This window comes from Echeneis naucrates, chromosome 6, assembly GCF_900963305.1.
Source record: "Echeneis naucrates chromosome 6, fEcheNa1.1, whole genome shotgun sequence".
NCBI lineage: Eukaryota > Metazoa > Chordata > Actinopteri > Carangiformes > Echeneidae > Echeneis > Echeneis naucrates.
Window position 1 is genome coordinate 23,611,891 of NC_042516.1, and position 125,773 is coordinate 23,737,663.

Sequence of the window (125,773 nt, forward strand, 5' to 3'; positions counted from 1 at the left end):
ACACACACAGGAGAACAAAGCCTGTGTCTTTCAAACACACACAAACGCACAAAGACACATCCGTGGAAGTTCACGTCAGTCTTCTCAGTGGCTGCTCTGGCAGAGACGCCGACACAGAAATAGATTTTCAGCAATTCCCAGATAGAAATGAAAACATTTCCCACTGTGATTGTTTCCAGATGTCACAGCGACGAGTGAAAATGAAGCAATTTATATTTTATTGAAGGAAAACTTGTTGTCGACGGTTTTAATTTTACTTTCCGAAGATGTTGACAGAGATGCTTTTTGAGTCTCTTATGTCTGAAATGAGTGTCTGATTCCTCCAATCCAGTCAAGCATGACATCATCATCATCGTCATCATCATCATCATCATCATCATCGTCATCATCGTCATCATCATCATCAAGTTCTGAACGGCTTTTCGGCCGTCGCATTAAGCCACAAACAAAACCTGAAACTATTTTTATTTTCAAGAAGAGGGGGGCTGAGCCTCTCTTCCGGTTGGCTCCAATAAATTTATGCCGGATTTCAGGTGGACTGGGCTCCGTTGTGACATCACAAAGTTCAGGAAGTCCAGAGCGGGTTCTAAGGCTCAGAGTGTTTCTCTGCTAAAATAAAAACCTGGACCTGGTTTATCTTCACAGACCACACGGAGGTCTTCACCACATTTCCATGCAGGGTCAGGCAGAGTCACCAATTAACCGCTCATGTACACTTTGTGTGCTAAAAATTTCATTCCATTCACCCTTTCTGTGTTTTTGCCTCAGAGCTGTTCTGAAGTTGCAGCAACAAAGTCTGGTTTTAGAGTACACGTGGAGCTTCTGATTAAATAAATAATAAATCTCTCCACCTCCCCTCGACACTTTTCACATTCCTGAGCGAGAGAGAGAGTGAGATAGAGAGAGAAGGAATGCATGAGCTGACAGGTTTCTCATCTCATCCAGTGTTGAGTCACTTCTGCCTGAGAAAAGTCAAATTGAAGAAGAGGAAGCGAAGCCGAACGACCGTCTCTGGGTGAGCTCCAACATTTCTTTTTTTTAAGCTCCGGATTATCTCCGACTTTGGGTGCAATCTTGTTGTGCCTCTTAAAAACTGATGGATTTCACAGATTAACTCAGTTGTGTTTAGCTGAAGCAAACTATCAGACTTTGATTTTGTCCGTGAAGATAAAGAACAGGGATTCCTGGAATTCCAGGAACCATGCGTTAATATCCGCAGGCTGAGGAAATGTTTTAAATCTGAAATCATCAACAGGAACAACATCAGCTTCCCCTCCATCATGTTCTACCTGTTCCAGCATTCAGCCCCTTTTTATTGTCCCCCTGAGAGTCAACGGTCAAAACAACAGGCTGCCGTCAAAACAAAAATCTGAGCTGTCAGGCGGACTCACTACGTTTGAGGGAGACTTTTAAGCTTTTTGAACCAACTTCGTTCTTTCTGAGAAATGTGTGATTTCACCCTCATTTTCTCATTTTCTCATTTCTTAAAATAGATAATAGAGAGCTGATTTGTGTCAAGTGGGCGTAGTCTCATATCCATCAGAGGGGAACATCACAGGCTGATTGTGATGAAGCCTATGGGAAAATGTCCCTCCTCCTCCTCAGTAAACATTTTCTTTCCTGATGAGTCTGAAATACAACATGATGTTCAGCTTCTTTTTTTTTTTTTAATGGCCTGGGGGTGTGTGATTGACTTAAAGAGCAGACTAGAGCCCCCCTCTCATCCAAATGTGGCTTCAAAAACACAAAATGGCCTAAAAGATGGAGGCTTCAAACTGGCAGCTCACAAACAAAAAGGCGACGAGATAAAACTTTTCCAACAAACTTCCCTCTGAATAGACTCGTCTCTGCCCCCCCCAGGGAGGAATCTGACTCCCTGATTAGCTGAGGAGTCGAAGCTAAACCTCTGTGTATCCAAAGGCTGACGCAGTGCCGCTGGAGGACGCCACCTTGTTGCGTAACTGTTTGACACGTTAGAGTGGGAGGCAGATTTCAGAGTTATTGGACGCCGACAGAACTACGAGGCTGTTTCTCAGCAGGCCGCACAAATCAGTGCATTTCTGCTGATAATAATAAAAATAAATAAGTCCTCTCAGACACTTATCTGCTCAGGCAATCAGCCGACTTCTCTGTCAGCACCTGTGAATCAGCTTGTTCCTGTGCAGCTGCTGGTGGTTTTCTTTCCGTCACAGATGAGGCTTCCTCTGCTGCCACCTTAGATCTTATTCAGACAGTTTTATTTCACAGCACGTTCAGCCCTTTGCTGCTTCTACCTGTTGGCATTTAAAAGGCCGTGCTGAACCAGCAGGAAGCAGCTTGGACACAGAAACCTTCTCTTAATGCACACAGAATGTCAGAAATGCAGACCACGTCTTGTTAATAAATGAGCCGTCCGGTTAATGGTTATTGAATAATCAGTGAACAGTGTGAGTGAAGAAATTCTTCATTTTGAACGCTTCGAGTTCTCCTCTTTTACAAACATTGCTGTCACGAACGGAGAGTTCTGGAGAGGGAAGGAGGAAATGGTTATTTTCATCACCAAACCACGACAGTGTGTGTGAAATTGGTTTGGTAATGCATGAATTACGTCACAGAACTAACTGGATTTGGTTTTAATGTAATTCACACTGAGCGTGAAGACAGCCATTGGTCGACCGCCAGCAGGTTATTATGACCTCATCATTAGGTTTTGTTGCTAGGCAACAGGATGATGGGAGCAGAATCGTGATGATGCAGCACGTCAGGAGGAGGCTGATATGGCTCAGGAGACCTGTGTTCGATTCCCCCGTGACGACGGCGTCATGTTGAAAACTTTTTAACTCAAATCACCGTCGTTTCTTTAACCTCCACAAGGCGTGGCCGTTATTATGGTAACCATGGTTACTGAGGGCACAGCCCTTCTTAGCCGCCGTGGGATGTGAGGGATGTGCTCTTTGGAGGATTTACATTTCTCTGCGTTGTTTAATCCTGCTGCCTCGTTATTTTATTCTTTTCGGAAAGATGCCGCCTTTGGAACAGGTTTCCTACACTTGAGCTCGAAAACATGTCTGACAATAGTCCACCTTTGCCAGAGCAAGACAAAGATTCAGTAAACCAACGCTGATGTCCGCGTCACTCAGATAACAAGCAGCCGATCGGTGACATTCTTCTGGCAGTCGGAACAATGAGCGTTCTTTTCCTGATGAGCGTCTCAGCCTGTCCTGATGTTTGCTCACTCATTGTCACACACAGGCCGAGGGTTAGACAGAGCCTGACACTTAATTCATCCCTGAAGCGGTTTTAACAAAAACATCCAGCTGAGCACTTGTCAGGTGGAAACAATAACATCAGGCTCATCATCATTTTAAGGTTTTCACACGTCGATGATCCATAATGAGGATAAAGTGGCGCAACGTCTCACCAAATTAAAGCTCTCTGTCTTTTCATGCTTTCTGTCTGACCACAAAAAAAAAGAACCACAGCAAAGATGACTTTTGCTTTTAGTTCCGTTGCTCTTATTTGGCCTCATAGGAGGCTGCAGATGGGAAAACAGATTTGACTTTGTGCTCAGGAAGCACTTTGATTTGCAACTTCCCTGTTGGAAGACGGTTTCCTGTTGCGTCCTCTTCCTGTCATACTTAGCGGTTTAAATTGACACATTTGTCCTTACAAAACAGAATAGTAGCTCCGTACCGTTACCACGCTCAGCAACTGTTTGGGTTTGTTCAGCAGAACTGTTCATACTGAAACGACCTGCAGATGTTTCTCGGTGAAGGAGCGGACCTGCTCATTGTACATGAGGAATAAACACACGGCTCATCAGAAGGAATGATGTAAGTGACATCAGAACCAGAAATACAGGTTCATTCTCACCAGATGACGCCATTCTTGGGATCATTATAGGTTAATCAGTGACAGAGCCAGTTATTGTTCTTAATTAAACTATGCAGGACAACGTGTACCCGTCATTGATTAGTTCTGGAGGGCGGCGTCAGATATTATAGACCGATCTGGCTGAGATAAGTCGACAGATTAGATGCTAAATGTTTCATCTGAGCGCTTTTTAAGCAGAAATTTCTGTAGTTAAAAATGGATTACAGTCAAAATAAACAACTGCCTTAACTTAACAGGATCCTCCAGGATCTTACAGCATTTATTGTTGTGATGCTTCATTTTGTGGGGGGGTCGGTGTTTCTCAAAAATTGTGCTGCAATTTTTTGCAGTAAAATTCCAAGAAATGACTAAAACTGTGATTTCACAGGTGGTGGAGAAGCTGTCGTCACAGCGTCCACACAGACCTTTGCTGTATGTTTGTTTACATCTGTTACGGCCTCTGTTTGTGGCTCAAAAGGGGAAATAAAGAGCATGCAACAAAACCAAAAATTACCAAAAATTGGTAAGTCAAAGTTTTAATTGAAATGAATTGTTCTTTGTCTTTTAACAAACGAAAAGCGGTCAGACAAAAAGGTGGTTGCTTATGAGGGATGAGCGGGTACGCCACTATCCGTATCCCTTCAACCATCTGCAGTGTCTGTATCTGTATTCGTACACGTAAGGGGCGGAGCTTAAACCAGTAGTATTTTTAATGGGTTGATCAGGAGTTGATGTATTTATTGTAAGCCTCAGTATATTTTTATCTGCAGCTTCATTAGCATCGCTATTTCCGTACCGGACGTTCGTTTCAGCCGAGCATCCGGATCAACCTTAGTGAAGTCACCTTAGCTTACTTCAAAATAACAACCCAGAGCTACAAACAAAAGGACAGCCAAACACTATCAGACACACGAAGAAGAAACACCACTAAGACAAACGCTGGTGTTACTACATCTCTAGCCAAATAATGGTAGTATTTGCCCACACACCCTAAAACAATCAACGTATAGTCCACGAACACGAATACAACAGGAACACGAGCTCCGACGGCTCCTCTCCGCCTGGTCGTTGTGCTATGTGACGTTTTTCTCTTTATCTGTGGAAAATGGGTGAAAGGACCGGAGGGGGTCCCATCAGCAGCGCCAAACTGACAACAGACTGATTTCCTGAACTGAACATCCAGCGAGCTCGTGATGTGTCACTTTGTCTCAGTGTTCAGGTCGCTGCTGCACATTAGCTTGGTTTTTCTAACAGCATTCATCCATTTGGCCCTCAGAACAGTCCATTCATAAGGAACCTGAGGAGACATTTCAGGAGATTCTCACAGAGCCGGGATGTTGGTGAGAGCAGTTCACGTGTATTGACCTTGAATACACGTGGAGGAAAATAGTCTGTTTCAGGTGTGAAACAGAGCAGAACTGCCTCCAGCTTTCCCAGATAAGGCTGCTTGCAGAAACCTCTAAATTCTCTACAGCAGTTCATGACACAGAAACGCCTGCCGGGAAAGTTAATGTCAAACTAGATGAACTGAGAGCGCGCCAGCGTTCGTGGATCGGTCGGCGTTCTTTGACCTGTGAAAGTGAGAAAACTGCCTGAGACAGTTTAGGTTTGTTTTCTTCACTCAGGTCACATCTGAAGGTTTCCCTGAAGCCGCCCTTTGGCATTTAGTGGTCAAAAATTCTTTTTCAAAAGTTCTATCACGTTCATCAATGTTCCATTTAGAGCGACACACAAACACAGAGTGAGGACACAACCCGACACAACCCGACACGAGCTGTGAGGTTTTTAATACAAGCAGCGAGGGTCCAAAGACAAAGTTCACCAGGAAGGGAAGAAGGTTACACACAGGTTCAACACATTAGAGGTCAACAAAACACACACACACACAAAAAGGCGGAAAGGTTCGACTCAAAACAAAAGAACAGGAAACGATAAAGAGATTTCAACTATCTCTGATACGTCACATCTGGACAGACTCATCTTCCTGTCTGAGGTTCGGTGAAGTTAAAATAACTTAAAATGAGGTAAAAGAACCGTGTTCTCCTTCGAACCATTCAAAACAAGATCACCAAGACTTCAGATTTCACAACAAAGACGTGTGAACTTTGACCTCATTAACTGACCTTCATTGGCCTCTTGTCAGATTCTGAGTTCCGTTTAAAAAAGCAGAAATGAAGCCTGAATTGTGACTTTATGTGGCCTTTTATGTTTCCTGTTTCAGGAATAAAGATGTTGTTTCTCACCTTGAGGAGGAAAAAGGGATTCCCTCCCAAACAGGGTTTCTGTTCTTGCCTCGTCTCTGGACGTCCTTTGGAGGTTTTGAATGTTTTCACAGTAATTTTCATTTTCATGGCGCTCTTTGAATTTTAAGATTCTGTTTGTGCTGCTATTCTTAATAGGGACTTTTATTTGGTGCCATTTTTCCTGTAAGTGAAAAGCACTGCATAAATAAAGTTATTATTAGTCTAACCCTGTTTTATGAGAGCTGGCTGTCTCACACGTGGCGCACGTCTGCGACAAAATTGCATCGATTGCCATCTTTTGTTATTGTCAGGTGGTAACACAACAGCCGCACGTCTCACATGTGGAGTTTCAGCGCGTCGATAATATTGATGTTCATTTAATTTAGAGTTCATTTCCAGGAACAGATGTTTGCCGTGACGAGGATGAGCTTCTAGTTTTAACAAACAAAGTTAAATGTCATATGACAAGGAAGGAAGGTGTGTGTCTGTACAGTGTCAGTACATCCTGAGATTATAATCTTTCATTTACTGCCTCATATTTACTCAGAAAAAAGAGAGTGACTCAGTCTGTTAAGTCTTGGCCCGAGAATTTTATCCAATGAGCACTTGTTCCTGGAAGAATGTGTGTGTGTGTGTGTGTGTGTGGGGGGGGGGGGGGTTAAAAACAATATCAACCACATTCCCGTCTCTGCATTTGTGCAGCTTTCTGGCTCTCAGATGAACATTAGCAGGCCGGACTCTAATCTCCTGTAACGACCGGTGATAATCTGGAATAAACACACAAATTTCAGCTTCCATCTTCAGCGCTGACAAACAAACGCACATTCAGGTCACGTTACTTGTGGACCAGATAAAACCAGCGTTGTTTGTTCAGTGGGGTTATAAAGCGTGACTGCTCCTCGGAGAGCCGGGCGGCCTTGGACCAGCAATATAAATAAAGGCTGAAGACGGAGGGGGGTCAAGGAGTCTGTAAGCAGCCTGAAGCGGAGGGTGAGTGTGGTGGAGTGTGATGGTGCTGTACAGAAAAATGAAAATATCTGTTTCACACCGACGAGTCGGACTTCTTTCAGCTGAAGTTCACTCCGTCGGTGGAAATTATGGAAAAAGGATTACAGAAAGATTTCTTTCTTTGTCACATCATGATTTCAAGTTTAATTCTCTCTTTTGTGCTGTTTTTTTTTTTTTGGGGGGGTGGTGTTGGGTTTACATCATGCAGGAATTAGATGCTTCATTATTGACTGAAAAGCTGCAGACTGAAACGACAGCACAGATCAAGATTTTCTTTTGACAGCAGCATGCTGATGGCAGCTCAGAGAGATGAAGAGAGACTGTGTGTGTGTTTGTGTCTGCGTGTACACAGACAGACATATTAACAACGCTTGTTTATTTATTTATTTATTTACAGAACCTGCAAAAGTTCTGGAAATGTCTGTCCACTGCACATGTTGTAAATTGAATTCACCGACACGACTGTATCTCTGTTCGTCGGGGATTTTTGTGCTTGTGGGGACAAAAAGGTTAAAAAGATTGAAATCTGCTGTTGAAACGTCTTTATTGTTGTGATGAGGAAATAAAGAAATCGATCCAGTTAACCTGCTTCCTGTCTTCTTCCTTCACAGGCCTCTCACGATGATTAGGTGGTTGGTGATAAATTTCAGCGCTCTCCTTCTCGGAGCGCTCACGTCCCCGACTCCTTCGGAAACTCCCACCGAGGACGGCCCCTGTCGCATCTACAACTCTGGGCGCTCTGCCGACTGTCTGGGACGCCAGCTGGACGCCGTCCCCTGGAGACACCTCCCGCCCACCCTGGAGGAAGTAGATCTGTCCTCCAACGGACTTCGAGCCGTCCACACTGACGACTTTGCCCGCCTCCCGAAGCTTCGCGTCCTTCTGCTGACATTCAATAACATTTCACACATCGACGATGACGCCTTTAGAAACAACCCCCTTCTGGAGCATCTCAACATCTTCAATAACTCCCTGCAGGAAATTCCTGCCAGAGCTGTGACGCCTCTGCTGAATCTAACCCAGCTCTACATGTCTAACAACCTTTACACTCACGCCACGCTGGCTGATAGCTTCTCAAAGTTGGTCAAACTGAAAGTTCTGTCCATGGGCGGCTCTCTGGTCATGGGTCTGAAGAAACAAGACTTTCAGCCCCTGAAGAACATCAGCTTGCACGGTTTTCAGATCAAATGCTCCTCCAAGCTGAGCTACTACGAGCATGGAAGTTTAGAAGTCATCCGGACGTTAGACATGGGCTTCGACATGGCCGTCGATCAACAGCCGACCTTTCTCCTTAACATGTTACGTGACCTCGCCAACAAGAAGTTCAGAATCATCCAGTTCCGCAACCTGTTCGAGTTCATGTACTACAACGGAGAAGTGGACATTTTTCAGGGTTTGAAAGACGTCACAGCCTATCAGCTCATCTTTCACAGAGGCAAATTCAACGAGAATCTCCTGAGAATGGCTCTCATGAACTTACAGGTCGCCCCCATCAAAAGGTTGAGACTGCAGTACATCGATTTCGCCCGTTCGCCGACATTCATTGACAGCGGAGCCGGTTCCAGCATCACGGACTTGGAACTGGATCAGTTGGATCTGTGGTGAGTATCTTCAAGGTTTTGGGACATAGAATAATTCATGTGGCTGCTATTTGTCGCAATCTCACTGTAAAATGTGACCGATCTGATGGCACTTCGCCCAAATGATCACGACTCCCAAAATCCTTTCTGTCCATAAAACTTGTGACACAGAAGAAGATCATTTGATTATTTGTTTTTCCTTTTCGACATGCAGAGCACTAACGAACTCTTTTTTTTTTTTTGTAGGTACATCAGTAATCCCGACGTGCTGCGCTTTGACTGGCGGTTCACATGGTTCAACAAAATTAATAATTTGTCCATTCAGTACGTGTATTTCAACTCTGTTCCTTGCGATTCTTGGGTTGAGATGAGAGGCGTCAGATTTCTGGATGTCTCCAATAATCGTCTGGAGAACGACTTCATCTTCAACCAGCGCTGCGATTACAAGGGCTCCATGCCGAATCTCCACACCTTCAACGTCAGCCGCAATAAACTGAGCAGTTTAAAAGACATGTCGTCTCTGACGAGGGAGTTCTCCAGCCTGCAGGTGTTGGACCTCAGCAACAACGAACTGGGATCTGCTGAGAGCAGTCGGGACTGCGTTTGGCAGGAGAACATCACCAAACTCATCGCTCACCACAATCAGTTTGTGAGCGACGCCCTCCGCTGTCTGCCCACCACGGTGCGCTACCTGGACCTGTCCGACTGCAACCTGGACCAGCTGGACATGGTGTACTTTGAGCAAGCAGCCGACCTGCAAGAGCTCCTGCTGAGCGGGAATAAAATCAAGTTCATCCCATCTAAGTGGGAAAGTCCGTCACTGCAGTCGCTCGCTCTGGACGGGAATTCGTTTGGCCTCATCAGCAAGGAATCCTTCCAGCATATGCCTCAGCTGTCACGCCTCAGGGCGGGAAACAATCCCTACCACTGCACCTGTGAGCTTCACGCCTTCGTCCAGGACACGATATCACAAGAGCAGGTCAACCTCACCGACTGGCCTTGGAACTACAGGTGCTACCACCCGGAGGCCTTCCTGGACACGGCCATTTCCAAGTACTTCCCAGCTCGGGTGGCCTGTGACATCAGACTCGTTATCATCATCAGTGTGGCGACCACTGCGGCGGTCATCTTGATACTAATGCTGATCTGCTACATTTTTGACCTCCCGTGGTACACCAAAGCCACGTATCAGATCATCAGGGCTAAATACAGAGCCCACAAGGAGAGAGCGGCAGGGGAGCCGGGGACATTTACTTATCACGCCTTCATATCCTACAGCCACTCTGATGCCGACTGGGTGAGGGACCAGCTCCTGCCCTGTTTGGAGAAGAACAAAAATCCCTACCGCCTCTGCATTCACGAGAGGGACTTCATGCCGGGAAGGTGGATCATCGATAACATCATTGAGAATATCGAAAGCAGTCGGAAGGTACCAAAGATTCTATACATATCTGCCAAAGTGCTTAAAATAAAAGTTGATGAAAGGAAAGTCTCATTGTGAAACCTTTCAGTTAGTTTCAACAGACAACAGTTGAGGAACTTGATTGGTTGGCAGATGGAACATCATATTCTGGAGGTTTTAGATGTTTTGAGGATTTGGCAACATCGAGGTTCAGCTTGCAGTCGGGTTGCTGTTTCAGTAGACCTTAGGTAACACTTCCCTCTGGCACTTCCTTCAAAAATAGCTCGCATTGGCCAACTCCTTCCTGGAAATTTGATGACTCAGATGTGTCAGTTTTCATTTGATGCTGAGCTTCGCTCAAAAGTTTTGTCCACCGCTGTTGGAAGTTTTTATGGAGGCAATTAATGTGAAATGAGATTTAATCTTTTCAGTTTGGAACAGTAGAGTTTTTAGTGTTAAAAAAAAAAAAAGGATTTTAACAGAGAACATGAATGTTTCCTGCATCACCCCAAGTGGTCCAGTTCATTTCCTTTGTTTCCTTCTTCACATCCTCAGGTGATATTCGTCCTCTCCCGGCACTTTGTGAACAGCGAGTGGTGCAACTACGAGCTGTACTTCGCTCAGCAGAGAGCCATGGGAAAGACCTTCAGTGACGTCATCCTCGTGGTCAAGGAGCCCATCGACCCCAGCTCGCTGCCCAGCAAGTACTGCAAGCTGAAGAAGATGCTGAGCACCAAGACGTACCTGGAGTGGCCGCAGCAGGTCAACCAGCAGGCGTTCTTCTGGGAGCAGCTCAGGAGCGTTCTGGGAAAACCCACATCAACCCAACGGACTCAAAGCGTCAAGAGCAGGACTTCGTCTGTCTCTGTGATCGGGCTCCCCAACGAGGACGTCGGACCAGAGGCGGCAGAAGACGATGCTGAAGAAGAAGCAGAATTTAAGCTCATAGACAGGATTAACGAGAGAGAGATACCTGTGATGGCACTTTGACGGAAACGTTTTTAAAAAATAAAGACTCCTCGATAAGTGCCTGAACTCGTGCAGCTGGGAGCAAAAGGCAGCATCTCATTAAGATGGCAGAAAATAACATGATCCCTACCTGCCCTCCCTGGGGGGCAACACCGACACCAACACCGACTGCTAGCTGAAAGCTCACGAGCTCAAATTCAATCTCCCGTGTCGCACTCTGGATAACAAGCTGGGCGATGACAGCTGCCACGTTGTGAGCCGGCTGTGCTCGGTTACATCGCCGAGGAATGAGATCAGGAATACTCCGACTCTGACGTTCCAGACTGGAGTCAAAGGCCACTGCCAGGAAGGCAGTTTCCACAGAGATCGGCCCGACTGGTGGTTTTCAGCAGATCGTTGGGCACATCGCAGGACTCGGGGATTTGGAAGTCTTGAAGCGGCTCTCTCTCCGCAGTCCTTCTGGTCAAGTACTCATTTCCTCTCAAGGCTGATTTAGTTTTCACTCTGCCTCATTGTAACGTCTGTCTCTGAACCAGAACTCCTCAGAATATCTGCAGACATTTAACCACAGCGACACAAATGTCCTCCAAAATCACGAGCAGGCAAACAATCATTTAGGAGATCCACGTGTCAAATCATTTAATCGTGCAGCGCAAGAGCAGGTTGTGTAAATAAGCTTTGTGTTTCATCAAAACGTTCAGCCGGCTGTCAAAGATGTGAATTTATGTCCACAGTAGAAGTTAATCATTTAAAGTAGACCAACTGCTTGTTGAAGATTTTGTCAAAGAAAAATAATCACAATAACAATCTGCTGTTGGTGGCTGAAGTTTACTGTGATATTTGTGTTTGAACACTTTCATTGTGCCGCATTTTGTGTTCTTTAATAATAAATTTGATTTGAAGCATCTTGAATTCTTGAAGGAGAAGAGAGTGAACTTTCACCTCCTTTCACTGCCTGGTTCATTTTGGAGTAAAAGATGAAATAAAAATATTCAGATTATTTCATTTTTCTGTAAATATAACAAACAGCCAAAACATTATGACCTGATCTTGAAGTCCTGGTAGCTGGGCGGTGCAGACTTCGTGGACCTGGACCGGTCTGAACCAGGTTTAGCTCGAAGGAATGAAGGACACGTTTCCCAAAGCATCTGGACAATGTCTCCACCACGTGGTCCTCTTCCCACAATGCATCCTGTTGCCCCAGGTGTCATGGTAACCAGATGATCCTGCTGACGCCACCCGTCAGTGGTCATAATGTTGTGGCTGATTGGTGATCCAGTTTGACTTCTTTTTTTTTTTTTACTTGAATATAATAAAATAAAAAATAAAACACATTGGCTTCATGAAAAGTTGCTAAATGGAGCATTGTGGTTAAAGCATCTATTATTGTTGTTAAGATGATAAAGTCATTGAAAACTGGTGCATCCAAAAAAAAACCTGTTGTGTGTTTAAAAACGGTTTTGTTGCCGTTTCAGTCCGATCGTGTTTCATGAAGCCAAAGAAAGTATTTTGTCTTCACTGTGAGGAAGAAGAAGAAGAATGCTCAACATTATTCGGTGCATACACTGAATCCGGGACTTTTTCTTGTGTGTCTGGGGAACCTTTGGCTTCAGGAAGTCATTTTAGTCAAATTAGCAGCTGTCTTTGAGATCAAGTGTGCTTCAGTTTTCTCCTCGGAGTTTAATTGTTAACTAGAATCATGCAAATACCCCGTGAAGCCTTCGGCTCTGCCACCTGCAGATATGGATGGAAATCAGCCTCCCTCTCACCGTTTTGCATTCAGCCAACACAGTTCAATTCGACGGGTGTGCAGCTCATTTATTTCTCTTCTGTCGCTCATTTATAATCATCCGCTTGATTGCAAATAATGTTCAAGAAAAAAGAAGCAGCTAGCAAACATAAGAGAGAGCGAACGGCTAACAGGGAGAAGATTATAAAAAAAAAACTTGAGAAAGCAATATTATATTATATTTATTATTCTCATACAAGTCACATGATTCATTTCACCCACATACTGATACCAACAATGTTTTAGAGTGGAGAGACAATATTTTTATATAGAAAAGCTAAAAACATACCTTCCTTCTTTCATTGTCAATATGGTCTTTAGTAATAATGATAATAACTCATATGATTCATTTTGTTTTCCGTGTTATAGTCTTATATCATCATTTCCACAACTTACAATTTTCTCAGCTGTAGAAAAATCTGATAAAACAAACCAGTAAATGCTCCATAATCTATAAACTGTATGACACCTATTCAGGTCTTACATTTTGAATTTACAGTTTAGTTTTTGAACCCATCAGTTGGTTCACATGTGACTTTATAAGGTGATATAATAATAATGATATGTATGTGTGTATAGCTGCTGCTGTAGCCCCGCCCCTCTCCTCATGAGGGGGCGGGGCCTATCTGATCCTGATTTGTTTGCACACAGGTGAGGCTGAGTCCATATAACTGATGAGAGCTGCAGCCACTTTCAGCTGCCCCTGCTCAGCGACACAGTCCAGGTGAGTCACAGCTCTTTCCTTCTTTGTTTGTTTGTCAGGAGGCCGGCGGGTTAAAGTGGAGCTGAGGCAGGAAGTGACTCAGTTAATTAACAGCAGCGTCGTGTTTGACATTCAAAGGCGTTTAATTAACCTCCTGAAATAACTGATTAAGAGCCGTTATGGAGGATAATTATGGAACGGAGCTGCTCGTTCAGTGAAGTGCTGTAGAGGTTATATGGTATGTTTGGACTCCACACACACACACACACACACACACACACAGGTAGTCTATGGACCTGCCCTGCATCATTGATGATGGTGTCCTGATATGGGGGGGCAGGAAGGCATCAGACGCTGTAAACGAGTCCATGTGAGCCAGTTAAATCGTCAGCTTCAGGCCTTCCGTTACATAATTCAGGTCACAATCTACAAAATCCATGTGCAGGCCGCCCTGCAGGGGGTCTGTCCTTTTGTCCCCTGCCGGTTCATGGAGGTTGGAGGTGAGATGACTCAGCCCCCCCCCCCCCACCAGCTCCCCCCGCTGTAGCAGCTTCTCGGGTGTCTGAACTGGTGCGTGGCAGCTCTAAGGTTTGATATTGAAACAGCTCCGCTGACTTTCCCCCCCAGCTGTTGCTTTTTGGATAAATTCAAGTTTAAACACAGAAAGGTGTTTGGCAGGGCCGTGCAGAAAGAATGAGGGGGGGCCAGGAGGCCTAATGGGGGGGGGGGGGGTTAGTGACACCAGACTACATTTTAACAGCACAATTCAGCTGGACAGAACGCACACAGGAACAAAAGCTCTCACTATGAAAAGGAGGAACATTAGTTGTTGCTTTGGGGGGAAACAGACTTAAATTCCAGCTCAAATTCAGCAACTGGTACAAAAAACCTAAATTTCAAAATGGAAATGTAAAATTAGATTGTTTTTCCGCTCACAGTAGTTTCTGTGTGACGTTTGTTAGCTCTCCAGCTTTCTGTTACATGGCAGTCAGCAGATGATTGTCGTCCCACATGATGACGCAGCGTCTTCGTGGCTCAAACCAATCAGTCAAATTGGTGTTTTTTTTGTTTTGTTTTTTTTTATCTGTTTTGTCTCACTTGTAGCATTCATTAGTAACTAATTGAAGTTATTGTTATCGTGGCTCGCAATACGTAGAAATAATTATGACGGCAGACAATGAAAATGAGTTGGCTGCTGAAAGGGAGCAGGCTGGAGGATCCTCTCTGGAGGAGCTAAACGGCAGACTAAGAGGAAATGACGGAGGATTTTCTGATCAATAATCAGAGTTCAGTCATTAATCATAGATGCTCCAACAATTCAAGCTGGAGCTGTGTGGAAGGTTGTGTTGAAACGTGTTCATTATTTACAACTTGAATTTAAATTGTGGGGGGGAATGAAATACTTGAACGTAATAATTCTGAACATTTAAAAGGTGAAACGTTTTGGTGCAACAGGAAGTCATTTTAGTTTGGTGATAAACGTTCTCGGACACATTTGCATGAGAAACGATGACCGTTCACTGTGAACACTGTGGTGCGTTCAAGGACATCTGCATCGAGCTGTGTAGTCTCACTTCCTGGTGTTGATGTTCTCGTCTTTGTGAGAATTCAGATAAGATTTCTCAAAATGTCAAACCCTTCCTGCTAACCAAGTGAGGCAACAGTGGAAAAGGAGCAGATTCAAGTTTAGATCTGCGCTGATCTTTGATTTGAACAAGTTTTTAAAGAAGTTTGAGACATTTAGAGAAAATACATGAACGTTACGAGCTGATGGAGCTCAGCTTTATTTTTATCCTGCAGTCATTTTCTTTATTCCCATTTCTCCTTCTGCACTTGAACACCCCAGAAAGACAACTGGCAGCTTGATGATGTTTTTTCGGGCCGTTACTGAACGTCGTGATGTTGACTTTTGATTTGTAGGATTGAAAAATGACCAACCTGCAGGACGCCATGACGGGCCTCATCGACGTCTTCCACTCCTACTCGGGAAAAGAAGGTGACAAGTACAAGCTGAACAATCAAGAGCTGAAGACGCTGCTGCAGGAAGAGCTGACGGACTTCCTGACGGTGAGCCTCCGTCAACCGTTCTCCAAATCAAACGTTTGGATGGATGCTGAACATGAACAGGCCTCCTCCGTCGTAGCAGTTTGTTTTAGTCAGTTTGGCTCAGCTGTATAATCCAATGAAAAGGGAAAAAGAGTTTAAAGCTCAAACTTTGGAACTCGGTAAACTGCACATTCTCTGTAATCTGATCCTTTTGCTTGTGAAGCAAACTTCTGGTTTGTGTTTCAGGCCAGCAAAGACCCCATGGTGGTGGAGAAGATCCTGTCTGACCTGGATGAAAACAAGGACGGCGAAGTGGACTTCCAGGAGTTCGTGGTTCTGGTCGCTGCACTGACTGTCGCTTGCAATGATTTCTTCGAGGACTGCACGAAAGGCAAAAAGTGAAGCTCTGTAGATTCAGAAGAAATCACTAATTCATTCATCAACCCGCAAAAAGTCATTTGTTAAATAAGACATCCTCAAATTTTGCAAAAGATGAATTTTGCCATTTAATAAAGATCTCTTCTGCTTTCACGTTACTTTTTACTGAGCTGAATGTTCATTCATTCATCCTCCCTTCGGTCTGATCGGTTCACCTTTTTAGATTTAAACTTGGACTGAGGATCAGCCAACAGACATTCTGAAGACGGGTTGAATAATCTTGCTTTGAAACCTGGAGCTCAAGAAAAGCCTTGAACTGATTGTAAGGCAGGCAGAGAGCTGATGTGAGCCCGTCCAGGTGAAATCCTCAGGATTTCCAGAGCAAAACAAAGATCTTGAAGCACTTTTAGGTTGAAATTAACAATTCATAGTAGGATTTGGTGAAACCACCTTCCTCCTGATGAGCGGAGGCCTTCATTCACGCATGATGCTGTCTCACCTGGCCATTAAAGACGAACAGAGAATAAAGCTTAACTGTCATCTTCGTTTTCTGGGCAGATGGTTTCAAATCAACAACAAAATAAACCAGTTCAACCAGCAGAGAACAGTCAAATAGAACGAATATCTGGGAGCGCTGAGATGTGAAGATGAGGACAAACTCACGTGTCTGATCTCCTTATTCTGTGTGTGGGAAGGTTTACATTCACACATCATCACCTTAACGTCTTGGTGTGACTGAGTGCGTCAGTAATGGGACGGGCCCAGTGTGTGAAACACTCCATACATGCATCGATACTTTATTATAGAAACACAATGAAACAGGATTTAATTCAGTATTAAAGGTCTCGTACCGTCTACTTCTGTTGACGGTAGTTTGTGATGTCACAAAACAAAGGAGTCCCCGCCCTCAACCACGCCCACAAGCCCAATCCTCCATCCGACCACGCAGGATTTGCTTTCTCGAGCTTTTACCTGAAAGCTGCGACCTGCTGGACACTGCGAGACACTGTTGACTTCCTGTTCTGATGCTGTGGGGGCACCTGGGGGTCAGACTGAAGACATCTGTGCACAGAGTAAATGTGTTCTTCCCTTTTTATTCCCCCTTATTCTTCTTTTACTGCGAACTGCAGCAGCGAACAGATCGGTAAAGACATCTGATCTGATCTGATCTGACGACAGAACACAGAAAAGTGTGTGTGGGTTTGAAATGTCGCTCTGGAAAGTGATAACACTCCAAACCTGGCAGCCACAGCTTGACTCAGACTCGTAATAAGGCGGCAGACAGAAGAGGCTTCGCGTCATTAACTCTGGTTGGCCGAAGGAGCGTTTAAGGTGAAGGGCAGCCTTGAATGGCTGTCTGGAGAAACTCAATATGAGCGGTTGCAAAGGCGACCTGAAGCGTCTTGAATTATGCAGCAGCAACTTGTCTGACAGCTACTTAGACAAGAAAGTCCTCAGAAGCACAAGCTCAGGTTTGTATCCTGCTGCCACCACCAGATGGCAGCAGAGACACCACACATGGTGACATATCCCATCATCCTCGAGTACTGTCAAAGAAAATTCAGCAAATATTCTCCAGCGGGTGGCGTTAATGTTTTCATTCATGTTAAAAATGTTTCAAATGTTTTATCCAATGAAACAAATACAAATTTAATCTGAGCAGAGAGAGCAGATAAAGGTAATCACAGAAAGGTTCATTTGGAGATTTCATGATCAGGAGCTGTCAAATAAGTTCAAAGACGTCACTAAGCATCATGTTAAACAGTTTTATTTAGGATGTCTGATGGACAAAATGAAAAACCAACACCAACAACCCTTTTTACATCCATAATGTGATGAACATTAATGTGTCAGAGGAGCCGAGAAAAGTTGGCCGGTTCCACGAGAGGTGGCAGATTTTGGTGCTCTTCTTTCTCAGCCCTGCAGCACTTCCTTGCAGCAATAACTCAGGGCCAAAATCAGAATCATGAACTCACCAAAGTCCATTTTTCCATCTTTGTCAACATCCAGGTCAGTTAAGAGCTTGTTACTCTGACATTCCTGAAACAGAAGAATGAGAGGAAAAGTTACTTTTGCTGTTCAGTGTTTGGGAACATTTCTGTTGCTGGAACGTTTGAGTTTCCACATCAAGGACGATTTTATCTGATCCTGTAAAAAGAATGAAGTCACCAACAGCATCAGATGACCTGGAATTACCAAGAACATTCCCCAAAGGCGAGCAAAGCCTCTTCACAAGAAGAAGTTCAACACCCAGCGTCGTCTGTTTAAGGACGAGAGGAGACTCACGTTGAAGAAGTGAGGGAACTCCTTCCTGATCATCTCCTTGGCCTCACATCTGGACATGGTCTGTGGAGGCGTATTTGACAAATATGGCTCCGATGCTGATGACACAGGACTCTCCGAGGCTCAGGTCTTTAGGCATGATCTGGAAAGACAAAGCTTTAGCTGTAAAAGGAAGTTAAAGCTTCCACCTCAGCTCACCGAAGACATGATGGAGCAAATATAGTACAGATGTAATATTTATATATCAGAGCCAGCAGAGCTGCGGATGATTAAGTCTAATGCTGCTCTTAGAAACATGAAGTGATGGAACCATCGAAGCAGGAAATCATCCTTTCTCTGATTCCAGTTCGACTCTCACCTCAGACGTGAAGGCTTCTGAGCCCAACAGAAGAAAACAGCAATGACGAGCAGGAAGTGGATGGAAGAAGACGTGACCTCAGCTCTCAGCATGTCCGTTATATGGGCTGCACGTCGGGGAGGACAGGCCCCGCCCCCTTTATCTGCCAGGTGACTCACCTGGTGTGCAAATCTGCAGCACAGGTGGATTATTGTGAAGGTGCAGGCTGCTGATCCAACAGACGCTTCCATATTTGGTATTCACCAGATATTCAGAATAATATTCAGTCATTTCACTTCAGCTGAAGGAAAGATCAATAAGGAATGAACATTACACATCTTTGGGTCAGCAAGAAAAGCTGATTACATCACTTTATTTTTGTATAATTTTATTTTGTAAATAGTTTGTTGTTTGTTCTCAATAATTTATTTCTCATCAGTCAATCTGAACTGTATAAAAAATGTAAACAGGACATAAAGTTAGACTGATTGAGGAATATCATTTTCCCAAAGCTGGACACATTATACATCTTTGGGTTTATTTCAACAAGAGTTTCTTAGAAATGTGGATTTGCATCCTTTTGCTTGAGTCACAGATCGAGATATTTAGCTCGCTCTCTGAACAGATAACACTGGAAAGGCCCTTTGTCCCGCCATCCAGCAACTCGAGCATCAAAAAGATAAAGTTTCAACTTTGTCTTCATTCTTTTTGTATTAAAATGAGAGTTTGATTTTCAACGTCCTGAAAATGTTTTGTAACAATGCGATTAGATGGCTAAATGTCTCTCTGCTGACCTCCAACTGTCACCTTCTGTTCCTCTGGACAGCATCCAGAGACATCCAACATCCGTCCCAACACTCTGCAGTATCCTAGGTCCCCGAGGACGACATGGAAAAAATGCTTCTGTGGGACGGACGGCTGTTTGACCTGCAGTCACCAAGAATCCACTTCAGAGGAATTCATTTACATGTAACATGACAGAGTCATAAAAGATAAAGACATGGAAAGTGAAAACCTGCTTAGAGCTCCATGTATAAAATAATTACAGGTGTTTCAAGACTTATCAGCTCCTTGTTTTTAAATGGCATAATAATAATAATATAATAAAGCACAGTTATTACAGTTTACATTTAAAGGTACTTTTTTAAAAATCTATATAAATGGAACAACCTTAATTATCCTTTTTTTTGTTTGTTTTACTTTATTTCCAACAAAAGAACTTAAATTATTTAAAAAGGATCAAGATTATTTTACCTCTCTAGGCATCAAAAAGTGTCAAACTAAACAATGACAGTCTCTTTTTTTTTATTCTTTTTGTGCAGTTATTTTATCTCCAGATGTGTCCAACATGTGAAGAAGCCTGCATGTGGACATTATTCATTTTTAATCCGTCTGTTTAATCTGTCAGTTCTGCAGCTGCAGCTTGAATAAGAAACCCCTCAGAAACACGAACTACTCTGCCACTAGATGGCAGCAGAGACGTATCCCATCATCCTCGTGTGCAGGCAAAGCTGCAGTAAATGTAGAAAATTGGAACTGGTTCCACTCTCCTTCCTGACGTGGCGTGACGGCTGTAATCTGCAGACCTGCTTCAGCTCAGCTCTGCAGTCCAGAGAATGTGCTGTCATCCTGTTCAGTTCCCGGCCTGGCTGTCTCCATGTTCTCCCCCCTGCCTGTTGATGGAACCACAGACATTATCACATTAGACAAACAGGGTCCCCAACAGGTGGACGGCGGTCCGGGGCTCCAACCTGTCTGCTCACCCTCGTCCAGCCATCCATTTTATTATCTGTTGCTTTAATTGCATAAACCATTTCATTTTCTTCGTCGCTCTGGTGAAGCTGCGGTTTAGGAGATAAGCTGGTGGTGAAGATTTGAGTCCAAACCCAAATCATGGCTGCTCCCCCATCAAACTGTCAAACTGTGATTTCATAACAAAGAGTCAACTTTGAGGTTTGCTTTTTTTTACGCGATCTGGTTTTGAATAAAAATACCTTCCATGCATTTCACAAAGGAAAACATGTGAAATGGGGGCGGGGCCTTTAAAGAAAGGATGTCTTCTTCAAAACTTAAGGTGTGGTTTTTCGTTCAGACAGCTGCTTTAGAAAAGATTAAGTCACTTTTCAGGTCCTTAACCCCCAGCCAGGGCGGGTCCACGCTGGAGAGGCTCCTGTTCTATCAGCACAAACAACCACTGGATTTGCTGCCAACAAACAACCTGTATGCACCCGTCTTTGGCTTGTGGGTGGAGAACCTACAGACACCACAGGCATGGGAATGAAACACACATGACACAGAACCAGTGAAACCAGCTCTGTGGGTCGGATCATCACAAAGAGCCCGCACAAGCACCAATCAGCTCACTGAGAAGGGAGTGGTACCATCGCTTTTCTGTGCAGGTCTGTGCATGTGTTTTTAACCTTTATTTATCAAATCTGTCTTCACTGAACCTCACTGGCCCCTTTACAGTTTTACAGGCCCAGTCGGTCCCCAGCAGGATGAGGGGCCTTTCTCAGCGACACCGTTGATGTTCATGAGCATCATTCACTCTTGTGGATCGAACCCTGACTGTACAGTCAAAAGCTTGATCCTCTGACTTCCGGGTTATTTCCTTCAGCGTTTTAGGAACTAAAATCAGAAACAGGTACTGTCGTGGAGCAGTTGGGGTTCACGCTCCTGCTCAAAGGCAAGGCACATATAGTCCCGCAGGAATTGTACCTGCAACCTTCTATTCAAATACTTGACTGAACAGTTCAAGCAGCTGAACATCAGGTGGGTCAGATCTGATCTGTCCTCACTGCAGATCCTTCATTTGACTTTTAGGTTCTCTTCAAATAAAGTGATGCAATTAGAGCCAGATGCAAATCAGCTTTTCTAAGAGAAACCTCATGCACCCCAAAATGTATAAAGTTTACTCGAGCTAAAGTGAGAAGGTGTAAATGCCACGTGAAGGCACGCCAGGTGACTCCCCAGGTGTAAAGGGGGAGGAGCCTGTGGAGCCCATATAACCAGCAGGCTGAGAGCTGAAGTCGCTTCTTCTCCACCCTGACTGTCCCGACTGTTTCCTGCTCTTTATCCTCTGTGGAACTATGCAGAAGGTAAGCTCAGCTGGAGCTGCAGGTGTGTGCATTCATCTGAGGTGGAAGCTTTAACCTCCTGCGTTGTCTTTCCAGTCCTGTGAGCCGACCCTGGGAGAGAGCTGTGTGATGAGCCTCACAGCTTTGTTCTACAAATATGCTTCAAAAGACGGCGATGCGAGTACCATGACCAAAAAAGAAGTCGACGAGATGCTGAAGTGTGAGTTCCCGGCCTTCTATGAAGTGAGTCTTCTTTCATTCTGAAAGGTTTTGTCACTGCTGGACTCTCAGGTCAATAAAAAAAGCAGCATGATTTACTGTTTCATGAACTGTAGGAGTTACTCATCACACCAACAGGCCGAGGTCAGTTTAATTTACATCTGATTCTTCTGTTTTAGGAATCTAAAGAATCAGATGTGATAAGTGCGCTGGACCAGGATAAGGATGGAAAAATGAGCATGGCGGAGTTTATGATTTTGATCAGTGCATTGTCTTGCGTGTGCAAACAATTAATAGACACGCTCTCTCAGTCGAAGTGAAAATCCACCAACCTGTCTTGACACCACTGAAACAACAACAGCTGTTCAATCAATGTTATTGATGATAAAAAGTGTTGGTGGTTGGAATAAATCAATTCCTTGTTTTTTCATTTTGTCCAGAAGACATCCTCAAAATAAAGACGTTTAAACACGACTGCTCATTAATGAAAGACTTTACATTTATTTCAAAGACTCTCCACATCAACTATCACAGGATCCTACGACATCTGTAGGATCCTCACTTTGACTTTTAGATGCTCTTCAAATCATTTGGGTTTTAAAATACTCTCACTAAAGAAAATATTAACATTTGCCTCGCTGTGGGTTTACTTTACTGTGGATATCTTAGAAAGTTTTTGTGAAAGGTCATTTCAACTTTTATTCTACATGGGTGAGTTTTGCATCAGTTATTAAATGAGGAGGTTAAAATGGTGAAAATGAGGGAGTTCAGTTCTTATTGATTACGAAATGTGCTGAATTAACGGTACAATCAGACAAATTTAACCTGAGCAGCCCAGAGTTAATAAATCAAATCACAAATCTTCTGAAACTCGTATTGAAAGATACTGATTTCATGATGGTGAGTTAAAGTGTTTGAGGACTGACGGACTGTTTGTTAGTTCACCTTCAGCATGACACGAGCGTCTCTGCTGTCATCTGGTGGTGGCAGGGAAGGCTGTTGGTACAGCAGACAAACCTGTTGTGTTGCTGTTGTGTTATGACACAGCTCCTCCATAACTGAAGATGTTTCAGGACTTTGTTGGGGCTCTTCTAAGAGGTCAAATCTCATCATGTGCGACACACATCTCATTCACACACGGAGTCAAGTCAGAAAGCAAGACAACACAATGAAATAGAGTTTGTTAAAAAAATAAATAAAAATAATAATAAATAATTCACTCTTTCATCCATTCATCTTCTACCTCTGATCCGATCTGATCTGTCTTTGGACAGTGGGAGGAAACCCAAGCAGCCACTCTCATGTTTAAAGAGAATTTGAAAGCACCTTCTCGAAGGTTAAATGTCAATTATAATAACTGTGCTTTATTTCATGCCATTTAAAAATCAGGAGCTGGTACAACAGCTGCAATCATTTTCTACTTGGAGCTCTAAACCGGTTTTCACATGACAGAGTTAACCTTCCATGTCTTCATCTTTATTACCATCCTCTGAAAGGAGCATTTGTCAGTTGTGAATTTAATGAGCTCTGTGTTGGGACAGAAAACACGACGCGCTCCTCCCTGGATGCTGTCCAGAGGAAGGAAAGGTGACAGCCGGAGCTCAACACTGACGGAAGGTGGAGCCATCTAAGAAGGAGACAGTGATCCTTTCATTTATTTTACAGACAACCATAGAAGAAAGAACAACATCAGCTATCACATGATCGTACATCTTCCGTTTGCTGTGCGTTCATTGAAATTCCAGAAAGTAGAGCAGCAGGTTTTGTAAAATCTTTATGAGGTTCCTGTTTTTCTGAATGTCCTCGTGTTTCTCTGCTGCCGCCTGCTGATGGAACCGTTGTCGTGCTATTGCATTAGAGAAATCTTCACAAACACAATCCAGGCCGAGACTTTCAGACAGAGACACTGTTGGAATACAAAACTCCCTGCAGCAAAAATAGACAGTTTTAGATGAATACACAACGGGTCACGTCTAACTGGTGCCACACGCAGCCCAGTCTGGATAAAGTTCTTTAGAAGAGCCCCAACAAAGTCCTGAAACATCTTCAGTTATGGAGGAGCTGTGTCATAACACAACAGCAACACAACAGGTTTGTCTGCTGTACCAACAGCCTTCCCTGCCACCACCAGATGACAGCAGAGACGCTCGTGTCATGCTGAAGGTGAACTAACAAACAGTCCGTCAGTCCTCAAACACTTTAACTCACCATCATGAAATCAGGAACGATCTTTCAATACGAGTTTCAGAAGATTTGTGATTTGATTTATTAACTCCGGGCTGCTCAGGTTAAATTTGTCTGATTGTACCGTTAATTCAGCACATTTCGTAATCAATAAGAACTGAACTCCCTCATTTTCACCATTTTAACCTCCTCATTTAATAAGTGATGCAAAACTCACAGAAAAGCTTTCTTAAAACTCCAAAATAAAGTAAATGTTCAGCTCTGTTGTTGGCTCCCTCAGAATCAAACACTGAAGGATGTTTGTCAAATCTTGAAATGGAAAACAGACGTTCCTCCGTCCTCAGACTGTCCTGTAGACCCTCTTTTCTGTTTCCGGGTCACGGGGGGTTCTGGAGGGCGGGGTCAGCCTGGTCAGGTCTGCAGACAGACACCAACAACCACTCAGACCGACGAACAGCTTGGAGTCACCAATGAACCCAAACAGGATGTCTTTGGAGGCCCCACACAGAAATGTACCAAAATCCACTGAAGAATTTCAACACAAAGAGCCCCACCAGCACTTCTCCACAGAATACTGAATCATCACCAGATGAGCAGGATTCTAAATGTCCTCAGAAAACTGAGCAGCTGTTTTCATTCACCTGTGCACCTTCTGGTTCACAGTCACACAGACACTCTCCTCGGTGTGTTGGGGTTGAGCTCTCACTCTCTGGGGGGGTTGACTCGGGCGCTTCCCGTCTCTGTGCACTGTCCCCCAGCTCCCTCCTCCATCGGGGGGGCTGCTGTTGGTAGGTGTCTCCGTTTGGGTCAGAGGGGTTCGGGGTCAGGAGCAGTCCCCCAGAAGAACCCCTCAGACTGAGACGTAGAACGGGTAAGGTCATTTAAGGATACATTTTCATTTTTTCTGTTTGTCCTTGAGGAATCCTGACTGCTGCTTTAAGGAGGGATGATGTGAACAATGTGAGGGGTCGAGGAATGAAGAGTAACAGCCGAGGGTCCACACAGAGACTTCCATGATCCGATTACTCTCCCTTTTATAAAACAGTTTCAGGGTGTCGATGTTGAAACTCTCTCATTGAAACAAAAGAATGGAGGTTAAACTGACACATTATCTTTTTGCTGTTGTATTTCCATTGTAATCATCCTCAGTCTGTACAGTCTGATAGGCAAATGTCTATCTGTAACAGCCACCTGCTGAAGGACAAAAAGAGATTGTAAAATAAAATACCTTTTCATTCATGACGGATGTTTGGAAGTCCAACGTGTGTTCTGTCAGACATGTTTCTGTGTCGGATATAAAGTATAACTCCAAAATTAACCTGAGAGCCTTCAGCAAAGAATTAGTTAAAAAGGCAGACAATGATGGTCATTTAATTTATAAGTTTGAATTTATTCTGAAGTCATTTAAGACAATACAAAAAATAACAATACATTTTGAAAAGTTAAATTCAAATTGTAATTGTAATAAATGTTTTATTTCATGTAATTTAAAAAGTAGGAACAGATAAGAATGAAAACATCTGCAATTACTTTATACAACGGCCCCTAAACTGATTTTCAGATTACAGAGTTCATTTACATGTCCTTATCTTTTATGACTTTCCTCTGAGAGGAGCGTTTCTCAGTTGTTAGTCTAATGAGCTCTCTGTCAAATTGGATGTAAATGAATTTAAAGATTGTTATCGTTCCTGACAAACTTTGAAAAAGACCTTTACCTTTATTGAGCTGAGTTGTAACTAGCTGCATTCATTTTACTACTGAGGTTAAAAGCTGAGAACAGAAAAGTCACATTTCTCACTCACTCTTCAAAAATTGGCCCAAACTAATACAGTTGATGTAACTAATGATTCCCACTCAGTACGTCTTCTGTCTTCACTTCAGCTGACAGCTTAGAGTGAATTTTATTCCCCATTTTAAACCAGAGTTTCTGTGGAGGATCGACACTCCGACGTCAGCTGTTTTCAGCTCTGGATGTTGTTCAGAGGAAGAAAGAGTAAAAATGAGAGCCCAACAGAGAGACGACCCATTTCATGTCATTTTTATGAAACTGTCTCAGGATGTGGGAAACTGAAGCTCTTTTCTGGCAGAGGAGCAGAGGGCCTCTCCTTCTGTTCAGATGGAGCTAAACGTCTTCATCTGTAACGTCTGACTGCTGAAGGACACAAAGAAATTGTACAATAAAATGAATTTGTCTTTCATAACGGACCAGCGTGTGTTCTGTCAGACGTGAAGTTCACCTGAAGTTCACGTGAAGTTCACCTGGATCCAAATCCAAAACAACCTGAGAGCCTTCAACAAAGGAAGACAATGATGGTCATTTCATTTATAAGTTTGAATTTATTCTCAAGTCATTTAAGACAAGTGAAGAATGAATGTGCTTTTAGCACAGGTGAAGTGTGGCACATCTGCAATGGGCCTCCAGGGCTCAGGACTGATGAGGTCAACTGAAAGGCCCCAACATGTGAACAGGAGGTGCTGACTCGGAGCTCGTTTGCTCATAAATTGATCCATGTTTAGCTTTTCTTTGTGGAAGTAAGGATTAAATATATATCTAAAAAAAGCTAAGTCATCTTTTTCTCAAGTGTGCGTGTCAGAGTTGATAAGACTTTCCTCCAACTGCAGGTTTAAACATTCAAATGACGGCACGTGGGGGCTGGACAAAGGTGTGATATGATCGGGGGATTGCTCTGAATTGTATATTAAGAGATGCTTTCCTCGGTCTCATCAGGCTTCAGTCTTTTCTCTGAAGAACACTTTGGAAGTTTCTTCTTTGCTGTCAGCGTCAGGTGAGCGACGAAGTCTGAATTCTGACTTTGATTGTGAATTTTTTGAAGAGAAAATCCTGCTTTCAGGTTAAAATGCTGAAGTTGAACTCAGAATGTCCTGAGTTTTATCAGAAGAGTCTCCTTTCTGTCCTTCTTCTGTCTCTTTAACCCTGAATTGGAAAATCTTCTCAGACTGCTCCTGTTATTAATTTATTTCAGCTCTCTCTGTTACCAAAATGAAGATCCTGATTTTGGCTGCATTGATCACTCTATCTGTGGTCATACTGACGGAGGTTGATGGGGTGAGAAAGTTACTTTCATATTTTTAATGTTGCTACTTCAACAAACTTACATAAAACATCAGTTTGTAAAAGAAATTATATTCTAAAACTGTGCAGTAATAAATAAAAGAATACTTTCAATACTTAAAAAAGGGCTTCCTTTTATTAAATTCCACAAATTCACCACAGCAAACTCATATGAAAACAGTTTGACAGCTGATCTGAGCTTTTCATCGATCACCACCCATTCGTCACTCATTTATTTTTTGCTGCTGTTTTATATTTTCATTTGGTAAAATTCATATCAGATTTCTTCCACAGTACAACTTTGGAGATATAATTTCAGTCAATAAACAACGTTGCAAGATCACCTACAAGCACTTTGCCATCTATGTGGGTAAGGAGCCCATGAAGGACAAAGACCCTGAGCAGGACATATTTCATCGCACAGGTACGTGTCTTTAAACCACCAACAGACAGACACTGTACAAACTAACATGATGATGATGAACTACTGTGACTCTGGCTGCACTCTAGCAGCTGAATAGGATGATATGTGAACAAGGATTTCCTAAAACACAGAAATGTCCTTCATGAACATGATGTTATTGTCAGTTCTGGCTGATGTTCTCCTCATGTGAGGATTATTGTCAAATCACACATGAATCTATGCAGTGTTTCTGACAGTTTATTCTCTCTGTCATTTTAGGTAAAAAAAAATCTCCAAAGGACTGTGGATTCGGTAAGCTCAGTGAGCTGAACAACCCCGTTGTAGATAATTACCTGGATGATATCCTTAAAGACGAGGGGAAGCCAGCCGTCTTAAATACCACACTGATTAAGGCACGCATCGAACAGTGGTATAATAACTGTGGAGACTACGCTGTCCGCAGAAATAACTGTGAGCACCTTGCTACCCACGTGCGCTACGGATATAACGTTTCAAAGCAGGTAGGAGGCAATTTCATCAACTACCCATCACTGTTCTGCTGTTTACTGTTTTCCCAGTAATATCAGTCCGAGAGATTTAAATTAAAACAAAAGACTGAAGTTTAGCTTTTTAAAAAATATATATATTTCTGCACAGAGGGGCTCAGTAAGCCAAGTTAAACTGTGTGTTCCAACTACTCAGCTGCTCTTATTTAAATGCAACAAAATCTGTTTTGTCCACAGAAAGGTACATGTGCAGAATGGCTCTGCAACCTAAATGTTATTAAATCCTGTGAGGAATTCAAAATCAGGATGAAGGCATTGAATGACAACGAGGAAGATGGACCGAGCTGTAATAATTAAAAAAGACATCTGTCGACCTCTGTTGCTCTTTGCTTTCCTGAAAGTCATTTAAAAATAAATCCTGAGCAACAACTGGCTGTCTTCTGTTGTCTCTGAGTTTTGGATTGTTTTCTACCAACAAAGTACAAAACCCACATTCCTCATTTGTACAACTGTCCAGTCATACAGCAGCACTGATGCAGGTTAGTTCATGTTCACATCAGAGGAGGAAAAATACAGCGATGTAGTAACATCATCACAGTAACTGCAGTTCCTACTGAAGGGCTTGTTGAGCTTAATATCAACCCGAGCACACAATAGAGCAGAAAGTTTCCGACCTCAGAAAGCATCAGAAAAATCAGGCCCACCCAGCTCCAGGTCCAGGATTTGGGGGTCTCTGTTCTTGGCTGCTCTAACTCTCCTCAGGCAGGTCAGTGAAGACACACACGGCTGACAATCACCTGAGTTAATGCTCATGTTCCCTGTCTGCCGCTGTGTTCCTCCTCAGACCGGACTGCTCTGGGCTCCAATCTCATAACGTAGTCAGTCAAGTCCATGAATACAGTTCTCCTTTTCAGCAGGAGAACCAGAAATAATCTCACCACCCCTTCTGCACTGAAGCTTCACTGAGGTCCCTCACTTACATGTTGCTTTGAAAGCATCTGACAAGTAAATATCAGAGCAAACAAATGTTTCCTCAGTCAGGAGGGAACTGCAGGTTTGCCTGGTGAAGATAAAAAGAACATGCAGATAGTTTGTGAATTTGTCCTCCGCTCACAATGAAATCATGGTGACTCCTTTCCTAAGAGGGAGCTGTTTGCTGCTGTTTGTGATTCTCATCTTACATCGACAACTTCTGAGGAGTTTCACTTTAGGTTTGTCTACATTCACAGCTGGAAACATCAGTTACAAACACTCCTTTTGTCCTGACCAGAATGACCGGAATCCAACACACAGTCACTCACTGTTCAGGCATTTTCACCCAGCGAGTTGTTATTTGGACAGGAGGAATGAGAACCTGCTGGATACGAACACATCACCCTGCATGAACAGACATCAAATTTCCTGGATTCAGCTGAGGCTTCAAAGTGTTTGTAGATACATGATAGGCATTACAAACTAAAGTGGTCCAAGTAATAATATTTATTGTATGAAACACAGTCATGCCAAATTTACAATTCAAAGCAGCGCCCTGTTCTGATAATGAAGCAGGTTTATGTTTGCAACATCCAGAAATTGAGTGTTAATTAGCAGAGCAGAGGACGAGTCCTGTGACCGCCGAAAAGTGAAGAAGAGAAATAGTGCTGGAATGCTGGGATGCATCACAAAGTGAGAAAAAACAAGCTCTATTTGAAAATAAATAACAGCAGCATATTGGAGCTGCCTGCCTGAGCCACAAGTCTTAATGTGAGATCGACTGCTTTCAGGTGACTCAACCCAGATGAGACCGAGCTCCATCATTGTTTACAGTTTGACTGTACAGGATCAGTCTGTAACTATGACAACAGACACTCTTCACCAGGCAACAAAAACTGTTTTCTTCATTTCTTAAACGTTCCCTTCCACATGTGCAGGTTAGTAGTGGCATTTGAATTTACATTGAAGAATGTTTAAAATAGAGAAATTAGTCAGAGAGTGTTCCTGACCAACCATATCAAGGAGCAGGGAACGGATTCATAAACAGACTAAACAGTGAAACGCTGGATTCCTCCAGTCTCATTCTAATTGGGGGGAGAGAAGGCTACACATGGAACACTCAGGTCTAAAGCTCCCGTTGCAGTGCAGCTGTCTTCGCTGTCACCTTCTTCATCAGCAGTGCGTGCTGACAGTAACTACTCCACAGGCCGGATCCCTTTGGCTTCCTCCATCTTCCTCAGGATCTCGTCCCACTGAGTGAACTGCTTGGACAGCAGGAACATCTGTAAACCAGATTTTAAGGATCTGTGAGTGGAGCTCCTACAGTGGATCCATTTTTTAATTTTAGCTCCTAAAAATAACAGTTTGCAATATTACATTTGTTATGAAGCGTTCCTGTAGCTCTTTCATCACAGTTGTGTGTTTTACTTTGTTAGGTGGTAACAGAGGCATACCATTTTGTTGTATTCCTCAAAAAGCTTCTTGACTTCCTGTGACTGGGCCTCAGTTTGGTCCTTTAAGAAAAAATTGAAAATGGATGAAAAAAGGGGGAGAGACAAACAGTAAGAAGCAGAGAGAGAGGAAGAAGGCAGCTACCTGCTCTCTGATATGGATCTGTGACAGCCGCTGCAACTTGGTAGCATGTTCTGGTACATCTGTGAAGAACAGAAACACATGTAAGACTGCCGTGATGGCGTAAACACACTGTGTGAAAACATTGGGAATGTCATTCATCTCTTCTATGCAGCATTATTAATTATGGCTACAATATTTACATTTGAAACGAAGCTAGTGCATGGTTGAATATGCCACATGCAGCAGAAGAGGGACTGGAGGAATCTCCTCTATCAATAAAGATTAAGTTTGCTTTGCTTTCCTTTGATTCTGTTTAAAACACTTCTCTCTGACTTTACTGTGAGGACTTTCATCATAGAGCAGATGCTCCTTTGTCCTCTTTGCCCAGCATCTTGTCAAATAAAACCCACCTCTGATGTAGGTGCTGTCCAACAACGGCTGCAGGCTGCTGACCTGTTCCAGCAGAGCAGCCTGGGAGAGCAAGAAGTCCTCCTCTGTGCACATGAACACAGCAGCATCATAATGAGGAACAAGATTTAGGTTATAATTTAACCCACAATCGACCAAAACCAAACCTTACATGTGTGGCTTTAAACCTCAGAGATACTATACAAAATTGTGTGCAATAAATAAATAAACTGAAGAACGTGTCCCATCCTTCACCAATTCCTCCTGCCGCTTACCAGCGAGGATGAACTCCAGCTTCATGGTGTCAGGTACGGTGATGTGGTCGGTGAACTGGGGGTCCAGGTACTTCATTAGGTCCTCAACTGCGACACAGCAACAATAACTCTGATCAAATACTTTACAGGACTTATGCAGGCCTTGAACCAGACAGCAGTAACTGTATTCACCTTCCGCTTCTGCTAAAATAACTGAGTGGTTGCAACATTTGTATATGAATTAAAGACCTCAGAGAGAAATCATCTTATAGCTTTTGGTTAATAAATCTGATTGACACAGACTAGCAATCTGTGAACACAAAGCTACAAGATACGTTTTTCGAGAACCCATTTGATGGACTGGTTCAGTAAATACAATTATGAAGTCATATCCTTCTTCAGTCAACTATACATAGACACACGTATACCTATGATGATGCAGCCCACTGAGTTACTCACTCTTCTTATGCAGGATCTTTACTCGTTCTCTTTTGTTGGCCATGTTGGTCAGACCTGCCTGAATCCTGGCCAGAGGCTCTGCACACTGCAAGACAGAAGACAAAGAGTAGCCTTTGATGTGGAGTGTTTTTATGTCCGACATTGTACAAAAACACAAAGATTCAGATGCGACCAGATGAAGAAGAAGAAGACCTACACCACGTAGCAACAGGACACACAACACTTTATTTGATTTACACCTTTTTCCCCTTGAGGACCATTTAAGGCGCTTTGGTTGCACGATAGACATGACAGACCTGGAATGACTGTATTTCTCAGTTAACATTACATGTATGCTTAAATTTTAAATTCAATGTCATCAGATTTCAGGAAAACACTGCTTTCTACCGCACAACAAACCCTCTTCAAAGCTCTTTTGTGGGCCTGATCATATGACACTCTGCTGAGATGTCAGGAGGACCATACCACCTCCTTAGCTGAGCGAACTCTGCATATTGCGTCTGATTAGAGCAGACAAACGAACCTTAGACTTCAGCTGATTTCTATTGAACGCTAATAAACCCCATAGCTCAGTATCCCTTCAGTTTAAAATGTACGTAGTGAAAATGTCCGTGTAAGTTTCCAAAAAGTCTACAACAGCAACATTAACAGTATTTGATGTGAGGAGGGGAGCCAAAACATTGGGAGACTAACTGACTCACAGCGGATAACAGCTGAAAAATAACCTGCTTAGCTGGCGAACAACCAGTCTCAGTCGTTTAATTAAGTCTTTTCCAATGTTAAATCACACTAAACAATCTCTGTGGATCTAATGTACACAAAACAAAAAAGGGCGTTTACTCATATCCAGTGACAGCGCTAGAGTTAGCTCAAGCTTGGCTAACAGCTAGCTAACACCCGGCCTCTCTCTGATGAATTTGCATTTTTTTTTTCCCAAGACAAACCTTGACAGGCTTCCCGCTTTTGGCTCTCTTCTCGCCGTATATGCGGCTCTCCAGCGCCCGAAGACGCGTTTCCAGGTTATCCGTCTCCAATTTCTTCTCCATTTTTTGTCTCTGCTAACAAGCGCAGCGGAAGCTAACTCTCCACCGTCGCACTTCGGAGGAGGAGGAGGTGTCGCGTGTGATGACGTACCCGGAAATAATTCACAAATATATATATATATATATACATATATATTTTTTCTGAAGACAGGTTTTTGTGTGTGTGCCTTTTGTTTGTCTTAAACCTGTCGACTCGATTCTTATTTAAAACGACTTTATTAATAGCAACAATTTATATTAAAATGGGTTTAATGAGCGGGCTCCAGGGGGCGCTATTCTGCGGGGAATGCGGCTGTTTTTCCGGCGGCGGCGGGGAATGACAGCTTCGGCAGTCACGGCCCTTCCTTCATTCAAGCTGACAGCAAAACATCGACCAAAAGTAAGCTGTCTTTCTCTTTCTCTGTCGCCTTATTGACTTGTTCCTCTGACAATTTCTGTTTGTGGACGACAGTGTCGGAACTGCCGATATAAAAAATAATGCCCGTTTGTTGGCCCCCGTTCCTGGCCGACTTTCCACTAGCTAAGTTAGCATAGCTAGCATCCAAGCTAGCGGCACAGTTGCGTAGTTTGGTGAGTTTTTGAGGTTTTCTTGCTTTCAGCTGGACTATAAACGAGTTATAACCAGCATGAGGGGTCGGTTAATGCACAGTTAACTTCTTTGAGAGGGACCGACTTGACGTTGGCCGCCGGTTTATGTCGCACTGCTCACTTCGTTGTGTTCTGAAAGTTGTTTGTTGTGTCTGTGTCACCGACAAACAGGAAGGTGTTCGCCGTTGGACCTAATTAGATCTTCTCTATGTGCCACCGGCGGCAGAAGCAGCATGGCAGATGACAAGGACGTGTTGAGGGACGTGTGGTTCGGCCGGATCCCCACCTGCTTCACGCTGAACCAGGATGAAGTGACGGAGAGGGAGGCCGAGCCTTACTATGTAAGTCCGGCCGCTTAAAGACAAACCTCTTTGACATCTGTATGTGAAGATCTGTTCAGGGACATGCCAGGAAAACTCACACTTAGGTTCACATTAGTCTCATGAAGAAGGATAGATTAGTATCACAGTCATACCTGAAGCCCCCAGAGCTGTACCACACACATGAAACACTATAATTAGCCGTATCACAAATCACACTTGTATGTGAGCACTCAGGCAGTACAAGGAAGTTTGCATTGACACCAAAGAAGAACATCCTTCTTGGTGAAAATGTTACAGAGCTCTGAATGTGTCCAGTCTTTATTTTATTTTATTATTCATTTATAAATAACAAATAACGTATAATAAAAATGTTCAAATCACATTTGTGTTTTCTGTGAGGGGTACCTGCTCATTATGACTTGTGTCTGGAAGAGAAGGGGCTTCTGCTTAAAACAAGCTTTTCAATGGATTGTTAAAGTATTGAGGAAGTGTAGTCTTAAGCACAGTTTATACCGGTGCATTGAGCTGCATGCTCTGTAGCGGATGAGCAAAGTGGGAAAGCGAGACAGTTTCACTTGTCAGCTTGTGTTTTTGTTCTTATGAAGATGAGGACAACAGAAAAAAGAGAGTAAGCATTATTCCCCTATTAGTGATTGCACTGCAGTGTTGTCTTTTTCTGTGGTGAGACACAGCAGTCCCTGTTCTTTACTGTACTGTATCAGTAGGTGAAACATGACAGTGAACTTTATTATAACGTCTAAGCAGGAGGACAAGTAAAGTGTGAATTTTAATAACGACGTAATATTTTTGTTCAGATAAAATGAGAGTGTGGTAAGTACAGTTACAGAATGAATCTGCAGGTTTCACCTTGAAGGGCCAAGTCCTGCAGCCTTCTGGCCTGCGACCTGTGTTTTTTGCCAATTTTAATCAGCTGCCTGCCAGCTTAATATTCAGTGCTGAGGACACAGATGCAGTATTGTTTCCTCCCATGGACTTGGCTTTCAAAGTTGATGATTTACATCTAAACACAAAATTAAGCATGCAGAGGCATTTGTTAAGGTCACAAATGTTGCACACGGTCACTCTTAATGTATTCCCTAATTCCACTGCAGCATGCAGTAACAGGCTGTGCTGCTTTATAATGCGTGTCTTCCTCTCCCAGCTGCTCTTGCCCAGGGTGAGCTACCTGACTCTGGTTACAGACAAGGTGAAAAAGCACTTCCTCAAAGTGATGAAGCAGGAGGACATGGAGGAGATGTGGTTTGAGTATGAAGGAACTCCACTTAAATGGTGAGTGAAAGACTGTTCATTAACTGATTTTATTAGTTCTGTCAGGTGAAATGTGAGATTGCGCTGTGAGCTGCCAGCCTGGTGGATTTCTTGTATTGTATGCCAGATCACATTTTTTTAATCAACACACATGAGCCATAACTTTATGAGTGCTTGCCTAATCTTTATTATGCAATAACCTGTGGAGGCTCCTCTAGACCTCTACAGGTCCTTAAAATCTGGACTAAGATCCTGGACTGGATTGACATCTGGGGAATTTGAAGCATAGTCAACACCTTGAACTGGCCATTGCTCCTCAAACCTCCTGAATGGTTGTTGCAGTGAGGAAGGGATGTTTATCCTGCAGAAACAGGCCACTCACATGAGAGAATACTGTTTCCATGAAGAGCTCCTCACAAGCATCAATAAACCTTGACCATGTGGCCCAGTGGTTTTCCTTCCTTGGACCACTTTTGGTAGCCCCTGGCCCCTGCGGGCCAGGAACATCCCACAGAGCTGTTCTGACTCACTCATCTACACATCTCAGTTTGGTTCTTGTCACAGTCGCTCACATCCTCACACTAGATCGTTTTTCATCAACACCAATTTCAGGAATAAATGTTTACCTGCATCCTAATAACCTGACAGGTATCCATGGTAACTAGGTAACCATCATTCTTCCCTTCTCCTGTTGTCGGTCATAATGTTTGACTGGTCGATTGTATTTGCTAAATACATGTTAAAACATTTATTTTAGTTTTTTTCTTTTGTAATCATAAGTATGAATTTTTATTTTCCTGATAGAAATGTTCTCCAATATACTGCTTATTGTCTGGTCCAGCCAACCCCTCCCACTTAATGACATCAGCAGAATCATTCGAGCAGCGCTACCACCACGCTGAGTTAGTGTTTTGTTTGTGTGGAAAATGATTCACAGTCAGTAGATAAACCTCAGCTTCCCTACAGGCAGAAAGTTCAGCCACAAGGTGTCAGTATCACATCAGACAACATAGCATAGAACTTCACAAGGACCCTGTAAATCACTGAAACTACATCAGGCAGGGAGATGAACAGATGTCTAGTTTATTATCATGGTAAAAATGTCATAATGTTTAGCAGCTTCAGATTCAAAGCTCTGATGTTTCTCTTATCTCAAAGCAAATTTTAAATTATTTTTATAGGAAAGTTGGCTTTGCACTATTCAAATGATCAGTTTTTGACAAACCATGCAATTCACTTGAGGAATGTGGTTGCCTGTGCAGTTTGGCTTGTTGTCCTCATGAGAACTAGAATCAACCAAGAGAGCTGATGCAGACCATTTTAACATACAAAAGCCATCCAGAGAGAGCTGAATGCAAGAGCATAACAAGAGAATGAGAAACTTTTGCAATTCCATTTACTTTAACAGCTCTGTATCTTTGAGACACTTGTTAATGAAGTGAAACAATTTCCCACATTGTTTGGGAATAAATGCAGCTGGGAAAACTTTCTTTCTCAGCATTCAGCAATAACACAAACAGACATGAAAAGGCAGCTAGGACGCTGATGTCTGAAAGGATCTATCCAAACATTATCCAGATTTTATCCATTTTGTGGTTGCAGGCACTATCCTATTGGAGTTCTTTTTGACCTCCATGCATCCAATACTGTCTTACCCTGGAGCATCACTGTGCACTTTAAGGTAAGAACTAATTAGAGAGTGTGTGTGTGTGTTTTTAATCAGATGAATGATGCCTGTGTTATGAAATGAGCAGAATCCACAGATAATTGTCCCCATTTCCTGGTAGAAGTTTAATGTAGTTAATATAAATTAGTTTACATTTCATTTATAGTTTTGTTTCAGATTCGTTTGTCCAAGGTGACTTACCAGTGACAGGCAAAAATAACGCTTCATCTCAGAAGCAGACCTTGGTTTAAACACAACTTCTGTTGAATGAGTGCAGGAGATCACAGTGCAACAAAGTAGTAACTAGTTAGATATGTTAGAGTTGCAGGAGCGGAGCTTTTCTAGAGCTTCTTCTTGCTAAGAGACAGGAGGACGTCCCCTCGGAAGCTCCCTCAGGGAACCACAGACTAGAGCAATCTGGACTGAGATGGTCTTGTTCGCAGGGATGGTGATGACAGACCCCAGTCATTAAAGGGTTAGGGTGAGAAGGAGCCTCGGACTTAACAATTGAGTTCAAGTAGATACTGGAGACCCAGAAGTCACTCTGAAGGCAAACATTAGGGACTGTGGGCAGCAAGTGTAGGTTAATGAGTAGCTGAGTGACTTTTTGGGCTGATTGAAGACCAGATGAGCCGCTACATCTTGGACCATCTGTGAGGGTTTTACTGAGCACAAAGGAAAAGCTGCACAGGAGTCAAGGCCAGAGATAACTAAGACCTAGACCAAATATGTGTCATGCATTTACTGTATATTCAGCAACAAACTCTGATTAATCCCCTGTCCAGCAAAAATACAACATTTTAGCCAATGTCTGGGGGAGGAGGCAGAACATTTAGCAGCTAAATGCAAATTTATTGAGCAATTAGAAAAATTGTCTTCTGTTTTGTTGTTTTCGGCCAGCAGTCATGGGCTTCTTTTCCACTGTAGTGGTAGAAGTAAATAAAACTTTACTTCTTGCGACTTTCAGAACTTTCCGGATCGAGACCTGCTCCGCTGCCCGTCTCACTCTGTGATTGAAGCTCACTTCATGTCCAGCATCAAGGAAGCCGACGCCCTCAAGCACAAGAGCCAAGTCGTTAACGACATGCAGAAGAAAGACCACAAGCAGCTGTGGATGGGCCTGCAGAACGGTGAGATGCATGCACAAACACAAAAACACACACACCCCCTCGCACACAAGGCAGAGGAAACAAACCACAAGCACTTGCCGGGAGATAAAATAACACATTCACTTGTTAACAGCAGTGATGAACACTTTGCTCACTGTATGCAGACTGATACAAACTCACACACATTGAAAACATATGAAGTTACAGCAGTCTTATACATATTTTATATTTACTTTATTTTGCATGTTTGGAAAAGATTCTCTTATTTGTTGGAGTTGTGCAAAGAATGCATAAAAGTACACACACACACACACACACACACACGTACAGGTTTGACCTCAATCTGATTTCCAGGTTGATTTCCTGACCGCTGTTGGTTTCGATTGTGGTGTTTTGTGTAGGTGAATTTAGTGCAGCAGGGTAAAAGCAATGAAAACGCTTGTGGTGCAAAAGGCATCACTGGGGCAGATGTGATTCCTCAGTTTAAGGTGTGTGTGTGTATGTGTGAGAAACCCAACAGGCGGCTGATTTCTGAGATCACTGCAGGTCAAGTTGATCAAACAAGGCACAGCAAACACTTTGATCATCAGTCATGTTACCCCCTCCCAGGGCAGTACGTAACAAATAGGATCAGCTAGGCTCCATCTATAGATGCAGCAGCCCTCCTTCTTGTGATTTAATAATAATTAGCAGGCAAGAACTTCCATCTCCTTCTCGATTGGCGTGGAAAAGGACCAAACTTTGGCCAAAGGTGGTCTAAGGAAGGAAAACCACTGGACCACAGGGTCATGGGTCAGGGCTCTTTGATGGTCATGTGGTCTGATGCAACAGAAGAGCTGCTGGAGTTCAAACCACTGAAGAAGTTGTGTTGTGTTGCTGCAGCCTGCACATTTTCACTGATCAAAAATGCACTGAGACCTGCTAAAAAAAATAGGGATTAAATATGGAACTACCACAGTCTGCAGTCTGAATTGTAATTCTCTGCAGCAGATGTGTATATCGACTTCAGCTCTGATTGACACCCAGGTGAACCCAATCACTTCCTAAATTGGGATCACACCCTCTGAGCTGTTTTTGAGGCGTTTAAATCTGAAACAGATAAAGGAGGTTTCACATAAACAGTGAACATCAGTTGCAGTGCATCATGCAAATGATTAATGCATTCAAGAAATTGAATAATTAAAATAATGGCACTTTTGAATGGAATAGTTTTTTCTGTGGTTCTTAATTTTTATGTAAATTGTGTATCGTGCATGTAACACTGAGAACGTTTACCTACAAAACTGCAGCTGCTCATTATGCCTCCACTTTCCCATGAAAGTAAGAGACAGAACAAGAGATGTCACACCTAAACACAAGTAAGAGATTTAAAAAAAAAACACTTTCATTCAGGAGCCAGAGATGGACAGATGATGCCATGACCTGCTATGAAAAAGTTCAGGGTGTGGTTCTTGCCGTTTCCCTCCTGCTGAAACTCTTTGTAGGTACACTAAAAAAGAAACTGAAGAGGCCTAATACTGAAGTAATCCATGCAGAAGGCGCTGATGAAAGTGAGAGATGAAACCTTCTCTAAAACTAATTTCACATCAAAAAAGAGACCAGAAACAGAAAAACAGAGATGGGTCGAACTTTCCCGGGAGACAGAAATCAGAAGGTTTATTGTGAAAGCGAGAGGGGAGGGCAGGTGGTGGGTTGAAACCAGCACATGCAGGGAGGAATCACGAGACGGTAGCTTGACCATAGGCCTTCATGTAAATGATGATGATGAATACAATTAAAATTCAAAACAAAGTCGTAAAATGCTTTACAGGACCAGAAGTCCAGTCCACATTTGCCGGAAGAGGGAAAAGGTCTAAACTGACATTTCCTCATTTGCCTATCTACAATTTTGGCCTTGAAACCAATAGAAACCATATTTGGAGAAGAAGCTTGATCTGACCTGCTCTAATCTGTATCAGTACTGTCCTGATGCATCCCCTGATTGCTGGCCATCATTTAAAAAATGACCATGTTTTATGGAAGACTTGAAACCTTAACTGGATGTGTTCGAAACAGACCTGTGAGCATTTTACCTGTTTGTGTTTATGTTGCCACAGATAAGTTTGACCAGTTCTGGGCCATGAACAGGAAGCTGATGGAGTATCCTACTGAGGAAGGAGGCTTCAGATACATCCCCTTCAGGATATACCAGGTAACACCATCATACAACCTGAGCTATAGATTTTTAAGCATCTGGACTTTTGAGAGTTGAGCTGTAGTTTGCCTCGTCAGCCCAGTAGATGGAGCCAGGCGTCTGTGTTTAACAAAACAACCCAAAAAAAACCCTCCTTGTTTGTCTGGAGTTGTCTTAGCAGAAAAAAATTCTGAGATAATCAGAATCAGCCAGATGCTGATTCTGATTATGTCTTTCATCAGAGTCTAACACGCCATTCAAAACAAAAAAGTAAATTTAACATACTGGATGACTCTTATCAAATCATTTCTCTTCACTTTTGTCTGAAGCCTTCATATCCATTACAAAGCACACCTGTCTGCATTTCGTAATGCAGCGTTACGAAAAGGCCACAACCTTCTCTTGAGCTGTTCATCTTTAAAAATATAAGAACACTCTTTTGTTTTATCCAAGATCACAAGTTGCAGGGCATTCATGCCTGACATAATACCCGTCTTCGAACAAACATGAGTAAGCGTCTGGGAGCTTGGAAGGTTGATGTGAATGTGTCTTCACACAGTGACAGCCCGAGATTTACCTGCAGCTTAACAACTGATTGTACCTGCTTTCCCGGTGCCATTCTTACAGTTTTCTCATGTTTAAGTGAAGGTATACGATCAACGTTACTTATGTATATCTCCATATGAGTGCTGGTTTTGAGCTAGCTGCTCCTGCTGACCTTTTTGTTTGAGGTTATTCATTTTTTCCTGTTCATGTGATATCCGCGGGGCTCCTGGCAAATATGGAGGCAGACAAGTGGCCTCACGTCGGTTGTTTCCACCAAAACCTCCGCAGATATATCCTGACTCAGGTAAAAAGTCCCTTTGGTGTGCAAAAGAAAGGGGGGATGATGAATAAGCAGCTGGTTCCTGCCTGGAAGATATTAGCGTGTCGCGCAGCCAGACAGTGGCGGGAAATATGCCATGCTTTGAGTCAAGTGTTTGGAGGCTTCTTACGCTGATAGGACAACTGGCATGGTTTAGGGGTTGCACAGAATGACTGTAGAGATTGATTCAATTTTTTTTTTTTTTTTTTTTATAATGTAAGAATGCTCTGACACAACCGTGTGATCGAATGTAATGTTCTTCGAATTCCACCGCAAAGTAAGGACTCGGAGCTGCTCCAGTTTAGGAAATCAAAATTTGGAAAACATCTGGATTGCTGCAATAAAAACAAGTTGACAGTCTGCTTTGAGTCTAGGGGCTGAATGTGGATGCACTTAGCCTTGATCTCAAAATCACAGCAAACAGAAAGGCCCCTTGCTGTCAACGAGCCATGTAAAGGAATTAAACTTTAGGGCCTGTCAGGACATGTTAAGGAAAAATAATGTAAAGAAAATGGAACAGCAAAACAGAAAAGGAAATAGATCTGTCTCCAAATGACAGAGAAGGAGCATCATGCTGTGAAAAAGAGATTTGTAGATGATCAAGAGAGTGCAGAACTTAAGCGTAAATTTTCTTAGTAAACATCTTTCCTTAATCATATCTGCTGTGCCTGCTGTTAATTTCCCACCGTGATGATTTATTATTGACCATGTAAAGCGTTTAATGCGACCTGCTGGTCACCACAAATGGCTGCATTTAAATTTTTGCAGTGAAACCGGCAGAACAGCTGTCTGTCATTGTCAACACTGAAATTCAAAAAGCCCATAAATGCTTTTGTTTTTACTTTCACATTTTCAGCATGAAAAAAAAAAAAAAAAGTTTTACACTTCAACCAAAAAAAACAAAACAAAGCAAAAAAAACATTCTTGTGTTTAGCAATAAAACATAATCCTTTAAAGTGGTGTACTGAAAAACGCAGTCCCAACCAGCACGAACCGCCCTCTCAGACATGCACTTGTTGCAGCTGTAAAACCATGATTGAAACCCAGAGACTTCTTGCTTTAAGTGTTTTTTGTGGCTGAATTGAAAGCTTCTATGGTCATTTATGAGCCCAGTTGGTTTCATGATGGCCTTGCAGTCTGATTTCCAAACATATTAGACAAGGGGACAAAAAGAATAATTCTTGCAGAGTCTCGATTGTTTGAGGGATGCTGTGGTTTTCATCCTACAAACCCTTAAATATTTACATGACTGGAATGAGGGTTAGGATGGAAACTCAATCATGTATTGTGATTGTTGTTTTTTTTTTTTTTTTTTTTTTTTTTTTTAAATACCTGTAGTGGCATTTTTTGGTCTCCTAAAGTTCCCTTTCAAAGGGGGGATTTGGAACAAGTATGACTCAGTGTTTTACACTTAGGTCAGCACAAATTATTTTTAGTGCTGGCATCAGTCAAAAGATTCCTTCTGGTCCTGTGGTTATTGTTCCCCGAGCCGTCACCACATACTCAACCTTTAACTCAGTGGTCTGAACAGAAGTCCTTGGAATGAAGGCAAAAGTGGACTAAACTGGACTACACCTCTGGCACAAAACCAACAGCACGCAACAGAACTTAAAATCGAGCCAACATTCGTGTTGTGTAGTTACTCTGCAGAGTTTATGTTGTTGCTAAGAAGAAAATCCGGTGTTTTGACGGCCAGAGTTGTTGTGACAAGACCCAACACGACCGGCCAAAACCCGTAGAAAGACGCTCATCGTGGAGAAAAAAGAGAAGAGACTGTATACAAGTAGTGCAGAAACACTGAGGAGAACAAAGCTATTTGATACTGAGAAGTCACTGTGGATGATTTCACAAGGAGGCCGTCTAATACAGAGGAAAAGATCCCCCCACCCCACCCAATCCCTCCTCGCTCCCTCCCACACAAACACATAACACACACTCTGAGTCCTTCAAAGCCAGATTGTGGTCTTTAGTGTAAATAACATGTGCTGTGTTTGATGCAGACAGAATTAATGACAACACTCGGTCCAAATAACAGAGGGCTCATTTCCGTCTGGCCTGCGCTCCTTATGGAGACGAAGACACCTCCTTGATACGGACGACATGGTTGTGTGTTTGTTAGCGTACGTGTCTGCCTTATATCCTGGCGGTTGAAAATTCTTTCCTCTCTTAACTTGCCACAAATCTGAGACATTGGTTCTTTATGCTCCTTATACCATTTAACATACAGTTTTATTTTTATTCAATATAAAATTTGTCTGACGTAAGTATTGTTTTTTTTTTTTGTTTAGTTTTTGGTGATCATTGCGTACCCCTCAGCTTTTCCTGTGTCATGAATCCATACTTTGTCATTTCAGTTGCTTCCTGTGGAGTCTCTCTTTTTTTTGGTGTGTGTTATTGTGCTTCCCGCCCCCCCTTTCACATTGTCCCACCACACCCTTGGTTCTGGCCAGCGGCGATGCATCACAGCCGCTCCGGCAGTGTCACCGCTCTGTGATTCAAAGAGCCAGAGGCAGCCGACTGTCTCACTGCGCCGAAAAGTGAAAATTACTATCTTCCCTTTTAACGACTGCTTGCAATGTTGCTGTACAGGTACACCTCTGTGTTCCCACTCTGTGACTCAGTTCATACTCACAGCCCCCGTCCCCGGAGCAAGAGCAGGCAGTCCGCCCCCCCCTCCGTGTTGTGCTGTGGAAGCAGCCCGCTTCGAAGAATGCAGGTTTATTGCCTCCCAGATATCTTGTAATGGCTGACTGAGACGAGGGGGAGGTGGTGACTACACAGACAATTACAAAACATGGGAATGCTGGAAACAGTTGTGTGTAATCATGCCGCGGGCAACAGGTGATGTGCCCGTAGTACTGGGGAAGAATGTGTTTCCACATTTACAGTAATAACTTCTAGTGGAAACAGGACAATGTCAGTTTTCTCAGTTTTTGCGATCAGTCACCGCACTGCCAACCCACTTTGAGGCATCGGATTTTTATGGTGTGTTGGCAAACAAGGGTGGTACATCTGTGAATCATAATGCTGAGGGAGATGAAGCTTTCATTTGATCATTAATTCTACACTAATGGTTTATTTGCATAGTGCCTTAAAGAATAGCTTCTAAGGTGAAATTTGAAGAGACTTGAATTTCTTTGCCAGAAAGTTGTACTGAGATGGCAGACACCTAAAAACCACCACACCAATGTACCACCACAGGTAATTCAATTTAAAAAGGAATACTTGTAAACATCTGCTGTGCACTGGACAAAAGCAAAGCCAATGAAAGTTGACGATAGTTGACGATAGTTTACGGATGAAGTTGACGTTTTGAACTGTCTAAAGGTTTAACAGGTTTAACAAGCAAAACCAAACCAGACGTGGCAGGGAAATTTTGATTAGCGCTGAAGTTTGGAGCTGAATGGTGAAATACCACAGGTCAACCTAGAATAACACTTGGGCAATGAATAATTCAGAGTTCAATTCGGTGTCCCTTGATGGAGTTTCTCGTCCACGGGTGTGCATTTCAGGCTCTGAGCACACGAAGAGTGCTAAAAACCAGGTTGGAATTTTAATTTACGAATGGATGGTCTCAGAGTTCACTGGAAATGTTTTCTCTGACCCCTCTCGAGTCACAGAAAGGCCTACAGATTGACAGCGCAGGAGTCCTCCAGCCATTGTTTAGCCTTCAATTAGACGGATTGAATCCCCTCCATCAATTAGGTGATGTCTTGAGTTCCGCTGCTCTTTTCACTCAGCGAGAGCGAGCCATCTCTTTTCACCTGAGTCCCAGTGACACCTCGCTCTCCTTGTGGAACCATGTGCCGCGGTGCCAGCTAAGGTGTCACACCACCTGAAAAGAAAGTGTCTTCATCCAAACAGTATCACGCTTCTGTCCCTGGGGATCAATAGCCTCCATCTTTGTATGGCGGCCGGCTCAATTATTCATGGCCCGCTATTTAAAAATGCAAAGAAGTAGCTGTCACTTAGCGCACTCTCTCTGCTCTGGCTGTCGCCGATGATCCCGCACGAAACGCCGTGCTTCCTGTCAGTGACTCAGTGTTTCTGTGTAACCTGAGCGCCGGCTTCGCGCCTCCACCGCCACCTTCCTCTTGCTTCTTCACGCCTGGCCCTGTGGTGTGTAGTTACCGTTCAGTTACTCGATCCCTGCGCTCGCCGGTTTCCTTTTCACAGCCCCATGATTAGACCCTATTGTGTGTCAGACTCTCCGTTTGACACCGGGTTGGGTATCTGCCGGAGCCATATTTCCCTCTCATGCCAGTTTCTCCCATTGTTAGCCCTTATAGAGAAAGGCATTAATTGTTCTCAGGGTTTGAATCCCTCAGTGATACTGATCACTCTTGAACACGAAGGTTGGGTTCCAATTCAGTTCCGCCCTTTTTTTTTTTTTTTGGCTGACACTGCAGTGGAGTTGTAATGCTATGATTAAACCTATTGATATGAATAATTTAGGACCCATACTGTCGCTTCACAAAATGAAGACTCTGGGTTTGAGTCTCAGGCTTTCTGTGTGGATTTTTGTGTTTTCCCTGTGCCTGTTTGGGTTCTCTTCAAGTTACAGCGTACTCTCACGGACCAAAGACAAAGTACATTAAGTTAATTAGTGACTCTCAGTTTCCCCAAGGTGTAAATGTGAGCACGAAGGGTTGTTTGTCTCTGTATGTCAGAGCTGTGGTGGACCGAAGACCATTCCTGGATGTACCCCGCCCCAGAATGCACTGCCAGCTGGGATTTGCCCCAGCTCTCCTGAGACTCCGCACAGATAAGCATTAATTATGGATTGAAATCACACATAACACAAAACAAAACACAACTACTTGGTCAGATTATGTGGTGAGATGTGGAGGCTCTTCACACACGTTGGCCCATAGCTGTGCTCTGCTGAGGGGCGCCACTCCATTAACCAGATAGCGTATTTAAGTCGCTCACCTGACGACATGGGTCACCCATTTGGCACTAAAGTAATCGTGAGACTTTTGACATTTGCAAAGAACGTAGCTGCTGATGTAACAGAATCGGGGTTCAGGAGCTGAATTTATGGGAGTCTTCGCTAACATTGACGTTACAGAATGTGAACAGGATGATAGCTCTCTAGCCACAGACCAGCTCTGTATACAGTTTCTTGGGTTTCTGTCTGGTGTCTGCTGGTAATTTCCTCTCACTCATGGAATTTTGTGGCTGCAGAGTCAATCGTCAGGGAACAGTCATGAGGATGTTGGCCGCATACGTCACATTTATTTCGTTAGCCCATCGTGACTTGATGAGTTTAGATTTACTGGTCATCATCACCCAGAGTGAGTTACATTGCGGTCAGCAGGAGGATAAACTGCTAGCTTGTTTGGAGCAGCTGATTCTAGAGAAAGCTCCAGGTCAGGCCTATGCCATTTTGACAAAACACGGTCGTGACTGCGGACAGTGTGGGTGAAAAGAAAAAAACGAGACGACAAGTGGATGTGATTCAGCTCTGCAGGGATCTGTTGGTCTCTTTAAATATTTTTGTAAAGAGTTTGGTCTAGACCTGCTCTATACGTAAAGTGCCTCGATGTAACTTTGTTCTGATTTGGTGCAGTATAAATAAATCTGATGTGATTAGATTTGGAGACTGTGGAGTTGGTTGAATTTGTTTCAAACCTTTCCTTTTAAAAACACAGATGTTGTGTATTATTACGCAGAGCAGCAGGGTGGTTTAACAATCAGGAAAACCTTTGAACGAGAAAGACAGCCACTTTACAGAAATTTACTCGTTTTGTTTTTTTTTTAAACTCCCGAACACCACCGTCTCTATGACCTCTGACCTCTGTGTGGAGCAGGGAAAGGGCAAGGGCATGTGAAATTATGAATTGAGAACCTCCAGGAGAGCCAGAGGAGTTTTGAGTTTGTGGAGTATGTACAGCAGAACTTAATAACTTCCAGATTGATTCTGATCAGGGAAACATGCTTGCGTCACTTGTAACATCTGTTGAAATGTTGTGCATTGCAAAATATTGCATTCTGGGCAGTTGGGCTCATCAAAGCACAGCATTCCTCACACAGGTCAACACACTGTTCATTCACAGGATGTGTGTGCAGCTTGGTCTGGTTCCCACCATCTTAGCCCTTTGAACTCTGATCAACAGCCTAGAATTTCCCTTTACCAAACATGAAATGACCCCATTTACAGGACATTTCATTTGGACCCTCCTTCCCCAGAATTCCATCAACTGATAACATGCCTGATGAGTAAAATATTGAAATCAGAAATGGCCTTTTTCTTTATGCATTTAGGAGATTTCAAAGTTTGGACTTGGGGGCAGTTGATCCGCAGGGTTGTATTAGAAGATGTGCGTATCAAAGGTGTCGTTATCGGTGAAGTTTCTATGAATATTAACTGAGCCTGCTACGTTATTATTGAACACATTCAGAAAGAGCTGAGCACGTCCATGGAAATTATGACTGTCCCTTCTCGTAAGCTAAATAACAACTGAGCTGGATAAGATCTCAGAAGAATTCTGAAGGAAGTTTCTTTGAAAAATCTAAATTTCACAGAGATAAATCATTGGCAGACATGAATGTAACTGCAACTTGGCCTTTTGGTGGAAACATAGAACCACTTGTTAGTTTTTCCTTCTTTCTTTTTAAAGATCTCTCCCTCCCTGTCTGTCACCTTCAGAAATTAAATAAATAAAAAATAAATTCATTCTATTAAAACTTGATTCTATCCGTAGTGTCCCAGGCCAGAATCCAACCTGAGACTTTGTTCTGCGTTGCACCCCCCCCCTTCTTTCACAATGAAGGAAAATAAATCCCACAAAATAACTGAAGGAGAAACTAAAGGAAGGGCAAATGAAGCATTAAGTAGTTTTTGTTTCCTGAAGTGGTAGCTGGCATTATTCAAAAGGTAGTGAAGAAAGTCAAAGCACAGAAAATATTCAAAATAAAGCGTATATTAGCTTTTTCTTTTTTCTGTGGACATGTTGTTCATGTATCATCAAAGTTTGGATATGTTTGCTGTGCTTTAATTCATTACAGACAATGAGCGACAGGCCCTTCATCCAGAAACTGTTTCGTCCTGTTTCACCTGAAGGCAACACACACACTCTTGGCAGCTTGCTGAAAGAAATGTACCCGGCTGCTATACCCAACGAAGGTAAGTGTGTGTTTACAGCACACACACAAACACACACTCCGTCATATTTGAATAATATCTTTAACATCAGCAAGAAAAAGTAGAAAATCTCTTTTAGGAATAGAAAAATATTAAATCTGTTGAGATTAATCATCCATCACAATAACACTCAAACGCACAACACAGTCGGAGATTTGGAGTACAGTTATCGACAGCTAACAGTGAAGGAGGCGAGTTTTTTTTTTTGTTTGTTTGTTTGTTTTTTTCTTATTGTTTTTTGGGGCTGCCTTATCAAATGTGGGCTCATCGTCTTCTAGGGAGAGAAGAAAGGCGCGTCTCTCGTCACCGGGTTTATTTTATTTACGCAGCCACATAACTTATTTCAGAGATCTACTTTCCCAGATAATGCACCGACTGGGTGGAGGTGGGGTGTGTGTCTGGGGGTGGGGGGGTCGTCGTTATTGCCAGATAAAATGGACGAAGATGTGGGAGGTGAAGAGGAGATGATTGGAAAAGGAGATAAACACTGAGGAGACACCAGGAGGAAAAGAGAATGAGAGCAAATTACAAAATGTGACGTAAAGTCAGAGGACAAGCTTTAAACAGGTTTAAACAGCTCGGCAGAGAAATTTAAACTGAGGTAAGATCCATTTCAAGTTAGAACCAGATCCACAAACACGTCTCATTCATAATCGAGACAAACAACATCTTCCCTTCCAAAATATAAAAGTGCTTTTAGGAGTTTAACTTTGTCCACATTCCTAGAGCTCAAATTTTTATTTTCATTTTTAAATTCTTATATTTTCTTTGTACTGTACCAAGATAACAAAGCCTCTAATAAAAGCAATATACAGGACATGAATTGATTTATTTCTGAAGTTGGTCTGAGTTTATTATGTTGACAGAATAAAGACAGTCAGATATTTGGAGCTGATTTTTCATCATTGCTGCTCTAAAGAATGAGCAGAACTCCTGATCAGATAAAGATCGAAACAACCCAAACACATGAGAGGAGCTTTTCTTTGGAGAAGGAAACATTCAGAGTGTGTTTTCAGTTTCAGTTCAGTTTCAGAGCAACAGATAGAATTAACTCAGGTTGAGCTGATTTTGAATTTTTGGAGACATTTATAGAAATGACAAGTGAAGGAAAACACACCTTGTGGATGTAAGAGGGTTTAAATCACTCAGTCTGTCCTGATGATTTTGTTGTTGGTTTTGAACCATAAAACTGCAAAATATTAGTACATTGAAAGCTTCTAGTCGATGCACATGTAGTATATTAGTCCCTGTGTGCACTGACGCCTTGTATTTTAGTTGCTGATGTGGCGGAGGTGTGGTGACACTGAAAGAAGAGATGAGAGGGGGTGAACGACAGTCTAAACAGAGAGTGTCTACAGAAGAGGAGAGAGGAAGCAGATAAGGAGACAATAGTGTGTTAGGACAGAGGACCCGCAGGAGACTCACCTGCACGGAGGAGACAGAAGCATCAACATGCCCGCCCTCCCCCTCCTCCTCCGTCTGCCTTCCTACCCGTCTGTCCAACCTTCACCCATCTTACTGCCGCAGTGATAGCGACACTTCAGCTCCCAGACTCCCTTTGATAGAAACTTAAACCATGCAAAACATCACAAATCTCTTAATTAACTCGGATCACTGAGTGTTCGCCGTGTCCCACTTTCATACAACACAGAGCTGAATTTATTTACCGTTATCTCAGTCAAGGGTGCGACTTCTGAAGCTAAATTGGCACAAAGTCTCTGTAATAACCAGCCATTCCTGGTAACTTGTTGGTACAGGAATGCCTGTTTATTACTGGTTGGATTCTTGTGCCAATTTTTTGCTGCAGGCCTTGCACCGGTGACTGAAATGTTGTTGTCTTTGGCTGCTGTGCTTGTGGCTCCTCGGCTGGATGGAGGTTGACGTCATTGTCATCGAGTGGTTGTGTTGCAGGTGGAAAATAGTGTCGCAAGTCGCCCCCATTTTTGTCACGACCTGGCTCAAAGACAGACAAAGCATGGATATTCAGTTGATGAATGTACTCTGTGGATGTTTGTACATGTGGGGAGAAAAAAAAAGAAAAAGAGAGACTGGTGAACAGTCATGACTTCTGATTGACCCCAGCGTGCAGGAAACTGTCATGTTGTCAGATATTATAATATTATAACTGCATAATGAACCAAAATGTAATAGAAATCAGAAATCACAAGTGCAATATCCAAATCACAGGTAAAATATAAAGATGAAGTTAAAAAAAAAAAAAAAATGCTTGTTACGAGGCCCCAAAATTTATTTTATTTATTTATTTATTTATTATTTTTTTTTACCTCAATGCTAATTAATCAAAATATTTTAATTTCTACTCTTTACGAAGTTCTGGACGGATTGTATTCAGTGAAAAGGCCCTGAGAAAACCCTGGAGATGTTCCCACTTATGTCTTAACAGTACCGAGAAGCACGTCGACAGCAGCTGAAGAGCCAGGTGTGTCTCTGAGACAAAAACACACCAAAGCGTTGGACTTAAATTCAGTGAGCGGCTAAAAACACAAGAGAAGTTGATCTCTAGCTGCTCGCTAAGTTTGCACGGGGGGTGCTCAGTCAGTGTTGTATTAAAAATTAGTGGACAAAAGCACTTTTTTTTTTTTTTTTTTTTTTTTTTTTTTTTTAATTAAGTGATCAATAATGATTATGACCAACAAGTGTTCCAGTTATGAATTTAATAAGATACCCTGAATCCACAAATCTTCTGTTTTCACTTAGTCTGGGCAGAACTTCCAGATTCAGCTGTAGTGACTAATGTTATTTTATTTTATTTTATTTTTTCATTTATTTATTTCTTTTTTACAGCAAATCAAATCTCTGCTTAATGTGTGGTGTAGCTGTCTAAAAGCTGAAGAGGAAACGTCTGATTCTCAGCCTTGTAAAAATTCGATTCCCCGTGGGTGGCACATTTGAAAACTTCCAAGATCACTTTGTTTTTGCCATAGAATCACATCCCATCTGTGTTCAATAATAACAGCTGCCAACATCTTACTGATGGATCCTTGTAAACGTCCAAATAGATGTTTCTCTGTCACTTTTCTCTGCGGCTTGCTGCAAATGTAGCCGTTTTGCACAGAATCTGCGTGACTGTCGGGTGGAGACGGAGGTATCCTCTTACCGTCTCTCTTTCCCTCTGTTTTCCCTGATCTGAGACTATTTTTGCTCCTCTTTGATCCTCTATCTCTCTCTCTCAGGTGTAGTCTTCAACATCTTCCCTGTCTGCCGTTGACGTCTTTCATGTCTTTGACGTTAAGTCTCTGCTTTTCTCTGCTCTCCTCCCTCCCAGAGGAGTCTGCCAGCCTGCCTGGCTGATCAATGTGAAAGTGGTCCTTTTGTCTCTCGTCGCTTGTTTGATTTCCACCGCTGGTAGATGAGCCGAGTGATAGCCGGGGATTATGGCGGTGTGTTTGGATTAGAGAGACCGGGACGTGTGTTCAGGGACTGGGCGGGGTAGTCGTGGTTTTTTCTTTTTAGCATTGAGTCGGGGGGGGGGGTTGCTGGTAGTATTGTTCAAGAGTTCAGAGGACTCTTTTCTCTGTCGGGACCCTAACATATAACAAAAAGAAAATCTGGGGTGCTCCACTTGTCTGATCTTTCGAACATCAAAAAACAAGATTTTTCAAACAGTCTCCTCGTCTGTTATGTCTGAGGGAGGATTGGTGTTGACCCCTGTGGGACCCAGAACCCAGTCGCAGCAAACAAACGGAGGCGGGGTGGTTTGAGTTAGAAGGGGATTCCCAAATCATTCTGAAGGAATGGGCAAAGTCGGTGTCTCTGTCAGGCCGGCTGATGTTTTCCCCTCACGCTGTAGGAAACTAACCCAGAACAACATGTTGCTGAGCCCTGGCGGTCAGCGCCGACGCCTGCTCGAGCTGCCTCGTGTTGTTCTTTAACAAGGTGTGTGATTGAGAAAGATTGTGGCGGTAATGCCTCTCAGGTTCGCCACATAAATCTCAGCCTGAAGGGCAAAGCTGCCCACGCATGACAAGTATTTACAGACAATTCTCATCAGGAGTTCTTTCTTTCTTTCTTTTTTCTGATAAAGGTTTATCGGAGGTGAGCCCAGTTTCCAAAAAAGCCACATTGATTGTTGTCTGTGAATAATCAGAGGAAACCCCCCACCCCCCTGACAACCCCACCACCCCGCCCTCCCCCCTCTTTGAGTAACAAATCCACGCAACAATACTTGGAGCATCCAACCCTCTTTTCCGCCCCCTCACGCCCACCCCCATCACTGTCACGTCTGTGCTGCAGCTCAGTCACGATTGGCAGACTTCCTCCTGCCGGCTGTATCAGAAGCCAATACAGTCGAATGGGTTGGCTCACTTTGTGGGGTGGGGGGAGGGAGGGGGGATGTTGATGCAGCAGATAGCCAGTCATGGTTCATATGTGCAGGCGTATGAGATATGCCTCAGAAAGGGGAATTCAGAATTGCTCTATTGTTGATTAAATTGTGGTCAGCTGAGATCTTTTGTTTTCTAATTTTATACAGAGATTTACTGTAAAGCTGCAGCTGCAAAGGTTTGAGTGGAATTGGAGGGAGAGATTTCAGCTTTGTGAACATGTTGGCGTGCCCACACAAAACACCTGTGAAGATCAGGGCTGCTAATATTATCACCTCTGCTATCTAGCATTGGAAATATTAGAAAGATCTGACTAGTAATTTGTCATGTTCAATTTGTCTCTGAGGATTTTAATCCTGACCATAATACACACGCCTTTAATAAAACTTTCTATATATATATGAAACAACTGTGAATTCTTAAAATGATATACATATAAAACATTTGTATGTGCTCATAGATTTTTCTTTTTTTATTCTGTAATTTTAAGACCTATTAAATTTAGTATCAACTTATGTGTTTTTCAATATAAGCATACAAAACGTATATTATAAAGTATGGGCTAAATGTTATGTGATATTTGTAATTGGTTTCATGTATAATGTGCTTTCTCACTGTATATGTCAGATATGCAAATTCAAAGATGGAATTGATTAGCCGGTCAGCTCTCATTCTGCGTCTGAGTCGTCGACTGTTTCCAGTTTGTGAACGTTGTATCTCAAATTTCATAGAAATGTTCAGTCGGTATAAACTGATGGATTCCACGTCAAGTTCTTGTGAGAGCAATTGTCATAGTAAGCTTCATACATATTTGTATCATCAATAATGTATGAAACTTTAAACAGCTGTGTTGATGTGTGTTAAGAATTTTATGTCTGCTGATTCGGACGCGAATTTCTTCTTTCTGTCGTTGTAGCTGCTTGTAAATGGAACATCTTTGGGTGTTGGACTGTCGGTGGGGCGATTGCAGACGTTCCTGAGGCCTCTGTGAAACCGTAGTAGGCATTTTTTCCCTAATTCGGCGGGCTATAAGCCGTCAACACTCGATCCAGCCAGCCAGTAAAACCAGTGATCCTGTCAGACTGTGTTTGTCTTTGAGGAGAGCGCTGCGTTGTGGTCTTCCTAAATAGTGGTTGGCTTCACTTGGTTGACAAAACATGTCGTCTTGGCCAGGAGTCGAACACCACTCAACCACAGGGTGTGTGAGTGTGTGTGTGTGTGTTTGTGTGTGAGAGAGAGAGTATAAATGAGTCCATTTTATTCAGTTGGGGTTTTCCAAAGCAAACTAATAATTGTTTATTTGTGTTTATGAGGGAATGAAGTTAACCTTACACTTTCTAACTGCTGGTTCTCCAGCTGGAGTTTCCCGAACAACCTGATGTGCATTAACATACACAGAAATCTTTTTTTAATTTTACTTTTCTAAATGAGGAGTGGAAAAGCTTTAGTGAGATCTTTCGCCGCCTTTTTTTATTTTTCACTGGCAGGTCAAAGTTACCTCAGTGCTGTGCGGTTTTATAAAGAAAACTGAAGCTCGCATTCATTCTGTGATTTTTTTTTTTTTTTTTTTTTATTTCTTCTTTTCAGTAACGAATGGATAGGTGACGTCTTGACGTGAAACAGATTCTAAAAAGGTCAACTCACAGCACAAGATTTATAAAGTCAATTTATAAACTTATATTTATAAGCTGATCCATTAAAACCAGTTATAGTGAGTCCAGGCTCTGTGTCAGTGAGGCCTGGTGGCAGAATCTTTTTTTTTTTTTATATATATAATGATGGAGTTTATTTGCATCGTCCCTCAGTTTGCCCAGACTGTTTCCCTGAGAGCCACATCAACAAATGTGCCCACTTACATTTCCAGCATCCATGCAGGCTTTACTTTAAACTCTACGTCGCCTTTAAACGACCAGGCTGTGGCGGAAATTACCCTCATGACATCAGTGGTCTTAGTCTTTTCAAAAAATCTGGAGGGGAAAAAAGTACAACAGTCTAAATTCGTGCAGGTCGGTTATTCAAGATGCTGATAACATTATGAAATTAAAGATATATTGTTGTTGCTGCAGAGATCTCCCAGAGAAGAAACTTTGTCTTTTATCCTCTGCTGCCAGTAAGATTCTGTGAATGGACTGAAAGCTCAGTTGGTAACTTTACTGGAAATGGTGAGAGCAAACAGGAAAAAAGAAAAAAAAAAAAAACCCAAAACAAACAAAACCGCCTGTCTGCTGGTTATTTTTGAAAAACAACAGAGAAGTGGATTTTTTCTGCTGTCTCAGCTTAGTGACTAAACAAATCACAGCTGGTCTGATGGCGTGGCTGTTAACAGCGTGTTTACTGCAGGAATTCACAGCGACGATGACGAGGTAGTTACGATAAACGGACCTTTTCTGCGAGGACATGAGCGTGAGACTGTACGTGCGTGCAGGTGGCCAGTGAGATGATCAATAGTAATGCATATATCTGTGTGTGTGTGTGTGTGTGTGTTTTTGGGGGCGTAGCGCTTTGTGAATTTCCCCCATTTCTCATAGTGAGATTGTGACAACAGGCCTCCTCCGCCCACCACCGCCTCGTTGCTGCCAGACTGGTAGAGACGGGTCTGAAACAGCACCCAGAAATGGACTCTGTGTGTGTGTGTGTGTGTGTGTGTGTGTGTGTGTGTGTGTGTGTGTGTGTGTGTGTGTGTGTGTGTGTGTGTGTGTGTGTGTGTGTGAGAGAGAGAGAACCAGAGAAAGTGCGCTCTCACTATTGCTGTTAGAGAGGCGACATCACACCTTTTACTTTCCGTGCTTTTGAACTGAAATGGAGATTTTTGTCAAGATTTGCATCAAATCGCTCGTTGTGTGACTTCGGTTTTAATCAGCTCATTTGAATTTATCATCTGGTAGTAAAGTGAATTCACGGCCACAGATGAGTTAATACCAAATTGAAGTGTCAACAAATGAATGACATCAATGAAAATTGTAGGTAAATTTAAAAAAAGAAAAAAAAAGAAGCCTGCTGAGTTAAAGTTTATTATTTTTAGCTGTTCCAAGTTTTTCAGCAATCTACTCTGATTATTTTTAACGAGGTCTTAAGGCATTTTACAATTCTTTTGACTCTTGGATTTTACACTTGAATTTATTCAAGTGTATCTACAAAACTGCAGCTTTTAAATACCAATTATTTTATTTTAGATTTATTTATGTTTTTAAATCCCAGAACAAAAATTGAAAACATATTTAAATGCCAGATTTGTATTTATTTTATTTTAAAATAACAGAACATTTCAGCAACTTTCCATGCTTATCCAAATTACTGAGAGCTCAAATAAACAGAACATTTTTTTAAAAATAAAAAAAAAAATAAATAAAAAAAAAAAAGAGTGAACACAATTTAAATAGGATGCTCTTCATCTTTTGGTAAACTGTACCAAAGTTTTACAAATTTTTATTCACTCAGATACATTTCCAAATACTGGACAACAAATTGAAATTAAAAGAACTACATTAATGATGACCTGAAACACATCGATGTGAACTTCAGTAATGAAGTTTAACTCCTTTTCATAATTCAGCTTTAACTCTTCATCATCTTCCCATCTGCAGCAGATTCGTCTGTAAACATCCTCCTAACTGTTTCATTTGTTCTCTCTTACAGTAAATGCTTTGTCAGCTGCTATAGTCTAGAGGAAATGATCTCGGGTAATTTATTTTTTTTTATTTAGTTTTTAACCAAAGTTGTGGGTTCTGTGGTTTGCAGCGCAGGAACAACACAACAATATAAATAAATTCATCTCCACGCTTTAAACTTGATTTTTCAGTTTGAGGTTGTTTCCAAATTTAAAAATACATCCAGCAGGTTCTGTTCATCAACATAAGAAGAAATTCTGTTTGCAAAAAAAAAAAAAAAATTTAGATTAAATAAAATAAACCTAACGTTTATTTACTATTTGGTTGTTTTATATAAATTCAACAGCAGGAATCAGTTGACTCTTACTTCCAACATTCCTGTTTGAATCACTGATGTTTTTTAATATGACAGGATTTTTTTCTTTGTAAAAAAAAAAAAAAAAAAAATATATATATATATATATATATATATATATATATATATATATATATATATATATATATATATATATATATATATATATATATATATATATACATACATATACACGTATATATATATATATACATACATATACACGTATATATGTATATATATATATATACATACATATACGTATATATATATATATATATATATATATATATATATATATATACATATATATACGTATATATGTATATATATATAGAACATCAGTGATTCAAACAGGAATGTGTGTGTATATATATATTTTATCTAAATTAATCCAATCTTTTATTCTAGCAGCCCTCTCAGACTGCACCCCCCACCTCAGGGCCCCTTGTGCAGGTCTGTAGATTTTCATGAGGCCTTCTGCTGAGCACATTTCTCATGCTATTTTCCTAATGAGAGTTTCATGCATGTTGCTGTTTGCCAGCCAGTCAGCAGGTGTAGGGCGGAGCTGCTTTTCAGACCGACAGTTAACGCTCGCCTCAACCGCCCTCCTGATATTACGTGGAAGAAAAATGGTGCATACAAGAATGTTGAGATGGGGATAACCTTTGCGTGTGTGGTCAAGGGTGATAGAAAGGAAAAGGCTGCTTTCCCACGCTCATGCAGATAACCTGCCAACGTCAGCAGGTTGCCAGTATTTGCTCAAAGGGGCCACTTGATGTGTGCACATTAATTCATACAAGCATCACATATAAATCTTCCTAAACAGAAGCACGGACAATTATCACTTTCTGAGACCAGCCAAAGTGGAAACTGCTGATTTTGCTCTTTTCACATTAATACACTTGTCAAACACAGTTTCTGTTTTAGAGCTGAGCAAAAAATGTGTCACCTTCCGGCCTCTTCGCTGCAGAACAGCAAAAATATTTATATGGAAACATGAATCAATGTAGAGGTGTGAATGAATTAATGTTGGTTGAATGTTTGTCGGAGAGCTGACTGATTTGATTTAATTAATCTGGACTGAAACATTGACCACCGGAACTCACCTGAATTAAAAGAAAGACTTTAATAATTAATCTATTACATAATTATATATAAATATAGAATAGAAAGTGTCTTCAAGGCCCTAAAAGTCTGAAAAGGTCTGAAGTTCACTCTCTAAAGTCAAAGGTGTTAAACACAACCAAAAGGCCTTTTGTGTCGAATGCAATTTTGCAGTTTGGCCTCTGCTGCTAGATTAAACTCTTTTCACAGAATGAATCATCTAACAGGAAAACGTTTGTGATTACCCTTTACATTTTTTTTTTTTTTAACCTTTTCTTTTCTTTTACTTGGACACAATAAGCACCATTTCAAATTTTTTCTCTAAAGACATTCTCATTTTAATACGATACAGACAATCATATAACACATTAATTCAGTAAATTAATATTCAGTTATGTAATTATATTTTTCCTTTCTTTTTGGTGGGGGGCATTTATTGGAAAAGGAAATAAGATAATGATCTCTGATGAAAAGTGAAAAAGACGCTGCTCCCACATTTCCCATAATGCAGCTTTAAAAGGCTCTTTTCATTTCAGGTTGTGTGTTGTCACAGTCATAAAATGGTCCCGAAGTTTAAAAAGAGCAGTGTGCACGTTGGCAGGTTCGTGCATGAGCTCGGTCGATCTCTGCACCCTTTTAATGAAGTCGTGTCAAAATTCTGCAGAGTCACTTAATGCCGGAAAGTGAAGCGGGCTGAGAGAAGAGCTGCCGGGTAACGGCTGATATGCGGTCGCGGCCTTTCAGCTCAGGGTAGGCTCGAACGCCGGAGACCACCAGGCCGGAGGCACAAACACACAAACGCACACCTCACTAGCAAACAGTCTGAAAGTACAACCTGTCAGAGTGAAAGTTTACATTTCAAATCCCTGTAACGATGAACAATAAACCAATTAACTGTCATTTCTGTTTGAATGAACACACTCACTTTTACACTCATACTTTCTCTCTCTCTCTCTCTCACCCACCACACCCGTGGTATTGCTGTTCTCTCTGATGTGGTCTGTCTCACCTCATCTCTCTTCTCTCTCCATCGTTGCTCCCTCAGACTTTATCTTTATTACATTCGATCTTTTCTGGTTTTATCTTTTTTTTTCTTCTCCTTTTCACCTCTTCATGCTTATTGTCATCCTTTCGAGTCTTTCCGTTCTTTTGCTGGTTTTTAAAAACATTGATTTCCTCCTCATAACTTTCTCCTCCCTCTCTTTTGATTCTTATATTTTTTTTCCTTGTCTTCACGCTCTGCCTTTCCCTTTTGTAAACTTTTCTTACCTTCATGCTTATTCATAGATTTTTATTAATTGTTTTTTTTATCGCTCCTCAATCTCTTGATCTTTATTGTTTATTGTTTATTTCTTTCTACTACCTTAAAAAGGTTTTAGGAACTAACCATCACTTTTCTGTCCCTCCGTCCAGGCCAGCAGAAGCGTTACCAGGTGGTGATCCACGGCATCGAGCCGCTGCTGGAGACTCCCCTCCAGTGGCTGAGCGAGCATCTCAGCCACCCGGACAACTTCCTGCACATCTGCATCGTGCCAACCCCCACCGACTGAGGCCGCGCCCGACGCCGCCCCCGTCTCCGTGAGATGACCGAGCAACCAACTGAGTCGCTGCTTCAGCATGATGTCCCGGGAAACAGCAGCGCTCAACGTGGAGAAAGTCCAGACTACCAAGACTCATTAAAGGAGGAGGAGATAAAGATGAAGGATGTGAAGGAGGCGTTTGGACGAACCTCCTTCTCCTTCTTGTTTACTCGTATTTCCGACCGTCACTTCTGCTCCTTAGAAACCTCTTGTTGGTTTTCAGGGGGTGAGGATGTAGAAGACTCCTCCAGGTGGAGAGATGGTTGAAAGAGCAGGGGACCGCTGAATGTGTGCTCAGCCCGCCTTCGTCCTCTGTGGTCAAACAGAGAGGAAATGACCTCCCCCCTCTTGTTTTCTCCATTCTGGACTCAAGGCGGTCCCGTCAGCGGGAGACTAGATCGTTAGGGGATCAAATCGGAGGTCTGGTGCATCCAGTCCAATTGGAGCTGCTGCGTCGGGATGGGACAAAGTCGCTCTTGAGTTTACATAATTCTGGAGAGATGGATTAACATTGTTTGTTTTCGGCTTGAATAAGAAGCGGCTCAGGCCTGAGCGTCACCGCCACCCCCTGAATTAGCATCTATCTGCAGCTTGTAGTTCAGATCAGCTGGATGGCCGGGCAGCCTCGGGAGGTGAGAGGAGCGTGACTTAAACCACAAAGGATGAACTGAAAAGGAGTCCACGCTCATCTGTTTTTAACACGTTTTGTCGTTTTACTGTCTCCGCCAAAGACCCGCGGAGATACGAGTTTTTTCACAAGGTAACATTCAAGCATCGTCGAGCTATTTATGAGGCAGAGCGCTTTTTGTGCAGGGGGTCATGGGAAATAACTTCACATGTGTTTTCAATAGCAGGTGTTGATTTCTCTCCGTCCGTACAACACAGTTAAACGTTTTATTGTATGTTTTTGTCAAGTTTGGTGAACGCCTCTTCGTCTGCTGCCAAACTCAAGACGAGCATCTGGCTTTGGTTGATTTCAGCTTAAACGGAGAGAATTCGGGAGCATAGAGCATAAAGTCTGCCGGCTGTTGGTGCCGCAGCTGCTCTGTAACAGAAATAAAGCTGGGGGGAAATAGCAGATAGGAATTCTGACACATCACTAACTTCAGTCTGTAGCAGATTACTTGGCTGGACCGATTAACAACAAATCTTTTTAACAGTTTGCTGTTTGTTGTCTTTTTTTTTTTTTTTTAACTCATCTGTTCATACTGAAATAAATGGACAGTAAGAACTTTCGGCTGACGCTGTTATCCAGAGTGAGTTTAAATAAAGGTGAGATTATTGAAATATTTAATTGTCAAAGAATTCAGTTATTGATCATGAGAAGTGTGTTTGCGATTTCAGTTGTTATGATCATTTCTCATGATGATCATAATGAAGATGTTCCCTCAGATCAGGGAATTTTTATCACATCAAAAGGAGCCAGTTGGTTCAGAGATCTGCTCAGGATCCCTCCTGGCAGGAGACCTCGGGGTAGACCCAGGACTTGGTGGAGTCCCATCTGGTCCAGCAGCTTCCTGGATTCCCCCAGGAAGAGCTGGAGAGACGGATTTCTGGAATTCTAAGTTCTATATCAGTTCGATACGTGCCGTAGATGTGTTAAAGAAGTTCTTTGAAAGTTCACAGGAAGCGCTGCTTTGAGGTTTTGGAGGTGTTAGAGGTGTTAGGAGAGGAAGTGCTGACTTTAGGTGATCAAGGGATCTGATGAGGATTCGTCCTTGGCACCGTTTCTTCAGGAGACCTCAGGCTAGACGCAGAACTCGCTGCAGGGACGACATGTCCCATCTGTTTCAGGGGTCTGGGATCCCCCAGGAGGAGCTGGGGAGAGGGAAGTCTGGAAGTCGCAGCCGAACTCAGATGAGCTGAAGAACCTGGATGGAATAAAAACGCAGCTCCTGCAGTCCAGAGGTTTCACTGTGGCTGAGATTTATTACACAGATTGTGGACCCAGTTTTAAGTTTTCGACAGTCATCTCATATTTTATCTCAGTTACCTCCACTTTCCTGAAAGTTGAAGATGAAAATGAAATTGAAAATATCACCTTCCTTCATTTAAAGGTTTTCGGTGCCAACAGCAGCGTTACCTGAGTAACGTTTGCAGTCATGCTCAGCTGAAGGAATTCACTTTAAATACCCATTTGGTCCGGCGGGAGTTCATAGAAACTATTTCTTTAACCAGTTAACTGCTGGCGATAAAGTACGAGGAGTTAACGTGGGCATTTGATCGGAGTTCAAAATAAGGAGTCATCTGTCAGACTTAAGGTGCAGGGGAGAAGCTGACGGAGACAGACTGAGCAGACCAGGACTGATGTGGCGATGCCGGACTCTGTCCTCTGTGGTTGAGAAGGAACGGCAGCATCGAGCCGTCTGGAGGTCTCTGACAGGTGACCTGGTGATGTGCTCGAGTCCCAATTCAACGGGGACGCCCTGAGGGACGCCCTGAGGACCCGGTCTACGGAGGGTTAGGGTGTCTGCTGTAAATCATGGCCATGCCGTTGGTTGGTGTGGTCGCACAACCACAACAACATATTTTAATTTAAACTGAGATGAAACAGGATTTATTTTTAAAAGTGTGACATTATTCTCATTCCTGTGATGAATTTTTGGATCCACGAAGCACCGAAGGAGGACACTTCCTTTGAGCGGACCGATCCGCCACTGATCATTTTTCTTCCTTTTCATCAAACCTCAGTCAGGGAAAGTGTCCGACTGTGTTGTGTGCTGGTTCAAACTCCAAGACCAAGTCGCCCCACCCCCCCCAAAAAAAAAACCATCCCCTCACTTTATCCGTTCCATAAAGATCATCTCTCTCATGTTTTATTGCTGCCACTCGCTCTCTTCATCTCTTCTGGTTAATTATCTGTTGGCTCTCGAGCTGCTGCTAATGAGACCACTAAACTGTCCTGTCAGACGGCCCCGGGCTGCTCTGTCACTGTGTGCGCGTCTGTGCGCGTCTGTGTGCGTCTGTGTAAGCCTGGCTTTGCAGAATTAAACTGTACAGTGTGGTGTGAGTGTGTAGATAATTACAGAGATCATTTATAGCCCCCCTACAGGTGTGTGTGTGTGTGTGTGTGAGAAGACGTCCACAGGAATTCGGCCTGTCTTTTCTCCCGCACCGCCAGTCTGCTCATTTAAAGCGTCTGTTTGTGTGTATGTTGTGTGATGTCATACATCATGTCATCACATCAGGCCTCCTCATCGCCTCTGACATCGCCAGGCATGATTGGAAGGACCGCGGCAGTTTTATGGCGTTGAGTCAGGACCCGGGCCTTGGCGTGGGGTGAAGTATGTGTTTGTGTGTGTTTGTATACACATTTCAGCTCTAGACGTAGAGAAGTGAGTGCTGTGAGTCTCTCGCTCTGTCATCTTGCTGACACAGGTTTATGGGATTTCCCGAGCTGCCATCCCTCCCCCGTACTGTACGACACACAGAGGGGGCGGGGGGACGTGGGAAATCGGGGGGGCAGTGAGGTGTTTGGATGGAATGAAGGTTAGCAGGGCTACATTTCCATCTCTGGTTGTGGTTCTTGTCTTCGAATCAGAGATTTTTCTGAGTAAAACGACGAGGCAGTTTTTTGTTTTTTGTTTTTCTTCTTTTTCCTTTTTAATATTCGAACCCGTCCACCATCTTGCCTGCTGAGTGATTTTAGTCAAAAGCACATCATCATCAGGGTCTTTGTGATTAAACCCAGGAGGAGGAGTCCTGCTTCAGCGGTTTCAGACCAACTGCACAAGAATGAAGAGCAGCTATTCGATACAATATTCATTTTTTTGTTTTTTTAATTCTCTCCGTCCTCCGTGATGTTTCCATCTTTGTTTTTTTTTTTTCTCACAGAATTAAAAGAAAGATTCAGGTTAATATTCTGAAGAGTCTGAGAAGATAAAGCAAAAATTATTATTCTTGATTGAATTTTTTTTTCTCACATCCAAACCTTTGGCAGCTGATGTCAGATAATATTGAAGTCTATGGGGAAATGTCCATCCTCCTCCCTGATGAGTTTATGGTCTCAGTCTTCAACACAACATGATTTTTCATTTCATTTTTCAAACGAGGCTCCATTTAGAGGGAAACAGAACGGGTTGGTTCACCGTCTCCTCCTTCACAGGAGGTTGTTTTTAACTTCTATTTTTGATGAAGTTATGACGCCACAGCGGGTTGACACCCGGCTCAAAGCTGCTGGGCATTTTGGGGACGTTGTCCTCATGTCCCTCCAACTTCGACCGTCCAAAGGCCTCCATAATGGTTGACTGCTGGCTGTAAATTTGTCACAGGCGCCAGTGTTTGCTTGTCTCTGTTGTTGCCCCCCACCCCCCCCCCTTCCTCTTCCAGCGTCAGCTGGTATCAGCACGAGGAAGCCGGGAAGATAACGGACAGACGGTTTCAGAATACCAAGATGGCTGCCGGGTCGGCCATCCAATCAGATTTGATCGTTAAACCTCTAAATAATCGATATTTGATTGTTGTGCTCTCCAATGCGTTGGTATGGAAATCCCGTTCCCTCCAGGCTCACGCTCTTATCTGGTAATCTGTCACCAACAGTCAACATCAGCATCAAACCGTGTTTTTACTCTGCAGTTTGTTTACGTCTCCATAACAACCACAAACACAATCTTCCAAAAATAGACAAAACTTTACTGGACAACTGATCTCCAACCGATTCCGCGAAGCCGTAGCGAGAGAGAGAGAGTCCCACGCTTTAACCATCAGCCCTGACCACAAAGTATGCACTCCGACATCGACTCAGTCTCCTACTGTCCTGGCTGATTTCATTAAACACACACAGAAACACATAGACACACACGGATGCACATGGACACACAGAGACACACACTGTTGCTCTGAAGGCGTCTCAGGGGGCCGCTGCAATCTGCTGAGAACCGAGATCAAGAAGATCAACAGATGAGAGTGATTAGTGATGAAGAGGAAGTCATGAGTGTGTTCCCCCTCTGAAGCTGCAGACGCACACAGCTCAGACTGGGACAGAGTGAAAATGACAACATGCTGTACTGTGAGTGTGTAGGAGTGTGTTCCTGCTGAGCTGAAGTGCGACTGTGATGATACAGTAGAGATGACAAAAGGATGAACGCACAAATAAAGTAACGAGATGAAATAACCTGAGTGAACGACAGACAACAATAACACACAGCTGAAAGCACAAAACTGCAGCTCACCTGGTAGAACTCTGGAGGTTCAGCCCGCTCCTCGTCTCCAGCCCCAGATGAACGCTGTTCAAATGAGGCGTGGATTATATGTCCACATGGCCTTCGTTCCTGCGTCGGCCCATCTAGTTTTAATAAGGCGTTGGCTCCTGTTGATGGCTGGAGAATCTGAGCTCATCTGTTACAAAGTTCCTTCATGCAGAAAATCAATGAGAAAAAGTCTGCATTTGGCATTTTATTGATTATTAAGGAGGCTATAAATGCTTTATGGTCTGTTTCCCTCTAAATGGAGCATCATTTAAAAAAAAATCTACATCATGTTGTATTGACGACTGTAAACTAGAGACTGAGACCATAAACCATAAACAGGGAGCAGGAGGAACTTTCACATTTTCCCATAGACTTCAATATGAGACTGTTCTGTCTATTCTGTTTATAATTTGCCCGGAAGGTGAAACCTTAATCTGCATTAGAAACGTCCATCAGCAGCGAAGTTGAGCAGATAAACGTGGCCTGAGTTCACCTTCAGTCCGTCTCACTGAAGGCTCATCCAAGAGCTTTAAAGGAGTAAAAAAAGAAAAAGTACATGTGCACTTTTTAAAGTCCATCTGGCAGTTTTTGGTGTGTAAACAAAGACCTGATCGTATCTATTTAAAGTTCCTAATAAATACCTACAGTCATTTAGTAAGCACAAGTTTGCTTTGATGGAAATCTGACACTTCCTGCACGTCAGAGACACTTTCAGATCACACGTCTGCAGCTCAGGAAGAATCTATGCACGTCTCAAAAATCCATTTATGACGACGAGAAGTCAAACAGATTGGTGCAGTTTTTTATTTCGGCAGCCGAGAAACTAAGTCTGGTCCAAAGAACCAGCGAGTTTCTTTGTCTCCCTGTTCCGGGAAGTGTGACACACACACACACACACACACACACACACACTCCTCTCTGTGGTTCTGTCTGAGAGGACGGAGGGATGGACGTCCATTTTTAACGAGAGCGACAGCCTTTGAAGTTTGTAATGATTCAAAAAGACACGGTACACTCGTTTCTCTCTCTCTCTCCCACACACACGCACATATCAAATGTCTCTCGTCCTTTCTTTTATGCCGTCCTTGAGAAAAGCTTTAATCAGTCGTCCTTGTCTCTCTCTCTCTCTCTCTTTCTTCTTCTGCCCATCAAACCAAAAACTTTGCAATAAAACTCCAGAACTACACAACTTCCCCTCCAGCCTCAACACTGCAGAGCCAGCACGGGACCAGGACTGAGGCCTGAACCAGTTGGAGGATCAGTCAGCTGACAGAGGGCGGGGGTGAGGGTGAGGGCGAGGGCGAGGGCGAGGGCGAGGGCGAGGGTGGGGTCCAGCCTGGACGGGTCACAGTGCAGCTTTTGGAAATGTTGGAAAATCAAAACAAAGAATGTGTGTCAGCTGACCGCCTTTCTCTTTCTGCAGCGCTTTAACGGCAGCTGACTGGACTTTGGCATCCCCCAGCAACTCAACGCACAATTTATTGTTGTGATGTCATCAAGATTTCCCGCCGCTGGTAACAAGAAAGGTGAGGCGTGTCCACATACTTTTGGCCACATGTTACTCTGTACAGTCACAACAGGAGTGCAGATATTTTTTCCTGGTGATTTTCCTGGTGTTGTGTTACTTCCAGTCATCCTCTTCCAACTCTCTCTCACAAACACACACAGACACACAACCTGTTATTAACCCTGTCGCCCTCTAATAGGCAGGTGCTGAAGAGAGAGACTGACGGACACACAGAGAGCGAGTGAAGGACAGGAAGATGTGGACGATGGCGGTTGGTTGGCTCATGCTTTGATCTCACACACACACACACACACACACACCATTATTAATAGCTGCTTCGCCTGGAGGTCTGGACATCGAGTTGAACTGCTCGCTGGCTCCTGACTGGCTGCAGACCGTCTTCACCCTCAGATGAGCTCATACACACAATAATAGACACACAGAGAGCAACAAAAGTTGTTGTTGACTCACTCTGTGTCCATGTGGGAGGCAGATCTCAGATCAGACTTAAATTCTTGTGGGTTGTCTGCAAAGCTCTGACTGGGCCTTCAAAATATGGGCCAAGATTTAAAGCCCATTTCTCTGAAGGATTAAAGGTCCATAAGGGTCTAAAGGGCGACCTGCATGTGGTCTGAATCATAGATCAGGTTAAAGTATCAGAACAGCTCAGCCACGCCCTAAACCCCGCCCATCTGGACTCACCATCCAACCGTGGAGCAGGCAAGCTCACGATAACTGGTAAAGACTTCCTCTGTTACCGGGGCAACAGGGTGGAGAAATGGCGACGGGTGATCGGAACGATGTCGACGTGTAGAACATGTGGAAGGCACGCGGAGACGAGGTGCAGGCGGGGCGGCCAAGATGGCGGCCTTCTGCTGAATCACCGCACACGTGTGACCGCGCGTGTGTGAGACAGGAACGCGTCATTAACGGGGACGTGTGACTGTGTTGTGACAGAAAGGGTCTCTGGTTCACTCCAGTTTTTGGCCTCATCCTTTCCACAAATCAGGATTCACAGAATTTGAGCCAGGACGTCGGCTCCAAATGTTAATCTAGTTCAGATTCAGCTCAAATAAAAACCACCTTCACCCGAACAGTGAAACTGTCCAGTTTTTATTCTGCAACATACCAAAATAATTAAGCCGCTGGACGACTCCTTCGGTTTTGAGTTCCTGTGAAAAACGTGTTTTTCTGTTTGATTTGATAAAATTATGATGAAATAAAGCTCCCTCAGTAACGGAGCAGCTTCCAGAGAGCTTTTTACAGAGCTTAGGCTTCTTGAAGTGTCCACTTTATATTTTTATACCAAAAATATGAATAAAATAAACAACCAAGGCCACTCCTGGCAACTTTCATAGAAATTGGCGGGGCTGAACAAACCTGAAACCTTGGGCACTTTAGCAACTTGAAGTTAGCATTAGCACAAATGCTAGCATAACCAGCATGAACAGATGGAGGGTACGTCGCTCAGTCCGGCCTCACCGATCACAAAAACCCACTCAGTACAGAGAGCGACTGTTAGCATTAGCACAGCTGCTAACACTCTGTCGGCCAATAAATATCACAAACTACACTAACTACACTGAGAAAGTGTTCACAAGAAAACATGCTAACTATGCTAAACATTCAAGAAAAATAACATGTAATGGCAGAAAACATTCAGAGTTTAAAATTTTAACTTTAACTCAACATTTAAGTCAGTCTTGTAATCTGTTGTTTCTTTTTTGGAAATAAAGGAAACAAAATGTGAAGCAGAGGCCTCAAATAAATGAGCTTTTATTTATTTATTTTGGCGACATGAGGAATTCCTGGAAGTTTAACAAACACCCACTTTTGCGTGAAGTTTGTGAATCGCAACAGGAGAACTTTATAAAGCTGCTTGGAATATTCGCACAAAGAGGGGGAAGACCCTGCCCACCAACCTTTCCTGTCCCTTCAAAGATCACAGTTTCAGGTCCGTTATCTGTCTGCATCTGCCTTCTTTCTTTTTTTATCAGATTCATCTCAGGACTTTAATTCAGTCTGTTTCAGTCCGTGTCAGCTTCCTTCTCTCTCTAATTTTTGCCAGATATTCATAACAATCAAACCATAAAAACCATCAGTGACGAACAGTTTGAGCTGAAATTGCTGTCGGACGTGCCAGAAATGAATCCCTGCCTCGTAATTTAGACAACCAAGAAACGATTAAAATAATGTAATCATGAGGTCTTGAATTATTTTTCCTCCATCTGAGCCAGACTCTTCAGGGAAAAAGCTCCGTTTACATCGAACTCGTCAGTGAGCTGTTATTTATGGGCCGCATGTTCTCGAGCAGCGCTTGAAGGCTCATGCACTCGCTTCCTGTCTCGGCGTGTGGGACATCTCTGACTCGCTCACACACCTCCATGTTATGGCTGTCTGATGTGGTGAACGCAGACCTGACGCTTCATACTGGCTGCTTCATGCTTTCAAGTTGAGCAGCAGAAGTTTTGCAGCGTAATAAACTTCCTGACATCACTTGAACTCATTTTTGGATTTTAGAACACGTCAATGTTTTTTTGTTTGTTTTTATTCCAACTCCATCTTACTTTTTCTTGCGTACATTTTTCCTCACACAAGCAAAAAGTAATTTCAGAAACAATTTGTGGTTCCAGGTGATTTTTACGTGCCCCGTTATTAACAGCGTTCACATCTCCCCTTCTGATTCTGCATGCCGGCTCATCATCTGGCAAACATTTTGTTCAGAAAGTAAATCTATACTGTAGAAGTGGAGAATTTGCTGATACAGATGGATCCGTTTGTAACGTCCCAAATCACAACGGCCATTCATTCCTCAACTGACTGCTGCCGTCTATTTTCATTTTAATATTTAATATTTTGTAATATAACCCACCAGATGCTCCTTCTGGATCTGGACCAGTTCTGCAGCTCAAGCAGAAAAACCTGCTGTGAGCCCATAACAGAGCAGCTGATTATTTTTTTTTTTACTGTGTCGTAAACACAAATAAACAATTTAAATTGATCTATAACCTCAGTGAACAAACACAACACAGAAATCATTTCCAATCATCGTTCCTACATATGACACTCTCACCTATTGAAGATGAATGACCTGCTTTAAATTTGAACAGACGTGGAAATGTCACTTTGCAGAACTCAGGTCCTTGAAAACGTGGCGTGTCAGTCATCGTAGCAGTTATAGAGACGTATCTGTGTGGACGGAAACAGACCAACATGTCGCTAACAAGCCTAAAATGACACCATGTGGGAGTCGTGGCTGTGGATGAAAGGTTTTCTTGTGGAAGGAGACGAAGGCCAAAGGAGACAAAAACAACAAGTCAAACATCTTTCTTCTCTCCAGCGAAGACAAAGAGGAAACCATTAGCTGAGGAAGTGAAGCTCTTATTGGTGACAGGCTGCAGCGGGATTTATGGGAAATGTGGTTTTCGTTTAGGAAAACATTTGGTTCCCAATCGTCTCCGTCATGTTCTGATTGGCTCGGGACATTCCTGCAGAGATATCTGAGTCAACGTGATTACGATATGCCAGTGCTTTAACATCATCTGTCCACTCTTGGCCGATTAAATCCGAAAAAGGCAGCGGCTTCTTGTCAAACTGAGTTTCGAGGAAGTCGGTGACCCTCGACAGAACGGCGTGATGATGCTCGGCAATGTGTTTACGGTAAAACAGCTGCTGAGGACATCAGCCGCTTTCCGAAAATGTGCTGAGTGGCGTCATTCTGGAACGCAGCTTGGAGGAGGCGGGGTGTGTGTATATGAATGTGTGTGGGTGTTGGACGGTTTGTTTGCTTTGTGGATTAGTTGCGAAACATTTCATGATTCAATTAATGTTGAGCTGAAGTTGCTCTGTATGTTTATGTATATTTCCTGATGTGTGAATGAGAATGTGTGTGTGTTCTCTCTGAAATGAGTCCAGCAGTGCTGAGACGTTCGAGGGAAATCTGATCAATTTACCGCCGTTTGGAGTTTAGTGACCAAAGAAAAGAGCTTCTTCTCTTTCAATGCCGGGAACAAAACTGCTGTTCTGTCTGAACCAAAAAACATATTTTTCTCCATCATTAGTTGTGTTGTTGTCTTTTTCTCCGCTCACGTGTGCTGTTTTCAAAATGAATGAATATGCAGGCTATCTGTTTAGTTGTAGCTTTATTTTCCAGTAATTAATCAGGGTGCCCCTCCCAACGTTATAACGGTGTTTAATGTGTTTTCAGTCAGACTCTCAGACTCCAGTGAGGTTTCGACTTTCTGACGTCGACATGGACACTTATGGCTGCCGACCTGGACTGGTTTTGGACCAGACAGGGAAAAAGGGCAACTTTGTTTGTCAGTTTGGCTGAGTGCAGGGAGTTTCTCCCCTCAAATCACATCGAAGTGTGTTAAATGAACAGAGAGGGAGAAGAAAAACAAGCACGGAACAGCAGCAGGTTGTGTGTGCCGCAGGGAGCTGCAGGTCTATTACACGCATGTGGACGACAGGAAGTACCGACAGTCAGAATTCCTGTTTCAACCACATGGAATCTTTGTTTGTTTGTTTGTTTTTGATGCGGATTCAGCCACATCTGCTGGCATTGACCTTCATCTGAAACCGTTTCTAAAAAACCGCATTTCCTCTGAAACAGCACGCAGGTGGAACGGTGAATATCAACCAAGTGTCGGATCCGATGGTGTCACTGTCGAGGCTGCCAAAGAACGAGTTCGGGAAAACAAATAGATTGTTACACAACACTGTGCAGAAGACGAAGCAATGAAAGATCGACCCCGAGAGACTGCTGGAATGAAACAACACATCAGGACCAGCCTGCAGGGTTGAAATTAAACTGATTGCATAACCAGCCGCTGCCAACGATGTTGAAATCGGGCACACATTCTGCACTGCAATTAAAACAAGGCCTTTGAAAGATGCATCAGGAAGAAACGGCGGCGGGGCCGCAGCGACTGAAACTAAGAGTGGCGAGTCTCTCCAGGTGGCCGACCGTCACAGTTCCAAGCTTTTTCTAAGTGACCAAATTTCATCGTTGTTGTGGAACTTTCTTTACATGAGTCATTTTCTGCTTCTGATTCTCTGATCACGTATCAGGTTAAATTGTGGAGAGGACGACGGTGAAACTGCCGAGCTGTCATGTGCAGAGAAGATATTCGCTCTGGAGTGGAAACCCAGTTTCTTTTAACTCTAAGTCCTGGGTGTCTCTTTTCTTCCAAATTGTGGGGACGTCACCACTGAGAATGATGTAAGAGGTAAAATTTTAAACTTTATCAGAATCTGTGGGGAAATCAGATCGCAGAGAAGCCATCCCCTCCGCGGAGGGCGGGCCCAGCGTTTCGATATGTGCCTCTTGAGCCACCGTGGGATATCCCCCTCCCCTCGCCTCCCCCAGCGGCGCTAGTAGTCCTCCTCCCCCGGTCAGAAAAGGTCTGTGAAACCCCGGCGTCATGGCACTGAGGTAGTGGAACTCGCTGTGTCAATGGATGACTTGAGAAGTTTCCCTGATAGTAATAATAAGATTGAACAAACAGGAAAGAGCCATGCTGTGTGCAAAAGTGAAAGATGCTGAGTCAAAGGGTGGGGGCGCGCCGAGTGTTTTTAGTCGGGTGATGAGGTAACGGATTAATACCGCTCGCTCATACAGAGACTCGTCTACTCTCTCAGGGATCTGTATAAACATGGAGGCGGAGGCTGTTCGATCACTTCCTCTCTGACAAGCTCTGAAGAGAATGAGCCAAGTTTTGAAATTTAAATGTCGCACGTTGACTTAAAATATGAAAATCAGTGAAGAGGGGGAGTTACGTGTTAATGACAAAAAAAAAAAAATCTCATTCTGTTTTTTCTTTTTTAAAGTCGTTCGCTGAAGATCACACTAAAGATAGAAACACTCATCTTCAGCTCAAAGGAAAACGCACAAGGAGACTGTTTTGAAGTCTATGGGAAAATGTCCCTCCTTATATTGAAGTCTCAAACCACAAATTGTTCTTGATTATTTTTTTGCTCCTAATGGGATAAATTTCTATACCCTGGTTGACCGCTGACCCCTGATCATGTGAGATAAGAGACGGAGCGGCGTTCCCGTTTCCTGCTCCGGTCTTAAAGCGCTGTGCGGACCGGGACATAAAGATATATGATGTTCGCTGCCGCCTCGGTGGTTAAAGCTTCTAAACCTGATTCAGGATCTCCATGTGAGCGTTTATATTTAATATTTATGTGCCTTCCATTGTGAACTGATTTGTGTTTCGCCCATCTTGTTTTTTGTTTTTTGTTTTTTTTTTTTTCATTTAACCAGGAGGAAGAACCATTATTAGAGGAGGTAGAACTGACCTGTGCTGTGCTATATCTTGATTGGCTGGTACAGTCTGTCAATCAACAATGGCCCCGCCCCCTCCTGCTCTGTGTCCCTCTAAATGGAGCATCACTTAAAAAATTTGCATCATGTTGTATTTCAGACTGAGACCATAAACTCATTTTCCCATAGACTTCAGCCTGATGGTGCTCAGATGGATTTCAGGTATAAGGCTTGTTAAGTCTGTTAAAACAAAACACAGGAAGAACAAACAAAACACGCAGAGCCGCAGAGTTCAGATCTGATCAGTGAACATTTATATCATAATTTACAATTTTTGCACATAAATAAGTATGTAAACCAGAATGTAAACAGAGACGGTCCGTTTTGGGGGGCGGGGGGAGTTTAAAGCGGTGATCAGAGACAAAGAAAAGCTTTGGTCAGAAAGATGAAGAACATTAACATTAAGGTGAGTCTTAATGCCATCAAGACCAGTTTCAGTCATACACAATGATGAAGAGTCAGTTGGGGGGGGCAGTGCATAAAAGAGGGCCGAGGTGCTTTGGTATAGGCCAGTTCATCATTGAGACAGCGGACAGTTGAAGACGGGGGCGGGGCTTTTTGTCCCCTGAAGTATTAACAAATGACAAGAACAACAAAACAAAAATATAAAAAAAAGAAAGAGCGACAGCGCTAAAGAGCCAACACTTCATCGTCATACACACACAGTTCATCTTCCTTTCTTCAGAATGATGCGTGAGTCCTTCCGCCTCGCTGTTTTCCTCCTTCTAAGTTTGAAATTAAAGACACAAACTTTGGTAACTAGCGTCACGAGTGAGTCCCCAAAGTCCAAGGATGTTCGCTCACGTCCCTGTTGGTTGTTGACAGACGGGAAAAACGAAGGGAAAGCCGGAGAGGCGGCTCTTTGGCCTCCTGTGTCCGTTATGTGCTACATGTTGAGCGGGCGGCGCCGCTCCGCTTCTGTTTGGTTTCTTCTTCTTCTTCTTCTTCTTCAAGTAGCAAAAAAAAAAAAAAAAAGCAAAATAAATAGAAAGCTCCTGCCTTCAGCTGCTGTCCCGTAAAACACACAAACACTCATATCGTCGCACGCACACTGAGGTAACTGTTGTGAAAAATATACAAAAAAATGCCCTTTTGTTTGTTTCATTTAAATTAAGTAGGCATCAGAAACGGCAGACACTCTTTAGGGAAGCTCGGCATCATGGTTGAAATAAAGCTAAAAAAAAAAAAATGGAACTAATTTATGTGCCACACTTTGGCAAGTTCTTCAACCCTTTTTAAACCTGCTGTACTTCGTTTTGTTTTGGTTTAGTTCTTCTCTTTAATTTAAATAGATTAAACCCTGAAGAGTAGACACCTCTGCTTCGACAGGTCAGAGGTCTGCAGGACAGATGGAGGCAGAAAGAGAGTGAATATCTACAGAAAAACGGCCACAGAGGAAACAAAGTCAACAGACACCAAGTCTTTTACATCGATTTCACCCTGTCAGTGTAACCATCAAGTCCACTTATTGCTTTTAAAGACAACAAATACAAAATATAATAAATTAAAGAGATTATATAACAAACTAATTGATCAAAAAAACAAAGACAGACATCTGAAAATAGAGACCAAATAATACAATAATGATAATAGCATTATATTAATTACATTAAAAATTAAGTCCTGGATAGATGATTGTCTCTAAGTATAATAAAACATTAAGTAGTCATGGGACAGTGTCTCTTGTAGCCCTGAGTATGTGAGTCCCTGATAGGTTGAAAACCTGACGCGGTCGTGATCTCACTCCGGATGACCACCATGTCGATCATTCTTTATTTACAGCGGTTGCTCCTGGCAACGCAGTCCACTGTCAGTCAGGCGGCCTCCACGCCAACGGTCATTTAAGCGTGATCCTCCGACTCCTGCTTGACAGTGATGTTGGCAGGAAGCGGCAGGACGGGGCTGCTGCGCCGCATCTTGATGACCGACGTCTCCTTCGGGGACTCGTACGCGCCGTAGCCTGCAGGCAGAAGCTCGGTGGGGTCGCCCTTGCGGTGGGGATGAAAGTGGGAGGACTTGAGGTCGGCCTCCCTCCAGAGCGTTCCCAGGACCTGCTTCTCCAGCATGGCTTCAACCTCCACCCCTCCCTGCAGCTGCTCCAGCCGCTCAGCATGCTCGCTGATGTCAAAGCGCTCGATTTCCTCGTTGGCGCGGTGCATCTCCTCCAAGGCAGCCGGGCTGCTGGAGCCAGAGCTGGCCGCCAGGCAGTAGCCCTTGAGGTGAAGTCTCAGGCTGCACAGGTGGATGTAGTGGCGATGGCAGTGGGGGCATTTGTGCGGCCGCTCGCGGGAGTGCAAGCGCTTGTGCAGCTTGAGGTGGACGAACTGGGTGAACTTAGCCGGGCAGAGTTTGCAGTGGTATGGCTTCTCCCCCGAGTGCAGACGAAGGTGAGTTTTCAGGTTGCTGGTGCTGCTGAAACGCTTGTGACAAACCTGCACGAGGAGACACGACAGAGGAAACGAATGTCAGCGACTCGCAGTGACCCGATAATATCAAATTTGTCGGCCTGAATGACAGAAAGAAGACCATCTTCGGCTCTACCTCTCACCTGGCATTCGTGCGGCTTCTCCCCTGTGTGGACCAGGTAGTGTTTCTGCAAGTGGGCCAGCTGGGTGAAACCTTTGTTGCAGGTCTGACATTTAAAAGGCCTCTCTCCGCTGTGGACTCTGAGATGAACCTGTAAATGGAATGAAAATTGTGTTTTTAGGCAAGCTCGGCTTGACCAATCATCAAAAAAAACATCTTTTCTGAGTCTGCCTCAGACAAGGCAGCGTGTCGAGTCTCACCTTCAGGTTCGACAGCTGCCCGAAGGTCTTGCTGCACACGTTACACTCGTACTTGATTTTGCCGTTCTGCTTCTTCAGCGGGTAGGGCAGTGATTTGTAGCCCGCTGAGCCTGGACCTCGCTTCACTTTGGTCAAGTTGATGGCCTCCTCATCGGCGCGGTGCTCGCTGGGATTGCCCAGCAGGGCTGAGGTAGGCTTGGTGGGCATCCGCTCACTGGGAGGTGCAGTGCCCGCGGTCGGAGAGCCGCTGGAGGGGGCGCGGCCTGGTTCATGGAGGTGAGGGTGCCCGGGGTAAGGGTGCTGAGGCCCCGTTTTGTCCTTCAGAGAGGTGGCGACTGAGAAGGCACTGGTGGGCCCCGGAAGGAGGAAGTCTCTGTGGGCGGAAATGGAGGATGGGTGGACGGGGTCGATCAGGAAGCGCCTCGCTGCTGCGTCGGAGGGCAGGAGGGACATGAGGCTGCTGTGAAGGGGGTGCATCCTGGGAATGATGCCTCCCACCGTGGGGACGCCACTGCCAGGCAGAGGGTAGTGATGGGGCAGCAGGTAGCGAGAGTAGGGAGCTCCTGGAGAGTAAAAAGGTGAAGGGAGTAGGGCAGATGGTGGGGAGTAACCGGGGTAGGAGCTCAGTCCGGTGGGATAGAAAGAAGCTGGGGAAGGCACGGGGCACGCGGGGCTGCCCTGGGGGCTGCTGTCTGGGCTGCTCCTCGCCGATGGGCTGGGTGTAGCTGACGATTGGTTGCCTGGCGAACGCGTGGCAGGGTAACCGAGCTGGTGGGGCCTGAAAGTGGGGTAGAGGGCACGAGGATACAAGGGGCGCTCGGGGCTGTCGGCGCAGCACGGGCGGGTGGGGAGCGGCCTGCTGGGCTCCCTCTTGGCAGATGAGGAGGACGAGGTGCTGTTGGTGCCGCGCAAGATGGAGAGGACGCTGTGCTCCCTCTTGGGCGGCGTGGGGGTGGCAGCAACCGGGGAGGGACTGGACGCTTCAACCAAATGCTCGTCGCCGCTCACCTGCTGCTGCTTGACCTCCAAAAGGGACTGTTCTGTGGAGACACGAGGAGACGAGGTCAGCGGGAGGTCACAAAGACAAGAGAGGGTCCTCCAAAATACATTTAAAAAACGTTTAAGTCAAGATTGGAATTTTCTCTAACAATAGAAAGACTCATATTCCTTGAAAGACTCACTGTGTGTGTGTGTGTGTGTGTGTGTGTGTGTGTGTGTGTGTGTGTGCGCAGCAGAGTGAAGGAACGCCATCAGTAATTCAGTAGACCAATTAGGTTGACAGATTTGACGAACGAGCATGAGGGGAGGGGGGGTGGGGCCAAAAGACAGGAAGTGAGGCGTGACAGCTGCCTTTGGGCGCTGTGTGTGTGTGTGTGTGTCCATGAAATCAAGATAAAATCAAAATGGTGGCAGACAGACGGGACTGATGGAAGGTTTCCTGCTAAAGGCCTCCACCTGCCCGCCACACACACACACAAAGGCCATTTGTTGACTTTTCTACTTTGGTGAAACCCCCACACACACACGTGCACTCTCTCACTAAACACACACACACACACACACACTCTTTAGATAAAGCTCCTAAACTTCCTGGCTGCTCACGTTTAGTTTCCTCCTCAGTCACTCACACCTACTGTCTCCTCTGCATGATGAAAGAGTGGATTAGGAGGAGTGCGCTCACTCATATAAACACGCACACACACACACACACACACACACACGCACACACGCACACACGCACACACTCTAAAAGCCTTGAGATGTCATCTAGCAGCACATCTCGGCTGTTAAACGGCTTCAGTTGGTCCCTTAAAACGCCGCCATCTATTACCTGTAAGCTCGTTTACTGCCTAGTCAACGTTTTACCATGAGGTCGCCCAGAGGGGAGTGTGTGTGTGTGTGTGTGTGTGTGTGTGTGTGTGTGTGTGTGTCATTATAGTAAATCCTGGGTGCCAGCACTGGTGAAATTTTCTTGACTGATTCACTCTCTCTCACACACACACACACACACTCAGTGACCTTTGCATCAGTAGTATAGCAGCAGTGTAAACACTGAGGTTATCAGCGAGCCTTCCTCCTCCTCCTCCTCCTCCTCCCTCTTTTTTTTTTTTTACTTCCAGAAAACAAACAGGGCGGCCATCTTGGAGATATCAATCTGTCAACACGGCCCTTCTGCCAGGAAGTTCAAGTAGTCAACAGAGGGGGTGGGAGGCAGCTCCACCTCCACCTCTCCCTCCTCCACCTTCTTCTCAGCTCGTTTTTAAGTGGCAAATATATCAGAGTGAATGACCCACACACACACACACACACACACACACACACAACACAACGCACACTCGCACAGTGTGAGCTTGCATGTGCTTGAGATGAAAAGAGCGGGTGTGAATGTTTTGGTGTGTCTTTGAACACAACGTGCATACACACATGGCTGACAGGTGCTTTCAAGTGCTAACACTTGAAGAATGCTCCACAACTTTGGAAAAAAAAAAAGAGTGAAGAAGAAGAAGAGAAAGTGAGGGAGTGAGACTGCGGTGCACGCTCAGTCATTTTTCTCTCACAGACTCACACACACACGCGTCTGGTTTTACTATGACTGTGCTGTAAAGACCTAAAATCCCAAAAACACAACGCAGCAGATCGGAGTTATCGTTCTGCTCTGGAATACAATTCAGGATGTTTTCTGGTTCATTTGCGACCTGAAAAAAATATTCGCACATTTAAATTCCAGGACGAAGGAAAAGCCTGCAGTGAAAAAGCGTGAATCAGCTGTTTGGTGTCAGGAAACAACACTAACTATGAAAAATGTGTCTTCTGTATTTTCTCTGTTTACACTTTTGCTATTTGCATCCAAAGTTTTTCACTTCTCCTTCAACACTCGGAGATCAAACATCAGTTTAAATAACTGGGTTTAATTCTTTTTTGCTTTCTCTTTTTACCTTTCGCCCTTTTAACCTCATGCAGATGTAGATGAGGGTTTTCTTGGTTTGACTCGACTAGGTAGATTTTACTTTAGTTTTTTTTTTTTTAATTCTTTTAAACTTGTTGTGGGTTGCACTAACGGCCGGAAAAGGTTTAGAAAGTTGAAGTTAAGGTTTTTAAAAAAAAAAAGAAAAATAAGGTGAAAAAAATCTGCATCCGAGTCAGAGGCAGGTCAACGGGAGCCTGTGGGGCTAAATGACAGAGGAAGCTAATTAAAGACAACACACTATACTGTACACACACACACACACACACTGGCTGTGGAGGTGGGGGGGCTGGGGGTACCCCCTGCCTTTTTTCCCCCCCGGGCCATGCGCATTTTTCCCCAGGCAGTGGAGTCGCTCAGACTGGAGCTGCTGCTCCTTCTGCCACCTTAACTATTGCTATTAGCCTGCAGTCACACCTGGAAACCCCTCGGCTCTCTCTCTCTCTCTCTCTTTGTCTTCCTCTTAGCTCTCTCGCTCTTTGATCAGCTCGCTGGATAACTGTTGGCTGCCTTTAAACCACTTTAAAGAGTTTTCAGCTCAGAAGAGCTTTAACGTAGTCCAAATATTGATTAGTGCGTATAAGATTAATTTGTGTTGTCAAACATTTATGTGATTCTTCGGGAGGAGGGAGAAATCTGACGCCAACTTTTAGACGTTTTTCCCATAAAAAGGTCACAGTCACACAACACGCACACAACACACACACACGCTGTCTCTGGTTCTTTTATTGAGGTAGAGCAAGTGTGTGTGTGTGAGCTTTCATGTTAAAAGCGGGTTTTTAAGTATGTAAGACTGGCATTAGGGGCCATATCCCCCTGTCTGTGTAATTACACTGTCACTGGCAGACACAAACACACACACACAAATACAAACGATGGCACTGACAGAGATGAAAGGTTGTCGGTTGTGTGCCTCTGTGTGTGAGTGTGTGTGAGATAATGACAGGTTAATGTTCAGAAAGGAAGGAGACACAGCTACACTCAAACACACCGTTAGGCTTTAACAGTGGCGACAGGACACACTCAAGACGCACACACACGCCTACGTCATCTATTGATTTCAGGTTTTTCATGTTAGCAGCTCAGAGTGTGACACATTTCATAAAAATGTCCTGTCTGCGGAAAAGTCTTCCCCCGACTTCAAAATAAGGACCTCTGACACAAAAAGAAAAACTCACTGAGTTTCTGCATCATCAGCTCTCCTGACGGCGGGTAGTGGAGGCGTCGTGCGAAGTCGTGGCAGTACCACACGAGCAGCTCGGCGCCAGCTGGAACGGGCTTGACCGTGTAGAAGTAAATCTCCATTCCGTTCTGACACGCCGCCAGGTTCTGCTCCGCCGCCGAGTGGGCCGGGTTCACGTACCGCATCCAGTTTGAGCGGGTCTCATCCAGGCCGTCGACGAAGTGGTGGAACTCACCGTCTGTGTAGATCTGATGGGAAACATGAGAAGTTCAACATTAGTTAAAGATAACTCCAATAAAAAAGGAAATGGAAACGGAGGTTTTAACAAACTAACCGTTCACAATTAACCCTTTGGCTAACTTTTAAATAAATGAAGAGACTCACAAATAAAAAATGTTGAGTATTTTCTCAAGAAAAAAAGAATTTGTTGAATCACTAAATGAAACGATCAATGGGAGAAATTACTGCATTTATAAGGAAATAAGAGTTAACCTGGAAAAATAAATGAAAAATGATGAATAAACGACGAAGAGTTAAACACACTCGTCCTCATCTTTCCCTCCTTCCTCACCATGTTCCTCCTGTCACCTTCATCGCCCTCAAACGAAGACACACTGAGTTGTGTTGATGATGATGAGCAGCAGATCGTCTTTTATACAAAACTCCTCCCCCTCTCTCTTTCACTCTCTCTATCTCGATCTCTCGTTTTGTCTTAGCTCATTGTGTGTGTGAGAGAAAGTGAGATGTGAGCATGGAACACCTCTGAGTTTGTGTGCTTGTGGTTTTGTGTGCGCGCACACACACACACACACACACGTTGTGTAGGCAGTGGTCATGTCAGTGGTTTGTTAGTATGTACTCTCACTGTCAGTTACCGGTAGTGATGGAGGTGAGCGTTTTCTGCCGAATGGCGACTGTGTGTATGTGAGAACGTGTGTGCGTGTGTGTGTGTGTGTGTGTGTGTGTGTATGTGGACTTACAGGAACCACAGTGTGACATGTTATTTGTGTAAAGGTGACATCACATCCCCGTTTTTCACAAGCCCAGTTTCCTGTTCCATTGACTGACATCACAGAAAGGGGTCCCTTTGGCTTCTGAGGAAGTGTGTGTCTGTATGAATGTGCTATTTCCATGTGTGTGTGTGTGTGTGCGTGTGTGTGTTGATGCACTCACCCGCCAAAAGTACTTCCGGTTAGCATCTCGGGGGACGCTGTCAGCCGTGTAGATTTCGCCCACCAGGGGCCCAAAGCGAGTTCCTTTGGGGATGTACTCTCTGCTGCAGACACCCACCACCTACACAGACACACACAGACACACTTTGAAGTGGATTGTTTGTGTTGCTCTTGTGTGCGTTTCATCTAAAAATGACACAAATCGTAATAATCCGCCGTTAAAACAACAGATGTGACGCCGTTCAGCCAGATAAGAAATGCTTCTGACCACACAGGTGCAGACCGTGTGTGTGTTTGTTTTTGTACCATTGTGCGCTTCCATCACTGACATGTAATCAAGCCTAATTAAGTGTAATTGCATGTACAAATTCAGACGTACAGATACACACTATTAGCCATCTGTCAACAGAGACGGTGATTAATGAGCCGACTTCACGCTTCACTTCGCCGTAGAAGTGTGTGTGCGTGCGTGAACGTGTGTGTGAGGAGAAAAACTGTAAAATCTCCTCTTTCAAATCTCTTTCTCTCTCTCGCCACACTTCCACTTGCCGCCACATCAAACCAAAACCGCTGCCACTTCGCATGCTTCAGGGGGGAAACAGCCTTTTTTGTATTCTTCTGATTCAGTCCCAAAAACACAACATGGGAGGAGGAGGAGGAGAAAAGTGAGGGATTATGGGTCGACTCCAGCCGTGGATGATATTCGTGCAGAACCCACGCAAACAAACGCTTTTCCCAAACCCTCTTGTTCCCTGGTGACGCGGGAAATCCCCACGTCCATGAGTGCTTTTTTGGACTTATTAACAGGCTTCACAATGCTCCCTCGCTCTCTCTCTCCTTTGATCACAGCTCAGCCTTTCCCTCCTTCCTCTCTCTCTCTGTCAGCTGATAGTGTATCAGCTCCCTCTCTCTCCTCATCTCTGTCTTCAGTTTCCTCTCTGATAAGCTCCTGATGAGAAAATCTATGCCATCACGTTTTCTAAGAATCAGTCAGGAGCGGTCAGAGGCGACCTTTTGACTCTCAGTCCAGGTCCAGGCGAGGACTCGCAGCTCAAATCCAGTTTTCTCAGGAAAGTGAGTCAAAGATCTGACCCGACCATTCGGCAGCTTTAACGTGGGGCCGCCTGATGAACGCTGCCCCCTGCCAGGGGGGAGCGGTACTGCAGGAGGTTTATTGACAACCGGGGGGTTCGATGGAAGATGATGACACACAGCAGGCCTCCTTCATCATCACACCGCCACAGACGATGAATGAGTTTTAATGGCTGATGAAGACGCGGCTTATGTGCACATTTCAGCTGCAGTGTGTGTGTGTGTGTGTGTCTGTCTGTGTGAAAATTCGGCTCCAGGCCTTTCACACACGAATTGTTTTCTCTAATGTGTGTCTGTGTGTGTGTGAAGCTTTACTTTGAGACGCGACCCCCTCTTCATCACATGACCCGCTCTGACTCATGTGTGTGTGTGTGTGTGTGTGTAGAGTCTGACCTCCTTGCTGTCGGCCGGGTGTTTGAAGGTCAGGTTTCGGGGCAGTGAAGCTTCAGCTCTGGTTGTCGACATCATCGCAGCATCACTGTCTGGCCCCACCTCCCACGCCGTGTCCTTGACGATGTATGTGCACTTCTCCTCAAACTCCCCCTCCGTCCACTGAGTCATGTCCAACTCCTCCATCTCCATCTCCACGTCCGTGTCTGTCATCGTCTCGGTCCCGTCTGAGCCCGAGCCCGAGCCCAAGCCAGGGGCGGCAGAGGCCATCTTGGGTCCGTGGTGCGAGTCGGCGTCCTGCTCCATGGTGTGCGCCCCCTCACTGGTCAACATGGCCGAGCTATGAGAGGTCGCCTTGGAAAAGAAAGAAAGACGGATTCATTTCACAGTTCATTTCCTTTCATCAAAGATTTCCAATCAAGCAGGAAAATTAATTTTAAATCAAGAAAGTGAGAAAAAGAGAAAAAATGCAAGCGTAAAAATAATTACAATGGATGAAAGAAAGAGAAGAACGAGGACGAAAGAAGAACTTGGAAAGAGGGATGACGAGAGAGAAAAAAGAGGAGAATGGGGATTATTATGTATGGTGACTCAAGAAGGAGGGGGGTCTGACTAATGCTGCTGTCACACACACACACTTACACACGGACAGGAAACTGTCTTGTCAACGTTTTACAGCAAATATTAGAACACAAAACTCTCATTCATTCATCCATTACCCAGAAATAATAATCTCACTTTTTTGTAAAAAAATTGTAAATGTGTTTTATTATTAATTAACATAATTGGAGGAGGAAAAAAAAAAAGAAATCTGTTGTCGTCACATTATTTCCTTTTTCCTTCACATCTAAATCACAGCGTCGCTTAAAAAAATCACATAATAGAGATGAAAATGATTCTCTGGTTCTCTGTAAACAGGCGGCAGAATGATTTTATGTCCATAAATGGCACAAGTTGAGAATTTGATCAGATGTGAGAAGGGAGAGGAAGCCGGAGAGAGAGATCCGTGAGGAGGAGACACAAAACGGGACAAACTGAACCTTCGTACGTTTTTCTTTGGTTTGTTTTTTACACGCAGAGAAAATGAGCGTTTCTGTGTGGAGGAGAAAGTTCAGTCCTGGTGGATTTCTCCAGACTCCGGACCTGAAACCTCCCGAGTCCTCCCTCTGTGTCCTCCCTCCTCCCTGTCTCCCCCTTGGGGTTGAAGCCAGAGGAAGGAAATGCTGTCTGTGTCTGAATGAAGCTAAAATTGGAAGCAGAGTGGCACTGCAGCGGAACCGGCAAATCATCCTGACTCCCAGCCTGTGTGTGTGTGTGTGTGTGTGTGTGTGTGAGTGTGTGTCGGTAATGGACAAGCAAAGGAGGAGGAGGAGGGGTGGCGGTAGTGGTGATGGTGGTGATGAGGAAGGGAGCGCCAAAACTTTTCCATTTGTGGGGGGTGGGGGGGGCACAGCAGCGCAAACAAAACTTCAAACGTGATCCCACCCAAGACAATCCCACACACACACACACACACACACACACACACACACAGATATCCACTGCTGGGACAAACATGCTACTCGTCCCACGCAGACGAGCGGAAAGCAGCAGATCTTTAGTGACCACACTCAGATCTGTGAATTCTTTTGCAGCCACAAGAAAAAAAAAAAAAGACGCTCTCTAAAATAAAATACAAAAAAAAAAAAAAACAAGACGCTTCCACCTCATCTGGTTAGTGACCAAACAATTTCACAATAAAAGCCGTTCAGGAGACACACAATTATATGAGCGGTGAGCTTCACTTTGGCATTTTAACAGGAGAAATGCTGCTTTGGAGCCGCTGCACAGAGAAGAACAATAAAACAACATATCTTCACTTTAACATTAAAACTTAGACTGAAGCTAATTCACATTGAATCTTTATCTGAGCTGAAAATTCCCCCTGACAGCGGCTGCAGCTTCCCCCACAGGACAACAGCACCTCCTGCTCTAATTTCACATTTAGAAAAAGAATGATCAGGCCAGATATGGAAATCTGTCTGAATATTTCAGCCCTCAGCATAACTCAGAACTTTCTTTGCATAACAGCTGCAACATCGAGAACTAATAGTGAAACCAAGAACCAAGAAACAATTCACATCTCATTTAGACCAACTGAAAATATAAGAGCTGAGTCTGCACACAAGCACAGGAAATTTCAAAATAAGGTCCAATTTAAATAAGAGTTCAACCACCAACCAAACGGGCGAGAAACAAAAAGAAGACTCACCGACCTTTTTTATTTTAATTCATGGCTTTTTCTTCTTTGGACACTTTTTTTTCTTTTGGATAAATTTGTCATCTTAAAATTAAATACTAACCCATTCAAAGTCTGCAATAAAAACGAAGGGGGAGCAAACTTGGGAAAACACAACAAAGTCTGAGTTAAAGCGAAAAAAACAGCGTGGCATTTTTGTAATTTTTTTTTTTCCAGATTCAAAATTCAGAAATAAGGAAAGCGCTGCGGATTTCCAATCAGAAACCAGCACCTCAAAGGTTACACAAAAAAAAAAATCATTTAAGCAAGCATTTAATTAGATTCATTTACATTATTTTTTTTTTGCATAATCTGAACACATAAATTGCTGAAATCAAAATTTAAAGAAGTTTTTTTTTCTTCTTCTTCTTTTGGTCAAACAGAAAAAATGTTTGTACTCACCGAGTAACTTTGGTCCCATCCACACATAAGGACGACCGGTCTGATCCCCTGTGTGTGTGTCTGTGTGTGTCTCTTTGTGGGACAGGTGCAGTTGTCCCCCTCTGTCCGTCCTGCTCAGTACGCTGATACTCCACAAAGTGTGTGTGTTTGGGGGTGTGTGTGTGTGTTGATTCAGGTCCTGTTTTCAACTGACTCAGAAAAGCATTAGCTCTGAGACTTCTTTGGACAAGCCCCGCCCCCGAACCCTCCTCCTTTCTCCTTGCCCCGCCTCCTACTCCTCCTGTCTTTGCCCCCCCCCGCCTCTTGATACTTCCCTCTCTCTCCTCTCTCACACACAACCACATATGCACAAACACACACACGCACACACACACACACACACAAACTTTTCTTTGCGAGGAAGCAGCAGCAAGCGCTTTCACCTGAGGCTGTGAGCTGCACACACACACACACACACACACACACACACACACACAGACACACACACACACACACGCATATTCGCTTTTATCTGCATAAAAAACTTTGTCATTGTCATTGTTGTGCATAATGTGTGTGTGTGTGTGTGTGTCTGTGTGTGTGTAAGGGGGGTGTTTGTGGAAATGTCTGTTAACAGTTTCAAAGACGTAAACAACATGTGTGTGTGTGTGTGTGTGTGTGTGTGTTGGGGGAAGCGTTGAGTCACTGTCACAGGATGTCCCTCTTCTCCAGGAAAACACACACACACGCGCACACACACACACACACACACACACACACACACACACTTGTATTGCCCTCTAGGGGGCAGGACTGTTCTGCCCTGGCTGCTTTTGCCAAGAAACCTTGAAGTCTCTCTCCTTTCTGGTCTGTCTCTCGCCCATCTCTCACCCAGTTACTCTCGCTCTCCTCCTTCCTTCCTTCGTCTCTCTCGCTCTCCCTCTTTCTTCTTCTCCTTCCCTTTCCCTCTCTCCTCTTTCTCTTTTACTTTCTCTCTCGTTAAAACGATTTAATCTCACATCATGTTTGCTCTCGTCGACGGGACAAACATCCTCTTTTCTCCATTTCTAACCCGAAACATTCAGAATCAGCTCGACTTCAGCTAATTACGGAAACAACAAACTTTCATTCTTCCATATTTTCCAGATAAAAACTCAGAGATCAGAAACATCCAGGACTGATCCAGATTGGCTGTGACGTCACCCACCGCAGCAAATGGGAGCGTCCGACGCAGAGACGTGACTGTCAAAGATGGCGGATGAGAATGGAGCTCCATTCAGACAGTCATAAAAGCAAACGTAGACTTGAAGTCAATAGGAAAATAAAAAATTGTGGCTTTTCAGTGCAGATTCTCTATTTTAAGGAGGAGACTCTAAAGACGAGGTGACATTTCGGAGCCGCTGTCTTTTTTACTTTTTAACGATATAGGTATTTAGATCAAATGTTCCTCAAAAGAAATTAAATAGCAGTGTACATTTAAGATTCGTCTCACAGGTCTCGTTCACCCTTTTCTTTTTTTCACAAAAGCTCACTAACACTGGAAATTCCCGTCTAATTGTCGCCCCCCACCCCCAACTCCCTCAATTTACCTCCTACTCACTCGCCTTCCCTCTCCCCTCCAGCCCTTTGATTTTCTCACTGTTATTTACAAAAATGATTTTCCAGACTGATTTCTCTCTTCACTCCGGCAATCCCTCTCTTCTACAAAATAAACCGATTTGGGAAAAAGTCCCTGTTCTCATTCCTGAAGTCTTTTAAGGCCCAAAGAAAAATCCACATGAATCAAAATCAGAGCCTAACAGAAGAAAGAAATAAAAAAAAAAAATCACAGAAAATTAATTTTAATAGGTTGAAGGGAAATTTTAATCTGGAAATGAAATAAAATGAACGAACACAGTTTAAGTTGTTCCAAAGAGATAATTTAAGAAGTAGATACGAGTCAGCGCCTGAGAACGGGAATGATGCTTCGACCCGAGCACAAGGCGTCAGCAGCAGTCTGACAACCATCAGCATCACAAAGTTAAATGAGTGTGAGTCCGTTTGTGTTTTCTTTTCTTCCTCTAATGAAGAACAATGATCAGGAAAAGAAAACAAGCAACAGGAAGAAGAGAAGAAGAGAGAGAAAGAGAGAGAATGAGAGACAGGACCTCCCTCTCTCTCCCTCTCTTTGGTGACAGAGGGTCTGACCACATCACTCGCTGCCTACTGCTTCCTGCCAACGGACGACCCTGACACACACACACACACACACACACACACACACACACACAGACACACACAGCTGCAGATCTGTCCCACAGCTGTCGGACATGTTGATGCTTTGCAGCTAAGCAATTCCTCCCACTGCAAAACAACCAGAGACTTAAAGAACACATGGCCTGATAGCACATCAGTCGGCTGCGATGGGCATAAAACCGTGCACACACACACACACACACACACACACACACACAGTCATACGTGTCACTATACATTCACATGCATTGCATTCACTTTTGCATGATCAATAAGTCTGGGGGGGGGGGGGGGGGGGTGCTGACAGAGCTTTCAAGTGAGTGCATGTTTCCCATTTGCATGAGAAGAGTCCACTGCAGTGACATTTTTAACCAGTTATTATGTTGTTGACTTACACTTCTGAGTGTGTTGTCAAAATCTGGTGGAGCCTCTGTAGACGTCGATCATCAATTTCTCCTCAGCTGTTCTGATGACCGAAGAGAAACGGCCTCGTGATGATGATATATATATGTAAATATAAATGTGACACTGTCCAGGATCGTGATGTTAACCCAGAGACGGCGACGTGGGCAGACCAAATGGCTGACCCTCCCTCAGTCTGGAGACAAAGACAGGAGAAAGGTAACCCTCTTTGGGTTACGCACGACTCTACGTTTGACTTCCCGACAGGAAGTCGACCTAATTGGCCACCAACAGTGGTTCGGTTCAGTGAGGTCATCCAGCCCCGGAGCAACAACTCTTAAGAGGTAAATTCAGACCTACCGGTCCCCAAAAATGTCTTTTGGAGATGAGTGGTAGTTGGGAGGTGGGGGGTGTAGCTGGGGGGGGGGTGTATCAGGGTAGTTTTACCCCCCTCCACAACATGCAGCACTGAAGTCACATTGAAATGTGTCTTTTTGTTTTTGCGGTGGCCCTGCATGCATGCCTTCAGGAGACGGGGGGGCACAAAAGACGGCCCAGAGACCTCCTGGGTCTCTGTTAGTTTAACAGAGGGCCTCTATCACTCACACACACACACACACACACACACACACACACACACACTCTTTAACTTTCTACCCCGCTCAACAATCACAGTGTGTTCTGCTGCGATCTCCGTTTCTGAGTGAGAGCGTTTTAAAATCTGAGCTTTGAGGATCAGAGTAGGGAAAGAAGGATGGAAGGAGAGGAGCTCTGGGTTCTCCAGGTGGGATTCACGCTTCCTTCTCTGGGGAATTCAACCTGTCACTTTGGGATGCAGCACCTGGTCTCTGGTATCGAGTCCTGTAAAGGAGCGTGAGCGGAGTTTCACCTCGTTATGATGAATGAATGTTTCTCACTGTGTTCAAAACCAGAAGAGGCCCGTCGATGAAACATCGTCCTCGTGGTTTTGGAGTAAAAGTTCTTCATTTCTTGAGTGAGAAAAAAACTTTGTCTGTCTCAAACGGCGACAGTGGCGGGTTGTTCTTCCATTTTTTTTTTCCTGATCACCAAAAAGCGTCACACTGATTTGTTTGGTTCTGTTTGTCGGTGTGGAGCTGGAACAGGACACTGAGCTTTTCTCTGCATGTTTTTGTCTCTTTTGAATAAGCAGATATGGATCTCAGCTGCACGACCTGGTTAGATGGCAGATAAATAACAGAGGTCGCTGAGTGTGGACCGACATTAGCCTCAACTCGATGATCAAACATCAACTGGAGATGTTTTTATCTCCTGATGAGGAAAACAACAACTTCTTTGGAAGTTTAGATGCACACAAACACACAATTACCCAGTTTATCCTGATAGAGTTTTTCCTCTCCTTAATCTCTCCCTCTCTCCTCCTCTTTCCACCCTTCCCGTCTTCCCCCGTCCTCTCCTCTGTCTCTCCTTCAGTCCCCCCCCCCAGCTCCAAACATTTTAATTGCAGCCCACAGGCCATTTGATGCCTAACAAAATCACTGCGAAGAGATCAGCCATTGTCCATTTCCTTTGTGTTTGAATGTGTGTGTGTGTGTGTGAGTCAGTGTGTTACCAAATGACAGTTGTACTGTGGGCCACGGCCTGGTGGACCCTCAGTGTGTGTGGATTTAGGGAGTTAATCCTCGAATAGAGAAGCCATTAGGGAGAATTAGGCAGGTTAGAACCAACCATGATCCCCTATCTGTGAGTGTGAGTGTGCGACAGCCATGAACGCGTGGCATGTGTCAGGGTCGCTCAGGAAGAAGAGCTGGAGGTGCGTCGGGCATAGGAGGGGGAAGGGAGGAGGGAGGCAGCTCACCTAATCAGACACACACACACACCACATGCGTATGTGTGGGTTCATCTGGTCACTCTCAACAGATGGATGCAGCAGAAAGGCCAAGGGTAAACTTGAGCAATACCCAAACCAGACAGTTACCCCCCGTCCTCCACTAACCCCCCCACGTCTCAGTGTTTACAGCTAATCGCCTCATCCTCAGCACGCAACTAAACACGCTCCTCATTGAAGAGCCTCCAAACACATATGGACATACTGTTATCCAACTTCTTCGTCCAAGCCATGAACATTTCATCTTTTTTTATGTGTTTCCCTCAGTCTGGCCCAAATACAGCCTGGATCCACCCAGATGTTGGACGCTCATGATTTTTGTGCAGATTCTGGGGACGTGATCTCGTAACACATGTGGCAGGTGTGTCACGGTCAGATAAAGCGTCAGGCCTACAAACAGAAGCATGAATTCATCCCACAGTAGCAGCTGCAATCTTAATCATCCAATTTGATATAATCAGATAAAAGCAGGAATCAATTGACGACATCAGTCATTTGATACAACACACACACAGCTCTCCATTTAGCCTGTTAAATAAACTGACACAGTCAGGACAAACCAAACAGCACTCAGGCTTCAGGGCCGTCCTGGACTTTTCATGGCCCTTTGGTCAGCCTCCTTCAGACTTAATCCCCTCAAACGTCCTCTTCCTTCTTAAAACAACTGTTGGATGTCCCTCTGTGATGGCTGACTGGCTGAGTTACTTACAGTAGAATTCGGCCGTCTTATCATATTTCAAATCATTCTTATAACATTAAAGTTCTTTGTAAAGCAGCAGCCATCAACACGAACAGGCTAACCAGCTAACAGTTAGCCTCTCGCTCAGATTCAACTGATTCAACTGACTGTTACATTAGCTAGCAAAAAAAAAAACAACCAGAAACTAAAACGACAGTTAGCTGACAGCAGAAGTAAACTTTTCCTATTTAATGAAATAAAAGTGTGTTGTTGTTTGAGCCACTTTTAGGAGCCAGCGAAGTAAACATGATGAAACTGAAGCGAGAACAACGCTGGAAAGAGGATTGGATCGTACCATCTGACGGGCCTCAAGGAGGGCAAATGAACCGCCAGAAAACACCAAACTGTGTTTAACATCGGGACCGTTTTGTTCATTTGCTACAGTCCAAAGTGACCGTCTGATGCAGAAGAAAAGAAATAACGCAAAAGCTAAATACGTAGCTGCGAAATGCAATAAATTAAAAAAATGTGCAGAGATCCTGTTTCTGCTCTTTGGCCTCTAAGCTAAGCTAAAGTGTTTTAGGGTAACTTTAATCTTCTTCAAGCTGTGACGAAAAAACGTGACTCGCTTGACAAACATGCAAATGGTCTTTTAAAATGTATTCTTCCTTTTTCTTTTTCGCTTTTATAACCATCCAAAAGAGTCGCACTCCAACATCTGGACTCAACAATCCTGGACATCAAACACACAGACAAATAAATAAATAGGAGTTGTGCAGCAACACGTTCACAGCATTTCGGACGAACTCTTATTTGTATTTGTTTTATTTTTATGTTTTTTGTTGTTGTTCATTTTCCAGCAGGCGCAGGGTCATGGAAGTCTGTCTCACTGCTGCCGACGTCACGCCGAGCCAACAGCCAGCGTCAGCCCCGAGTCCAGTTTCAAATCCCTTCGAAGACACAGAAATAAATCACCATTTTTTTTAAGTGAGAGAGAACGAGAGGGGGGGGGGGAGAGAGGCTTCCCGCACTCGCTCTCAGGTAGCCATTAAAAACTTCGGGACATAAACATGTTCCAGTAATATTCCAGTAAACAGCGGAAACGTGCAATGAGTCACCACATGCTATTACAAACGTGGAGATAACACACACACACACAAGCCTGATGTCACATTACCCCCTGTCCTGGTAGTTTCCATTATAACAGGCCTCAGGACAAACCACTCTAGTGCAACTATTATAGTTTAAAGACTCACAGTGTGTCTGTGTTTGACAAAGTCTAATTAAAAGTGACTTCATTCTACGTTCCCTTTTGTGGTGTTTTTATCTGCTGCAGCGTCACTGTTGTATTTCTAATAATAATCCCATAAATCGTGTCTTCTACTTTAAAAGTGTAACGTGTTACTTATGAAAAGTTTGCTGCACTGTAAATATTTAGGTGTTACTCGTTTTAACAGATTTGTTTTATGTCTCCAATTATTGCCACAATTTTCTCTTCTCATGTTTTTTATTAACTGCCTGTAATTTGTGGTGTACATAAAATCTCCACTGAAGATCAAAAATGAAGTGAAATATGCTAAAAAAAAAAATAATAAAAATTGAAGAATCTCTTGTCCTGCAGTTCTGCGTTTAAAAAATAAAATAGATCCTTGTTCATTTTATTTGGTTTTATTTGTTTCGATTCCATTAGATAAATCTGTAAAAGACTTTGGAGCCTAGAAGTACAAAAGCTGCAGGATTTGTGAGGTTTTAAAAATTTGAATTTGGGGAACACACCAGAAAAAGTTTCAGGACATTGAAGTTCAAAATGTCACATTTATTTTAGAGAAGAGTGTCAAATGAGACAGCTACAGTAACTGAGAACGTCTCAACCTTTGAATAAAATCTACATGAGAAGTTCCTCTGTTAACTGAGAGGGCCGTGACAATTAAAGGCAATACGAAGTGCTAATGAAGCCACAAAACTGACTTTCAACTGTTCAGAGTCAGAACAGACGGCAGACTTAAAGCATGCCCCCCCCCACCAACTCTCACCTGTTCCTGCCCCGAAGCATCATATCAAACATTTCTTTCCACTTTCTTTCCCTGTTTCCTGTTTTCTTTCCTTCCTGCTCTTTGTTTGTTTAGTCATGTGAGCGTTTTTTGGGGAAAAACATTTTTCAAGCGACAGCCGGCAGGAAATGACATAACAGAGGTCCCAGACTGTTGCATCATCAGACTGAGCGGTCGAAATTCTGAAGGCAAAATGTTTATTTGGTTCAAATGAAATTAAATTGTAATCATTCTAATCACTCATTGAGAAAAAACAAAGGGATACCAACGACAGTCAGAAACTGGTGAGCTGAATCGGCTTTTGGCTGATTCCCGGTCCGCCCGGACTTCTGATCTGAAATGAACCGTTCTGACGCTTCTTGCCTTTGTTGCAGCTTTTGTGTAAATTTCGGCATGTTAACAACACAACTTCCTTTGCTGTTCCTTGTGGCATTTTTGGCAGCAGCTGAGCTACACAGTATGCTTCCTGTTTACACACATGCTCAGTGTGCTTTGGAAAACAATGAGGACGAAGCCAGAATGAAAACCAAACCCCCCCAATATGCAAACCCTTTGCTGTTATCTGTCACTCATTATGATAATTAGATGTCACGTCTCTGATATTAACTGTCCAATTAACACTTTCTACTTTCGCTAATGTGATCACCCTGAACACACACACACACACACACACACACACCTCCTGACTGCATGAGGGTGGAGGTGGGACAAAGGTTGTTATCGCATCGTTGACACCCCCACATCTCTGGCTTCCTGCAGCCTGAAAACACACACACAATTCAAGATAAAGTTGTTTTTTTTGTTGTTGTTGTTGCTGTTATCTCACTTTCTGAGAAACAAAATGTGTGTTTGACAGTAAGGTGGCTGATTTTAATCGAATTAGCTGAATCATGGAAGAAAAGGTCCAAAGTTGTGACTCGTATGTTCCAGAAAATTAACTCCAGCTCCTGGTGAGGGTTGTGTGTGTGTGTGTGTGTGTGTGTGTCGGGGGGGTCATTTACTGAAAGAGACTACAAACTGTGTGCAACACAGACACACACGTGACAAAGTTTTGCCAAATGAAGCGGAATGAAATGACACAATGCCCACGAACAGAAAGTGGGTCACAGCGGTGAGCTGGACTGACTGACAAACTGACAAAACCTGCATCTGCTGTGTCATAAAAACTTTTGCAATAAAAAGAAATGTCACCAAAAAAAAAAGCCCAAAAGGCGACACAAACGTTAACTTCATTCAACTGTCACCAATCGTAAACCGTGATCGGAGTCGGCTGCAGCTCAGTGCGCTCAGCTGTGAAGCCTTAATTACATCATCTGCCGCCCCAACCAGCGCTTTAATTGTTCCTTCGTTCATAAACCACAAATCAATGCGCGGCTGACTGGGAGAGCAGCAGGCGGCAAGGCTGCCCGTGCTCGTGTTCATCCAGCGTGCTTTTATTTCCGGGCGTCTTCGTCCTGTTGTGTAGTGTTCTTGTTTTGCGGTGTTTAAACGTGATCTCTCTGGGCGCCTGTGGGCCTTTCCTGTGTGTGTCCAGATTGACTGACCAGTCATTAGGAGGTTAAATGGGGTCTGTTGTCCGAACGCTCTGCTGATTAAGCTGGACTCATCGGGGCTGGTGGGCACCTGCCATGAGCAGCCTCGGCCTCATCCATCAGCCGCTGACCCGGCCGCAGCCTGGACCTCGGACACTGCAGCGGGGCCCCCGGGGCTCCTGAGGCTCCTCCGCCGCCCAGGAACTGACCACTACCATTACCTCCTGAACCCATAGAAGCCCCGTCTCCTCTCTCCTGCTGACTGCAGCTGTACACCTCAGACTTTACTGAAAAAGAACCAACACTACTCATCCCAGAGATGGTAACTAAGGAAGTCCCCAACTCACCGTGTGACAGTCAGTCCTCCTTCAAATGAGAGTTTTAACCTGGTCTCTTCACCCCCAATGAGACCATGAAGCTTTAAGTTTGACACCATTTCTGAGCACTCCACCGCAGCTGCAGCGCTTTAAACCCCAAATCTGAAGACAAGCTGGCCCATTGAAGCCCCTTCTCCTTTCTCACTCCGGTCCTGACCCTCTTCTCGACCCTAAAAGTCCACCACTGTCATAACCTTAATGACCCAGGACCGAGCTGCCCCTCAAAGACGCCACCATGGCAGAAAAGTTGACCACAACTGCAACCCTAAAGACCCGAGGACAAATGAGGTGTCGTCTCCAGAGCGTCCGTGTTGCTACTGGGAAGGTTAAAGGTGCTGCATCTTTTACTATAACCTCAACAAATCACATACTCAGAGTTATTCATTGGCCACCGTTAGAAATAATTAATATCAGGGAGGAAGAGCATGGTGTGGGTATTTCCTGGAGCTGATGCAGACGGATAACATTTTGATGTGGTCATTAGTTTTTAACCCTTTTCGGATTAATGAAGCTGAACAAGATGCTCCAAAACAGAGAGGAAGAAAAGCACAAAATGATCAGCTAACCATTGAAACGAAGCATGAAGGCAGTCAGGTTGAAGAGTCTTTACAGTTATGGCACTTCAGACACTTTTTAAGTTGTTTCTATTGGCAGACGCGCCTTTTAGCTGTCAGACAATACAAGCTGAAGAAACTCACCTCATCCAACTATTTATTATCATCAGCCTTAAAGGGGGGAAAAAGAAAGAAAGAAAATCGATAAAAAATAATCAGCAGCCTGTGCGTCCACAGCTCCCAGCTGTCTGCTGCGAATCAAAATCAGATTAATAACCCGATTAATAACAGTACGGCTAAATTAAAGCCAATCTGCTCGTGTTCATCTTCTAATCAGGCCAAACGAAACACAAGCTGGTGAAAGTCTCAGCAGGATGCTTTGGTTGCATCATAGAGAGGAATGATTGGTCAGCGACTCCGCTCCAAGCTGTGCGTTTAGGGAAAGCAGGTTTGGGTGTATCTGCTGGAGGAACAGGAGTTTACTGGTTCTTCATGATCACACACACACACTGATCTCTTATCAGCTGTTGGTTACATTAACACACTGACCCGCTGGCCTTGAAAAGAGAACTCTCCATTTTCAGCCTTTTCCTCTCTGGGGTTACTTCATTTGTTGGTGTCTTCAGCTTCCGTTACGGCCAGAGCTGACAACATGCTTCTGCCAGAAACGTGTTTCAAACCCTGGTATTGCAGCACAAAGCAGAGATTGACTGAGATTATTTTGTGTGCGTTTTCAGGGAGAGCAGAGATTCAAAGAAATGAACCAGACAAAGTGTGTGAGAGTTTTTCTCCAGCTGCTCTTCTCTTCTGTTCTCTGCTCCATCTCAGACTGGTCCAGTAAAGGTGCAGATCGGGTTTCAGGTCACGAAGGTGCACGTCTTTATCTGATGCACTGAGGAGACGTGCTTCGTGGCTCGTACTTGCCGTCCAGGTTGCTGCAGCGCTGAAGCTTTTTGTTGGAAATGAAAAAGGCTTCAGACCTGATCAGGACTGAACTCAGCTATCAGCGGCACTAAAACAATTCAGGTTTCACACTTTCACATGTACACAACTTGACATTTCTCACACCAGCGCACACCTTCGCTCATTTGCACGCATCAACACAAACTCTGTCACACGTTTTTGTGTGAAGGCCTCGTCCTCTTTATCTCTGTCTCCGGAGAAGTCGCAGCTTTTCAAGGACAAGAAAGAGAGAGTAGGTGAAAGACAACGCTGACACATATTCTGCAACAAAACAGTAGTGTGTGTGTGTCTGTGTGCGTTTATGACACTTCTCAGCACAAAGCCATCCTCACAGGTGCATTTGTTTACCTGTGTATGCTGAAATAGACACACATGCACTTATAGAGTATCACAGGGATATCAGGTGACACACAAACCCTCACACAACACACTCAGTTCATGCAGTAAACACCGGCACACACAGACACACACGCTATAGGGTCTTTATCAGTCAGACGTGACCCACAAAAGATCAGAGACTCTCCAGGACTGCGTGTCTTTTATAAATTGGACACGTTGGAAAAGCAGCTGCGGCTTGCAAATATATCCCAGGTAGTGAGCTCCGCCTGGCCCATATTTGGGCCCCATGCTTGTGTTTCTTCCGTGCAGGTGTACGCCCCATTCCCACGGCCCAAATCTGGCCCATATACGGCTCGATGGTCAGACGCTGGCCCACCTCTGGTGCGCACGTGAAAAATCTCCAGTCAACCAACAGGAGACAACAGCAGCTGGGATGTGATGTGACGGATGAGAACCGGACTCCAGACGGGGCCAGATGTTTGATTTCCTTATTATCTGATTCGATGCAGGAACGCTGTGGTTTGAGCAGAATGTTGAAAAAGTAAACACGTCCAGATTCTGTGCAGCTTCAAGTCAGTGCTGACTTTTTATTATTTAACCAAGACCACAATCTTTCCTGAGCCTAAATCCAACTTTTCCCGACAACGGTGTTGACACATTACAGTCAGCTGCACTCGTTATTATGTTCAGATGCACTTCCTCTATGCCAACCCATCATTTTTTTCTTTGAACCAAAATAAATGCAGACAGTGTCGTCTTTAATCGATCACACTGAGCAATTAGCATTTCCTTCATAATGACGCATTTTTAGAAAGTTTCTAAAGGCCCAGTGTGAATGTATGTCATTTTAATATGTAGGAAAGTAACGTCTCGATAAAAGATTGAGCCCAATAAGAAATGGATGCTCAAAAATGGTCCAGACTAAACATGGAAAATCTCTCATTTCTTTAAGTCAGGACGGAAAGCTATTTTCCATTTAAACCTTTTCTGGTCTAATGTTGCTTTGACTTTCTGCTGATGCCTTTTACATTTCATGTGAAGCACTTTGAATTCTCTTGTTGCTGAAACGTGCTATTTAAAAAAAATTGCCTTAGTTTTTCCTCTGAAACGGGCAAAACATCTGAAAAAAAACAAAACAAAACACAAAGCTCTTGTGCCTAATGAAGACGACACTGTTTTTTTGTTGTCAAGTATAAAAACACACAAATATGAAAGACTCAGATCAGTTTGATTGTCTGACAGAAGAAGGAAGCCAAAATTCAGCTTCAGCAGAACAGAGCAGAAAATATGGAGCTCAAGCTCAGACTGGGTTTTTCCCACCTGCAAGAAACGGAGACACTATAATATAAATCTAAAGACACACACACACACACACACACACACTCTGCAGACTGCGGCGCGTGGCTGCTGTTCTTTGGCTTCAGTCCGATTTTACTGGCAGACTGCCAAACTAAATACACACACACACACACACACACACACACACACACACACACACACACACACAGCCACCCAGCCAGATCGAGGGAAGCCTTTATCTGAGCTTGGTGCTAAGCTGTGAATGTGTGTGTGTGTGTGTGTGTGTGTGTGTGTGTGTGTGTGTGTGGCAGAGAGAGTGGAGAGAGACGAGGTAAAGTTTAAGTACAGTCAGACAGGAGAGAGTAAACACTGATAAGTCCCAGCTGTGTGTGTGTGTGTGTGTCCATGCAGGCACACACTACACTAAAAGACCTTTCTGAGTGCATGGACCCCCCCCCCCCCCCCCCCCACCCCCACCCCCCCACACCACCATCCTTCAGCCTTTCCATCAAATGCATCGTCCCACACACACTTCCACCACTTTGATGAGGTGAAAGAGTGTGTGTCCGTGTTCAGCCTGTGTGTGTGAGGGAGAGCCCGATCTGTTTTGTGTAAAGATCAGACGATTCAGCTCATGGGCACAGCGGAAGTGGAAGCCACACAGCTTGAGGAGGAGGAGGAAGAGTAGGAGGAGGATGAGGAGGATGAAGAGCAGCGTGGGTTAAATGGAGAAACCAGCGCGCTGATCAATAATCAGTCAGGGACGACGTTTAAAACACACACACACACACATTTGGAGCAGAAGGTGTGTGTGTGTGTGTCTTCACTGTCACCAGAACCAGACCAGAATGAGAGGAAGCGGTCCGGTTCTGGTCTGCTGGATCAGGTTTTCTGACACAGCGGGATGCTGTACTTGGACCTAAACCTGGTTCAGCAGGTCTTCGTGGAAACGGCGTTCTCTGATGTCTGTAATATTAATATCACCTCGTGTGCTGTTTCCCGCCCTCTCAGCAGGCTCTCCAGGTGGATGTTTAACGAAGTTAAAACGCGACCTGCAGCCAACTGAGCCACATCGTTTGCATAGAAGAGATAAACAAGTTGTCTCACGTGCAAATAAAATGGCGGCAGAGCAGCTGGAGGTGGTCCGGCCGTCTCATTCACAAAATCCCATGAGAAACTTTTAAACTTGAACTTTATTTAAAGGTCAGACGGAAGAATGATGGCGATGAAAGAGCAGGAGGTGTGGAGGAGGTATGAAATCAATCTGAAATATGAATTTCAGATAAATAAAATACAAAATAAATAAATAAAAACTCTCGTGTTTCCTGACGACAGCGACAGTTTTTCTTTCTTTGTTTATCTTCGTGTTTTCAGGCTGAAGCTGGATGTTGGACTGCGCGGCAGTCGGCCTGATGACACACTGCTCTGTCTGGCCTGTGGTTTCCTCTCAAGTGGTCAACAGACCCCCCCAAACACCCCCCGCAAACACACACACACACACACACACACATTGGATGCAGGGGACAAACAGACATGCACACACATCAAGAGATACACAGATCGATGCAAACACACTCCGGATGAAAACATGCTGTTCAGGAACACACACACACACACACACAGTTACATGTAGGCACAAACAGCTGTTTCCAACATGCTGAGGCGGTCTGGAAACCACTTCCTCTCAGAGGCTCAAACCATTTATTCATTTACTGTTCACTCAAACAGGCAGGCAGAGCACTTTCACTGCAAACACACACACACACAGTGTGTGTGTGTGTAGACATATATATGTGTGTGTGTGTGTGAGAGAGAGGGAGATGTATTTTTGCAGTTTAGGTTGTGTTTTCGAGAAGAGGAGTTCACCTGCACACTCGTAAGTTTGAGGGAACGTGTCATGATGTGCTTGTGTGTGTTTTAGTGTGTTGATGTGTGTGTGTGTGTGCTGCTGAGATATTCGTTTTAATAATGTGATAAGTGAGTTAGATTGTGATTCTGAATCTGAGGTGTGACATTCTGGTCTAATGTGTGTAAGCACTTCAAAATACACACACACACACACACAAAGATACACACTTCATGTCATGGCTGGCGGCCAGGGTCTTCTTGGCTCTGATTGGCCGGCACTCTGTAAATATTTAGAGGAAGCGGAAGGGTCCATGGTTCGGGCTGTCGCCACGGGAGACGGATCGCCTCCCATCCCTCAGTCCCTCCCCAAACGCACACACACACACACGCACACACCCATCTCCGGTCTGTTGGATCTATAGCTACGACCACCAGGTTGGATGGATCAATCACACACACACACACACGCACACACACATACACAAACTGCAGGGTAGATATTGGACAAGGTGTTGATATGCCCCCGCCGCTTTTCTTTTCAACCCCTGAATGACCTTTCACCTCATCTCGGAGTCGCTCTGACCAATCAGGGGTCACCTCTCCTTCCCTCAGCCCAGCCCCTCCAGTGTGCAAACACACATTTTAGTTCTGATCGCACAATGGAGGAGTTTCATGTTGTGTGTTTTGTGTATCATTTTCACAGATTGCAAACACATGAAGGGGCTCCGGCATCTTGCATTCGTAAACGGTCATCTCTGAACTGATGAATGAATTTAAGAGCATCATTTGAGTCATGCTGAGCCGCGTTGCTTTGACTCCTCTGTGTTTTATTTAGCGTTGATGTCACTGAATACTTTAATGTTAATCTATTAAACTGTTCAATTCTTTTTCTCACGTCACACAAACATGCTGAGTGAAATATCTGAAAGGTTGGGAAGGCCAACGGCCGCCATCGAGGCTAAAATGGACACGAATAAATACGTTCCAATCTTAAAAAAAGAAAACTATGTTACTGTGGTTTTTTACATCTCATCCAGCAGTAAACACTCAGAGAAACCAGATTGTGGTGGGTTGGGTGATCCCTGTGGGCGGGGCTTGGGGGATGCGGCTGAGGGCAGTGAACTCTTGGTTGTGACATCACAAAGTTCTGGAAGTCCTGACGGCTGGTTTTAAGGCTGCGAGCGTTTCTCCGAGTCATCTGGACCTGATTTAGAATCAGAGACCACGTGGAGGTCTACCTTCAGACTGTAACGGGTCACAGCCATGCTTACAGTCAGGATGCTGTGAACTTTGAACTTTAACCTTCAGGCTGTGGGTTTTTGTCATTTGAGGAACTAAAACGGCAACTTAACACACACACATACACACAGACACACATCTAGACCATTACCTTTCTACCTTCCGCTGTAATCTGGCTCTGTCTCATCAGCCATACATCTTCTGATACCACCGCACACACACACGTGCTTCCATTACTGCTTCATCATGTTGACCCCACATCAACCCCCCCAACGTCAGCTCTGACCCCGGTCTACCCTTCCTCCACGCCATCCCTCTTTCCTCCCCTCCTCTTCCTCCTCACCCCCAGTCCCTCTTTCAACGCTGCCTTCTTTCTCCCCGACCCCCTCCTCTTCATCACTTTAATATTCCCTCTTTTTTTCCATCTGCCCCCCCCCCCACCCCCCTTCCACTCCATGAAACAGCTATTGTGTGAGAAGCAGAAAGAAACCAGGCAGCTGAGAATCAAACATGAAGTGGGGGTGAAAGAAAGAAGAAGGAAGGATGAAGAGGAGAAACGAAGGCCTGTAAGAGCGTTCATATTTATGAATGCACCTTTTAAATACATCTTATTACTCACAAACACGATTCCTCTTATTGTTTTTTTTTTTAAACCAAACACTTCACTATAATTTAAAAAGTTCTAAAATTTTATTTATTTTAATTTTAAAAGTTTTAAAAACTGTACAAAGTTCACAAATTCTGAATTCGATCCAGACAAATTATATGTTTAAGAACGAAGTTACGTTTTCATTACATTCAGATTTATGTGTTCATATAAATGCTTGTTTTTATTTACTGTAAAATGAATATCAACTCATATAAATGTGTTTTTATTCTTATAAAAATGGAGTAAATTCTAAGGGTTGGAATTTAAAATCTTAATAATCCATTTCTTATTTCATTGTTTTTCTTTGCTGACGTTATCGGACATGTTTTGTGAGCTCGTCATCCTGCACGAAGCCTCTTTCTGAAGTCAAACCTGCCGTTTGTTCCTGTCTCCGGGAATCTCACGTCATTTTTTACGAGGCTGTCGGGGGCATTCCTGGCCGCTGTTCATCCAGTTTAACACGCTGCTAATTACAGACACAAGAAAGGCCAGAAACAGAGAGAGAGAGAAGTAAAGGGGGGAAGTAAAAGGGTGGGGAGGAGAAGAGTGAGTGTAATAGCTCCTATTAGCACATACCTTCAAAGAGAAACATGTTTTACAGACTCCGAGTAAAACAGAGGAGAAAGGAGACAAACAGGAATATTCCGTCTTATTGTTGTACGGCTCTCAGAAAAGAAGAGCAGCCGTTTATTTGTCAAGTCAAACGTTCCAGTTTTGTGCTCATTTGTAGACTCACGCAAGAGTTGGACAAAACAGGCAACTTTCCTGGAAATAACTCCTCAATAACTGTCCTGTCCGAGAGCTTTTAGATTTGCTTTTGTTTATTTTATCTGTGTGAGGAGACGGGGGAAAATGGGGAGAAGAGGAGGGGCGGCGTGTTGGTTGGTTATCTGTCACATGGGGGCAAACGCTAAAAATGCAACTGCAGCGTCACGTGATCGCTTCCGTAGTGTTGGAGCACAAACTCTGAGAGCTTAGAGGAACCAAACAAAAAAGTGTGAGATGCTTCCGGTGACGCCTCGAGAGCTGAGCTCAGTTTGACCTTTTTAAACAGCAAAAATACACTCGGATGTTCCTGTTGAGAAAATCAATGGGGCAGCGGGGGTGTTCAGCTGACAGGAGGTGAAAAGGTGAAGGAAGGGGGGGTGCAGACACCTCCTGGCGCTCTGCCGTCACCTGAATCATGTGTGAAGGCATTCAGGAAAAACCAAACCACAGGTAAATATATCACCGGTGGGTGGTTTAACCCTTTCTGAGCCACATTCAGGTGTTCCTCTTTATTTCACCTCTTCGCGTTTTTCCTTTTTAAAATCTCTCCAAGTCTCCACAAACTCAGTTAATTCAGTCTGTGGCTCCATTCAGAAAACAAGAACTAACTAAAAACACTGAATGTTTCCTTCTTTTCCGATGTTTGGGTCGTTCTGGAGCTGATCTGAAGTCTTTATCTGATTGGCTGTGACATCACTCAGACTGGTCCAGATCTGATCAGCTGATTCTGTTTAAGGAGGAAACCATCAGGAGGAATAAGAGCTGAAACTGAACGCACACACTCTTCCAGATCAGAGTGTGTGCGTGTTAAAAAGGACCCAGTAGAGCTGATGTAACAATGATGGCCGCTTCATGTGTGCCTTGTCAGCAGGAGGAACCCCCCCACCCCCCCACCCCCCCAACACTCCCCTAATCAATATTAGTTACCCAACAGAGTTTTAGTTACTCAGTAACTCTCAGCCTCACTTATCAAACACCTTCCTGTGGAGCCTATCAACGCCAGTAGCACACCAACACTAACTACTTCCCCTCTGTCTTCTTCTTCCTCCTCCTGTCTTGTCATCAGGCGACCCCCCCCCCCACCACTAACACCTCTATCTCCTTCCCCCCACTCCATTTCCCAGCAGACAGTCCTTATCTGACCTCTGACCCCTGATGAGCAGAGATAGCAGAGACAGTCCACGCTCTCTCACTTTAAAAACAACAAATCACCTCTTAGTAGCTGCGGAGCTGGAGGTGATAGCTCGTGTTTGTGTTGGTTTGTGTTGAGCTGCCAGGTTTGTGCGTTTTCTTCACCTAAAATAAAAAAGGCCAGTTATTTTTACCTCAGGAAGCAGATTTCAAATTAAGACAAGCGTTGGAGGGTTTTAAGCAGAAAGAACATTTTCTGACGAGGGAAAGAGAAGTTGGACTTCAGCAGATTTTCATCGTGCAGAGAGTTTGTCTTTATGAAAAGAGAATCAGTTGACAATAAACCCACAATAAATCAGCCCAGATGTGGGAAATCACAGAAGTTATTATTTTTCACCTTTACGTCTGGACTGAGACAACTAGAATTAAGCATGGAGGTTTTCTCCTTAAAGCCAATTTCATTTATAATTGCACAAGAATAAAATGATTCTCCGATAAATCCGTCCCATGAGTGGATTGACACTTCTTGCATGACACTTGTGACTGATCATAACCGACGATACTCCGATCGATCTGATGAGATGAAACTTCACGCCTGCCTCTCTCTCAGTTTTATCTGTTGAAGGTTAAACTGCTTTGACTTTTGGGAACGCTTCAAATAAACACTTTTAACGAGTTGATTTGCAGTGAAAACAAGCCGAATTGCCTCGACATGTTGGCTGATTTTCACTTTTGTTGGCAGAAAATAAGACTTTTTTTTATGAGTCATTACAAGACTCAATGACTTGTTATGGCGGATTTTTTTTTTTCTCTTCTTTTTCTTCTTCTCCTCCTGCGGTAGCATTTCCTAACCAGAGAGGAGGGGTGTGTGTCTCCACGTTCGTGTGTGTGAGGGCTGTATTTTGTAATGGTCTGATCTGACAGAGCTCTGAGTGTGAAGCAATGCTAGAGGTTAAAAGGGTGGAGAGAGAATGAAAGAAAGAAAGAGAGAGAGAGAGGTAGTGTGTGACTGTGTTTGCTAATGTGTGTGTGTGTGTGTGTGTGTGCGTATATGATCCTCTGTAATTTGTCCAGGCCTTGCACTGAGCCTGTAATTACACTCTTGGCATGCACACACACATACACACACACACACACACACAGAGTGCGGCCACAGGATGTCTCATGATAGTCCACGTGAAAGAGATGAGTGCAAAACACAAATACCACACAGCGCACAAAGCAAAAGTGACACACAAACACACACAGGTAACCAGGTGTGGCAGCTCTTGCGACACACACACACGCTGTCACAGAGGCCTCCTCAGCACGGCTAATACTTAACTGAAGTCATGTGATCAGAGCGGGAGACGAGACTGATGCTGAAAAATGAAATAGAAACCTGATTCAAACAGGAATGAACAGAATGAAGCTTTAGAGTGTGTGTCTGTGTGTGTGTGTGTGTGTGTGCGCTCACTAATCTCTACCTGTCGACTCTCTAGAAAGCAGTCGAGCGAAGACAAACAGGTGTGTTAGACTGGCTTCCTATTGTGTGACAACAGTAACATTAAAAACACGTCCACATGCTCATAACGTCTGCGAGCAAACTCTTTATCCAGGTCGTCTCTGTCCAGACGAAGGACGCACAACAGCACGCAGAGGAATCATCACATCATCACAGCGCACACAAACAGAGACACAAGAAGGGAAAGTGAGCCCCCAGCTGCTGAGCAATCCGCCAGCTTCAGTTTTCATCTGTCGTCAGAAAACGATCAGCCAGGTTCGGTCCAGGTGTGGTGTTGTGTTGTGTTGTGTTTAACCTCAGCGCAGTTAAATGTTTCCAGCAGCTTCATTTTTTAATTTTCTCTTACAGGAACGGACGAAAACACAAAAAAACTCGTGATGACAGTCGAGTTTAGACCAAATGGAATAAATCGATTTATTTTATCCCTGCATCGTTCCACTCAGCCTCACTGTTGTGTTGTCGGATGTGTGCCTCCGTCACCACCAACACACAAACACTGTGGTTCATGTTGACTCAATCGCACACAAGGAAAAACTCACTGAAGACCAGCCGCGTATTAATCTGTCACAAAAAATAGTCCCCGGCCGCTCTTCCTCTTTAACAGGTCTTCATTCTCACTCATTTTTCATTTTCTGTCTCGTTTATTTTTGCTTTCACGTGTTTAAGTTATTACAGATTACAGAAACAGTTTGTTGTTGTCAGCGTTGTTGTGCACTTTACACTACAATGTACCTGTGAGTGTGAATGTGTTGACGTTGTGTGTGTTTGTGTGTGTGTCCTTATGCAACCCCAGGCCTTCCTATCAGCTCTGGGTTCAAACCCACAGGAAGCCGCACACACACCGAAGCCTGCAATCATTAACCTGAGCCTCACACACACACACACACACACACACACACACAAATCCCTCTGCACATGCCGGCACACCGACGGTTGCATGCACAAAAATACACAAGTTTGCTTTGCGCAACAACAAACAAAGAAACACAGAATTGTCACTGATTCATTGGTGCAGGTAATACACACACACACACACACACACACACGCACACACACACATGCAGTCCAACAAAACAAGAAAAGGGCATGCCACCAACGAGTCATCAGCTCATCCACAGACATGCACACACACAGACACACACTCCAACACACACAACAAGAACCTGCAGATATGAAAGCTGCTAATGCCTCTGCTAAGACCCGAGCAATCAATCACTGATAAAACACACCAGCTTTATGATCCTGGAACAAGGTGGGCACTGCTTCACACACAGACACACACAGACACACACACACACACACACACACTCAGAGTGTTTGTGAAACAGAAAGTATGGAAACAAGGTCTGTTCCTGATAAACACCCTGATTAAATATGTCACCAGGTTACCATGAGCCGTCACACACACACACACACACACACACACACACACACACACACACACACACACACAAGAAGCAAACAACTGAAAAAATGGCTTCAGTCTCGTAAACTCGGCAGACAGCCCTGTTGAGAAAACCGAGCAACAGGTGACCTTTGACCTTTAAGGAGAAACATGTGGTGGCCTGGTTACCACAAACTCCTATAAAATATCGGCTCTCTGTCTTATCAGATTTGATCTCCAGGTCAGTCCAGGTCCACGATGGGACCAGACCAGGACTGATAAATAGATAATAAAAAACCCAAAATGTGTTGAACCCAAAAAGACCAAAACGAGCGAGCAACGAGCAAGCCGCCGCCAGGACGGGCGGCCATACATGTCGACCTCTGAGGTGCTGAGGGGAGTTCAGATTTGTTTGACTGTGGTCGATTCCCCCAGTGATCAATAAATGACTTTATTATTCACGCAGACTCTTTGTCTTTACCGTGTCTCCAAAAGAAGATTCTGAGCTGGACTCAGTCGTCTCCTCGGCTCCACCTGCAGATCCGGTTTGGCCGAAGTCAAAGGTCAAGGTCACGACGACCTCACAAAACAAACGCTTTGGCTTCGTAAATGCAACATCTCTAAACTCCAATAATCCCTTACAACTTGACCCAAATGTGCGGTTGGCCTCAAGGAAGAACTTCTACAGACAAAGGTCAAAGGTCAACAGTCAACCTCACCAGTTTTTATCCTGCAAAGGCAAAACGCAGAACCCCTCGAGGGAATTTTTTGAAACGTGGTACAAGCGTTCACTCGCGGCAGCGTTTTGGTGTTCGAAGGTCAGAGGTCATGGTCAGTGTGACCTCACAACACTCTTCGCAGCCATTTGTCAAAAATTAAAACAGGAATTATGACAGAATTGTGCCGACCTGTCGGAGTGACAGACATCTCCGAGCCGGAATTTTCACTTCGTGACATGAGTGATCATTTTCTGCTGAAATTTTTTTAAAAGTCTGTTGGAGATCCAGATTTGAGTTTTAAAGTTCACTGAAGCCGTCGAACTGAATAAACCCAATAAAACATATTAAAGGTAGTACTTTGGTGATGGAGTTGTGGATTCGTTACTTGCTTCGGTTTCAAATATTAAAACCATCAAATATCAGGCTGCTGAGCACCGTGACGGAGGAATAAAAACACATTTTCACCTGAAGGTTTGATAAATACAGATTATGAGTGAATCTAAAAATCAGGTTATCCTTTAACGGCTGATTCAGGGTCACTGGTCTGTCTGTCAAAACTGAGCCACACACCAGCACCAAAGGGACCCACCAACACTGCAATAACAAGGCGACACACACACACACGGGGGAGATGGGTAGAGCTGGGTGGGGTGGAAACAGCTGAGGGTACAAATTGATTCTAATTGACTTTTGTACACACACTCAGGGGAACACACAGAGTGACTCAGAACACACACAGGCATAGGCTGACCCTAACCCCCGACACACACACACACACACACACACATTTGCACAGGTAATGGACACACAGCAGAAATGACAGAGCTGTGTGGAGACAGAGCGTCTGGCTCCACATTTAAAAGTCCACTCCGTCCCCTTTTTTCTGCTTTATTACTCCGTTATTTATCAGCAGCAGTGAGCTCACAGATCAGCGGCCAACAACAGGGGGGAGAGGAATCAGCTCTAGATATTTTCACCTCGCTTCTTCGCTCCTCTGAAATGACTCAGCTGCAGCACTTTTCTTGATATAAGCAGCTTTAATGGTGCCTTCAAGTGCAGTCGTGTTCATCATGATTTCCACGAGAGTCTGTTTCAACAATCCTCTGATGTGGTCTGAGTGCAGAATCTGCTGGAGATGTCTTCGTTACAAAACCAAACTGTTACATCAGAAATGGGAAGGAGCCGTTCTCTGTTTTGTTTTTTGTTTTTTTATTTGAATTTTTAAAAACTCATCTGATTCTTTCTGATCATTTCTGTTCTGTTCTCTGTAATCAGAGTTAGAAGCTCAGAAAGCTAAAAACACTCCAAAGAAAAGTTCCTCTCATGTGTTTGGGTCGTTTCTGTCTTTATCTGATCAGGAGTTCTTCATTAATGATGAAAAATCAGCTCAAAGCTCCAAAGTTTTAACCAGTTTTACTCAGTTTAAAGTGGACGTAGCTTCTTTGGCTCTAAACTGAAGTCAACACTGAAGAGTTTTGAATCTGACCAGAAGTGAGAGGAGTTAGACTTTATTGAAGTCTATGGGAAAATGTCCCTCCTCCTCCCTGATGAGTTTATAGTCTCAGGCTCTAGTTTACAGTCTTCAACATGATGTTCATTTTTTAAATGATGCTCCATTTAGTGGGAAACACAAAGACTCCTAAAGAGCAGTTTAATAAGGTAGAGTTGAGTTTTTTAAGGTTACCATGAAGCAGGTCAAGAAAAACACACACACACACACACACACACACACACACACACACAGAGTCCATTTGGTCGTGTTCCAGCAGCTTTCCCTCTGTGACGTTCAGTCTCACTCGTTCATTCATTACGCCAGGCTGAAGTATTCCCTTGAGCTCTGCCAGCAGCCTTGTGCGCTCTTGTGTGAGTGAAATGCCGTCACATTTCCCGACTTAATCCTCAACCAGCCCAACGGCGTGTTCAAACATCAGATGGCCCGTTGCCGCATCGGGCAATAAATCAGATCCCACGGCGCCTCCGCTCTCGTTGGAAGAGGGCAGGCCTCGCCGGCAGGCCTGGGGAGACGTTGCAGTGCGAAGTGTTGCGGTCAGACAGAACTTTTGTATTCACTGGGAAAAAAATGTTGTGATAGCTGCCTGATTTGTTGAGTTATCTTGAAAATGATCCCCGATGTTGACGCAATCACAGAAAACACTTCATTTTGAAAGAGTCCTGTGTTGATAGCCGTCCGTGTGCACGGACGCGGGATGATTGGGATTGTTTGGCTTGTTACGTTGACAGAGATAAACACAATCTGGAATCATGAGCCTCATACTGACGTGTCGGAAGGGAAACTGCTCCTTTTGAAAATGTCCAAGCTGCAGAAAAAAAATAAGGTTTTTGGTTTTAAAGGAATCTTTCGTTTTCACCTTCAACCCGCATCACAAGAAAAGTGAAACCTCTGGCTTTTAGAAATAAAAGAAACAACCAATGCCGGCTCAGTTCTGGCTCTGTGCCGGCTGGCTGTCGGCTGACTCTCCACGTATAACGGAGCTGAAGCGAAATGTCACAACTGCTTGAACAAATACATCAAGCGCTTATATACGTTATTTATAAATGTGCGTGTCTGTGTGTGTTTGTAGGTTACTTGTAAAACATATGTCATCTTTTTTCCAGCACAGCAGATCAGCGTGTTTCACAGTGAGAGTGACAAAGAGCTGCGAGCCTTTTAATTACACAACTGACATACGTAGGAATGTAAGGAGTGGTGTGTGTGTTTCGGCCCCGACCCGGCCCTGACCTTGTAGCAGCGTGTATGAGCGTTACATATGAATGCTTTTAACCTTCTTTGTCGGCGTGTGTGTGTTTGTGGGTGAGTGTGTGTGTGAAATGCGAGGCGTCCAAACTATCCCTGGCGGCCGTACGTTAGCTAGCTCACCTGTCATGCGGCACGAAGCCCAAAGCAAGCATGGCGGCAGCTGACGGGGTCAAAGTGCATCCCAGAGTGTGTGTGTGAGTATCAGCTATTGTTGTTCTTTCTCCTTTTTTCTCCACCCCACCTCGTGTTCAGTAACTCTAGTCTTTTTATAGCTGCACACACACACGCAGGGATGTCGGCAGTGAAAGCTCGGCTGCTGCTGTTGTTTTTCGACCCCCATCAGATCAGCCACAATACGGCTCGACTTTCACGCTCGCCTGTTCTCTGCTTAACACCAAAGCACCTTCACTTCAGACACACACAGGGTGAGTGAACGACAATTAACAGCTTGTAGTCACTTCCACGCTTTGATATCAGAGACATTTAGTAATATGAGATAGAAGCTCAGAGAACAACAAACCACAAACACACTTTCAATTATTTTCTTGATAAAAATGCTGTAAACAAAAAACAAAGAAAATGAACGACGCTGGTTTAATCTCCATTTTAGTTTGATATCGACTGACCACAATTAAAACACAAACATTAAAACTTTCAGATGCTTCACTGAGATTAGTTTTCATTTTTAGAATGAAATAAACTAAATGCACCAAATGAAACTGGATGTGTTTTGTATGTTTTTGTGTCCAATATGATGAGTTACACTGTTGATGTGAAAAATTCAAATAGAGGAAGTTGAAATGAAAACATGAAACGGTGAAGAGAACAAAACAAAAGACAATCTGAATACTTCATAATCATCAATCTGTCAGAAAATCTTTGTGCACAACAATATAAAATACACAAAGGCACAAGTCTCAGTTTATCTCAGCTTGAACAACAAATTGATTATCAGCATTCTGAACGTTTGATCAATTGATATCCTTTTAAGTGGGATACAAACACACACAGATAGACAAAGGTTGTGTGTCTGTGTGTGTATGTGTGCGACCCCTGACTGTGTCTCTATTCCTGTCCTATGGCCGGGGTCAAAGTTGATGGCGGTCCTCATGCTGCTTTTACAGGCAGTAAAAAACTGCAACTGAATACACAAGTCAAGGTGAACGAGGCAGTGTGTGTGTGTGTGTGTGTGTGTGTGTGTGTGTGTGTGTGTGTCAGGCTGTAAATAACAGGTTGATTGTAAATTCTTGGTATGGTGCTGATAATGTTGGCTGTTTTTCAGTGTGGAATAAAATAAAAAAAAGTTTATTCTGGTTTGAGGTTATTTGAATATTCTCAGGCTTTTATTGTGAAGTTTTGGTTATAAAGGAAGTAGTTTTCGGGATCAAAATCAGATTTCAGGTGTCTCACAAACAAAGATGGAAAATCCTGCAAAGAGAGGAGACAAAGTGTGAACATACACAGACACACACACACACACACCTGTCCGTGCAGCAGCTGTGTTGGGAATCGATTTGGAGCGCAGTGAGGATGAGCTGCCTTTGTGTGTGTGTGTAATTGTGTAATTGTGTGTTCATGCGTGTTAACTTGTGAGAAGTGAAACTGTGTGTGTGTCCACTCTGGCATTCTGCTCTTGTTGTTGGATCTGAGCCGACCGACAAGACAACTGACAGACACACATCATCTGTCAGTGACATACTGAGTGTGTGAGAGAGTGTTTGTGTTACAGTTACACACAACAATGTGTTCAAGTGACACACACACACACACACACACACACACACAGAGTCACACCGCTGACCATCAGTTTAAAACCTGAACTTCATGTTGTACTGAAGACTGAAACTAGAGACTGAGACCAAAAACGTTTAGCTACTACTGACATTTTCCCATAGACTTCAGTAGAGTCTGACTCCTTTTGACCCTGTTGGTGACCTGTAATGGATTACGACACCAGATCATGGCTGTACACTACCTATTTAGTGTGTGCTTGTGTGTCTGTGTGTGTCTGTGTGTGTCTCTGTGTGTTCTCTCTTCCCCTTATGGTTTTTTTTATTTTCGTTTTTTGTACAAACACACACACACGCACACACACACACACACACATCACTGGCTGAGTGATGATGAGTGTCTTATGTATTGGCGCTATCATTTACACAAGGTCACACACACACACACAGACACACACACAGCCTACTGTTGAGCCGACAACTTGTGGCATGTGAGCGGTTGACAGATTACAGCAGTTGAGTGTGTTACGGAGTCTGATTGGGTCTCTGATCACACACAGTACACACACTCCACACACACAACCACTAAATCACACACAGTACACACACTCCACACACACAGCCACTAAATCACACACAGTACACACACTCCACACACACAACCACTAAATCACACACAGTACACACACTCCACACACACAGCCACTAAATCACACACAGTACACACACTCCACACACACACATGCACTCACAGACCTCTCAATCTCCAACAACAACACAACCGGATTAGTCTCATTGGACACTCACTAATGAAGTCTAATTAATGAGGACTGTGTGTCCCTCCCCCTCCATCGGCCTCCTGGGAAATCTGTCTTCCCTCTCTCTCCTTCTGTCTTTTATTCCTCGCTCACTCACAGCTCAGAAGTTCATCCTGGACTTTCTCCCTCACACTCTCCATCTTCCCTTCTGTCCTTCTGTCCTCCTGTCCTCCTGTCCTTGTGTCCTCCTGTCCTCATATCCTCTTGTCCTTGTATCCTTCTGTCCTTGTATCCTCCTGTCCTTGTTTCCTCCTGTCCTTGTATCCTCCTGTCCTTGTATCCTTCTGTCCTTGTGTCCTCCTGTCCTCCTGTCCTTGTGTCCTTGTATCCTCCTGTCCTCCTGTCCTTCTGTCCTTGTGTCCTCCTGTCCTTGTATTCTCCTGTCCTTGTATCCTTCTGTCCTTCTGTCCTTGTGTCCTCCTGTCATTGTATTCTCCTGTCCTTGTATCCTCCTGTCCTTGTGTCCTTGTATCCTTCTGTCCTTGTGTCCTCCTGTCCTCCAGTCCTTGTGTCCTTGTATCCTTCTGTTCTTGTGTCCTCCTGTCCTCCTGTCCTTCTGTCCTTGTGTCCTCCTGTCCTTGTATTCTCCTGTCCTTCTGTCCTTGCGTCCTCCTGTCCTTGTATCCTCCTGTCCTTGTGTCCTTGTATCCTCCTGTCCTTGTATCCTTCTGTCCTTGTGTCCTCCTGTCCTCGTGTCCTTGTGTCCTTCTGTCCTTGTATCCTCCTGTCCTTGTATTCTCCTGACCTTGTATCCTTCTGTCCTTGTGTCCTCCTGTCCTTCTGTCCTTGTATTCTCCTGTCCTCCTGTCCTCCTGTCCTTGTATCCTTCTGTCCTTGTGTCCTCCTGTCCTTCTGTCCTTGTATCCTCCTGTCCTCCTGTTCTTGTGTCCTCCTGTCCTTCTGTCCTTGTGTCCTCCTGTCCTTGTATCCTTCTGTCCTCGTGTCCTCCTGTCCTCCTGTCCTTCTGTCCTTGTATCCTTCTGTCCTCGTGTCCTCGTGTCCTCCTGTCCTTCTGTCCTTGTATCCTCCTGTCCTTGTATTCTCCTGTCCTCCTGTCCTTGTGTCCTCCTGTCCTTCTGTCCTTGTATCCTCCTGTCCTTCTGTCCTCCTGTCCTTGCATTCTCCTGTCCTTGTGTCCTTCTGTCCTTCTGTCCTCCTGTCCTTGTGTCCTTCTGTCCTTCTGTCCTCCTGTCCTTGCATTCTCCTGTCCTTGTGTCCTTGTATTCTTCTGTCCTTGTATCCTCCTGTCCTTCTGTCCTCCTGTCCTTGCATTCTCCTGTCCTTGTATCCTCCTGTCCTTCTGTCCTCCTGTCCTTGCATTCTCCTGTCCTTGTGTCCTTGTATTCTTCTGTCCTTGTATTCTCCTGTCCTCCTGTCCTTGTATCCTTCTGTCCTTGTATCCTTCTGTCCTCCTGTCCTTCTGTCCTCCTGTCCTTCTGTCCTTCTGTCCTCCTGTCCTTGTGTCCTTGTATTCTTCTGTCCTTGTATTCTCCTGTCCTCCTGTCCTTGTATCCTTCTGTCCTTGTATCCTTCTGTCCTCCTGTCCTCCTGTCCTTCTGTCCTCCTGTCCTTCTGTCCTCCTGTCCTCCTGTCCTGTGTGTGAAACTGAAGAAGTTATTGATTTCATTCCTGACTGAAGGATTTCTCTTCATTTTAATTACATTCCTGATTCCTTTCTGACGGTTCGTGTCTGTTTTCAGTTCAGGTTTAAAACATGTCCACACCACGTCGGGGACAGACGTGCTTCAGGCGTCCACCTCGGTACAGATGGCTGGTTGGCGTGTCGACAGGGCTGCCTGCACTGCATTATGGGATTGTTACGGGCGCCTTGTACCGCCGGGCATCTGCTTCCTCTTTACGCCAACTTGTTCGTCCCCATCGCTCAAAAGGAGTCATGTGACTTTAGTTTTTACAAAATGAAAATGCAGCTTGAGCATCAGATCAGTTCCAGTTACGCTCGAAAAGACGATTTTTGAAAACTGTTGAATCTTTAGTTACACATTTCATTTTCCTGAATTAGAAAACTGAACGTTAAAGAGCTGATGGCCGCAGGAAGCTCGAAGAATGAGGGAGGTAAACAAAAGAGAAACTCAGAGGAAAGAGGGATGACAGGAGGATGGTCAGGGTGTGTGTGTGTGTGTGCGTGTGTGCGTGTGTGTGTGGTGTGTGTGTGCGTGAGTGTGTGTGTGTGCCTGTGTGTGTGCGTGTGTGTGCGTGTGTGTGGTGTGTGTGTGTGTGTGTGTGTGTGTGTGTGTGTGTGTGTGGTGTGTGTGTGGTGTGTGTGTGCGTGAGTGTGTGTGTGTGTGTGTGTGTGTGTGTGTGTGTGTGCGTGTGTGTGTGGTGTGCATGCGTGTGTGCGTGAGTGTGTGTGTGTGTGTGTGTGTGTGTGTGTGTGTGTGTGTGGTGTGCATGCGTGTGTGTGTGTGTGTGTGTGTGCGTGAGTGTGTGTGTGCACGCTTAGCTTTGTAACCTTGGTTGGTTTCATTAGTGGCCCAAGGCCAGCAGTCTCAGGATGAATTAGGAGGCCAGGGGCCACAAATTTATCCTGGACAAGGCCTTCTCTGATTAAACCTGCTGGACACAAACACACACTTACAGACACACATTTACACAAAACCGACAAACTAAAAAAAAAAAAACTGAAGGAAAATTCAAAACACAAAAATGAAGCACAAAAACACTCAGGTACATACAAACACACACTAATTTCTATCAGTGCACACCTTCTCTGACACACACACACACACACACAAAACAAAGACACATACAGACACACTATTGTGTAATCTACAGGGCATTCATTATCTAAACACCTCAAACTCTCAGTTGCTCACAACCTGTCACAACCAGTCCTTCAGACAACACTTGTTCTCCATTGTGTGTGTGTGTGTGTGTGTGTGTGCGTGCGGTGAGAACAGTAAGAGGCAGAGATCATAGTCACCAACAGTGACAGTTTCAGAAGGCCGAAAAGCCGCCAGGTTGCATAAGACGATAAAACCCACCAATCGAGAGTTGTCCCGCTTCTCTTTTCACCTGCAGCTCGATTCAAGGTCGGACACGAGTTCGGCGAGTTCAACCCCTGATCCCAGAGACCCCCCCGAGCACTCTGAGACCTTTGGGTGACGCCCACGATGAGGGATCATCCTCCTAACGTCAACGTTTTAGGATTTTCACAACATCTGCTCATTAAAGTTCGCTTCATCTCACATAAATACCTCTTCAGTTTACTTTCTATTCCATCATCAAGTCTTAATCTGGATGAACATCGAAACAACAGCAGATGACGTCGTCAATAAAAAAACATTCTTCAGTTATTTCGTGCACAACTGGCTGCAGGTAAAATAATAAATCAAAAATAAACAGACAAAATGAAGAAATATGCAGCAGCTTTGTTGTCGTCTGTATTGCAGTGGCACAAATTGTGTTCATCTGTTTTTAAAACAGCAAATTTATTTATTTACATCCATTTTATTCTATTTTATTTTCAAAGTTTTGCTAACATTAGCGTTGAAACTTCCGTTTGGTGAGTGTAGAACACGAACATCAACACTGACATCAGATTCTTTTTATATTAATGTCTGAATATCATTCATGCTGTTTACATTTCACTTATTTGTGTGCCGTGAAGACTCATTTCCAAACCTCAACCTGCGAGTTCACGTAACGCCCAGTTTCAAAGGAGGGAGGTGATAAAACAGGCCGAAGGTCGTCCTCTGCGGTCGTCTTCACCCGTCGCCCCTCCCCCACAGAAATCTGGAGGGTCAGCGGGTTCCTGGGACAGTATGCAGGGTGACCGAGGTCACTCTTCTCAACCTTTAGGGTGATATTAACCAGCTAATACCCGACCAGGAGACTAAAACCCTGCAACGTCAGGTGGCCTGCCGCGGAACACGCACACACACATAGGCAAAGTATGCATTTACACACACGACACGCAGACGACACGAAACATTTGGTTCTTTGAGATCCTCCAACGTTAAGAAGATAACTGTCCCAGGTCGACCTGAAGGTGAACCATAATGTCCAACAGAGAAGTTAATTTAAAAGTCAAAATCACTATAAGTACTGAAGAGAGTGCAGGAAACACTTGAATGGGCCAACGTGCCTCAGATCTTGTTTATGAATGAGGAGTGCAGAGAGCGGTGAACTCCACTTCCCAGACACACAGAGTCGATTGTGTCGGACGCCGAGTTGTGTCTGGAGCCTTTGATGGAGCACGACAAATCGACGCAATCGCTGTGTTTATCACTCATCACAGCGGCGAGGTGCAGATTGTCTGGGAAGATGGGAAGATGACCGGATCGCCTTCAGATCCAGTCCTGAGGTTTTAACACCGGATTTTACTCATCAAATCCAGCAAAGTGAGAAAATCACGCTGCATCAAATGTCTTTTTTAAATGTCAAGTTAAATTCCCTCACACATTCTGAAGCATTTGGTTCCTGCAGCAGCTCTGGTGGAAGGAGACGAAGGAGGAAACTGCCCATTGTAACCAAACACACGACGTTTGTTTCAGCAGGTTCAGCGTGTTTTTAAATGATCCGCGGCGTAAAACAAAATGTTTTCCAGGTGGAGAGATTTTCAATTAAACGTTAAGACAGATATCATCCAACAAGCACTTCATAAAATGAATGGCCGTTCATATTTTGAGTATCCATCTCAGGAGTGTCATCTGATTTTTAGCCTGGAAATCTCATTTACAAGCAGATTGATTTGGATGCATCTGGCCTTTGGCTGAGCCGCGTGCTTTTATGGTCAAACTTGAGTTCCACATTGCAGAAACGGAAAATCCTGCACATTTTGGTAAGAGACCTGAATCAGGAGAAAGTGTTTGACCAAAAAGGTGCAGATAAATCTCCAGTTCCATCTTTCCCGTCTCAACACACAGAACAAGCTGTTGGGCTTTTATTTGTTAGAGCCGTGTGGAGGGGACAGGAAACGGCCGAGGACGCCCGCTCAGAGCTCACACGCCTCCTTCGTATGAACCTTAACCCTTCGGCTATCAGGTCGCCCCTTTTTTCTCTCTGTTCATTTCCACATCTGGACCAAACGTGGCGCACAGTTGGAAAACCTTCCGGCTGTCAGCCGACTAATCTCCGGACGTGCGCCGCAGAATCAGGCTGTTCGGCGGACCTGATGTTCAGTTTTGCTTTCATTAAACCTTCGGAGATGTTTTTGGTAAAAACGGTGAGCAGGTTTGAGATTCAGGGTTAAATTTCTGCAGCAGCTTTTGATCCCGTCTTCATGTGGAGGAACATCCTGCTCTGCTGGAGGACGAAGATCAAAAGAGGAAAAGAGCCCATCAGTCTCACACACTTTCCCTCTGTGTCTCTTCTGATTAGTTTCTGCTCTTATACAATCTCCCTGCAAACGCACACAGACACACACACACACACACACACACTGTACGAGGGAGCGGGTGCGTTTGATTTATCCCGCTGCGTTTCCTCCATGGCTCATTTCCATAAATCACATGTCAGTGTGTTTGTAGCCAGAGGGACATTAACAAGAGGCCACAGTCCAAACACAGAGTGTATTAAACCCCCTGAAAACGCACACACACACACACACACACACACAGTCCAGACTGCCTGTACAACCACATCCATCAACGCTGGAGGAGGTTGGAAAATTTCATGTGGAGACAGCAAGGAAATGTTTTGTCATTTGAAGAGCGCTGTTGAAAGAGAGCGCGTGTGTGTTTGAAGTGTGTGTGTGTGTGTGTGTGTGTGTGTGTGTGTGTGTGTGCAGCATCCACTTTCTCGAGTCGGACCACATGCTGAGCTGAACAAGGGCTGCCCGGTTCAGCCAAAAATCTGCACCAGTGTGTGTTTCCTCAGGAAAGACAGTGCACACACATCAACACAAACACGCACACTCGTGCGTGCACTCGTGGCCTTTGGGGTAAAAGCTCACACACAGACACAGTCTGGGTTTGGGCGGCGGTTGTCGTTTCCATGGAAACAACCACTTAGACGCTCCTTCCTGTGTTGTCTTGAAGGCAGAGTAGTTGTGTGTGTGTGTGTGTGTCAGAGAGCGTTTCCCACGGTGCTGCGATTGAATCAGCCTCAGATAATATCTACTGTCCTCCCATCCCCTCTCCTGTTTACGAAGCGCTTCCTCTCTGGCCTCGGGGGTCAGAGGTCAGTCTGGACTTCAGCCGGGCCTGGAAAACTCTGACGCTCTGCTGCAGTAAATAATTTGAACCAGTTCCGGCCGACTTGTTGGCCTCCGGACTTCGGAGCCCTGATGACTTTCTCTGCTCGGAGCGAACGCATCTTTATCAGCCAGGTGACGATGAAGGTAGCAACACAAACACGTACAAATAGCTGCTTTAAGAGTTCCGTCAGATTGAAACTTGTGTGTTTGTGCGATGCGTCATCAGATGATGACTTCGGGGAAAAGTGTTTATACCTGCTGTGAGCGGCCTGGAGCTCTGAGTCCGTGCGGTCAGAGACTCTTTCCGGCTGATTCATGCTGCCCCCCTAACAATGTTAAGTCTTGTGTGTGTTTTTGTCGTCTTGATTGCAATGAATCGTGTAAATGGAGATAATGGAGGACAGACTGAGACTGCCTCTCCTCAGACGTACACGTAACTTTTTTTTCAGTGACCAGTTGGACTTTAAAGATAAACAGAAAGGCTCCATAATGCGACACTCACTCACTAACACTGGAGCTGCTCTGCGGCTGCAGCGACGACATATTGACTTATTAACTGTTTCTGTGACAGATGTGTGTGTGTGTGTGTGTGTGTGTTGACGGTAATCCTTGTTGCTCAGATTAGCGTCGCACAATCCGCCACACAAGCTGTCAACTTGCAGAAAGAGAGAGAGGAAAGGGACAGGAAGGGGAAAACAGAAGAAAAGACTGAAAGAGTGAGATGCTGAAATAATAGAAAGAAAACAGGAAAAAGATGATCGGAGCGATTATTGATATAATTTGAACTTTATGGTTGAGGCTGGGTTGTAACAGTTTGTTTGGTGAAGAGACAATAAGACAATAATATCCTTCCCCCCCAAAAAAAATCTATTCAGAACCACATGAAGGCTTTTTTGTTTTTCCATCACTTTGTGTCTCCACATATTCAGAATCAGATCAACCTCAGCTAATTAAATATATCATTGAATAAACCGTTCACTGTAAAAGGGGGGCAGCGGCTCAGGAAAAAAAGAAATAATCATTAACATTTTGTTTGTATTTTCTAGATACAAACCAGAATAACCAAAGAAAAGTTACACATATGCTGAGTGGTAGTTTCATGTGTGTTTTTGGTTTGACTGGAGCCAACTAGTTTAGTTTAGTTTATGGATTTGCACAAAGTTGTAGTACAACATTAAACAAGAAACTACAACAACGTTCTAAAAGCCTATTTGATGAAGCCATAAAACAAATGTAGTAAACGTAAGAGAACAGGGAGAAGAAGTGTTAAATCCAGACAGTTTGAATGTGCAGCAGAAATATCGTTGACAAAGATGATGAAACGAGGTCGGTGGAAAGTGAACGCAGCCTGTTGCAGAAGAGGCGGCAATAAAGATGAGTTAGGACTGATACCGAAACTGCAACAAAAAAGGGGAAGTGATGAAAAAGATAAGGAGGAAAGCAAAGTGTGGTGAGGAGATAAAAGAGAGTTAGCCCAGCGTAAACACCGGACTTCCTTAAAAACGCTTGGGTTTACAGAAACAGCATTTTACCGACGGAACAAAAACACACAAACACTCATCTGAGAAATTAGGAACAAAAGAGCAACAAGCACAAACACTTGAGGGAAAAAACTCGGGGAAGAGATTTCTATTCAACGCTGAGGGTGTAACACACCCATCAAACGTGAAAATCACCCGTGTGACTAATAAATGTGCAGAATATTGGGCAACGGTAACAGTGAGGTTTTGTTGCAGTTTGGTGGCAGGAAAATTTCCACTGCTGCCTCCTGAGTCAGTCACTGTGCTTTTCCTTCTGATGAAGGTATGAATGAACCGAAGCCGCAGAGTCATGTGACTGACGGCCAGCTGGAGCCACCATCCTGGATCAGTTTGAGGTCGGACCAGTTCTTCGTCTTCATCAAACCTCAGCGTTGCGAACCCCGAAGAAAGGGGCGTCCTGACAGTGGAAGAGGAGGAGGGGGAAATGATGACGAGACCAGCGAGCCGGTCCAGGTGATAGTTACCTGGCCATCATCAGGCCTCTAATCTCCGCCCTGACGGGCCCGCGCTTCCTGTGACGTGGAGCCACGCCCCCCTTCATCCCGCGCTTTGATCTCCAACGCCTCGGACCTTTTGGAATGACGGCATGTCTGCAGCAGAGGAACCCCCCCAGATGCCCTAAAAATGTCTCTCAGTGACCTCAATCAAAGGAACGAGCGTCCAGCTCAAAAATCCTGAAACGCTGCATCCAAACAGAAAAAGCAGGTTTGGCGTAACGTGCCGGAGGTGAATGTGAAAACCTGCTGATTCGCACGTCAACAATTTCACAGCAAGGAGTGAAGACTGCGGAAATAATCAGCAACGAAAAGGTGGACAAACAGAGTCCGACAGAGAGTTTGTCACTTTTAGGAAGGAAAAGTCGGACCACACAGCACAACCCTCCGGATTCTGCTCCCTTCCTTCCACCCTCGTCTCCTTTCCTTCCCTGTCCCGTCGGAACCTTGAGGGTTTTTGTCGTTGCGTGAACGTTGAGACGAACTCTCCAGTAGATCATTGATAAATCATTCTACTTTTTCCTGCTGACGGTGAAGCAAAACCAAGAGAAATTCCAAAATAATGATACACACTGAAGAACACGTGATGTCAGGGATTTGTTGTGTAAACTCCACAAAGCAACAACAATGGAGAAAGTCACTTGAACAGTTTCAACTTCACCTAATGCAAATTGAAGCAGTTTCCCAGTTTAAACCAGAAAACCTCCAGGTTAGATATTTAGGGCCTGTGTGTGTGTGACTGCCTGGAATGCCCCGTTCACCTCCTGAGGCCGAGGCCAAGCTGTGCACTTCCTCCATCCATCACTGTCCACCGACGGAGAGAACAGAAAGTAAAATCATTCAGCAAAAAAAGGTAAACAAATGAAGGAAGCTGTGAAGGAGAGAAGGACGGATCGAAGGTCGGCGAAGTCAAAAAAGGAGAAGACGAAGGGAAGTGTGCGACAGAGGAGGCGGACTGAGATGGAAAGAAGAAGGCCACAAGGTGACGGAGGTCAGGAATGGAAAGTTGGGAGAGGAAGAGAATAAGAAAGTAAGACGGACATCAGGTCAGTGACGAGAAAGAAAAGGTTCATTTATATTCCTGTCGAGTCAGAACGTCCATTTTTTACATCTTAACCACAGATTCAGTGACGTTCAGGATCACTCACGTTCTTTTTTTGAAGCTTTACGATCTAAATGAACGCATCATGGTTTCGGGACTTGAATGTTCCTGAGCGTTTGAAGCTGTCGACACTCGTTCAAAACCGCATGTTCAAACGGTGTAAACCAGCAGGAAACAGATGTAAGGTTGTTTTTTTTTTACTGTGAAAAACTAAAGTGAGAGACAGAAAAGGAAAGTGGGATTGACCGCCCGGTTAAATCTGGAGCAGAAACTGAAGACAACATTGTGTTCACCTGTTTATTTGCATACAAACCGGGGAAATCAGAAGTCAGGCGTCTGACAGCGAGGCCGACGTCTGCTGATCAAAAGAAGGTAAGTCCCTTTTCCGCTCGTCAAAAAGAACACAAAAGGCCCGCTAACAGCTGACACGTCACGTGACGCCTTCTCTCCCTTTTCCTTCCAGAACGTGAGCTGCAGCCCTGAAACTACTTTTAAAAACATGTGACCTGAGTGGGAAAGGAGTCAAGAATCCGGTTTCTTATTGGCGGATAATACTGGAGAGCCCCGCCCACCTCGGCTTGGTCGTTCTTTATAATGACATTAAACAGAAATTCTCCTTTACAGAAAGGAAGCTGGAATGTGAGCCGTGCAGACACACGGGGAGGCTGAAGAGGGAGGGGTCCGCCTCGGAGGGAGAATTTACACACTCACACACACTCCCGGGGGGGTCCTCCTCCCCTCCATATTGCTGCCGTGCCTCTGGCGAGCCGTGGAGCTGTAAAGCAGCAGGTTTGTGGACAATCCAAACTATTGACCGGTGCAGTGCGAGCGCCGCCACGGCTAAATTAGCAAGATGGCCCCTCCCAGGGAGCGACATATGTTTTACTGTCTGTCTGAGCCCCCCCCCGCCCCCATCATGGCCAACACCTCCTCAGGTCAAACAAATCCTTTTCAAATCTGGGCCTGCAGCCGCCACACAGGGGGTAAGGCGGGGTGAGGCTTGTGTGTGAATTCCTTGATTGTCCTCAAAGCTTTCAGAACAGACTCTATGGACTTTTAAATAAATTTCAATCACGTCTTATTTGTTTCTTTTTTTTTTAAATGTGTTGTTTATCGTCACAGCGTCATTAAAAGTCCTTCATCAAACCAACTGAACAGGAGATGTGTTTGAATATTCAGCTTCACCAGTGATGTCATACATTGCTGTCAACCCACATAATATTAAAAATTCTAATATTTTGAAATAATACTTGAGTTTAGATGAAACCTTGAACCTTAAAATGAGCCCAACTTTTATTAACGAGGCCTTTGTTGCATTTGAAGTTCAGTATTCAAATTTTTTTGGGAGATCAGACTAAATAATAATAAAAAAATAAAAAAAACGACAATGCAACAAGTGACAGTTAAATTAGGTAAAACATTTTATTGCAACAATACAGACAAGGAGAACTTTGGTGTTTCTACCTGAGCGTCATCATGGTGAGCCGGTTCAAGTGACAGTTAAAGTGAAGGAACTGTCGTCAGACAGGAAATCAGGATTTTCCAAACAAACATCACACGTTATTTTTATTGTTGTGCAAAGTAAAAGCCCCAGTCATGCTCTGCACGGATGACAGATGTACTTTATGAACCAAAACTCATCGACCTGTGTGTGTCTGTGCGTTATCTGTGTGTGTTGATATAAAGTTAATCAAAGATGAAGTTTCACTGAACTGAAAGGAAAAATTCAGGATGTTTGGAAGGAAGTGTGCCGTTCCCTCGAACACGAGCAGACTGAGTTTACCGCTGAGTGTGTGTGTGTGTGTGTGTGTGTGTGTGTGTGTTAATTAGCTGAACTAAGTTAATCATCAGCGGGGAACAGGGGGACAACCTGCAGAGCTCAGTGATGTCTCCCACATGGTCCTGCAGCCAAAACAGACACAGTAATCAGTAATCTTCCCTACTTTATGTGTGTGTGGTTGACACGCACACACACACACACACACACACACACACACATTAAAAAGGTCATCATCTTTACAGAATCTTTATCTGTCACTGGCTGCAGGCTTAAAATAGTAAAACTGAAAATGTTTGCACGTTGTTCTTATGTTCCAGCAGTTTCTGAGGAGGTTTGGTGAAGTGTGAAGTGAAAGTTCTTTTAATTTGAGGCTAAAATGGAATCAGATGTAAATACGCATGTTGTCGAAGGTCTATAATAAAGTCTCGCCCCCGCGAACTTGACTGGCTTCCTGTCCGACCGCAGACCCACCTCAGAGTCCTTCCGACCCCCCCAGCCTCAGTCATGTGTCAGGGACCAGACCTGGGGGCGGTGTTTTCCATGGCAGCCCCCTCCGAATCTTCGTTAACTTTAAACTTTAAAAATGATCGTTATCAAATGTTCCAGACCAGATTCTGCTGACGCAGGTCTGTGAACCTGTCTCAGGTAAAGCTGAGTGAGTTCCTTGGAAATGGTGCATTATGGGTAAGAAGTAAGGCAGATCAAGTGAAATGAAAACAATCAGTAAAGACCTCGCACTTAAGCGGATTAAAGTCAGATGAACTGAATCTACCAAACCAAATAAAAAGGGGAAACTCCCGACCTGCTCCTCGTTTTCTTGTTGTTCCAAGGAGGCCGCTATCGTCTTTGCCAAAGAGCTGCTGCGAAGGATTTTGGGTGGAGTTTTGCGGCCTGCTGGGCTGCGCCCACCCAGAGGGGGTTTCTGAGCTGCGGTCTGATTTCACTGCACGTTCACGATCAAACAGTTTTACCGAGATCAGAGCGGAGATGTGGGGGAGTGACAGAAAACCGGATTTTGGTGAACTCGTTCATCCCGAGATCATGCGTGCACTTTGATCCAAACCTGGACGATCACGGGGAGAGTTCCCTTCTCCTCACAGATAATCAGCCGAGACCCGTTCACTGTCTCAGACACTGGAATTAGTCCAGTGGATTAAACTAGGGAAGAATTAGCCTGATGGGTTTTCGCTGAGCCCCCCCCCCCCAAAAAAACCATCCCCCAACATGTAAGCTGTCTGAAGACAGTCTGTCTGAGACAGACTCACAAACACTGAATATCTCATATTCAATTTAATCTTCAGAAAGAAAAATCATTTACCTGCATTTGTTCTTTTTGTTTGTTTGTTTGCTTTTTCACTTCTGAACTAAAAGAGAAATTAATTCATTGATAGATAAGTGTGTAGAAAAGACACACAACAACGACGGTTTCTTTTTATAACTGCACTTAAAATGCGTCTTCGTCTTTCTGCCGGTTCTTCGGTCGAGAGAACGCCAGGATGGGAATGAGAATAAACTTTTCTGTCACTGAATCATGTACAGTGAAACTACATGTGGCAAAATAAAAAAGAGATTTGGGGTTCCACGGGGGAATAATAAAAAAAAAAAAAACATTGCAAATTTACAGAAATTGGTGTTTTATTAATGAAATTATTTGGTACAAACAAACTCAGCTTCTGCACCAAAGAAATAAAACTTCAGACCGAACTCCTCTCCACCTGCAAAAATCCCGCCAAGCCATTTTCCCGCTGCATCGTCGCACAGAGTCAGAAAGGCAGCGGCTGAAATGACGCCCTCACCTCCCTCACCCAAAGCTAATCATCTAACATCAGATTGAACGGAGCTCCGTTAGCATGTGCTAATTGACTTGACAAATGTTGGCTCACTGTCACTCAGCTGGTGAACCATTTCCTGGATGTCATCGGCCCACTAAAAGGTTTTTTGGTGTCTTCCCTTTCTCCAGAAGCTTCCTGTCGTCTGGAGACAGCTGATTTTTACAGTTTTATTCTGAAATCAAAGAGTTTGTTTTAAGTTAATGGAGTCATTTTCTGTTTGGGAGTTTTTCTTGAACATTCTTGAGCTTTTTTTTTTTCCAGAAAACAGAGTAAAGCTGAGCCAGATATCGAAGAGTGAAGCTGTTCTCTGTTTCAGAGATGCAAACGAAGCGTTAATGACGTCAGCTCTCCTGACGCTGAGTCAGTCAATAAAAGCTAACTGAGTGAATACTAACATTCACTGCCTTTGTTCTTTAGCTCATTAATGCTAATGCTAATGCTTGGGGACAGGGGCTACGTAAACAAACCATGAAGTGGAGTAGATTGGATTTACACACGGTGTGTGTGTGTGTGTTAAAGTCTACTGATTCATTTGTGAAATTAGCGCGGATGGAGTGACATTGTAAAGACTGATGTTTCCTCTCGAATCATCTGAGTGTAAATAATGTGACCTTCACTAACGTTGTTATCTTCAGCAGAGCGGCTCGTTTTGGGCAGAAAACCCAACGTAGTCACACCCCCCCCCCAAAAAAAATATCAGAACAACAAAAGTTGTGACAGACTTCAGGAGCTTTTCTGCAGAGAAGGAAAGTATGAACCAACTTCTATTGATCCAAAATATCCTGGATTTTTATTTTAAATTCAAAATAAACAGCACTTTTAATGAAAGCTGTGTTTTACTGGCTCTGACAAACGTCAAGAAATGTAAAAAATCCACAAATTCTTCGAATACAAGCGTGAAGTTAAGAGGTCCTGTTCATTTTCACTGAAGATACATAATTTACACACCAATAAGCTTCCATTGACTGATAAGAAAATGATCATTGATGTTGTTCTGACAGTAACTGCCACTCTTTTCAGTTTGGTTTTTAATCAGACATAGCTGAAGGTGAGCTGACGAGATCAATGACATTCACTTTTTCGTTTTGCATATAATAATAAAAAAAAGCCTTCATGAAATTCAGATGTTTTTCTTGAAGAGTTGCTTTTTCTTAAAAAAAGGCTAAAATTTGAACAGAGAAGCCTAAAAAACACCTTTAAAGTTTAAATATTCAGGATCGAGGCTTTTATTCAAAATGTTGAGGTTGAAGTCGTTTCTACTGCTGAATTTAACATTCTCAGCCGTTCATGAATGTTTGCTCCATCGGGGAGATTCCAGCGCTTTCTGAAAGCTGAGAAGTTATGCTTCACGGCCAATGTAGGGTTGTTACGGTAATTCCACTCGTGCTGTTGCCGGAAGTCGGTGAATCTGCTCCTTCGTTGTTAACCGTTCATGCACTCTTTCGACACACGAAGGCTGTAAGAGTTCTGGAAAAACATCCTGACAGCACGCTTTCTGTCCTGTTTATGGTTAAAATAAGCAAAAAGTCCAGGTGGACAGTAGGAATCTTTGGTGTCAAAGGGTTAATACCCAGGAGTCAGCAGTGAAGAGGCCAGAGGTCAAAGTCGTAGCATCCTGACGATACCACTCACTAAAAGTCTTCTTTTTTTATTCTCTTTTCACAACGACGGGCGACTTCTAATGATGATGGACGCTGCTGTCGCGGAGAATCGCAGCATTGTTCCAGGTGACATTCCTGCCAGTCATTTGGGGGCTGCGTTTGCCGGCCCTCCTCTCTCCATAACAATGAACCGGGTCACCTGACGCCCCGACTTCACTCAGCAGCCTCCCAGCTAAAGTAAACAAACTGT

General features: G+C 44.0%; 6 protein-coding genes and 1 long non-coding RNA gene across 8 annotated transcripts; 5 read left to right on the forward strand and 2 right to left on the reverse strand.

Moving 5' to 3' along the window:
- The first annotated feature begins 993 nt into the window (after positions 1–993).
- tlr18 (toll-like receptor 18) lies at positions 994–11,960 on the forward strand. Of its 2 annotated transcripts, none has more exons than XM_029503567.1 (4): positions 994–1,015; positions 7,715–8,704; positions 8,930–10,112; positions 10,641–11,960. In XM_029503567.1, exons 2-4 carry the CDS (start codon positions 7,725–7,727, stop codon positions 11,073–11,075), a joined length of 2,598 nt encoding a protein of 865 aa, XP_029359427.1. In that variant the 5' UTR covers positions 994–1,015; positions 7,715–7,724; the 3' UTR covers positions 11,076–11,960. The 2 variants fall into 2 exon arrangements, with proteins under 2 accessions (XP_029359427.1, XP_029359426.1); XM_029503566.1 differs by lacking the exon at positions 994–1,015 and adding an exon at positions 3,679–3,812.
- A 1,540-nt stretch (positions 11,961–13,500) lies between these two features.
- On the forward strand, positions 13,501–16,128 carry s100a1 (S100 calcium binding protein A1). The gene is made up of 3 exons (XM_029503570.1): positions 13,501–13,567; positions 15,467–15,613; positions 15,839–16,128. Exons 2-3 carry the CDS (start codon positions 15,476–15,478, stop codon positions 15,992–15,994), a joined length of 294 nt encoding a protein of 97 aa, XP_029359430.1. The 5' UTR covers positions 13,501–13,567; positions 15,467–15,475; the 3' UTR covers positions 15,995–16,128.
- Positions 16,129–21,528: 5,400 nt separating this feature from the next.
- On the forward strand, positions 21,529–22,360 carry LOC115045199 (protein S100-G-like). The gene is made up of 3 exons (XM_029504770.1): positions 21,529–21,688; positions 21,764–21,910; positions 22,066–22,360. Exons 1-3 carry the CDS (start codon positions 21,680–21,682, stop codon positions 22,204–22,206), a joined length of 297 nt encoding a protein of 98 aa, XP_029360630.1. The 5' UTR covers positions 21,529–21,679; the 3' UTR covers positions 22,207–22,360.
- A 7,156-nt stretch (positions 22,361–29,516) lies between these two features.
- dctn3 (dynactin 3 (p22)) lies at positions 29,517–32,816 on the reverse strand. The gene is made up of 7 exons (XM_029504779.1): positions 32,665–32,816; positions 31,721–31,805; positions 31,283–31,369; positions 31,010–31,093; positions 30,621–30,679; positions 30,479–30,538; positions 29,517–30,307 (listed from the first exon to the last, which is right to left on the reverse strand). The coding sequence occupies exons 1-7, from the start codon at positions 32,764–32,766 to the stop codon at positions 30,221–30,223; spliced, it is 564 nt and encodes a 187-aa protein (XP_029360639.1). The 5' UTR covers positions 32,767–32,816; the 3' UTR covers positions 29,517–30,220.
- A 223-nt stretch (positions 32,817–33,039) lies between these two features.
- atg5 (ATG5 autophagy related 5 homolog (S. cerevisiae)) lies at positions 33,040–60,375 on the forward strand. Its single transcript, XM_029505273.1, has 8 exons — positions 33,040–33,142; positions 33,523–33,692; positions 34,837–34,964; positions 36,546–36,624; positions 37,577–37,739; positions 39,815–39,909; positions 47,768–47,885; positions 58,730–60,375. Exons 2-8 carry the CDS (start codon positions 33,585–33,587, stop codon positions 58,864–58,866), a joined length of 828 nt encoding a protein of 275 aa, XP_029361133.1. The 5' UTR covers positions 33,040–33,142; positions 33,523–33,584; the 3' UTR covers positions 58,867–60,375.
- A 2,813-nt stretch (positions 60,376–63,188) lies between these two features.
- On the forward strand, positions 63,189–67,105 carry LOC115045309 (uncharacterized). Its single transcript, XR_003840873.1, has 3 exons — positions 63,189–65,373; positions 65,509–65,611; positions 65,792–67,105. It is a non-coding gene; the product is annotated as an uncharacterized LOC115045309 (long non-coding RNA).
- A 5,049-nt stretch (positions 67,106–72,154) lies between these two features.
- prdm1a (PR domain containing 1a, with ZNF domain) lies at positions 72,155–84,366 on the reverse strand. The gene is made up of 7 exons (XM_029505037.1): positions 84,192–84,366; positions 81,515–81,865; positions 80,031–80,150; positions 78,853–79,105; positions 74,710–75,749; positions 74,472–74,600; positions 72,155–74,355 (listed from the first exon to the last, which is right to left on the reverse strand). Exons 1-7 carry the CDS (start codon positions 84,216–84,218, stop codon positions 73,765–73,767), a joined length of 2,511 nt encoding a protein of 836 aa, XP_029360897.1. The 5' UTR covers positions 84,219–84,366; the 3' UTR covers positions 72,155–73,764.
- Positions 84,367–125,773: the final 41,407 nt, after the last annotated feature.

Coding starts and splice junctions, on each gene's coding strand:
- tlr18 (XM_029503566.1), top strand. Junction 8,705..8,929: donor CTGGATCAGTTGGATCTGTG/GTGAGTATCTTC, acceptor TTTTTTTTGTAG/GTACATCAGTAATCCCGACG. Junction 10,113..10,640: donor ATATCGAAAGCAGTCGGAAG/GTACCAAAGATT, acceptor TCACATCCTCAG/GTGATATTCGTCCTCTCCCG.
- s100a1 (XM_029503570.1), top strand. CDS start 15,476: ATGACCAACCTGCAGGACGCCATGACGGGCCTCATCGACGTCTTCCAC. Junction 15,614..15,838: donor AGCTGACGGACTTCCTGACG/GTGAGCCTCCGT, acceptor TTTGTGTTTCAG/GCCAGCAAAGACCCCATGGT.
- LOC115045199 (XM_029504770.1), top strand. Junction 21,911..22,065: donor AGTTCCCGGCCTTCTATGAA/GTGAGTCTTCTT, acceptor CTTCTGTTTTAG/GAATCTAAAGAATCAGATGT.
- dctn3 (XM_029504779.1), bottom strand. CDS start 32,766: ATGGAGAAGAAATTGGAGACGGATAACCTGGAAACGCGTCTTCGGGCG. Junction 31,094..31,282: donor GCTGGAGTTCATCCTCGCTG/GTAAGCGGCAGG, acceptor TCATGTGCACAG/AGGAGGACTTCTTGCTCTCC. Junction 30,680..31,009: donor GGACAGCACCTACATCAGAG/GTGGGTTTTATT, acceptor TGTTCTTCACAG/ATGTACCAGAACATGCTACC.
- atg5 (XM_029505273.1), top strand. CDS start 33,585: ATGGCAGATGACAAGGACGTGTTGAGGGACGTGTGGTTCGGCCGGATC. Junction 36,625..37,576: donor GCATCACTGTGCACTTTAAG/GTAAGAACTAAT, acceptor TGCGACTTTCAG/AACTTTCCGGATCGAGACCT. Junction 39,910..47,767: donor TCCCCTTCAGGATATACCAG/GTAACACCATCA, acceptor AATTCATTACAG/ACAATGAGCGACAGGCCCTT.
- prdm1a (XM_029505037.1), bottom strand. CDS start 84,218: ATGTGTGGATGGGACCAAAGTTACTCG. Junction 81,866..84,191: donor GATGGGACCAAAGTTACTCG/GTGAGTACAAAC, acceptor TTCTTTTCCAAG/GCGACCTCTCATAGCTCGGC. Junction 74,601..74,709: donor GGCAGCTGTCGAACCTGAAG/GTGAGACTCGAC, acceptor TTCCATTTACAG/GTTCATCTCAGAGTCCACAG.